The following is a 144,179-nucleotide window of genomic DNA, read 5'->3' as shown; positions in this document are numbered from 1 at the left end:
GCCTGCGTCTTCATAGCAGAATTGCTCTGCTTTCGTGATCTATTGCCTCGCGACGATGATGGTTTTGATGTTTCTAATCTTTATCTCAGTGTTGTAAGCCACTATAGGGAATGGTGTTATGCATTTTCTTTACTCATTGACTCATACACATTCTGCAATCAGGGAGCTGAACTCATGGAGTCGGCGATTAGAGTTCTACGACTCCTCACACTCAAAACAACGGTGATTTTAAGGTTTTTTTTGTCCCCAATAGTGCAAGGTCTCTGGATACCCTAGTTACAGTTGGAATTCAATTAGGGTTTTCCATAAAGAAACACACCGAGCTTCCATAACTATGTTTTAGGCGCTTAAAAATGTATAACCCTTTTCACTACACTGTGTATCAAACCTACTTTACTTAAAGGAGTGTGTGTGTGTGTGTGTTTACCTATGATCTTGCAATCCATCTTTTTTGATATTGATGCCACATCATCTACTCCTCCACTAACATCTGCATGTACGGTGGTGCTGCCACCGGAATCGAGGCTGAGAACGGGTCAGATGGCTATCCGGTGACACTATTGGCACTTCCGGCAGCTATGTTCCCGAAGTTTTGCCTTGCTTGTTGGTACATATCATCGAGAACGTCTGGACTGAAACTGCCAGGTAGAGATGGATGGTGGTTCGCCAGACCAACATTATAGAAAGCTAATCCGACTTTATTAGCGTACTCTTCCACCATCTGACCACCGTCTCCCAAGTTCAACACATCATCCTGACTCAGTTTCCCTCCTTTCTTCTCCGGCTCCGGCGACCTAGTTGCTTCTTCTTCTTCTTCCTCAGATTCTGATTCTTCTTCTGTCTGGTACTGACTCGTTCCAAATTTTTCTCTGATAAACTTATCCATGAAATCTAATCGCTTTTGTGAAATCTTAGCGACTTTTGGATACTCCGACGTCCTTGCAAGGCCGATAGATTTGAAGGTTAGATTTAGGATTAGAAGTTGGATGTTCATGGTCAAATTAGAAGCATCGGAAATTAGGAAACGAAAATGGAAGAGGCCCCAGGTTTGAATATCATTCTCTTCTTCTCCATGTATGTACCCTAGGTTTCTTTCTCTTACTTTATCATTTTCTTATGTAATATCAGAACTAATGGTTGATATGTCACACACTTAATTTTTCTACTCATAAAGATGCTTTGGAGGGTATCGCCATGAACACGAATCAGTCTCTGTTAGGTCAGTTACTGATGCACGCCCACAAGGTGCTTGACATAATGTCTATGTTAGGTTTTCACCCAGATGAGACTACTATATTTCTATATTATATATTTATAAATTCTGATTTTCTCTTAATCTGTGTTATTTTAGAAAACAAGTTCTTTTGGCATCACATCTGCAGCTTCAGTTGAATCTTGAAAGTTCCATGGTCTAGAATCCAAGTGGTCTAGATACCGAAGAACCACTCCCAGTAGCAGTTTTCGACTTGACAAACTGTGAATTGGGTTCTCTTATAATCCACATACTGAATAACCACTCCCGATCAGCCTCCCCAACTCTTGCTATTGGTTTACAAAATCCTTACAATCCATGGGCTTCTCGTGTGATTGGCATGATCACCACAACGGACTTGATATTTGAGGTATCTCAATCTAACTTTTGTATATTTAATATATTTATTATGCCATTGAGTTTGTTTTATGAGAAATTACAACTTTTTATGTGCAGGACAATGATGATTCAGGTTCTGTGGAGCTCCAGTCAACTAGTTTAAGGTCTCTATGATGCCTTCCTGGACTGCATTTCATTACCTTATTGCATATACAACTGTGAGATTTTGTTCTAACTAAAATCTCTATCACTTTGGTATGTGTGAACACTGAAGACGCATCATGTATTAAGGAAAAAAATTGTAACTTTTTGTGTTACCCAAGAAGGCAGAATAAATGAGAGTCCTTGTGTGTGGTTGAGGACTTCAATATATGATGCCCTAATAAAAAAATGTTATGATTACATGTATTTTTCAATCACATTGGCTTGATAAGAAAATAATTGAAAGTATGATGTTATGTTATAATACACAACTAAATGAATTAAAAATTCAGCGTTGCTGTTTCATGCATTTAACTTGTGGATAAGTTTTTGCATAAGATGCTATAGTTGATGATATCCATTACGACCAACTTTATCGAGGTGTTTCTGTGTAAGTAAAAAAATAAAATATTTACTATTTATATATCTTTTTTTTTACAGATACATATTTAATTTTGTTCAAATTTTTGGTGAGAGTACGTTAGAAGAAGCACTTGATATGCAACCACCTGTTTAGCCAGAGGGTGGTCACATGAGGCTCACAACAGGTGATGATGTCTCATCTCCTGGTACTTGAAAAGAGGCTTATGTTGCTGAAGCTTTGTGGGATGATGAAGATACAAAAAGTTTTTTTTATAAATGTTTACCTGATCTCATGTATGCAAGTGTTTATTATAATACATTTTAAAACCACAAATTGTAATAATGAGAAAAAAACACATTTTTTTTGTTTCTAGGGCATTTGTTCCTGCTGTGTTATTGGGAGAAGCAGAGCAAAAAGGGAATGATCAGTCATCGAAAGCATCATATCAACCAAGTGTAAGTTCTTTTAACAAAAAATAGTAATAGAGTTTTCAATTGACTTGAAATAAATATATTATGCATGACTCAACAACACCTGAGTCTGATCAAGGCCAGATTGGTGCCCAAGACACTTCAGTGACATCTGTAAGTGAGAAAAAGAAAGATGATGACAAAAAAGATAAAGGAAAAGAAAAAGAAAAAGAAAAAGCAAAAGAGGGTGAAATAAAAGCTGAAATTGAAAAAGAGAAGCTTTGAGGTCCTAAAGGAACCAACTTAGATGGCTTAATACAGAGGCTTCCTGGTTGTGTGCGCCGTGACTTAATTGACCAATTGATTGTAAGTCCTCTTCCCTCCATAACATAAATTTTCCTTACAGACTCTCTCTACTTCCATTCCTTAAACTGTTTTTTCTTTATTATAATTACTTTTAAAAAAAAACAGGTGGAATTTTGTTATTTAAATTCAAAAGCTTCCCGCAAAAAACTCGTACGCGCTTTGTTCAACGTGCCCAGAACATCTCTGGAACACGTACCCTACTATTCGCGAATGGTTGCCACACTGTCAAGTTGTATGAAGGATGTCCCTTCTATGCTCTTGCTGTATTTGGAAGAAGAATTCAACTCTCTGATAAATAAAAAGCTTTTCTTCTTCTTAATGCACTTATGATAATAGCGTATCTTTTTCAACTATACAAATCACTTATCATCATCGTTAAATAAAATAAATACACAACAGGATCACAGTGAACATCGAGACAAAGATCAGGAACATTCGATTTATTGGCGAGCTTTGAAAATTCAAAATCGCACCAGCTGGGCTCGTTTTCAGCTGCCTAAAGGTAACCTTTTCTTGATTTTGTTCTGGAGTGCGTGATTCCATTGTTTCTAGTGAAGTCATAGACATCCATCTCTCCAACCAATTCCAAGCGGAATCAGATTTTGAAGGGACACATTTGATGTTGATTTGTTTGTTCTTCGGTGCAGATTCCAGTAACCTTTTGAACAAAAAAAGGTTACTTTTTCCGATTATTATAACAAAAGGATAAAATGGTAATTCTGTTTACCTGTCGAGCAAGACTGTTACTTAGTAGCTTCTCAATGGAAATATATTTTGGATCCGAATGTAGTTCAGATGCCACGTTATCACGTCGAGCACGAACAAGAGCTTGCATCTTGACAATAGCTTGAACACATCTTAAAGTTCCCACAACATGATTCCTGACTAAATGCCCTCTCATAACAGCTTGGACATATTGAGATGTTTTCATTTAGAGGAAGAAGCCGATAACATGGAAGATGATGGTAATATGTTAAATCTGTATTTAACTTATTAAATTTATTTTTTTATTATTTATTTATTTTTAAGCGTTGACAGATGCATCTTTATCAGAGGAGACAATCGGAAACACCAATTAAGGGGCATTGGGCATGGCATTGCAGCTGCAAGAATGGATACAAAGTTAAACAGTGCAGGGTGGATTAGTGAACAAATGGGTGGTGTCAGGTTGGATTACAATTTACATGTATCATTTTAAATAAAATAAGTGGGAAAAAAAGAAAATGAAAATGAGTAATATTTATATTCTTTATACTTGTAGTTACTTGGAATATTTGAAAGATCTTGATGAGAAAGTTAGTTAGAAGGATTCACCATAAGAAACAAACATAATTTATTTATGGAATCTAACATTGGTTTTTCTTTGCTATCTGTATTCACTGTCATTGGTAGCTTTTTTACTTTTCAATTGATAACAGTAACCAGTTTGTCAAAAAATGTAATCAGATAGTGATGTTGATGATGATACATGAATCGGTTTATCAACATAGTTTATTTATGGAATCTAAACATAGTTTGTTGTGGGTGTTGGAGTTGGTGGTGGGAGCTCTGGAAACAAGATGCCAACTCTAGAGGAATATGGTACCAATTTGACAAAGCTAGAAGAAGAGGTGCTTCTTTCAATGTATTAACAACAACGGTAAGTAAAATCTTACTATTATGAAGCTCTTTTTCTTAAACCTACCTTATTGACCTGTAGCTGATTAAACATAAATTTAATTATGCAGGTTTTGAAGTTTTTGATGGAAAAGAATAGTTTTAATGCTCTTCATAGAAAAGTATGTTGGTATTTTAGGAAATTTGGCTAATAATTTTGTTAATTTTATAAAAAATATACTACGTCGCTTTCACATTTGTTGATGACTTTCATCGCTTTCACATTTGATTATTTGTATGACATTAATTTTTGTGCAATTTACTGTATTTTTTGTATATGGTATTTTATTTTCTATTATGAGACATGAAATGCAAATTTAATTTGAAAATTAGTAAACCTATAAATATTTTTTTTTTTTAAAAAAAATTAAAATTACGATACGCAAAAATGTGTGTCATCTTCATTTATGACATGGCCTTTCTTGACAGCGGCTTTAATGATACGCATTGCGTGTCGTAAATGCGTGTCATCTATAGACGACGCAAAAAAGCGTGTCGTCTCTCGTTATGACAGGGCCTTTCTTGACACGCATTTGCGCGTCATCTGAGCGTTTTACGACACGCATTGCGCGTCGTAAAAGGCTGTTTTTCTAGTAGTGACCTATAAAAATATTGGATAAAGATGGGTAGATGAATGATTAGAGGTGAAAGATGATATAGATGAACATTGGTAGCTACACCATAATCTGTAGGTGTTTTTGAGCTATGATGTACTCTAAACATCCTAGCAGCTACGCCTAATAGAGAACATCAAAATCCTGGCAGCTGCGCCTAAATGATAATATTGGCAGTTATGCCTAATAGATAACATTGGCAGTTGTGTCATTGCCAGCGATGGACTTCATGCCTATTCCTTAGGACAATCCCTAGGAATGAATAAATGAAGAATAGATGATTCTTAGGGTATATACATAAGAATAAAGAAGATAATGGGAATGAGTAATTGGGTTAATTGTTTGATGATGAAACATAATAACTATATTATTGTGGGTTGAAAACCTTATGTACTCACCAGGTTTCCCAACCTGACCCACTAAGTTTATTTGTATCAAAGGTATCGATACGAAGTTGCATTAAATTGAGAGATTAAAGGATATGTAAATCACTAGTGTACATTAATGTAAGGTTTGTTTATGCTTATGTTTCTGTATTGACAATGACATCCCAGAGTTTTAATATAAACAAAATATATTTCTTCGGAAATGCTTTGATAATATATTTATCATGTTTTCTAGGAACAAATTTCACAATATTATTCTTTAAAATGAATACTCTGATTTTTCAAATAAGCATTTTAAAATGACCATGAATTTGGGGATGTCACATGAACAATAATGAATTGATATTGGGCTAGATTTTGATTCAAAAGAACATTAGCAAATTGAGAATTCAATCAAACAAAAGAAGATTAGATTGGATTGGGCTTGATCAATGAAAATTTTATTGGATCACAACAATTGGGTTTTTCAAAAAAAAATCGATCGAATGAGTCAAAATGATCTAAAATTTAATAAAGCAAGCACGAATTAAAGAGATTTTGAGAGATCATTAAAAGACTCACCATAAACGTTCAAATTGTGTTTAATGTAACCAAATCAAGAACCATTACTTCAAAAATCACTTTGATCTTCGAAGACCCGCTATGATACCAATTGTAGTGAATTATGAGCATTTGATTTGGCATGCGGAATTATAAGAACACAAAGAACACAGTGATTTGGGTGCTAAAATATGTATTCGATTATCATAAGGAGTATACAAAAAAATGAACTAGATCTAGTCTACAAAAGTAACTCACTCAAAACACTCTATCAACTACATCTCTCAAGCACACTCTACAATTGGTATGCAACCCACTATATTTAAAGGTGCTAACATCTTTCTCTCTCTCTCTTTCTCTTTCTTTCTCTCTCTCTCTCTATCTCTCTCTCTCTCTCCCTCCCTCTCTATCTCATGTCATAAGGCATCAATCCTATATGTAAGCGGGTCTTCTCAAGTCAAACCATTACAAAGTCAATCCATGAATAACTTTGCACCTCAATAGCCTCTCCAATGGATCTAGTCCCTTCTTAAACATTACATACATTGTGTCCACTTCATTTACCTTCTTTCACACCTTCAATTTATGTTCTTTCACCAATGGAAACTGAAACAAATCATACAGTTCGTTTTCAAAATGAGTAGATATGTTCATCCCCAAAATTTCCTTCAACAAACCACACACATTTCTCTTGTCCTTTTTTATTCCTCCAAAATTCTCTCATACAAACTAATAATTAGTCATCCTACAATAAATTAAGAAATTGAACCTCGATCAAATTAGAAACAATGAACTTAAGTGAGATTGAGAAAGGGAAGGTGTAACATCCCGATGATGAGGTATTTTATATTATGACCATTTATATGAAGAAATATTGGCATTTCCGTAATTTTGGGTCGAAGGTTAATATGTTAGGAGTACATTGTGTACTTTGGGTGTACATTGCATATGTAGGGTGTACATGGGAGGGTTTCAAACCCTAAATTTTAGGGTTCTGACCCTATTTAAGCGGCCTCCAACATCATCTCTAATCATCCTTTAACATCTTCATACAACTTTTGCAAACCCTAATCCACTTTTGAGCACTATTGAGCTTTGTATGTGTTTTGGTCACCTTGAAGGAGAGAGGAATAAGAGAACATCATCTTGAAGGAGTAGGACACTTTGGATCCAGCATCTCATCACCATTTGTCATCACTTTTAGTTAAAAAGATTTGATCTTGATGAGGCTATGCATAGGTATAAGTTAGTCAAGAAGTTTGTGTCCTTTTGGTCCCATTAGTTTGTTATTGAAGTATGAGCTACTCCAATCCATTTAAGTTATCTTTTCAGGAGTTTTGAAGTGTTTAGAAGCATAATAATGTGGTATTAACCATTTTTCCCTTCCATGCATGTGCTACAACGACTTAATGGGCTAAGTGGTTAAGGTTTTTCATATTAAGAACGAACGATATTTGGGACTTGGATCTACATTTTGGACGTAAAAGGTGAAGTATTAAGCACTTAATGGGTTAAGTTAAGTTCCAGTTGTGTATGTTAGGCATACCATTTGGTACGTTGCGCAGGCTCTAGCACCAGCTACATTGAGGATCACCCATGTACGCCAGGGTACGACAGAGCTCCCGAAGGCTCGAGGTCGTGCTTTTCAGCTCAGAATAGAGGAGGCCAGGGTGGCACCAGATTCTTTACTAATATGTTTCCATTTTTCATTATGTCAATTATTTTATGGTATGCTTGTATGTCCCTAATTTGTCTGTGTATCAATCAGATCCGTTTGATGGTGCGGAATCCCAATCAAACGGATGATGCCAGATCACAATAAGAAGAGGAGAAGAAGAATATTAAGAATCTTGATTGTATTGATTATATGAATGAAATTCATTACAATAGATTCTCTCACACAATATGCTCTCTCTTCCTCTCTCTCTTGGCCGTACAATCTTTAGGGTTCATCAATCTGCTCCTCACACCCTAACACCTATATTTATACTTGGGAGTATGGGCTAACTGAACTTCGGCCGTAAATGGGTTTACGGCCAGAAGGTGTATCAGTCAATATGCTCTCTCTTCCTCTCTCTCTTGGGTTTACGGCCGTAAGGTGTATCAGTCAATATGCTTTCTCACACAATATGCTCTCTCTTCCTCTCTCTCTTGGTATCAGAGCCAAGTTGTATCAGTCAATTTTGTCAGATTTGGAGCATTATTTGATCTTATTTTCGAAATATTCTTGCGTTTTTGGATAGATCTCTGAAAAATAAGGGGGGTTTGTTCTTCATGTTTTTCATAAAAAAAAGGGTTTTGATCGAGTTTTGGAGCTTCAAAGTCGAAAAATCGGTGTTTTTGGTCGGAGTTTGCGGCCAGCGGCTAGGGTTTCGGAGTTCACGGCCGGAAACTGTTCACGGTCGCTGGAGGATTGCGGCCGGTGTTTGCGGTCCGAGGAGTTCACGGCCTCGGTTTGCGGCCTCGGAGTCTACGGCCTCGCAAGAAGCAGCCTCGCTCAGCAGCCTCGTCCTCGCATAGCTCCTCGGCCTCGCAACTAGCTTCGCTTCGCATTTAAAAAAAATAGGAAACGAGTTTGGGGGCTGCCGAGAATCAAACTCAACAGCTCCCATTCATCAACCAACGCTTTAACCAACTCCTCTAGAATCACCTTTGTTCCTTTCCTTCGCATTCTTTACTCAAAAACACTCCTTTTCGGTTCCAAGTTTCGCAAAATTGTCATTTTTAGCCCAAAAATTAAATTTCTTTTATTTTTAAATTCCTTTTTCATCAAAAATAATAATAATAATAATAAATTAAAATAAAATAATAATAATAAATAATAATAATAATAATAACAAAATAATAAAAATATATATATTTATTTTTCACTTTTATTTTTTAACATTTGACCTTAAATTTTGACTTTGACTTTCAAGTTTGACCTTTGACTTTAAACTTTGACTTTTTCGTTTAACTTTTAAAATTTCAAATTTAGCTTTACGGTTTGACTTTTAAGTTTGACTTTTCAAGTTTGACTTTTGAGTTTAGCTTTTTAAATTTGACTTTTAAGGTTGACTTTTAAGGTTTATAATCAAAGGGTTTGACTTTTAAGTTTGATTTTGGCTTCTAGTTGTGTTTTTCAATTGATTTTAAGGTCTACGAGGGAGTTGAAAACATGAAAGAGAGTCGTCAGGATATGTTAAGAAAAAATTTCAACATTTTCGATTATATCCCTAGAGAAACCCTCGAAACTCAGTTGCAGCGATTTACTACACTTACTACTAAGATGAATATAGTTGGGATCTTCTTGGCTAAGTTTGAGATAAACAAAAAGCTACTGAATTCACTTCCGAAATCGTGGGATATGAACGTGGCTGTCATCAAGAAGACAAAAGATCTCAATCATCTTAGTCTTGCTAATGTAATTCAAGAACTTGATGCTTTGAAGTGTAGAGAAACAATGAGTTCTGAAAACATTCCGGTCACTGAAGTTACATGTACTCCAGCTTGTGAAGGCACGATTAAATTTCTTTGGGAACAAATTGATTTATTTAAAAGAAAATTTGAGGACCTGAGATATGAAGGATATCAACTCATGAAAGGACAGAAACCCCTGAAGGCTGAATTAGAAGCAAAAACCAAGGACTTTAGGAAACTTCAGGAAGAGTATAGCAACAAGTGTGAAAATTATGATTATGTTAAGAGACAACTTGCTGCTGTAACTGAAGAACTTGATGCTTTAAAAATTAAGTGTGGAAAAACTGATGTCAGTTTCAATAATTATACCGCGTCAAGTCAGACAGTCGAGTCCTTATATGAAACCCAATTAAAATTCAAAGAAAATCAAAACAAGGGTCTAGGGTATGATAGTGTACCTCCTCCTTATAATCATAACTACATATCCATCCCTATGACACAGGAAGAAACTGACAGGGAGCCACATCTTCGATATGGCAAACGAGCTGGATTTGTGTCAGGAGGAGTTATTAATGTTGAAAATACTAATGTTTCTGTTACATGTGCAGGCAAAGTAACAGAGGATGAGAACAAGGAGAGTTCTTCTTAACAAACCAACATCTCCTTGAACTCTGAATCTGTTGCTTCGAACTCAACTGCTTCTGATCAACCTGCCGTTGAGAAATACAGGCCACCAATTCCAGTGAAACAGAGTTCCTGTTGCAAGTGTGCATGTGGGAACAATAAGAGACAATGCAAGGATACGCCACCAGGGGCAGGAAGAAATAACTTTACAGTGAAGAAAAATACTTGTTTTCACTGTGGAACACCTGGACACATTGCGAGAAATTGTCCTAATCGCGCATACGTTCCCTACTGCGCATAAGGATGGCAAAACGCGCCAAGAGGGAGATATTTCAAAAGAAACTCCTCAAGGTCACGTTCAGAAAATGATGAGTGGAATGCACAGAAGAGCAAGAATCAAACCCCAAAGGATAAGACTCATAATCCCAAGGTCAAGAAGGGAATGTCGACCAAGAAGCCAAATCCAAGAGATGCTCCTGTGAAGCCAAAATCAAAGTCATCTCAAAGGCTGACATCAAGATCAAAAGCAAGTACTGAGCCACCCATCCGATCGAAAAAGAAATGGGTTAAACCCGACTATAGATGGGTTCCGAAGGTTCACTCTCCCAAATCTCCTAATGCTTCTAACATTTCTACATCTTCTGTTTGTGATAAGCAGTATATGTCATGGGAGAGAGTACCATGCAAGGAAGGGATCACTCATCGGGTTAGTGCTTAATGATATGAAGAATTTTTGAATCTGTTCTGAGATTACGCATGCTGTTCTAGGACCTTCTGGATGCAAATTCAATCGGTGACTTACGGTTTGAATTTTCTTCTCTATACTCCTGAGTTTTTTTTTTCTTAAACCGATTCGCTTTAAAGACTAATTTTTGTTTTAGGATAGTTTAAATTTTCGCTTTTACTTTCGTATCTCTCCTATGCACAAATTTAGGGGAAGAAATAAAAACAAAACAAAAATTTTTAAATTTTAAAAAATCCAAAAACAATAGAAAATCAAAAAATCAAATATATATATATATATATATATATATATATATATATATATATATATATATATGTTGGTTATGAAATGTGCTTGCAGGAGATGTTTTGGGAAATGAAATTAGAAAGTGATAAAGGGCAATCTGAATCAGCGTAACGTACCTAAGTTGAATCGTCTACGCTCTGTTTTTGATGCGTCAGTTGGCACGAAAGATTCTAAATGGACTTGACTAGGCAGAGTTGAACTTAGGAAATTTATAGACTTGACAAATTTTGACCTAGTTAGATTCGTTCAGCCTGACAATACGACGCTCGGATAGGTTGAGCAGGGAGATATATATGGGAATCTACTCGTCACATTAACTGAACCCGTACTTGGAACCGTGGCTTAACTTTTCCTCGATGTGCGGATTCTGTCCTTAATTCCGGTTGGATGGAGCGACTGGTAAATTCCGATAAATTAGGTCTGTAGAATATCATTTTCTTTCTTTCCATCTGTTAGTCATATGTTGTCTCCTTTGCGTGACTTCCAATCTGACCTGGTACACAACTAATGCAACTCTATTTCTTTGCAAGTTATATATGTGAAATACTTCTTATCTGTTAGCCATATGTTGTCTCCTTTGCGTGACTTCTAATCCGACCTGGTACACAGCATATGCAACCTTCTACTTCTCAACCCCTCTGAAGTATAAGTAATAGAATTTTGAATCTATCCTCTCTCTGAATGGTTGTCTGCTCACCTGGTGTAAGGAGTACTCTGGAAGTTCTTGATGGCTGGGGCATATCAGGAAGCGGGAAACACGTTCTAGTACACTTAAAATTGAACACATACAGATTGTCTATAGATCTCGCTGCTCAATTTAGGTGGACAACAATATCCCTGGTCGTCGTTAGATGAATGTTCCTTAAGATATAGTATTTAAGGAATTAGGATCAGATATAATTTTTAGGAACTTAAGTTCACCTTGTCTTGTAACAAATAGTATGTCCTGAATGTCACAATTTTTCGTGTTTAAGTGGACAACAATACCGGCGATCGACTAGACAAAGACGTGAAGATAGAAGGTACCGACAAGTGGATTAAGGTTGTCTAAAAACTTTGATCCCAAATCACTCTTAAAGTTAGCTATCATTTTATTTTGTTAAATCTATTCATAGTTTCTTCTAATTTAAATATTAGGGAAGAATTAAAATTTTAAAAACCAAACAAAAATCAGAAAATTAAAAATCCAAAAATAGTGTTATTTCTGTTTTATTTCTTGTTCAGAAAAAAAAAATCCAAAAATATTTTTGTTTCTGTTTTAATTTGTGCGATAAGTTTTCTTTTAGTTTTGTTTTGTCTTGAAAACTGATTTCAGGTATAGATAAGACTCATGGAGTTTGAGTTGAAGATTTCTGAGCCAAAGCTTCGTCCGTAAGAATCAAAGAATTTGCATTCGAAGGAGCAAGAAATGAAGATTATTCTTTCTACATTCAATCTTTCAACCCCAGAAGCAAGGTGAAACTGAAATTGAAGAATATGTGACGGATTGCATTGAAGCCTCCTCAATCAATCTGCTGCTATCTTAAACCTGCTGAAGTGATCCAGAAGATTTGTTCTCTCTGATGTTCTCTCTGAAGATTCTCAAGCTGAAAGCGCTATCTTTCAAGAATCAGTACGTCAAGCCTCGTCACCCGACGTGTGTTCAAAGCCAAACTCTGAAGAAATGCCCAACTGCTCAACATGAAGTCATTCATTGAAGATAAAAGCTGAAGCTAAGCTCTCGATGAAGATTAACAAGAAAAGCCAGCTACTTTTTAGGGGGAGCTTGTTGGGTCATTTAAGAAAAGAAAAGAAAGCTATAAACCAAGGGGGAGATTGTTGGGTCAAAAATATGGTTTATACTTTGCTTTTTTGAGAAATTGTATTTTTATGTATTGTTTAGCTGTTTACGGTCGGTGAGTGAGTTTACGGCCGTAAACCCTGTTTACGGCCCATGTTTTCCGTGTGTGTATATATATATATATATATAGGGGTGAGAGAAACTAGAGATAGAAGAGTGTGTGTGAACTATGTGTATGGAGCTTCAATCATTTCATTGAATACATCATAGATTCATCTTCTTTTTTTTTTCTTTTCTTCTATTTGATCTGACATCATTCGTTCGATTGGGATTCCGCACCATCAAACGGATATGATTGATACACAAGCAGATTGGGGACTTACAATGCTTATGTTTATGCTTCTGATAGGTACCTTCTTAGTGAATTCTTTACCTGCTCTTGTGTTATTCAACTCGGGCGTGAGTCGATCCTTTGTATCTCAATCTTTTAGTAGGGGTTTCAATATGAACCTTGGAGAGCTGGAGTGTCCATTGCAGGTTTCTATCAACAACAAACATGAGATTTCTGTATCGGGTGTTTTCCGGGATTATGTTTTGGAGATTTTTTGCGTGCCTTACTCAATTGATTTGATCCCTATTCCCATGGGTGACATATGTGTGATTGTAAGGATGGATTGACTGAGTAAATTCGGGGCTATAATCAATTGCGAGGGTCAACAGGTAATAGTTCGAAACCCAAGTGGGGAAGAACTAGTTGTTTATGGAGAGGGTACCAGATTGGGATCAGCCTTTTGTTCTGTTTCTAGAGCTCGATAGTATATTCAGCATGGATGTATAGGTTACCTTGCTTATGTAGTCGCTACCCGAATTGGGAATAAGGTTTCGATTTCAGAGGTACCAATGGTTAAAGACTTTGTTGATGTGTTCCCAAAGGAATTGTCTAGTATTCCTCCGGAGAGGCAAGTCGAGTTCAGGATTAACTTGGTTCCGGTGCCCCTATTGCTAAGGCGTCGTACCATTTGACACCTCCTGAGATGCAAGAGTTATCTTCTCAGTTTTAGGAAGTATCGGGCAAGCAGTTTATCAGACCAATTAGTTCTCCTTGGGGAGCACCGATTCTATTCATCAACAAGAAGGATGGTTCGCACCGGATGTGCATTGATTATCGGTAGTTGAATAAGTTGACGGTGAAGAAATGTTATCCCCTTCCACGGATTTATGACCTCTTCGATCAGTTGCAGGGTGCATCTTGGTTCTCCAAGATCGACTTAAGGTCAGAGTATCATCAGATTAGGGTTTGTGCCATATTTAAACAACTTATTTTGCCTTAGTTGTATCCTTTAGTCATCCTTCACTGCTCTACACCCTAAGAATGAAACCCTAGCCTCCCATATGTGTTGATAAGCTTTGGAAATAATTTTGTGTTGTTTTGTGTGCATTAAAGAAGGTGGTGCTTGATGACCAAGCTTGGGTTGGACTTGAGGTTGTAGATCAAGAATCTTTATTGAATTTGCTAGCACCAGAAGGTATAAAGTTCTCATGTTGAACCTCTTTTTGTTAGATTGGGAATAGGGCTTGTTTTTTAGCTCATTATGGTCTTATGAGTTCGCCTTGTGAGTTTGAGCCACTCCAGGAGCTAGGAATAATAGATCTTAACCTCTCTGATGTCCCTTGAGTAGAAAAATGTTATCTTGATGAATCATATTGGTCCATGCATGAGTTAGAGACCTTATTATGGGTCTTAATGGACAAAATTAGGTTTTAGGTTCCATTAAGACATGAAAAGTGGTAAAGTTGCAAACTTTATGCATTAATACCTTGAAATGAAGTAGATCTGAGGTTTGGACGTTAAGAGCTTAAGTGGTTAAGACAAAATTTGGACAAATGGGATTGTGGACGGTACATGGGGCTTAATTCCTGGTACGTTGCGCGTACTGGGACAACTACCCGTTTTCGAGTTAACACTCATACGCCGCACGTACAAAAAGTACGTCAACCGTACGAGCTGAAGTGGACTTTCGTCATTTTGGGGCATTTTTGGACTCGGGATTCTTTTGTTCTTCGGGCCTTAACTGGATCTTGGGCCTTATGTATGTTAGTCCATCATTGGGCCTTAGGTTTACGATTTGGACCATTTTTGGGCCTTGGGTCATTATTGGGTTTTTAAGCCAAGTTTGTTGGGCCCATTACGGAAAGGGTAAAATAGCCTTTTACCCTAGGAGTGAAGTTGTGGAGTTGGGACCCTGGTTATGGTTACTGACCTAATTATTAATTAGGGTTTTGTTCGTTTGGTTAGTAAGGTGATTACTAGTTACAGCAGCCTGCGTATTTCGTTATCAGTAGGATCGGGGTGAGTTTGTTCACTATATTGTAGGACACTAGGATATGTTATGTGCTTGTAGTTCTTGTGACTCATGTTTTATGTGTTATATGTGTGCTTGTTTGCTATATGTATGTGGGGTGAAATAGACCCTGGGGTGAAATAGACCTGGTACAGCCTTGTGTTGACATGTGAGTTCAAATAGACTCAGGGGTGAAATAGACTCGGTACGGCTTGGGCCGACTCATGAGTTGAAATAGACTCGTGGTGAAATAGACCCGGTATAGCCTTGAGCTGGCAGATATGTATGGTATGTGGTATTTTGTGAAACCCACTAAGCTTTGTGCTTAAAGTATTTAGTTTATGTTTCAGGTACTTCTGGATCCAAGGGTAAGAGCTTGGGGTTATTGCATCGCCTACACCATATCGTTCCACTTTTTATTCGACTCGGATGTACTTGGATGTTTTGATCATACTCTGATTTTATCATGGTGTTATGAATATGTTTTAAATGATGGTTTTATTATAATTAAAAAAGAAAATTTTAGTCTTAATTTTTGGGATGTTACAAGTTGGTATCAGAGCCTTGGTTTGAAGGATTCAGGTATACTCTCGGGTGTGGCAGAACTCAAACTGAGGATTTGGTAAATTTTACAAAAAGAAAATGTTTTATAAAAAAGAGGTTTCTAATAAAAGAAAGGGGTATGGTGCATGCAATCGACTGTGCTCAAGTAAGTTTTTCCAAAATACTCATATATGTTTATGTTATGCTTTGAATTGTGAATATGAGAATCGTATGCTAGTTTAGGGCTAAGGATCTGCTTAGGATTTACATGATAGAATTCTAGGAGAGATGCCTTTGTATGCCTACTATATGAGCTTGTAGACTTGCATGCTAGCACTGATCATTCAGTGATAGGATGGATTGTTTAGGTTATACTTGATTTCGATTACTCAATGCTTGAATGTTGCTTGTTTTGTGCTTTTATGAGTTCTAACTAATTTCATCTAATTGGTAAGAAAATATGTGAAGTTACGTATTATTTAGATTAAATAATTTTAGAAGTTTAGGTTTTAACTCTATTGCGCAACCCTTTTTGGAGTCCAACCGTTGTAGTGTGAGACCTTTCATTCGAACAATTATCTGGTGTCGGTGATACGCAATTTTATTTGCAAGCTAGTTACAGGGTGTTAGGGGGAGTTCCTTCTGCAGCTGATGGTGGGGAGTAGTGTGGTGGTTGCCCTAGGAAAGCCTAGTTAGAGATTTAGTGTTGGGAGCCTTGTCTTGCTGAGGATTGTATGTATGGATAAGGGAGTGACTTGGAGAATTTGAAGTGATCCTTGAAGAAAGTATGGATAGATGTGGAAGGTAGTATGGTCTCGTACTACTGAAAGCAGAGGATCCGTACGCGATTCAAGGAAAGTTGCAATGATACGAGGAAGCTTGTAGTGTATGGGATTCCTCAATGTGTGTGTATATATATATATAAGGTTCGGGTTCGGGTTCTAGATTCAGACAGTTAGATGATCAAATGCAGGAGTTCACTTCATTAGAGATTGCCGACAACATACTCGAGGAGACTCATGTGATCTTTGGTAAGATCAAGGAGGGTATCATGGAGGTTTTTGAGGAGTGCTTGGGATCATTCCATTCTAATATGGTAGTGTTGATGGGAGCTCTCACTTTGACTTTCTGTGAGTTCTGGGCATGTGGAGCCCCGGAGTTCTTCGGGAAGAAGGATCCGATCACGAGCAGACATTGGTTAGTCGATGTCGCTAATGCCTTCTGCACTAGCAGTTTCCCCAATGGGGCAAAGGTCAGACTCGCTTCCTGTCTTCTGAAAGACAGAGCGTGAGACTGGTGGGAGAAGGTAGGACATGCCTTGGTGGCGAGGCGGTTGAGTCCGTGACTTGGGAGGTCTTTGTGACAAGATTTCAGGTCGAGTTCGCATCTGTGATTGAGGTATAATAGTTGGTGCAAGAGTTTCAGGATCTCCACCAAACGACTAAGACGGTGGCTGAGCTCATCGCTATGTTCCGCAAGAGGGCATTGTTGGCTCCATAGTATGTGGAGGATGAGGAGATGAAGAAGGCGAGGTACCATGAGATTTTGAGGAGCGATATCTGGCAGTTTGTGAGCCGATCCAGTTGCAGGACACTATAGGATATGATAGGGAGCACCAAGGAGATGGAGATTAATTTGGAGATGGAGAGGAAGAGGAAGTCGGATCAGGCTTAGGGTTCATATGGCTCGGGCAAGAATCCCAAGGTATTTGATTCGAGATCGAGAGGCCAGTAGGGTCGTGGCCGCTATGGAAAGTATGGCAAGACGCATGATGGAGCTTGCAGGGTTGGTGGTGATTGAGGTTGTTATAAGTGCGACAAGAATGGGAATTTTAGTCAGGATTCCATAGCTACTACCCATGGATCAAGCCAAATATTCTTCTATTTCAATAAGAGGGGCCATAAAAGGCCCATTGTCTAAGTCTAGGAGAGGTAGGACCGGTTGTAGCTCCCGCTCTAACGACTTTGAGGATCATAGATGGCCGCCAGGGCAAGGTGGATGTGCCTATTATGAGGAGCATGGATTTTCTACTAACAGCCGAGGAGGCTCGTGTAGCACCTGATGTGGTGACGGGTATGTATATTCTCCTTATCTATTTATTTATTTGGAATTATTCTAGTTATATTTGTGTGTTTCATTTTAGGATTGTTCCTCGTGAACGGTATCTCTACCTTAAAATTATTTGATTCGGGGGCTACCCGTTCTTTTATATCTCTTACGCTCAGCAAGAGGTTTGTTGGTACTCCGGGGGAGATAGTGATGGGTTTTATACAAACAATCCTATGTGTACATGCAACCCTAGCATTGGATCTATGTTTTCACTATTAGATACACAACATTATGAACACATAATGAAACCCTAAAGATGATTGCTATTTTCGAAATTAACCAGGAAGTTTAGATTACATACCTCCTGTTGTTATATTGTAATAACAACTTAAATCTTCAAACCCTAAGTCTTTAAAGCAAGCACCACAAGTGTAGTGCCTCTAATGGCTCACAAACAAACCTAGCAACCAAGGATTACTATGGAGAGAGAAGGGAAATTTAAAATTCGGCTCTAAGCCTCTCTTGGAGTGCCTTAGACGAAATCCAACCCTATAAGGGTTTATATAGGTGATAAGGAAGGTTTAGGATAAGGCAGGTGTATCTTAGATAACCCTAATCCCTTAACTTCCTCCCTAAGGCTTCCAAGGCACCCTTAGAGCCCAAGGAAACCCTAAGACATTCTAGATTTCGTTCCCCACCTCTAAGGGAGGTTCTAGAATGCTTCAATGCTCAACTTGTGAACATTATCACCTTTAGTCCCTGCAGTTTCAATTAATTCCTTTAATCCTAAAATTAATTCCAAATTAATTTCTGATTAAATATTAATTAAACAATATGATTTCTAATTAATATATTATATCCATAATACATTAATAAATCATTTATCTTGATTTCAAATTAATTTATTAACCAAGTAATAAATTAATAAATCATTCTTCTCTCTCCAACAATTATCATATTCCATTGCCAGGTTTGAAGGCAACCCAAAAGGACTATGCACAATCGGGTCAAGTACTTAACAAACATGGTTACGGGCTTAGACATAATCCAACAGTCTCCCACATGGATAATTCTAGTAACCACAAATGTAAGTACAACTCGATTAGCAATCGTAGCTCTCAAAGACGCTGTCAAACTCTGATCTTATCAGTAACATGTCCTTCAGATAAGGGATCATATATTCCTCCATTCTAGATATCGTATAGACACGAGACATGGATTAAAATCATTCTCTCAGTCTATGTGTTGTTTCTCGATTTCCGATTTACGACGATCGACTAATTGAACAAATCAAATCAGCCCTAGCCCGGCCGAGCATTTACGTTTGTCATCACTAAATCATCGAGGGGCCAACATATATCACTTTTATCCCACTTTGGGTAAAAGGAACGGATAAACTTTGACTCAATGTTTGCTTGCACTCACTCACCAAATCATACACAACAATAAGTTTTATAACATCGAGTTACCGGTGCATTTACATATTATCAATGTGCAACCGATTCACAAGATACAACTCACACATCTTGGTTTAAAGAATACAAGATATTATCGTCTCACCAATCGCTCGTGATAAAATCCATGAAGCGATCCAAGTGAACGTGGGTTTAATCCAATGCTCAAATCATATTCATAAGCACTCATTAACGTTGTAGCAAACCTTTGCTATGTCTAATATGCTCTAGACAATCTACAAACCAATTCATGACAGTCTTCATTCATACTTACTTCCAACGTATGACTGACTGTGGTCCGTTTGAATAATTCGATTATTCTTAATAAACTCAATTATTCTGGAAGTCAAAACATGCAAAGTGAAACACAAAGGTAATACTAATCCTATATGGTCCCAACCCTTGAGTATAAATAAAACACATTTATTTAATCACCATATTGATTACTCATTATCTATTGTTTAAAGTTTCAGATAATAAACTTTATAACTTGAATTATAACCACAATTGTCCCATGCTCCAAGCATGCACACTTTGGTTTTCAATGGTCTATTACTTTGTGAAATAGATCAAGTGAACACATTTTCAATCATTCTCATTTCACAAATCCGAATTCTTTACCATAAGCACAAGAATATCAAATTCTTGTTACTTATAGAATATGTCAGATTCTAATATTTTATGCAATGATCCTCTTGTGAAGTTACATCACAAAATCACAAAGACTCGGCCATCGAAATCACAAGGTACTCTATAAAAATAGTTACAGAACAATTCTATAAATGTGATGTCTCTCACTCAAAGTACATTCTTTGAACATCCTTTTGCATAAAATTTTCTAATCTAGACATAAATTCTTTTAATTTCCAACTCCCTATTATGGAAACATTTCCATATTTACTATATGACAACTCATTCTTAATAGAATCTTATTTATTCATAATGATGTCGATATGGTCCATTCAATGCCATACTTCCAACTACTCACAAGCGACCAATCCTTAGCGAGCTTTGGATCGTCCTTTGATATTTGTTTAATTATCTTAGTCAAAACCGATTCTTGTCCTTTTCCCCTCTTAATGCGCTAGACATTTGGAAAAATTTTAGAATGGTGAAATATTATAGCATTTGCAATCGATCCTATACCCGAAGCGTATGGGACACGATGCATAATGTCTTACATAAAGATACGATAAATCTATCAATCTTTTGACATAATATTTCATGTGTCACGTTCTTACAATTTGAACTATGAAGAGGGATACCGTAATCATAATCAAAATTTTAAGAACACACTATGTATCCTTTGACTAAATTTATTAAAATTTCTCAATCTAAGCTTTAGATCTTGAAACGAAGTACAATATTCTCTCCCTTAATTATAGCAAAAAAAAATTTCAACCCTTACGACATTGCAAAGTTCAACACTTGTTTTTCTATAATTAATATTGCTAACTTGCAATACTTACCATAATAATCATGCTCCCACTTACATGACGATTATTTCTTTACCAGCATAACACTTATGCTCCCACTAGCTTTAACATGTATTCAGAATTCAACTGAACTTCTAGAAAACAATTTCATAAGTTCATATTTCTAATACTAGATTCTTCGATAAGACTCTATCTAAGCTTCTCAAACTCATACACCTTTCCCTGGACAACTCATATGTATATGTCTAAACGATTTTAAGACTCATATCAATAAGTCTAAGATGTTCAGACTATTTTCCATTTCCCACAATTCGAACTATGAAGAGGTATGCCGTAATTAAAGTTGAATTTGAGAAACCCAAATCATATAATGCTATCTTCAAAATCTCTCTTAGTGAAAGCATTTCCTTACCATCATTCTTATGAACGAAAGAAACCTTATGACACTTAGATTTTGTGGTGTATTCATTCTCGTCCATGTGAATTTGTCGTAACCATAATCACAAGATAATGTTGATGACAAATCCAAACTCTTATGGATAGAACTTGCTTTTCTTAATTTCTTGCCATCAAGGGTCCCACCATTGCTTCCAAGTTATTTAGCACTTCACCCCTCCATTTCAATGTACTTTCCATTGAACAAGGTGCCTTGCCCTTATACAATCCATTGAGAACTCATAGAACTCATTTGCATAATTAACTCAATTTGGAATGGCACAGAAACAAAATTATGTCAACACGATAGGTCGTAAACCTCAAGTCATGTGTTAATGTTGTATTATAAGGTCTATTCTTGATTTGTTCTTGAAACTTTTCAAGACCATTAAGACTCCCACTGACTCATTGACATATAAGATTCCCTTGTTAAGAAACATTTCTTGACAAACAAATATTCAAGAGTTAGTGCAACTTTTATCAAGACAAAACTCTTCACATAATTGGTCTTAGTTGGTCTTTGTCTTATCCAAGACATCACAACTTACCAATTTCAAATGTGCGAGAACAAGAAAACCTTTTCCAAGTTCCACATTTGATGAATGTTATAGACCTTCTTAAGACTTATCACCTAATTCACAATCTTGGAGTATAACTCTAAGACTTGACATTGGAACGAAGTATGATTGACTTCTTGATTTAACCATTTTCAAAATTCTCATTTCCTCTTCTTAGACATACAAATTGTACTAAGAATCACTTAGAGGATCAATTGAGATATGGTTCTTAATCATTTAGTCTGATCATAAAACAAAATAAAAGGTACTCTCCCTTCTTCTTAGAACAGAGAAACTTTTATCATTCTGCCTACTTGATTCTTCTTATTCGTTCTGCTATTGATTGAAACTCTTTTAATAAATTCAAAAGTATACTTAATCTTATAAGTGTAACCATATTTACTAAACATTAGTAAATCACGACGAATATCTTGTCACTCTTGTGGTGGACTTGATCAACACACAACTTTGTGTACTTGATCTCATTGTCCTTCACTTGACACTTTGCCAACGACTAGTCTAAATTTCCCAAATGTGATAGTTTTCATTCATCATGCAATTCTTGTTGCACGATTCCAAGTTCCTATCCACTTGAAACTTTGGGGATGAAAACTCTCCCTACTTGTTAAACTTTTGAAGCTTCCACACGTAATCTAATTAAGAATCAAATCCATATTTCTAATATTCAGAAGTACATAAACATCAATTTTTTCATATATTCCATTGCAAGGATAATCAAATAAGATAAAATCCAAAATTTATTTTATTCATCAAAACAGCGGAAAACATGTCCTTACAACGCAAAATTCAAATGAAAAACTATGTATTCTAATACTCCTAACAAATCTATCATAACTTCCTAAGCTCAAAATCTGATCTTCGAATCCATGCGATCGCAATCCATTTCTTCGTGACCAGACTCATCTTGCTATTCCATCAACCTTCCTTTCTTTTCTTTGATCCTACAAAACATGCACATGTAATCTTATCACATCATTTATAAAGAATAGGAATTTAATGGAGTTAGATAGTGGATTTTTATACCCACTACCAGAAAACAGGGCTTTAATGACGCGCAATCTATGATACACAGTGATTTATGACCCGTAAAAGTGGGTATCGTAAAAAAATGTCATCTCCGTTATAATTTTTTTCACCTAAAACGCGCCTCCTCTTTACTAAATTTGAGCGGGAAATGAAATCCTAAAAATTAGAAAAGCCCGCCTTCCTTTTCTCCATCACTTTTGTTTCCCTCTTTGCCCTAAGCCCTAAGCATGTTTTGTCGATACTTCCCCCTCAAACGTCATTGTGACTCCAGTCGTGTTACCCTTCACTGCAGTTCCAAAACCATAACCACATGAGCCGCTTAATAGGCCACGGACCACATTCTAAACGTTCAGTCCCCAAACGCAGTACAAAATTGATCCCGACGCCGGCCGAAACGCTCTCTGTTACAGCGTCGTCACGATCCAATCAATCAGTCAGTTTGTGATGGGAATGTGTTTGTATCGACTTGGGTTGCTCCGATTCATGATTGGGTTCAGCGAATTGATGATTTATTTGGTGATTGGATCACCGATTTGGTGATTGGATCGCCAATTCGGCGATTGGCAGGAATTCCGTCGACAATTCCAAAAATCACTGATTCATCAAAAAACCACTTCGACTCTTGTTTTGATTCCTCGATACTAGGTACGATTAGCATATTATTTCAAACCCCTCTCCCCTTATACTTCATCTTCTTCAATTACATGACTCTCGTTTTTAAATGTTAACAATTTACACCGAGCAGTGACTTTCAGTCTCCAATTTATATTTTGCTTCTCTTCTATTGCTATTCTTCGTATTAAGTTCACATGATTCATTAGTTAATATGAACTTAACTCAAATCCTTGAATTTTGTACATGAATGTGGTTGAATATATTTACATTGTCCTCACATAGAATATTGTTAATCCCACCTACAGGCTACACAACGGTCAGGGCATCCTATTAAATCCATATGCAGTAGGCTCAAGGCAAAGGAGGGTAGGATCAGAGGCAATCTGATGGGGAAGCGTGTTGACTTTCAGTACGTACAATCATCACTCCAGGTCCAACCATTAACATTGATCAACTGGGAGTACCATGAAGTATTGCTTTGAATCTTACTTATCCTGAGACTGTTACTCCTTAATCCTTATAACATTGAAAAGTCTTCTTCTTCTTCTTCGCTTTATTATATTTTTCTCTACTTCTTCTTGTTTGAGTTTTAGCTAAACTTGTTTTTTCTTCCATTTTCCATTAGGCTTAAGGAGCTTGTTGAGTATGGTCCTCATCCTCCTCCTGGTAAACCTGGAGCCAAGCATATTATCAGGGACGATGGTCAAAGGCTTGATCTTCGTTACTTGAAGAAAAGCAGTGATCATCATCTGGATTTTGGATACAAGGCATGTTGTACCTTCTGTATATCCTTAATTATGTTGTCATTCTTGATAAATGATAACCTTGTTATCCTACACAGGTGGAGAGGCACTTGAATGATGGAGATTTTGTGCTTTTCAATCGACAACCGAGTCTGCATAAGATGTCTATAATGGGGCATAGGATTAAGATCATGCCATACTCCACCTTCTGGTTAAATCTATCTGTCACTTCACCATACTTCACTTGAATGATGGAGATTTTGAGTTGTTAAAGGTATGTCATTGTAGCTTATGTTCTAAATTATATAAATGACAAATATACCCTTCTGTTTGTAATATACACACTTCACTTGAAACAACATAAATTCATAGGAAAATGAACATATGGAACTTCTGCAATGTTGCCCAAACATGAGAAGGCAAAGATAAATAGGGCCGATGTGGTTTTGGAAGCAGAAAATGTTGCTTCAGAGACTATACTGTTCCATCTAATCCTTATCAAGTGCCTAATGGAGTACCTATTGTGGGTAGTTCAGTAAAACTTGATGTTTTCAGAAGGAGATATGCTTGAGAAATTATATATGATTTTGCTTTTTTTTTGTTTTCAGAAGGAGATATGCCTGATGGGAGCTGGAAGTGTGGTAAATGTAACAACATAAACTACCATTCAGAACGAAATGTAACAGAAATAAATGTGGTGCTGAAAATGAGAAAATCTACATCCAAATGGAACTGTGTGATTAGATTCTTTCCATGATCAACAACTCCAACAGATTATGTGCAGAGAGTGAAGTGTTGGAAGCAATGCACCAGGTTAATTTTTTTAATCTTCAATAATATTCATATCATATTGCATTATAAATGCGTATACATAATAGACATGTTTGTATATTTGGCTTGAATACTCGTATTTTTATTCCTAAGTAGTGGAACCGAATTCCTTGGTTGACCCACCCACGACATGGCATCAACCTCACCATACTTCCTTTTTTTATGTTTTGATTATGAAAAATTTTAAGGTGATTGTTGGAGAAGCTGGGGTTCCATTTTTCTACCGGGTAGGTTTCGAATTTGAAGAAATGTAAGTAAATTTTATCACACTTTTATAAACATAATGCTCGATTGCTTGTGTTGTGGGAAAAACTTTATCAATTTTATGCTTTCAAACTGTTTACATGATGACATAGAACAGATTTATTTATGTTTTAGACTAAATGTATTGCTGGTTGTTTCAGGCTCCATGTATCATCTTTATTGATGAGATAGATGCTGTTGGATCCACTAGAAAGCAGTGGGAAGGTCATACAAAGAAAACACTTCATCAACTGCTTGTGGAAATGGACAGGTTTGAACAAAATGAGGTACCCACAGAAAAGTCAAGTCCTTTTTTGTTTTTTTTTTCTTCTTATACTTATCACGTACCCCTCTTCTTCTTCAGAGCTATGAACTTAATTTTTATAACAAGGCATAATTTGAATGGTTGCGACAAACTTGCCTGATATTCTTGATCCGGCTTTAACAAGACCTTCAGTGAGTTATGATGATGTCCCTTAATAGCAATGTAGTATTAGGTTATATAGTTAGCGATGATTATTTGTATTTGACATTTTAGTGCAATGAATTATCTCTCTTATTTATTGTATTTTATGTTGTATTTTGTATGACATTAACTTTTGTGCAATGGATTGTATTTTTTGTATATGGTATTTTATTTTCTATTATGAGACATGAAATGCAAATTTAATTTGAAAATTAGTAAATCTATAAATAATTTTTTTTTAAAAATAAAAATAAAAATTACGATACGCAAAAATGTGTGTCATCTTCATTTATGACATGGCCTTTCTTGACAACGGCTTTAATGATACGCATTGCGTGTCATAAATGCGTGTCGTAAATGCGCGTCGTCTATAGACGACGCGCAAAAGCGCGTCATCTCTCGTTATGACAGGGCCTTCCTTGACGCGCATTTGCGCGTCGTCTGAGCGTTTTACTACGCGCAATGAGCGTTGTAAAAGGCCTTTTTCTAGTAGTGACCTGAAGCAGAGCCACACTTCTTGACTCTTCCATCTCTTAGACTCTTCAGTTCCTTTGGCAGCTTCGAATCCATTTCCCTTTCCCTTGGCAGCAGAAACATGTGGCCTCTCCTAGAGCGTCCACGGAAGCATGGTTGGTTGATTCACTAGACAAATATGCTTCATTACTTCGCCAAATCATTTCTGATTCAGCAGCAATGAGCATGTAAGTTAAGTCAATGAGGGTCGCGTCAATTTCCATCATATAATACTCTCTTATGAACTTATCATATGATTCAGGGAGTGACTGAAGAACCCAGTCCACAGCCACCTTATTGGGGAAAGACGCACCTAACATAATCACCCTATCGATGCGTGATTTCATCCCTAGCTAGGACGTGAGCACACACAGGTTTACCATCTTCATGTTGCATTGACAATAGGGTCTCGGTGATCTTGAACCTTTCAAATCTTCGATCTTGTGGGTTGGGGAGAACAACGGGAGAGGAGGAGGGAGTGAGATCAAGCTAGTCCATATTGATCCTTCACTTTGGAACAAGCTATCACTTTCAATAGGAACACCTTTTCCTTGGGATCCGGGAAGACCACGGTTAGAATCAGACATCTACAAAACGAGAGAAATTTCAAGTTAGTTGATTGATTGAGTCCTTAATAAATCACCCAAATGAGATATTAAGGCTAGGACCCAACACAATACGCCACAACCTAGAAAAGGGATGTCGTAATATAGTTGCAGAATATTTGAAGGTAAGTGAATGACGATTCACTAATTTTCCACCATGAAAATCGAAAAAAAAAATTTAAGTTTTAAATTTATGAAAAACTCCTAGATACTTTGAGATTCATTGAACATTTCAATGGCATGTTTAAATCTCGATATGCCCCTCTAGTTTGTGACTGGGATGCCGAGGATCACAAAGCGGGTGTGAATAACCATGCAAACTTACATGGTGCCCCCACATGTTACAATCATCTATTCGATGTGCCGGTAAACCACACACGCTCCACCGAACTATGACAAACATTGAGTCACCCTTTTCTACCTTCTCTTAGAGCCATTTAGTGTGCCGGTAAACCACACGCTCCACTAACGTCTTCACAAGCGTACAAAGTGTAATTTCATGGAATTGCATCAATTCACTTTTGCCTAAGTAACTAAGATTGGGAATTTGTAGAACATTTAATTACTTTTGTACTTCATTATACTTATAATGGAAGGTTTTTGTCCTATCCTACCCGTTCGGCTAACGACCCTCCACTAATCAAGAGTACGGTGGGTAAGAGTGGATACCCATTCAATCGCCATTTTATAGGCAATTTCCTTAAACACGCCTTATAGACCAGCTTCGTGAATGAGGCCTACTAACGGTAAGACTGACTTTTACTTATACATATATATAATGTTAGACTTTTAATGTTATATATAGTATACGGTGTGTTTTACACTTTTAAAATACTAGGTGGTCAAATATAACAATTATACTTTTAACTGTAAACCAAAACTTTTATGGATTTATTAAACTTCTTTTAATTATACACCTTAATTAATTAATAAAACCATAAGGGTGTGATTTTAACTTTTTAAAACAATGCTAGGGTTTTAGAATTTAATATTCCAAAATTAAACTTTTAATCAACTTTTAAATTCCAAAACTTGAGGGCAAGATTTTGAAACTTTTTCAAAACAATTTAGTTTTAATTTCTCTTAAAAATTTTCAAATTTATGACATGTAAATTAAAATTTTAAATGTTAAAACTCTTGATTTAATAATTATCTTGTATTAGACTATTAATTTAATTATTAAATCATAAGGGATTATCCAAATCATGAGGATAATTACCATTTATACATTTAAAATATCCTAATCCCTTAATTATCTCCCTAGATCTCGAAAATAAAGATAGGATAATGCAAAATCTATAATTAACATATATAACAATTAGAGGATAATTACAAGATATGGGATAATCCAAATCCCTAAAATTTAGGATCTTATCTTAGGGAGGAGGCAAATTTCGAAAATCAAGGGATTAAAACAAACCCTAGATTTCGAAATTTAAGGGTTTAAGGAAAGGATTTGAAGATCTTATTCAAACTCTTGCAAATTAGTGTTTGCAAACCCTAATCTCGAAAAACCCTAGCCTCCTAGGGTTTATTGGCAATAAACCCTAATATGTCAAGTTCATACAATTGAATAAGCTAATTGAAAACGAGTTAACCAATGGCTCTGATACCACTGATGGGTTTTATACAAACAATCCTATGTGTACATGCAACCCTAGCATTGGATCTATGTTTTCACTATTAGATACACAGCATTATGAACACATAATGAAACCCTAAATATGATTGCTATTTTCGAAATTAACCAAGAAGGTTAGATTACATACCTCTTGTTGTTATATTGTAATAACAACTTAAATCTTCAAGCCCTAAGTCTTGAAAGCAAGCACCACAAGTGTAGTGCCTCTAATGGCTCACAAACAAACCTAGCAACCAAGGATTACTATGGAGAGAGAAGGGAAGTGTAAAATTTGGATCTAAGCCTCTCTTGGATTGCCTTAGACGAAATCCAACCCTATAAGGGCTTATATAGGTGATAAGGAAGGTTTAGGATAAGGCAGGTGTATCTTAGATAACCCTAATCTCTTAACTTCCTCCCTAAGGCTTCCAAGGCACCCTTAGAGCCCAAGGAAACCCTAAGACATTATAGATTTCGTTCCCCACCTCTAAGGGAGGTTCTAGAATGCTTCAATGCTCAACTTTTGAACATTGTCACCTTTAGTCCCTACAGTTTCAATTAATTCCTTTAATCCTAAAATTAATTCCAAATTAATTTCTGATTAAATATTAATTAAACAATATGATTTCTAATTAATATATTATATCCATAATACATTAATAAATCATTTATCTTGATTTCAAATTAATTTATTAACCAAGTAATAAATTAATAAATCATTCTTCTCTCTCCAACAATTATCCTATTCCATTGCCAGGTTTGAAGGCAACCCAAAAGGACCATGCACAATCGGGTCAAGTACTTGACAAACATGGTTACGGGCTTAGACACTAATCCAACAGATAGATTGTCCATTAGAGATTGAGATTGCGGATGATCGATTAGTCCGGGTAACGAGGGTTCATTGGGGTTGTGTTCTAGATATGTTCAGCGAGCGGTATTCGATTGATTTGGTTCCTATTCCTTTGTGTGGGAACAAGGTTAATGTAGGGATGGACTGGTTAAGTCCCAATGGGACAGTGATTGATTGTGAGCATCAAATGGTACGTATTCAGACGCCAAGTGGGGGAGAGTTAATAGAGTGTTCAGCGTGGGTCGATTCTATGTTCAGCAGCTAGGGCTAGAAGCTATCTTCAGCAGGGTTGTTCCGAATATGTCGCCTATGTTATGGATACCCAGGAGAAGGGTAAGGCGACTATGGATTATGTGTCGGTTGTTGGGGAATATCCGGATGTGTTCCTAGAGGACTTTCCTAGAGTGCCTTCGGAAAGGAAGGTGGAGTTTAGGATTGACTTGGTTCCTGGTGGGGTTTTGATAGCCAAAGCACCACATCTAGGGATGCCAATGGTGGCAAACGAGACGGGGAGTGCATCCCCCGCCTCCGCCCCTAAAATTTCCCCGTTTCCCCGTCCCCCCGGATGTGGTACTTTGGCTATTGGAGTCGTACCAACAATCCCCTTTATTACCCGGATATGTTCCCAGAGGACTTGCCTACAGCCTTTCTACCCCCGCCCCTGCCCCCAAATCCCCTTTATTACCACCTCCCCTGCCCCATACTGATTTTGGGCTGCCTTTTTTTAGGCTAAAAGAAGTTGTTGTTTGGGCTAAAAGAATGTATTTTTTACGTAACAAATAATATTTATTGAAGAATTTTACATGTTAAAAATAAAAAAGTTATGAAATCTTAGAAACATTGTACTAACAACTTAACATGTTTTTTGTTGAATTTTAGAAGCTCAAAATCATGTTATTGTTTATTATATTTAAATAATTAATATATGTAAATATATGTATAATTTACTAACGGGGTCCCCATGGAGGTTCAGGACGGGACTGCCCACCTCGGCCCCCGCTCCCGAAATTAAAAGGGGGGTTTAACCTTACCCCCGTCCCCATCCCTGCCCCCGGTTTTTTTAATAAATACCCTTGAACGAGACAGGGCCCCCACGAGAATTTTTGACATCCCTAACCGTATCGGTTGGCTCCTCCAGAGATGCAAGTGTTGTCTACACAGCTGCATGAACTATTAAACAAGGGGTTCATTCCACCGAGTAGTTCTCCATGGGGAGAACCAATCATGTTTGTGAAGAAAAAGGATAGGTCACATCATATGTGTATCGACTACCGAGAGTTGAATAAGTTGACAGTGAAGAACCGTTATCCACTCCCGAGGATTGATGATTTTTTTGACCAGCTTCAGGGTGCATCTTGGTTTTCCAAGATTGATCTCCATTCGGGTTATCATCAGATGAGGGTTAGAGAGGAGGATGTGTAGAAGACGGCATTTCAGACTTGTTATGGTCATTACGAGTTCGTGGTAATGCCTTTTGGGCTCACCAATGCTCCAGCCGCATTCGTGGATCTCATGAACCGCGTGTGCCGACCCATGTTGGTCCCTGGCCGAGTACGCTAGGCGTACTCCATGAGTATGTTGAGGGTACTAGCTCAAAGTTTGGTTGCATAGGCACCCACATACGTTGGGCGTACGTGGAAGTATGTTGGGCATACGCTAAGCAGGGGCGAACCCTAATTTTTAGGGTTTATGCCCTATTTAAACAACTTATGTTTCCTTGGTTGTATCCTTTAGTCATCCTCCACTCCTCTACACCCTAAGAACAAAACCCTAGCCTCCCACAGTGTATTCTTGAGCTTTGGAAGTAATTTTGTGTTATTTTATGTGCATTAAAGAAGGTGGTGCTTGGTGACCAAGCTTGGGTTGGACTTGAGGTTATAGATATAGAATCTTCATCAAATTTGCTATCTATAGAAGGTATAAAGTTCTCATCTTGAACCTCTTTGTGTTGGATTCAGATTAGGGCTTTTTTTGAGCTCATTATGATCTTATGAGCTCTCTTTGTGAGTTTAAGCCACTCCGGGAGCTAGGAATGATAGATCTTAACCTCTCTAATGTCCCTTGAGTAGAAAAATGTTATCTTGATGAATCATATTGGTCCATAAATTAGTTAGAGTCCTTATTATGGGTCTTAATGGGCAAAATTAGGTGTTGGGTCCCATTAAGACATACAAAGTATAGTTGCAAACTTTATGCATTAATACCTTGAAATAAAGTAAACCTAAGGTTTGGATGTTAAGAGCTTAAGTGGTTAGGAAAAAATTTAGACAAATGGGACTATGGATGGTACGCGGGGCGTAATTCCTGGTACGCTGCGCTTACTGGGTCAACTGGTCGTTTTCGAGTCAACACATGTATGCCACATGTACGAGGAGTACGTCGAGCGTACTCGGTGAAGTGGACTTTCGGCGTTCTGAGATCTTTTTGGACTCGAGATTCTTTAGGGCTTTTGGCCTTAACTGGATTTTAGTCCTTATCTTTGTTGGGCCATGGTTAGACTTAGGTTTATGAGATGGGCACTTTTTGGGCCTTGGGCCATTATTTGGTTTTTGGGCCATGTTAGCTGGGCCGATAAGGAAATGGTAAAATAGTCTTTTACCCAAGGAGTGAAGTTGTGGAGTCGGGACCCCGGTTATAATTATTAACCTAATTATTAATTAGGGTTTTGTTTGTTTTGTTAGTGAGGTGATTAGCAGTTGCAGCAACCTGTGGATTTTGTTATCAGTAGGGTTGAGATGAGTTTGCTTACTATATTGTAAAACACTAGGATATGTTATGTGCATGTACTCTTTGTGACTCCTGATGTATGTATTATATGCTTGTGTGCCTATTTGCTATATGTATGTGGGGGTGAAATAGACCCCGCAGTGAAATAGACCTGGTATAGGTTTGTGCTGACATATGAGTTGAAATTGACTCGGGGGTGAAATAGATCCGGTTTGGCTTGGGCTGACGCATGAGTTGAAATAGACTCATGGTTGAAATAGACCCGGGGATGAAATTGACCCGGCACAACCTTGAGCTTGCAGATATGTATGGTATGTGGTATTTTGGGGAACTCGCTAAGCTTTATGCTTACGGTTTTTATTGATGTTTTAGGTATTTCTAGATACAAGGGGAAGAGCTCAGGGTGATCGCATCACACACACCATATTATTCCTCTTTTTATTCTACTCTGATGTACATGGATGTTTTGATCATACTCTGATTTAAGGATGTTATGAATATTTTTTGAATGATGGTTTTATTATAATTAAAAAAGAAATTTTTAGTCTTAGTTTTTGGTACATTACAGGAGGTATGTGTATAAGGATTTCGATTGTTTCGCCATTGTTGGATTTGATCAAAGAGTCTCATGTTGAGGGAGTCAAGGAGGAAAACTGGAAACAAGAGAGGATTAGGGGCGAGATCGACAAATGTGTCACCGATAGTCGGGGAGTGTTAACCCAATGTTGTCGGGTTTCTGTTTCGGTTTCTGGCGGGGTCAGGCTGACAATTTTGGATGAGGGATATAAGTCTCGCTTTTCGATACACCCAGGAGCCATCAAGATGTACATGGATTTGAGACTTAGCTACTGGTGGTCGTGCATGAAGAGGGAGATAGCTTGGTATGTCAAGAGTTCCTTGAGTTGTCAGATTGACAAGGTCGAGCACCAGAGACAGCATGGCAAGTTGCAGCCATTGGAGGTTCCCATGTGGAAATAGGAACATATTACTATGGATTTCATCACCAAGCTACCCCGAACGGCTAAGGTGCACGATGCAATTTGGGTGATAGTGGATCGGTTGACCAAGAGTGCCCATTTCTTAGCTATTTGTGAGAGCAACTCAATCGAGAAATAGGCCGAGTTGTATGTTCTCAACATTGTTGCTCGACATGGTATTCCAGTCTCCATTGTATCTTATCGAGTTGTTACGTTCACATCTCGTTTCTAGTAGAAGTTCCATGAGAAACTGTGTATGAGATTGCATCTCGGCACTACTTATCATCTGTAGACAGATGGTCAGAGTGAGCAGACCGTTTAGACACTTGAGGATATGTTGAGAGCTTGTGTTATTGATTGTGGGGGGGAGATGGGAATCCTACCTTCCTTTAGTTGAGTGCTCGTACAAAAATAGCTACCACGCCAGTATCGATGCACCGCCTTTTGAGCTCCTCAATGGGAGGAAGTATCATACCCAGTGTATTGGAGAGAGGTTGGACATAGAATCATGGGAAGGACCAAAGTAGTACTTCGGACGACAACAATTATTCAACAGATTAGACAAAGACTTCAGACGGGTCAGAGTCGGCAGAAGAATTATGACGACAAGCGACGATCCAAGTTGAAGTTCCAGGTCGAAGATATGGTTTTACTAAAGGTGTCACCCTGGAAGGTTGTAATACGCTTCAGAAAGAGGGGCAAGTTGGGTGTAACAGACCAAAATCTTAGTTAAAAATTTTCATTTTTAATTAAGAAATTCATTCCCATAAATTATAAAATTCCAATTACAATTGTTTTCAAGATTCATAACATCAAATAAAACCAGAGCGGCCCAAATAAAATGCCAGAGAATGCATGTCGCGCCATCACGCCGGCTCTTTCCCTTAGATCCTGAAGTACCTGAAACAACCAACAAACTGTAAGCTAATGCTTAGTGAGTTCCCCAGAGCATACCCCATATAATCCACATAACCATATAATTTGTATCAATTAGATAAGCCATGCATATAAACATATAAGGAGGCCCTGGAAACTGTCCAGGGTCTTACCCCGGGTGCCCTGGAAACCCTACAGGGTCTTAGCCCATTGCCTCAGGAACCCCCTGAGGTCTTAACTAAGGATGCCATGGAAACCCTCCAAGGTCTTACACCCTAGTGCCTCGGGAACCCCCCGAGGTCTTTACTTAGGATTCCATGGAAACCCTCCAAGGTCTTAAACTCAAGTGCATCGGGAACCCCCCCCCCCCTCTTCGAGGTCTTTCATGCAAGTGTTGGATTAATGTCTAAGTCCATAACTATAATTGGTTAGACTTGACCCGACCCGGCATGGTCCATTTGGGTTGCATGGAATCATGCATTTGGATAGACTATAATGAGAGAAATAACACTTAAGTTTTGTTAATATATTATAAGTTCTAATATATTAATAAGATTGTTTAATTAGTATTGTTCAAGAATAAATCTAGGATTAATTAAGTGATCAAAAGGAGACTAATTAAATATATGGGTTGATTGTGTAAATCATTCATTCTTATATATGTGGGCTTGTGATCCAAGATTCCTTATGTAGGACTAAGTCCATGGGGTGACCCATGGATACTCCATGGAGGTTAAAATCCATGGAGCAAAGGAATGGGAAAAGTTATGAGTTACATGGTGTAACCCTAATAGCCACCATATAAAAGAATCTCATGGCTCAAGAAATCGTGCACTAATGTGTGAAAGAAAGGGCTAGCCGCTTTTCATGAAGTGTGGATTTCTCTCTAATCTATTCCAATTGTATTTGGTGTTGTGTGAACCATTTGAGGTGTCACACTTGGGGCACTAGGAACTCAAGCTTCATGAAGACATTCTACATCAAAGAGGTATGTAATTCTAACTTAATATATTCATATGAATCATGTTATTATGCTAGTTAGGATGAATACCTTGGAAAGTTCATATTTGTATGTATAATAAAGAAAACATAGATCCAAGGTATTTAGGGTTTCATGTACACTTAGGAGTGTTAGAATGCTCAAAACCCAACAGTGGTATCAGAGCCTAGGCTTGTTTTCTTTTTATACTTGCAAAATTGGCTGAAAAATTGACTTTTTATGTTGTCTGCTTAGTAGACTCGCCGAGTCCATGAAGGCACTTGACGAGTCCAAGGCAAAAAGCATCCAACTCGCCGAGTTGGTTCGTGCACTCGACGAGTTGGGCCCCCAGACATCATATATTCGACTGTTTTGGCTGGAATTGGACTAGGAACATTACCCTAAGGTGTTTGTGGTCTTATAAACTTGTTTTTGATGTGGTAATGTTCATGCTAATCCAATTTCAAAGATAATTGTCAATAGATTCATGTTTTGTATTAGTTTAAAGTATTCCTAATTACATGAAAAGGTTTGATTTGAATTATCTTGTTCTTATGAGTTGCTTAGATTAATAGAAAAGTTAATTGATTATGTGTTTTCAATCCATTTTAATCTAAGAGTTGATTTTAAAATGTGTTTTTGTAACTTGTCCTCAAGTTATATGAAAAGTCACATTTAAGTTTCATAAAACTCATAAAAGTTGGCAATGGTTACAAAAAAAAAATGAAGAGTCTTGTCCTCAAGTTATGGAGGTTCAAGAGTCACTTCATTAAGTAATAAAATGTGTAACCTTAATTAATTCCATAAGTTACAAAATAAATAAAAGTTACATTCTTTAATAATTTAAAGTCTTCCATAACTTGTCCTCAAGTTATGGAACTTGAAGAGTTTTTTTTAATTAAAACTACTTTAAACACATAAGTTATGGAATTAATTAGTTTTGAATCGTTTCAAAACTTGCCCTCACGTTTTGGAATTTGAAAAGTTGTCACTTATGAATACTTTAATTCCAAGTTAGCCCTTAGAATTTTAAAAGTTAAAATTCAACCCTTATACTTTATAATATTATAAGTAAATAATATTTATATATATGTATAAGAGTAAAGTCAGTCTTACCGTTAGTAGGCCTCATTCACGAAGTCGGCCTATAAGGGGGTATAAGGTTACTGCCTATAAAATGGCAGTTTAATGGGTGTCCACTCTCACCCACCGCTTCCTTGACCAGTGGAGGGTCGTTAGTCGAACGGGTAGGAGAAGGACTAGTATTCTCCCTTCATTAAAAGTATTAATGATAAATACTAAGTAAATAAACCTTTATAAATACCCAATCTTAATTACTTAGGAAAATGTGAATAAGGTGCTAATCCATGAAATTACACTTTGCACTTTGTTTAAGTCAGTTAGTGGAGCATGTTTGGTTAACCGGCACATCGATTAAGGGGTAAATATTAAGGGTACCAAGTATATTTGCATGGTTACTTCACACCTTGTTTTGTGATCCTCGGCATCCCAGTCACAAAACCTGAAGGGCACACTCGAGATTGAAACATGCCATTGAACAGTTCAATGAATCTCAAAAGATCTAGGAGTTTCAAAAACCAATTAAAACCTAATAATACATTTTGTTTTTCATGGTGGAAATTGGTTAATCGTCATTCACCTACCTTCAAATATTTTATAGCTTGGATTACGGCATCCCACTTCCAAGTTATAAAAGTATTGTGTTGGGTCCTAGCCTTAATATTTCATATTGGGTGTTATATTAAGGACTTTAAATCAACTATCTTGAATATCTCCCAAAAGATGTCTGGTTTAGACATTTATGATCTTCCCAAATCTCTTGAAACAAGTTTTCCTAAAATGCAGATGATGTCCCATGGAAATCATACTTTTTTCACCTCCTCCAATTATTCTCGCTAACCCACAAGTTCTTGAAAAGTTTAAGGTCACTCAAGCCCTATAGGCAAGCAAAGGTCTATGTGTGATCACATCTTGGAGATGTAGTCACATATTGACAAGCCGAGAGAGTTGGATGTCAAAGTCTTGAGAAAGTTGGTGGCTCAACTACTTTCTAAGTCACATAGTGAGTTCCTTTGGGACACCTATGAAACATATTATGACAAGACCCTTAATGATATTATCTATTTGCTAAGATCAACTTCCTAAAACTTCATGGACATTGACAATGATGACATTGGATATCCAATAAAGATCTCTCTTCCCAATGGAAAGGGATCGGCCATAGTCAACTCGGTTGTCCAAATGGTAAAGATTAAAGATAAGTCTGAGATAGTCCCATTATGAAGGGTCCATTGCCATAGAAAGGGGCATCGGTTGCGAAGCTGCCAAATTTACCTAAGGATGTTAAAGTCAATAAGTTTGACTCTACTTCAGGTAAAGTCCACTATCTAACTCTGCTAAGTTTCTATTCTGAGATTCTTGATGCATGATGTGACTCGGTCACATGGTGATGTTTTAAGAATCAAAGAAAAATGAAGAAACTTAAAGAAAGAATATGTTGAATCTGATCGCGTAGATGGATTTCTACCGCATAGTTTGAAGATCGGATTCTTGAGCTACTTCTTAGGAGTTATGATACATTTCTTAGGAATAGGTAACAACAAGGTTTCCATATGGATTGTAAGGATAAGTTTTTTCCGCAAAGGTTTTAAAATAAAAGGAAATTTTTGATTTTATTTATTTTTAGTATCCTTACAATGGCATTTGTGAAAAAATTGTTGTTTCTATGATTCCATTGCTAGTAATATAGGAAAATGGTTTTGATTCTTTCATTTATGGTAGTGTCTAAATTTACCAAATAAGGAAAGATTCTCATCACCCAAGTTTTAGTTGGATAGAAACTTGGAATCATGCAAGTTGTAAAGTATGATGAATGAGAACTTTCAAGCATTGGAAAATTAAGACTAATTACTTGTTCACATGGATGTGTGAGTCAAGTAAAGGACTAAGGGATCGATTACACTTTCTTGTGCACTAATTAAGTCCACCACAAAAGATCTATAAGACTATTCTTCATGATTTACTAATGTTTAGTAAATATGGTTATACTTACACGCTTAAGTATAATTCTGAAGCATTGAAAAAAAAATTCAGTGTATGGCAGAACGAATGAGAAGAATCAACTTCGGCAGAAGGATAAAAGTTTCTCAAATCTGAAAAGATGGGAGAGTACTTTAGTATCATGTTATATAATCATCTTAATGATTAATAGACCTTATCACAATTCATCCACTAAGTGCATTATTGTAGCTAAAAAGAGGAGCTATAAATTGTTGAAGTGGTTAAATCAAGAAGATGAGTCATATTTCATTCCAAAATAGTTCTTAGAGTCATACTCCAAGATTGTAACTTGAGTGACATGTCTTAAAGAAGGTTTAAAACACTTGTCAAATGTAAGAGTAAAAGTTTTCTACTCTTGTACATTTGAAATTGGTAAGTTGTGATGTTTTGGATAAAACAAAGACCAACTAAGGCCAATTGTGTGAAGTGTTTGTCTTGATTAGAATCCACACTATCTATTGAATATCTGACAAGAGATTCTTATATGTCAAGAGGACAGTGGGAGTCTTAAAGGTCTTGAAAGTCTCAAGAACTAATCAAGAATAAAATCTAAAGTTCTTCACTAGCACACGACTTGAGGTTTATAACCTATCGTGTTGACATATTCTGTGCCCATTCCAATTAAAGTTGGTTTTGCATATGAGTTCTTAGAGTTCTCAATTGGTTGCACAACAACTTGGAAGCAATGGCAGGCCCTTGAGCTGCCAGGTGGCAAGAATTTAAGATTGCACAAGTCGTTATCCTTGTCTTGAGACTATGGTTTTGACAATTCACATGGATAAGAACACATACACCATTAAATTTAAGTGTCATAAGGTTTCTCTCCGATTCATGAAAATGATGGTGAGGAAACACTTTCACTAAGTAGATTTTAGCTAGATAGCAATTGTGATATTTGCATTCTCAAAGTCGTTAGTGGTGCGTGTGTGGTTAACCGGCACACTAACATGGACTTATGAGAAGTGGCAAAGGTCTAAAAAATCAAGACTATGATTACGGCGTCCCTTTTCATAGTTCTTAATATTGTTTAGACACACCCGTGAGCTATCTAAGATAAGGTGTATGATATTGATAAAGTTTTATCAAAGCAATCTAGTATCAGAAATCTGAAGTTCAGTTGATTTCTGAATACATGTCAAAGCTAGTGGGAGCATAAGTGTTATGTTAATAATCATCATGTTAGTGGGAGCATGATAATTATGATAAAGGTTGCAAGTTAGCAATGTTAATTATAGAAAACAAAAGTTTCAATTCGTTGAAAAAAGTGTTTTGCTATAATTAAGGGAGAGGAAATTATACTTCATCTCAAATCTAAAAGCTTATATTGAGGTTTTAATCATATTTAGTCAAGGATATATATATGAATTTCATGTTGGAATGTCTTAACATAAGGAAATTCTATATATGGGTCCACTATTTGCGTTCTAAAATTCAATTATGATTACGGCATCCCTTTTCATAATCTGAATTATGAGAACTTGGCAAATAGATATGGAAATGTTATAGCAAAAGACTGGTTTAGTCTTTATGTGAGACATCATGAATCGTGTCCTATATGCTTCGGATATAGGATCAATTACATGTGCTATATTCATCCTTTTGAAAATTTTCCAAATGCCTGGGTCATTAAGAAGGGAAAAGGTCTAGAATTGGATATGATTAAAAGTGTTAAGCAATTGTTGAGGACAATCTAAGGTTTACCAAAGATTGGTTGCTCAGGGACAGTTGGAAATATAGTGTTAATTCTGGAAGGACCATATTGACATACTCTGTAAGGAGGCAACTCTTCTTCAGAAGTAGTAGTCAAAATGGAATATGGAAGTGTTTCAAAGTTAGAAATTATTCAATCTGTGTAAGATTAGGAAACTTAATGCAAGAAGGATGTTTCCAAGGAGTTGATCTCCTTTGGAATGCTCTGTAATGTTTTTTGTCAAGTCTTTCTGACTTTGTGCATAATCATTACAAGAGGATCAATGTATATAAGTTTAGAATCTAACAGATTTCAGTAAATGGCATGAATTTGGAATTCTTGCATTTGCAGTAAGGATTTGGGACTGTGAAATGAGAATCATTGGAGTTATCTTCAATTGGTCTATTTCGCAAAGTAAATATCATAGACAAACATAGTATGCATACTTGGTGTATGGCATGACTAGTGTTTAGAAAACATAGTGTACATGCTTGGAGCATGGGACACCTATTGTTTTAATTCAATAATAAAGTTGATACCACACCAGTATCGATGCACCGCCTTTTGAGCTCCTCTATGGGAGGAAGTATCATACCCCAGTGTATTGGGGAGAGGTTGGACATAGAATCATGAGAAGGACCAAAGTAGTACTTCGGACGACAACACTTATTCAACAGATTAGACAAAGACTTCAGAAGGGTCAGAGTCAGCTGAAGAATTATGACGACAAGCGACGATCCAAGTTGAAGTTCCAGGTCGGAGATATGGTTTTACTAAAGGTGTCACCCTGGAAGGTTGTAATACGCTTCAAAAAGAGGGGCAAGTTGGGTGTAACAGACCAAAATCTTAGTTAAAAATTTTCATTTTTAATTAAGAAATTCATTCCCATAAATTATAAAATTCCAATTACAATTGTTTTCAAGATTCATAACATCAAATAAAACCAGAGCGGCCCAAATAAAATGCCAGAGAATGCATGTCGCGCCATCACGCCGGGCTCTTGCCCTTAGATCCTAAAGTACCTGAAACAACCAACAAACTGTAAGTTAATGCTTAGTGAGTTCCCCAGAGCATACCCCATATAATCCACATAACCATATAATTTGTATCAATCAGATAAGCCATGCATATAAACATATAAGGAGGCCCTGGAAACCGTCCAGGGTCTTACCCCGGGTGACCTGGAAACCCTACAGGGTCTTAGCCCATTGCCTCAGGAACCCCCTGAGGTCTTAACTAAGGATGCCATGGAAACCCTCCAAGGTCTTACACCCTAGTGCCTCGGGAACCCCCCAAGGTCTTTACTTAGGATTCCATGGAAACCCTCCAAGGTCTTAAACCCAAGTGCATCGGGAACCCCCCCCCCCCCCTCTTCGAGGTCTTTCATGCAAGTGTTGGATTAATGTCTAAGTCCATAACTATAATTGGTTAGACTTGACCCGACCCGGCATGGTCCATTTGGGTTGCATGGCATCATGCATTTGGATAGACTATAATGAGAGAAATAACACTTAAGTTGTGTTAATATATTATAAGTTCTAATATATTAATAAGATTGTTTAATTAGTATTGTTCAAGAATTAATCTAGGATTAATTAAGTGATCAAAAGGAGACTAATTAAATATATGGGTTGATTGTGTAAATCATTCATTCTTATATATGTGGGCTTGTGATCCAAGATTCCTTATGTTGGACTAAGTCCATGGGGTGAACCATGGATACTCCATGGAGGTTAAAATCCATGGAGCATAAGGAATGGGAAAAGTTATGAGTTACATGGTGTAAGCCTAATAGCCACCATATAAAAGAATCCCATGGCTCAAGAAATCGTGCACTAATGTGTGAAAGAAAGGGCTAGCCGATTTTCATGAAGTTTGGATTTCTCTCTAATCTATTCCAAGTGTATTTGGTGTTGTGTGAACCATTTGAGGTATCACACTTGGGGCACTAGGCACTCAAGCTTCATGAAGACATTCCACATCAAATAGGTATGTAATTCTAACTTAATATATTCATATTAATCTTGTTATTATGCTAGTTAGGATGAATACCTTGGAAAGTTCATATTTGTATGTATAATAGAGAAAACATAGATCCAAGGTATTTAGGGTTGCATGTACACTTAGGAGTGTTAGAATGCTCAAAACCCAACAACAAGTACCACAAATACAACTAGCATACCACATAGCAAATAATCAACTAGCACATCACATAGTAATAATGGGTCGGCCTTGATGCCTTCGACCCATTGGTATGGTAAGGAGACTCACCTCTCAAGAAATGTTGAATTGATAAGTTCAAATCCTAACTCACACTCCGAACTCAACCGTCTACAACCTCCCTATAATCACTTCGACAAAACCCCGAATTAACAAAGATACCCTTACAGTCAAACTCGGTCAACCTAGTTCAAGTCAAAGTTAACAGTCAAGGTCAACATTCCATGCTTGACCTATCTAGTTGAGTGCATCTGGCAACATGTCAAGTTCCTTCATTGTTCAGAAAGCCAGGATAACCCTAGCCAACTCATCGAGGTATCTCACCAACTCACCGAGTTCGCTCAGTATTCAGAAGGCAGGAAAACCCTATCCAACTCGCCGAGTTGGTAAGGCAACTCGTCGTGTTTTTCCCCTGTTGCATACGTTTGGATTTTCCTTTGATTCTAGGGACTTTAATGCTCAGATTTGAATTCATAATGTGTCTTAAAGGATAAAGTTTCCAACTTTAACCTTTGCTGCCATCACAAATGTCCAAAACTCTTAACCAAGTCTTTTAAACCCAAAAGCTTAACCATTAAACCCAAGACCTTAGAGATTTGGATCCCACCCCTTTTTAGAAGAGGTTCTAACCTCAAGGACGTCCCAAAGATTGAAGTTTTATAGACATGCATGTCCAATGCATGTCTTGAAAATATAATGGCCCCAAAAGGAGAAATATGCCCTAACTTCCAAGCATGGCATCAATACTTGATCAAAAGTCAGATCTAGCCCACTAAGAGGCTCTCTTACCCGGGAGATTCATAAAGTTGCATGCTTTATGAATCCGATGCATGCACAACTAAGAATGAGGAGGGATGAAGGGAAAAAATATGAGGTCTAGCTATGCATGTACATAAAAGTTGGTTTTTGAATACTCACAACAGTTCACCCCAGGACCAACACGAAGATGCTTGCTAAATCCTTGCCTCTTTCTCACCAACTTCTCTTCATCTTGCTCCAAAGTGCCAACTAGCTCACAATATGGAAGTAAATAGGGATTAGAGTTTGTAATATCGATATTAGGGTTTATGGGGGGCTGATAAGGGTTCATCCTCTAAGGCTTAAGGAGATTATATAGGGTGAAAACCCTAAAAATTAGTGGTTTCCTTTACAGCGTCAACTCGTCGAGTTAGGGCTCCCCAACTCGTCAAGTTCCAGTCCAAAACCCTAAAATATTGAGAAATAAATAATATCTGGACTAAGATTTACATTGGGGCCCTGATATATTGGGCCATTTCGGGTGATAGCCAGGATTGGCAAGGTAGCATACAGATTGGATCTTCTTATGGATTTTAACCAGATCTACAACACCTTCCATGTGTCTCAACTTCATAAGTATGTAGCTGATGATTCGGCGGTCGTTCCTTTGGAGAATGTTCAGGTTGATGATCGCATGAATTACATTGAGAGGCCGATGGCGATCTTGGATCGGAAAACGAAGGCTCTACGCAATAAGGTGGTAACATTAGTCAAAGCTCAGCGGCAGCATCGGAAGGGTTCTGAATGGACTTGGGAACCCAAGTCTGAGATGCGAGAGCATTACCCGGAGTTGTTCATGGCAATGGACTTCGAGGACGAATTCTAGTTAAAGTGGGGGAGAACTATAACATCCTGATGGTGAGGTATATTCAATTTTAACCCTTTATATGAAGAAATATTGCATTTTCCCCAGTGCATGAGAAAGATTGTAAAATGACCCATAGTGGCATTTTCGTAATTTTGTGTCGAAGGTTAGTACATTGTACGTACATGTGCGGGGCTCGTACGTCACATACGCAGGGCTCGTACGTCACATACGCAGGGCGTACATGCGAGGGTTTCAAACTGTAACAACCCAATTTTTCACGTCCAAAAATTTCATTTTTAAATCAATACTTTGGAAAGCATTTGTAAATAAAACATTGTCTGATCAAATCATTCCACAATCATAAATCGTGTTTGAAAACCAAAATACGAAATCAACTAAATATCAGAGTACAAATCCCAGAACAATCTCGTATGGCGGAAACAGTGTATGTGTGTGATGTATCGCTATCGCGCCAATTCCTTCCCCTTCGATGAAGAGGTACCTGAAACCAAAACTAAGAACTGTAAGCACGAAGCTTAGTGAGTTCCCCCAACGTACCACATACCATACAATCAAATAACCTACAGTACAATCATATATCATACCATACTTGTCAGGCATTTCTAGGGTGCCTGACCTACCCGGTACGGCCATTCTGGGGTGCCGACCTACCCGTGCGGCCATTCTGGGGTGCCGTCCTACCCGTGCGGCTATTCTGGGGTGCCGACCACCCTTCGGTCCTAACAACCAAACCTCGGGGACTGTTTTACCCCCTACCACTACAACTATCACATATCATAACATAACATATTATCAGACATATCTGGGGTGTCTGACTACCCTTCGGTCCTAACAACCGAACTCGGGGACTGTTCCCCTCCTACTACCCCTCACACATATCTCAGATCATGCTAGCATATAATCATGACATCAGATATTGTCAGACGTATCTGGGGTGTCTGACTACCCTTCGGTCCTAACAACTTAACTCTACTACTATAACACATCAAGCTAGCATATAACATATCAGGTAGTAGCAAACCTAAATGATATCACAAAGACAATCATCTAACATACAACTCCTACTGGTGGGTCGGCATTGTGGCCGTAGACCCTCCGATACTGGAAGGTAGCTCACCTCGAAGTAGCTGCTGATCTGCGCGGGAACTGTCTGCCTGTTGTTGCTGCTCCGGAAATCCTCCGGCTGTAAATCCCACGAAACACTCAATCAAACAGTGCTAACTTTTCTTAGGGTAAAATGACCATTTTACCCCTGACCAAGTCAAAAGTCAAAGTCAAAGTCAACTTCCAATTGACCCGACTCGCCGAGTTGGCTTGCTAACTCGTCGAGTCCCTATCCAGTCGATTGTCCTCACTCCCGTCCCTACTCGTCGAGTTAGGCATTGACTCGACGAGTTCTCCTTCTATACAGATATCCAATAGTCCTTCATTCGACTCGCCGAGTTGTATGAACAACTCATCGAGTTCATCTTCATCCGATGAACACTCTGGTCCGCGACTCGCCGAGTTGTATGATCAATTGGCCGAGTCTGTTCTTGAGGCAAGAAGATTGCCTTGGACTCGCCGAGTCAGGGAATTGACTTGTTGAGTTCCTCCATTACTGAGTCTGGCTTCTGAATCACTGATTCCACTTAAAACTCACTGATCCCACTCAGCGTAACTCAAAAGGGGGCAAATCGAGAACTCGCCGAGTCCTAAGAACGAGTCGCCGAGTCGCATGCATGCAACTACTATATACTCGATTCTGCTTGAATCCAATGCATTCCATTCATAGATCTGGGTTCTTAGGGTAGGTTTTACACGTAAAGTTTCCAACTTTACGTGTATTCATGCATCAAAAGGGAAATAAGAGGCTTAACAAGGACTAGAAGAGTAGATCTAGGACTTATACACAAGTTAGGCTCATAAAGGCAATAGATCCGAGCTCCTAGAGCTCAATCATTCCTAGATCTGAAGTCCCTTAACACTATAAGCTCATTACTCAAAGATCAAGACTAGAAGAGGCCTCAAAATGACTATCTTAAGCTCCTAATGAGATAATAATGAAGGAGCAGAGAGGGTTTCGAGTCTAATACCTCTAGAAGCTCTGAAATGGCACAAAGATTCTGGATCTTCTTCCTCTCCTCTTGATCTACCTTCTTCTTTTCTCCAAAACTTCAAGGAATTGCACCAAAATCACTCAAATTACTAAAAGAAGGGTTAGGGCTTCGTGAGGGGTGTTCTGGACGCAATGGGGGCTGTTATGAGGCACAAAACGATGTTTAAATAGGGTGCAAACCTTTGAAATTAGGGTTTCATCCAGACTGGCGGACTCGCCGAGTCCAGAATATGGACTCGTCGAGTCGCCAACTTAAACGTGCTCGATATCTCGTCTCTACTCGGTGAGTCGGGCCTGCAACTCGCCGAGTTCCAGCTAAAAATGCAAAAATACTTAGATTAAAATACATACCAGGTGCTACACAAACCCTAAATTTTAGGGTTTGGACCCTATTTAAGCATCTTTATGGCCTCAAACCTCATCTTTAATCAGCCTCCAACATCTTCATACGATTTTTTCAAACCCTAATCCACTTTTGAGCACTATTGAGCTTTGTGTGTGTGTATGTGTGTTAGTTACCTTGAAGGAGAGACGAAGCAAAGAACATCATCCTAAAGGAGTATGACTCTTTAGATACAGCATCTCATCACCATTTGTCATCACTTTTAGGTAAAATGCTTTGATCTTGATGAAGCTATGCATAGATCTAAGTTAGTCATGAAGTTTGTTTCCTTTTGGTCCCATTAGTTGGTTATTTTTAGTATGAGCTACTCCAATCCATTTAAGTTTTCCTTTCAGGCATTTTGAAGTGTTTAGAAGCATAAAAATGTGGTTTTAATCATTTCTTCCCTTCAATTCATGTGCTACAAGGACTTAATGGGCTAAGTGGTTAAGGTTTTTGATATTAAACACTTATTGGCCATGCAAGAACATAAAGTTGGAAACTTTATGGTCAAGAACGATATTTGGGACTTGGATCTGCATTTTGGATGTAAAAGGCGAAGTATTAAGAAATTAATGGGTTAAGTTGAGGTCCAAATGCGTATGTTGGGTGTACCGTTTGGTATGTTGCGCGTACGCAGCCAAAACCCCGATCCTGGTCAGCCATCAAGTATGCCCCACATACAAAAGAGTACACCCCGCGTACGAGGCCTGAGTTGACTCGGTTGGGTTGACTCGGTTGATTTTGTTGATTTGACCGGTTTTAACCAAGGGTATTTTGGGAAAAAAAATTTATTAATTTAGAATGGGAAATGTTTTGATTCTTAGGAGTCAAGTAGAGCCAGTTGTCGGAGCAGGTATTCATTCCGATTGTATTCAGACTGAGATGTGAGTTTTCCTTACAGTACACATGGGTCGAAGGCACCAATGTCGTCCAACTAGATTATGTTTTCTGGTTATGAGATAGTACTCTGCTAAGATGTAACTGATTTGTAGATATGTATGATTATCTGTATTTGTTGGTTCTGTGTTTTTGTTTATCTGTTACATATGTCGATATATTTTGGTTGGGTTGAGGCAGTCCTGCTTTAGACACCCGGGAACGACCAGATAGGCTGTAGGCCCTACGACGCAGTCTAGTCAGGCCGACGGCCCGTGGAGCGGTCCAGGTAGGATGTAGGCCTTACAAGGCGGTCCAATCAAGCTAGTTGCTTGTATTTGTATGTTTGATTTTCATGTGGTGTGTTGGTACTTTGGGCGAACTCACTAAGCTTTGACTTACAGTTTTAGTTTATTGTTCCAGGTACTTTAGAGGATCGTAGGAAAGAGAAGGTCTGATCATGCACATCTTCCTATTTTCATGTGATTGGTTTATTTGGGACACTTTGATATGATGTTACTTTTGAAACAATGAGTATTTTTGTAAACACTGATGGTTCATGGTTGATTTTAAAAAAAAAAAAATTCTTTGATTTTTGGAGTGTTACAGAAGGTGTCAGTGTCAGAGATGAGAAGCATATATAAGATTGAGGGTATTGTCAAAGTTTCACTAGCTGAACAACGATGGGAAAAGGTCGTGATGAAGAGCGAAGGGAAGATGAGGAAGGTGACCTCCGTTTTTAGAGATAAGAATTGTGTGACTTCATTGTTGAAGAAGAGGACGGTAAGGTTTCATTGCCAGAGATAAAGATAATAATGCGTCATTTTCGGAGATGAAAATGATGACTGGGGGCGAGGTTCAAAAAGAGAATTGTCGATTGTTTGAGGAGAACGAGTTTTGGGTGAGGAAAAGAAAGAAAATGATTTTTTTGTACAAGAGTCAGAAGTAAGGATATAATCGTCATTTTATATGACTTAAACGGGGCAAAGTAAATGACATCAAGTTAAGACTATTTGTGTGACAAAAACAATCCTCGGGTACTCTTCATGTCCAAATTAAAAAGACTGGATTTGATTAAAAAAAACACATAGTTACACGAACCATTTTGTAATTTACTTTGTATTTAAGATATTTAAAGTTTATTTGACGATACATACTTTCCAGGACAGTTTTGTAATTTACTCTTGTATTTTAAGATATTTAAGATTTATTGGAGAGTACATGTGGAATCAAATAATTGATAAGAGTTAATTATATAAATAATCTTTGTGGTTTGGTTTATTTTATAGGTTTAGACCAACCTTTGAAATATTAACATGCAGTGGTTTGGAAAAATTACACATGCGAGCACCACCTCAGATAAAAATATAAATTTACCAGTATAAATTATTTTTACTCGCCTATATTAATTAATTAATAATATAAAGTAAAAATGACTTACTTTCACATCACTCCACAGTCCACCCCCACCCTCATTGTCTTAATCTCCTCCCTCCACCACCTTCACCAAACCAACTCCGGTTACCACCCTCGCCGTCTCCGGATACCATCGCCAACCCACATCCTTCAAAAATGATTTTGGTATATATTTTGTGATGTTGTCTGCTACTTATTGAAACCTGCTACATATTTTCTAGCTAAAACTATGAAAATTGATGTTAAATTCGTTCTGAGCTCCAATTATTTGACAAAGCTACTAAATTTTATCATTTTGATCATAATAAATTGATTACCTAGATTGCCATAGCTACCACCATCATTACCCACATGCTAAAAACCAAAAAATCACAAAAATGGTTGGTTTTCATTATCAGAGTAAAATACTACTTTGAAAAGGGAATCAATGGTGGAACCAAAGGCTCTACAAACCGGTAATTCATGAACCAAAATCAAGGTTTGTATAAAACCTACCACCTTATAATTGGGTACAAAATTATGTCAATGAGACCTCCATACCACTTCTGGGAGCCCTGCTTCCAATTCTTTACTTCATTTCTCTTCACTTAGAACACCCCATAAAATTCTTGAATTCACTTTAAAGAAGACAACCACTTCGTTTACTCTAATAAAATCAAATCCCAATATGTATAAATCAAACACAAAATCTCAAATGACCTCAACGTAAAACTCTATTTTTATATGATAACCATTTGTATTTAAAAACTTATTAATGGCACTGCAATATGAATTAATAATTTTATAATAATAACATTGAGATTTAATAAAATGCGACTCCAAATTCAAATTTTACTTATATTCTCTATACATATCTATTTTATTTAACGGTCGATCATGTTTATAGCTTGGTTTATCGAACCCTTGTGTTCTACTCCTCACAGTTCAATGAAAATTGTATCTCACTTGCTTCTCCACATGGATCCAATCCTTTCTTAAAAATTTCATACATTTTGTCCACTTCATTCACCTTCTTAACTTCGATTCATGTTCTTTCACCAATGGAAATCGAAGCAAATCTTACAATTCGTTTTCAAAATGAGTAGATATATCGATCCCCAAAATTTTCTTCAACAAACCACATGCGTTTCTCTTGTCCTTCTTTTTTATTCCTCCAAAATTTCCTCGTGCAGACCAATAATAGGTCATCCTAAAACAAAATTAAGAAACTAAGCCCTCGATCAAATTAGAAACGATGAACCTACGTGAGAATGAGAAAGGGAGGGAATCAATGTCGAATATGAGAAACCTATCTAAGATTGAGATTGAAGGTGACAATGATGGGGAAAGGTCACAATGAAAAGGGAAGGGAAGATGAGGATGGTTGTCATCGTTTTAAGAGACAATAACTATGCGACTTCGTTGCCGAAGAAGAGGACAGTAAGGCTTCGGGGGTGTTTGGCTTATCTTTTCACAGCCAAAAGTTCTTTTTGTAAAAGAAAAAAACAAAAAGATGTTTGGCAAACTAGTAACTTTTAGAGTTTTAATACAAGAAAAATCAACTTTTTTGGAAAAGTTAGGATTTTCTGACTTTTTGTAACTTTTTAAAAAAGAACTTTTGAGCTTTTAAAAGTTAAGCCAAACAAGCTCTTCATTGCCGGAGATGAGAAGGATGACCGAGGGCAAGGGTCAAAAAAGGAATTGCCGATTGTCCGAGATTTGGCCTTTTGGGTGAGGGAAAATAGATACAGGGTTTTTTTTGGTACAATAGTCAAAAGTAAGGGCATAAACGTCAACTCATATTTTTTAACCATATGACTTAAACGGGGCAAAGTTAACGGCGTCAAGTGCAGACACTATCCTCGTGACAAAAACAATCCTCGGGTACTCTTGGTGTCCAAATTAAAAAGATTGGACTTGATTCAAAAAAAAAACATACTTACGGGGACCATTTTGTAATTTACTTTGGATTTAAGATTTTTAAGGATCATTTGACAGCGACCATTTTACAATTTACTCTTTGTATTTAAGATATTTAAGGATTATTTGATAGCACATGTGGAATCAAATAATTGACAGAGAAAATTACAAAAATGGTCCTTGTGGTTTTATTTATTTTTTATAGTTTGTAGGTCAATATTTGAAAATTTGACTGAGGTCATCCATATAGTTTGAAGAAATTACACATATGAACCCTAACAAAGATAAAAAAATAATTTTGTCCTTTCAAACTTTTTTTTCTTTTACTCGCCTATATCAAATAATATAAAATAAAAAGAACTCATTTGTACCTTACTCCGGAATCCACCACCCCCACCCTATCGTCTTAGTCTCCTCCTTCACCACCTTCACAAAACCAACTCCGGTTACCTCCCTCATTGTCTCCAGATGCCATCTACAACCCATATCCTTCAAAAATGATTATCGACATATTTTGTTATGCTGTCTACTACTTCTTGAAACCCTTTGCATATTTTCTAGCTAAAATATGAAAATTGATGTTAAATTCGTTCTGAGCTCCAATTATTTGATAAAAGCTACGAAGTTGTATAATTTCGATCCCAATAAATTGATTGCCTTGACCGTCATAGGTACCATCATCATTACCCTTCAAAAAACCACAAAAATGGTTGGTTTTCATGATCAAAGTAAAATACTACTTTGAAAAGGGAATCAATGGTGGAACCAAAGGTTCTCTAAACCGGCAATTCCGGAAACCTACCTCCTTGTAATTGGGTCCAAAATTATGTCGATGAAACAAATAAATAAGCTAATAAGGATAATCTAATTAATCAAATAAGTTGAAGTATAAGGTTTGACCATAAAAGTCTTAGGTTTCCGCCACAACAATGAATCTCGGCAGTTTTAACTTAATTTCTGATGCGATTTCAGCGAGATAACTGTTGGAAAGGGTAAACTGATATTTTCATGGACCACGGTCGTAATTTCTCCAAACCGTAGGGATGCCCCTATCAATTTTTCACCAAACTTACGAAATGAACCAAATCCCGGAACCATAGGGACCATTTACGCAATTTACTCTAATTGAGATTTGAGAACAGAAATATCAGTGTGCACACAGCACAGCACAGTACGCGGGTGATTCGTCGATAACTTGATAAATATTCTTGTCCACTCGCGTCTTTTTCCTTCTTTTTTTAATTTCTTATTATATTTTCTTTTTGCATCATACGAAAACATGATGAAACTTCCCAGAAGGCAGAAGCAACCATTTGTCCACGTTTCACAACTCAATCAAGACTTACAAGGCGTAAAAAACTCCTTATAAATCACATACCATGGATAACACGTAGCACCACATCATATATATCCCACCATCAAAATGTCAAGCGAAGAATACATCTACAAACTCTTAGATTCATACTGGTATAAACACCAGATTCTTACACGAAATCGACCATCAATTCGGATTCCCGAATCCTATAAGGAAGAATATGGATCAACGCCTTCGCCCAAGACACCTAAAGATGAGATCATGGCGTTGACGACGGGTAATTGTAAAAATGATGTGGAGATGAAAGGTCTACTAAGATTCTGGGCTCATTCGGTTGCTTCAACTTCCACATAAATGTTTAGCTCCCTCTTTTTCATCGATTTTTTAGTGTGAAAAGTAGGAATTACCACTTGATCTGAATACTACTGAATCAAGGAATAATTAGTATAGCTTATATGATATATATGTGTGTAAGCTATACATGTATGCATGTGTTTGGAGATTGAACAAGTGCTCCATTTGTTTCGGTTAAAAGCTGTAAATCTGCCGGATTTAAACAATCTTATATATTAGCACCAAGTGCACTCGAGTGTATGGATTTTAGTGTCTTTTGGATCCTGAATGCATAGAATTTTCTCAGAATTATTCGTGCAGTGAACAGTGATCCAATCGAAAGCCACATTAATGCTTTTTTTTTAGAACAACGAGTTAGTATATGTCTAACAACGAGTTAGTATATGTCTATGTTAACTAACTGATTAGTTAGAATTAGTTATACAGTGGGTTAGAAGAAGAGCATTTATGTAATTTCAATTATTTGTTCAGTTAGTTTGATAGCTTGTACATATTAGAACTTATGCATTGTATTGATTCAATTCGGTAATGAGAAATGAAGAATATCGAAGAGTTTCTTTCCCAAATTTCTCTCTTCAATCTCAGTTGTAACATGGTATCAGTTTGGTGATCCGATCTTCCGCATTCACTCTGTTCTTCTTCAATTTCTTTCTTCTTCATCGATTTACTTCAATTCATTTTCAAAAGAAATGTCTCAATCTGTTAATTCCTCATCTCAATCTCATGTTATTGATATTTCGAATCCATTCTATCTTGGATCTTCCGATAATCCAAGTAATGCTCTTGTTTCTAATGTTTTCAATGGTGTTGGATTTTCTTCCTGGAAACGTTCCATGACGATTGCCTTATCTGCCAAAAACAAAATTACATTTGTTGATGGCACGACATTGAAGCCTCCTGATAATTCTCCATTATTTGCAAATTGGTCGAGAGTAAACTCCATGGTTATCAGTTGGATACTCAATTCATTACATCGTAACATTGTTGATAGTCTTATCTTTCTCCCAACTGCTTACGACATCCGGAAAGAACTTAATCGCCGATATGAACAAGCAAATGGCACTCAGATCTATCAAATTCAACAGCAAATTTACTCTTTATCTCAAGGATCCGACAATTTTTCAACTTACTTCACCAAACTGAGTAAAATTTGGGATGAACTGCGTCTTGTTCAAAACATTCCTGCATGTACATGCGCTACTGCTACAAGTATTGCTAAATACTTTGATGAACAACGATTTATTCAATTACTCATGGGATTGAATGATACTTATAAAGTTCTTCGTGGTCAAATCCTAATGATGAAGCCTTTGCCAAATATTTCAATTGTTTATTCTATGATTGTTCAAGAAGAACGACAGAGAGAAATCACTATCCCTACTAACATCAATCATTAGACAATTGCAATGAATTTTTCACACGATTCTTCTTCTAATTTCTCAAAGAAATCGTTAGTTTGCACTCATTGTAAGAAGACAGGGCATTCCAAATCTCAGTGCTATCGACTTATTGGTTTTCCATCCAATTTCAATTTCACGAAGACAAAGAAAGATGAGACAAAGTTTGTTGTTCAAATTGCAACTTCTGATACTTCTTCTGCAATTTCTCAAGAATAGTACAATCAACTTTTGCAGTTACTCTCACAACATAATATGTCATCATCCAGTCAAGCAAATTCTTCTATTCTTCAAGAAGCAATGACACATGATGGTAATGATTTCTCTTATGCTCACTTTGTAGTTAATGTGTCCAAGTCATCTACATTTCTTACACCGCATCTTTCATTTATCATAGAAACATGTGCTACTGACCATATGTGTTCTAATTCTAAACTTTTCCTATCTTTAATTCCTTTCACACAACCACATTCGATTGGGCTTCCTAATGGTCATTCTTTGTTCATTATACACTATGGTGATGTTCAAATTCATGCATCAATCATTCTCAAAAATGTATTATATGTTCCATCCTTCAAATATAATCTTATGTCAATCTCCAAGCTTACATCACAGTTGAAAACATTTATTTTGTTTACTGATGAGACATGTCTCATGCAGGACCCCATATTGAAGAGTAGATTAGCTATTGGAGTCATTGGAAAACGGATAAATGATCTTTATGTGTTTGAGTATCATGTTCTTAAACAAAATCTTTCTCACAGTTTTTCTATTTTCACTTCTGTATTCAATTCTCCTTTGTCCTCAATTTCTCATGTAACTCATAATTCTTCTGATTCGAATGTTATGTTGTGGCATAAACGTTTGGGACATGTTTCTATTGATAAACTCAAACATTTCTTACATTTACCTATGAAGTATGATAATGATGCTATTACATCTTGTTTAACTTGTGCTCAAGCAAAACAAACATGTAACGCCCCGATTCTCAGGTATGGAATTAAATGAAATCTTTTTGGTTGAAAGATCTACTCGACGAGTTGGTTGCCCTACTCGTCGAGTAGCAGCGAGGTGGGATCGCGCATTTAGTGGTCTACTCACCGAGTCCATAAAGGGACTCGACGAGTAGGAGCTAACAGATGAAACCCTAAATTTCGGGGTATTTCACCCTATTTAAAGGATCATTGGCCTTCCCCAGCCTCCCCTTCACTGCTTCTTGCCCTTCTAAAGCCCTAATCGTGTGTGTGCTCATTTTGTGCATTCTTACGCTTGGAGGAGGATTTTCTTGGTGAAAAAATCTTGGAGATCAAGCATTAAGAAGCAAGGAGCTTGAAGGACATGAGATCTATTGTATTTAGCATCTTCTGGAAGGTATAAATCGTTACCCTAACCTCATTCATTCTAGATCCCCTCTTTGGTCAAATTCTAGGGTTTTCATAGTATGATTGGAATCTATTCTTCTATGCAATCTCAGATCTGAAGTTGTAACTTCAGAACTGAGCTCCTTTGGGCTTCTTAGTACATAAAGTTTCCATCTTGTGTAAGAATGAGACTCTCCCAAGGTGTAAAGCTCCATTGGAAGCATAGATTGGTCATTTAGGGCCTTTAGAACCTTGCATGTGCGTAAAGTTTTCAACTTTACGTGATAAACATACCTTAAAAGTTTGGATCTGTAATCTGGAGCCTTACCATGGCTTAAAAAGCGTCTGCATGGATGAAGGTCTGCGAGGACTTGGCGAGTTAAATGAACAACTCGGCGAGCCCGATGAAGATGGCCATGAACTCGACGAGTTGGATGAACAACTCGGCGAGTCCATTGAAGTTTGTAATCTGGAGCCTTACTCGGCGAGTCATTAAAAGACTCGGCAAGTCGACTAGGTTTCTCCCAATTCTTGGACACGTATGAACTCGGCGAGTTAAAGGAGAACTCGACGAGCCAATCAAGGATTTCATGACTTCTCGAGTTCAAGAAGGACTCGACGAGTAGGTGAACTACACTCGACGAGTTTAGTCAACATGGACTGTTGACTTTGACTGTGGACTTTGATTTTGACCATGAGTTGACCAGTTGACTTCTAAGGATATTCTGGTAATTTGGAGATTTATGAAAGAGGACTTTATGGTATCTATAGGTAGTGAAGTTCGTGTTGGTGATCCAGGAGTTGAAGCTTTCTAGTTTCAGACGTCCATTGCGAGGTGAGTTCTCCTCACTATATCAACAGGGTCTAAGGCACCAATGCCGGCCCTTATTGGATTGGTATCCGGGTTTATTCCATGTTATGCTTATTGATTTACATCCTGGTAGTTAGGATGGTGATATGCTTAGTGACCTGGTTAAGTCGATATCCTGGAATATAGGATGATGCTATATTAGTGACTGGTTAGGTCGGTATCCTGGTTATACGATGTTGTTATGCTATTTGATCTGTTAGATCAGTTGACTGTTATATATGCTAGCATATGATATGTATGTGCACATGTTTGTTGATTGGGGGTTGGGTTGAGGCGGTCCTGCTTTGTGCTGAAGGCCAACATACCCAGGGCGGTCTGGATAGACTACAGACCCCGAAGGGTATGTTAGTCAGATCGAAGGCCCGACGAGTGGTCCGGATATGCTGAAGGCCCGGCGAAGCGGTCCAGACGTGCCGAAGGCTCAGAGAGCGGTCCAAATAGACTGAAGGCCTGTGAGGCGGTCCATTCAAGCTAAAGGCTCATCATGCATGTTGTTTTGTATTTGCTATTATGTTATGAGTATGGTTTTATGAGGTTGGTTTGGGGGAATTCACTAAGCTCTCGGGCTTACAGTTTCAGTTTATTGTTTCAGGTACATCAGAGGATTGTGGCAAGGTGATGGCGTGATCGTACAACTCCTCATGTTTTATCTATGTCTCTGGGAAAAATTATGATATTATACATTTGAAAACAAAGTTGTAATGATATTTAATGGTTTGAAATGTTTTTAAAAATTTTAAATTGGTTTGAATTTTTGGGTGTCACAAAACAATATTGTCTTATCCACATAGCATTTCAACTTCCAAGGCTTCTTTTGATCTTATACATATTGATGTATGGGGTCCTCATAAACATAACACATATGATGGTTACAAATACTTTGTTACTATTGTTGATGACCATACACGACACACTTGGATTCATTTGTCGACAAACAAGAGTTGTGCCTTCTCTATAATCCAAGCATTTGTCAATCTTGTCAAAACCCAATTTCACAAAATCATCAAATGTGTCAGAAGTGATAATGCCAAAGAACTTGGATCAAGCAATGATGGAGTTGCTTATTTCAAGGAACAAGGGATTAGTCATCAAAAATCAACACCACATACACCTTAATAAAATGGGCTTGTTGAGAGGAAGCATAGACACATTTTAGAGGTGGCTACAGCTTTATTCTTTCAATCAAGAATAGGAGTTCCATACCGGGGAGAATGTGTCAAAACTGATGTTCATATCATTAACAGAACCTCTTCCAAACTTCTGCAAAACAGAACGCCATTCGAAGTTTTATATGGCACTCAACCTGATATGCAAATGTTAAAAGCCTTTGGATGCTTATGTTTTGTTTCTTCTACTCCAATTGGTAGAGACAAATTTATGCCTAAAGCCGACCCTTCGCGTATTCCTTGGCTATCCTTTTGGTCAAAAGGCATACAAAGTTTTAAATCTTGTCACTCACAAGATACATGTCTCTCGAGATATCAAGTTTTTTGAACATATGTTTCCATTACATGCTCTCAAATCTGTTGGGTCATTTAGCCCAACACCTTCCTACATTCCTAATATTCAACCAGAGAATCATGTTTCAAATGATTCTATTCACGATTTTGTTCCCATTCAACCTTCCAATCCTTCTTCTACATCAAATTCCCAAAATACCCCTGAACCTCCCATACAACTCAGAAGGTCTTCTAGAGTCCATATTCCTCCTGCTCATCTTCATGATTATGTGTGCAATGCTGCTATTAGTTTTGATCTTAATTGTCCTCACACTATTACAAATTTTTGCATCAACAATTATCAATAATATACATCTATAATATGGTTTCGCATGATTCATATATTTTTAATGTGGGAACTATCATAAACGAGCCAACTTTTATCATCAAGAAAAGGGCATACCAGAGTGGGAACAAGCAATGCAGAATGAGTTGGATGCATTACAAGAAAATGGGACATGGGATGTTGTTAAACTTCCTAAAGGAAAAAAGGCTATAGCTTGTAGATGGGTCTATAAGATCAAACAAAAATCTGATGGAACTATAGAGAGGTATAAGGTTCGTTTAGTAGCCAAAGGGTTCACTCAAAGACATGGAATAGACTTTCATGAAACCTTCTCTCCTGTGGTTAAATTCACCACTGTTAGGAGTCTTGTTTCTATTGCAGTCAAAAGGAATTGGATTATACATCAATTTGATGTTAATAACGCATTTTTACATGGTGAATTACAAGAAGAGGTATATATGCGTTTACCACCTGGTCATGAGTCTTCTTCCTCTTCTTCACTTGTTTGCAAACTCAAAAAATTTCTTTATGGGTTAAGACAAGCATCTAGATAGTGGTATGCTAAACTCTCCACTGCATTACGTTCTAAAGGGTGTTTTCATTCTCCTAATGATTATTCTCTTTTCTTAAAGAAATCCTCTTCTTCAATTACAATTGTTGAAATTTATGTTGATGATATACTTGTTACGGGTGATGACATTGGAGAGATACAATGCTTAAATGAGTTTTTACATCATCAAATTAAGATTAAAGACTTAGGTCTTTTACATTTCCTTCTTGGAATAGAGTTTAATAAACTTGATCATGGCGTGATGATACATCAAACCAAGTTCATCAAACAACTACTTCAAGATTATGATCTAGATGATGTTACACCAGTTTCAAGCCCTCTTCCTCCTCAAGTGAAGTTACTTCCAAAAATGGACAATCCACTTCCAGATGCAACAATTTACCGACAGCTTATTAGTAAACACAATTTCTTGTTGCATACTCATCCTGACTTAGCCTTCTTTGTACAACATTTAAGTCAGTTTAATCAGACACCTTCTCAAGAACATTATTCTGCTACTATTCACATTCTCAAATACATCAAAGGTACTATTTCACAAGCTTTGTATTTTAATGATAACAAAGATTTCAAGTTGGATGCGTTTTGTGACTCGAATTGTGCAGCATGTCCCATTACCCGAAAATCAGTTAGTGGATACTATATTCTGTTTGGTGGATCTCCGATTTCATGGAAATCAAAGAAGCAATCAACTATATCCTTATCTTCTGTAGAAGCTGAGTACCAATCAATGCGACGAGTCACTGCTAAACTTTCATGGTTGAGTCGTCTTCTTGATGAATTAGGAGTTACATAAATTACTCATATACCCCTTAAGTGTGATAATATGGCTGCTATCTATATTGCCAATAATCATGTATTTCATGAACGTACGAAAGACATTGAAATTGATTGCCACTTCATCCGTAACAAGGTTCAAGAAGGTTTAATCTGTCTATCTCATGTTGATACTAATGAACAATTGGCAAACATTCTTACAAAACTAGTTTCAGGTTCTCGACATTTTGAGGCTACATCCAAGCTTGGTCTGATCAATGGTCCTAAGCTTGACGGGGGGTGTTAACTAATTGATTAGTTAGAATTAGTTATACAGTCGGTTAGAAGAAGGGCATTTATGTAATTTCAATTATTTGTTCAGTTAGTTTGATAGCTTGTACATATTAGAACTTATGCATTGTATTGATTCAATTCGATAATGAGAAATGAAAAATATCGAAGTGTTTCTTTCCCAAATTCCTCTCTTCAATCTCAGTTGTAATAGTCTAAGATTGAACTCAATACCTCCATGTTAGAAACACCTTGTTAGATACATTGTTAGCCATGTGGTCTAACCCAACTTGTTCATTAATTTATATGATCAAGAAAGCTTACCCTAATTTTATGATGTTCTCTTCTATACTATTATAGTTTTACTTTTGGCTTTAAATAAGGATTTTCTAAATGTCAAACTCTAGATTTTACCTTTGATTTAATCCACTACCATGCCATGATCAATTTAGAATGTATTATTCTTGGGTCTTCTTGTTGATTATATCTAGGGGATCGTATATTTGGAGAAGTAAGTTTTCTCTGTTGGGTTTTTGGAAGTTCAGTTTTGTAACTTCTTTTTCGATCTCCCTAAAACTTAAAACTCTATTATTCTTTACATATAATAGTCTAATTTTAGATTGATTGTTTGTGGCTATGACTACTTAGACTTAGAATCAATTTTGTTCATTCGATTATTTTTTTCAAACTAATATAACTGGAACACATCCTCTAGTAACATGTTATAAGTTTCTGTTGATCCTATGTTTTGTCTTCCTTTTTATCTTCTTTATTATGTATGAATCTGAAAAATATCTTTCCAACGAGTCCACCATCCTCAATGTTTCCAGTCCTTTTGTAATTGGATCTTCTGATAATCCATGATAATCCAAACTGTGTTCTTTTTTTTAATATTTTTAATGACGTTGGTTTCACAACTTGGAAGTGATCAATGATGATTGTGTTTATCTGCTAAAACATAATTGGATTTGTTGATGACACATGCATTCAACCCCTATCAGGGGCGGATTTAGTCTGGTCCCGGTGTTGCACCGGCAATACCTACTTTTTCTGTCCGCAGTAAAAAAAAATCGATTTTTTTTGTTTTTACCTATTTTTCATGTATCAGGAACACCTATTTCATCTCGGCAACACCTACTACGTATTCCTGCATCCGCCCCTGACCCCTATCACTTCACCTTCATATTCTAGTTTGTATCGTGACAATTCTATGGTTATTAGCCGGATCTTAAAGTCTTTTACTAAGAACATTGTCAATAATGCTCTTTTTTTTCAAACCGCATATGAAATTTGGATAGTGTTAAATCAAAGGTACAAACAATCTAATGGTGCTTTGATTTACCAAATTCAACAATAATTATGTAAACTAACACGACACAGAACGGCTAGGGTTTTATATTATTATCGAATGAGAAGTACAGGATACAATGAAACAAAAAGACATAATATATACATTGGCTAACTGGCACATAAAACCCAACACAAAATAAAGCCCAAATCTTATTAGGCTAACATCCTCCCTTAAATTCACAATGCAACAAGAATAAGCATTGAGAGCTTGTCAGACAAAAAATGAAATTGAGGAGCAGTTAATGGCTTCGTATGAATATCAATGATCTGCAAAGTAGAAGGAACATAAGGAAGGGAGATAGTGCCCTTCTAGAGATGATGTCGTGTGAAATGACAATCAATCTCAGTGTGTTTTGTGCGCTCATGAAACACTGAATTCGTGGCAATCATTATTGCACTTTCGTTGTCACAATACAAAGGCATGGACTAAGAGATGTGAACGCCCATATCTGCAAAAAAGCCATTTTAACCAAACAATCTCACAAGGAGCGATAGTCATGGCCCGATACTCGAATTATGTAGAAGCTCAAGAGGCAACATCTTTTTTCTTACACTTCCATGATATCAATAAATCTCCAAAAAAAACACAATACCCAGTAGTGGACTTAAGATCATTAATATCATTATCCCATTTAGCATCACTATAGGCACGCAACTCAAGAGATGATGTAGATGGAAAAACAAGGGTGTGGAACTAAGTACCACGAAGATATCTCAAAATACGTAGAACAGCTCCCCAATGAACAGTAGAAAGGGCAATAACAAACTGGCTAACCACATGATCTGCATGAGCAATATCCGGTCTAGTGACATTCAGGTAACCCAAACTCCCTATAATGGTATGATAAAGGCTTGGATCTGATAAGGAGACACCATTGGTTGGAGAATACTTTGCATTACTCTCTATAGGCGTATCAACTGTCCGATTATCTGTGAGTCGTGCGTGTTCAAACAAATCTGAAATATACTTCGTTTGAGATAAAAGATAACCGTTTGAAGATTGAGTAAATTTAATTCACAAAAAATAACGTAGCAAACCCAAGTCTTTCATAGCAAAACGGTGAGTCAGATCACGCTTTAAAGACTTTATACCATCATGATCATCAGCAATAATAATCATGTCATCGACATATAAGGAAAGAATATTTCGACCTGCACTTCTACATCGGACAAATAGAGCCGAGTCATGGTTATTTGGTTGTAAACCAAGCGAAGTAATCCCCATATAAAATTCCTAAAACCAAGCACGAGGGACTTATTTGAGGCCATATAGTGCTTTTTGAAGTCGATAAATGTCACACCCCAAAACCGGAACGGCGGAATCGTTCGGGGGTGGAGGACGTCATGTACAGTATCACAACAATGAATAGTAGTAAACAAGTAACAACATCATCCATTGCATTAGTAATATAATTTCATACAAGTGTGTTCTATCAAGTTATATAGACACCAAATATATACATCAAAATAAAATAGGAGTCTTGAACAAGCTCCATCTTCTCAAAAAACCTGGCACCGGTACCTGTCTACTGGTGACCTGAGAATACAAGTTATTTTGAAAGTGAGTATCAGCTTTAAAGCTGGTGAGATTCAGAAGTATATTAGCGTCTGTGTTTGTATGAAAGCATTTGTAAGATGTTTGTAAGATGTAATGTATAAGTTTTGTAAAGTTTGTATGTTTGAACACTCCTAGAAAACCTTATGTTTCCTACTAAAAGTAGCCTTCTACCAAGGCATCTAGTATTTGTGTGTGTGTCTTGTAAGAGTGTGTATTTTCCCTTATCCGACTATCATTAACCAAAAATATAGTTTTTACATTACCGTGCATCGTGTGAATGTTCACAAAGTGAATGTAATGGGAAAATATTATAGTACTGTAGCGTTGTATTAAGAACTACTGCTGTACTAACTACTTTAAACTAATTGTTATTTAAAGTACCATGTGATCGGCCTGTATCCTGCCACCGACTCAATAGTAAAACGACGATGTAAGACGTCGTAAGAAATGAAATTTGGCACCCGTAGACTTGCAAGTCTCACTGTAGCGAGCAACAAGGTGTAGGATAGTCAATCCAATATAGATCTATACGCAAACTCATACGCTCTCCAATTAAGGAGATTCTGGATACAAAAACGATCATGGCAGGTAGTGTCATGCCCCGTTTAGTGGCTCACATAACTGTATTAATGTATATGTAATGTATGTGTTGGCTGTATTGTGTGTTCTTTCTCTGTCTAGCCTGTATGTTTTGTTTCTCATCATAGTATCTATTGTTAGTTTCTCGTCATAGTATCTATTGTTTGTTGCTAACTCATGTATGAACTGACTCATTGTATGTTTCATTGTTCTAGTAATAGTATTAGTCTCTCCCTAAACTATACCTATTATAGTTTACTAGTAATGTTATTTGTATATATGAACTTGTTTATATACCCTTGCTACCCAAAGGTATTGAACTGAATGAAGTAACCTTTTATATCTATATACATATACATAATATATAACTAGGATTCAAATGACCCTCGGACAGATAACCCTGATACCCTAAGTCCACAACCAAACAAGGACAGGAAGTAAGGTGAGCTATCAGTCCTAAGTCCTTTCAATCCTACTTATATAACTATATCTATATCTATATATATATATATATATATATATATATACACATTTAACAGAAATATAAGTTTAAAAGATTTTAAGTATCAGTAATTGACATGTGAAAGAGTTGATAAAAGCATTTTATATGTAAAAGAGTTTGTAAAACAGTTTGAAGTAAAATAGTTTGATAACACAGTTTGAAAGGTAAGAAAACCACTTGTTTGGTAGTTATTAATCACATGTGATTGATGTAATAACTATAATTGTTCAACTTGTATACCCCCCCCCCCATAAAAGCAAATAAAAACATATAAAAGGTTGTTTAAGGGGTATGAACTCACCTGTAGTGAGTGGTATGGATGAACTGAAGAAACAGGATTGCTAGGTGGCAAGTGAAGACTTGAGCACACTCAAAGATCCTAGTTAACATATAATAACACATATATGTATCCAATTAGTCTTTCAACAACTAATCAACAAAGTTAAGACATCCTAGGACATGTTAAACACCTTATATAAGTGTTATAAGTCCCACGGATTGCATCTAGGTGTTGTAGGACATTGCTATTGAGTTTAGGGTTCAAGGGAACCCCCTTATATGAGTTTACGGTTTTGTGACCAGCACTCATTGAGTTTACGGTTGTAAACTCATGAGTTTACGGTCGTAAACTCATGCTTCTTTGACCATGTTTTGTTTTGAATCTCTACAAGTCCTTAGAAGCATTTCCACTTGAAGTATAAACCTATGGAAGGGATTATGGCACCATTTCACTCCTAAATGGAGTTTACGGCCCTTAGACCATTTTCCCTTGGGTTTACGGTCGTAAACCCCTATGGTTAATGGTCTTTTGATGTTTTCATGTGCTAAGCTCATCAAGGAAAGGATCTATGCTATTTTCCAAGGCTTAGAAGGGACTAGGTCACACTTTGGCACACTTTTTAGTGTTTACGGTTCAAGAACTTCTTGGATTGTAAACACCTTCTTCTTGGTGATTCTTGGGTGATTTCTTGATATATGGAAGTGTAACAAGCCTTAAGATACTCTAGGATAGAAGTACTTATTAGATAGAGGCTTGAAAAGGTGCAAAAAGTCCAAGAACACTAGTGTGTGTTCTTGGTGTTCTTGGTGAAACTTGAAGGTCTAACCTTTTGAAATGATTTCATGGATGGAAGTGTGTTAGATCACTAGATTAAGTAATATATCAACTTAATAGGGCTAGAAACACTTACAAGTTGAAGATCTTGAAGAATTGTTGGATGATACTTGAGTGTACACCCATTAAGCGCCATTTTATAGGCCGCAACCTTATACCCACCTTATAGATCGGCTTCGTGAATGAGGCCTACTAACAGTAAGACTAGCATTTAGTTATACATATATATATTATTCTAGTAATATCATATTAGTATAAGGTTGTATTTTAAATCTTTTAAAATCTAGGGTTTGAAATTTAAGTTGTCTAAATTAAAACTTTTAATCACAAAATATAAATTTCAAAACTTGAGGGCAAGTTTTAAACATTTAAAACATGGAGGATCAAATAACAAATAATTCCAATTAACAATTAATATCCTAATTATCTATATTTGATTTTATTCAAGATTTCTTTTTTAAGATAATTACCAAAATAATCAAAATAATTAATTAATTATCATATAAGGAAATTAAATATTTTGTTAGTTGATAAATATCTTTAATTAGATCAAGATAATAGTCATATATATCAAAAAATCGGATTAGGGTTGATCTAATATGATTAAGGTAAGTTTCCATAAGATAATTAGGAAGAAATCCCGAATCTGGCCATTCCTGACGCTTGGACTCGCCGAGTGCACAAAGGGACTCGCCGAGTCAGGCCAACTCGCCGAGTCCACTTTGGAACTCGCCGAGTCCATGACTCAGAAACACAAAATTCGAATTTTGCAGTTATGTTTCAGACAATTAAGCAACAATTTAATGAAAACCAAGCTAGGCTCTGATACCACTGATGGGTTTTAGCCATAAGAACTTTCCTATGTGCGCATGTAAAACCCTAATGCTTGGATCTAGGCTTTCTAATTAAACATGCTTTGAATCCAAGACTTCTAATGACTAATTAGGTTAAATAACAACATTGAAACAGATCTAGAACCATACCTTTGAATTCCTTGTTGATCTTGTAGTCTTGGAGCTTCTAGAGTCACAATTGTCACTCCTCTAATGGCTTACAAACACCAATAGCAAGAAAGATGATTTAGGAGAGAGGAGAGGGGAGGAAATCGGCCAGGGTTCTCTTACTTTTAGGTGAAGTTCCGATTTCCCTTAGCCATGGGGTCTATTTATACTTGTAGACTCCTTAAGGGTTACAACCTAAACCCTAATTGGATAATCTTCTCTTAAGGCTATCCAAATCCATTCCATAGTAACTCCTTGGACGATTTTGAAGCTATCCTTGCTTCTAGAATTCGTCCCTTGTATATCTATATGGATTTACAGTCTGAAGCTTAACTACCAAACAATTGATAGTTTATACCCTCTTATTTAATTAATCTCTTTAAGTCACCAAATTAATTCCAATTAATTCTATGACTTATATTAATCAAATAACAATATATTATTCTTTATATTATTCTCATAATATATTAATAATATTTACTCTCTCTTAATAAATCATCCTATCAAGTTGCTATGGTGAAGGCAACCGAAAAGGACCATGCACAACCGGGTCAAATACTTGTCTAATATAGTTGCAGCCTTAGACACTATTCCAACAGTCTCCCACTTGGATAAGTCTAGTAACTATATGCACAAGTACAATTCGGTTTGCAATCGTAGCTCTCAAAGACGCTGTCAAACTCTGATCTAATCAATCTTGTCCTTTAGATAAGGGATCGTACAGTCCTCTGTTAGATATCATGCTGACAGTCCTATGGAACGGTTAGTCAAGCATTTAGGTTTCTCGATCTCTGATTTATTTGACATAGAACTTAATCGAACACATCAATTCAGTTCTGACCGGGCCTGGCACATAAGTCAAATCAAATCATCGAGCGGCCAAGATATCGCTTTTACCTTCTTAGATAAAAGTTACAGATAAACTTCGACTTATATGCATTTACTTATTCATTAACTAACTATACACAACAATGCGTTTTATAACACCGAGTTACTGATGCGTTTTCGCATTATCAATGTACAATCAATCAACAAATAATAAACCATATATCTAGGTTTTAAGACTATATGATATTATCGTCTTACGATCACCCTTTTATATCATATTCCATAAGGTGATTCCAGCAAGCGCGGGTTTGTTCCAATGCTCAAAACTAGTTCATAAGCACTCATGAATGTTGCAGCAACCCTTTGCTATGTCTAATACCATTTAGACAATCTACACACCAATTCATGACAATCTTCATTTATATCTACTTCCAACATATGAACGATTGTGGACAATTTGAACAATTCGATTATTCCTAATAAACTCAATTTTGCCGGAAGTCAAAACATGCAAAGTGAAACAATAGCTAAATAATTAACATAAGATAGTAACATTACTCATAAATAAAACTCCTTTATTTAATCATTAAATGTTAATTACATTTATCTATTACACGTTTCTAATACTATCTAATCTATGCTAATATCATCCTTCAGCCCAATACTCCTAGCATGCTGCAAGTGCTTAACCCTACTCAGTCCCTTCGTAAGCGGATCTGCTGGGTTATCTTCTGATGATATCCTCTTCACTACGAGTTTTCCTTCTTCTACACGATGTCTAATGAAGTGATATTTTCTGTCGATATGTCTTGATCTACCATGATCCCTTGGTTCCTTGGTTAAGGCAACCGCTCCTTCGTTATCACAGAAAATCTCCATGGGCTCCTTTATGGCAGGTACAACTCCAAGATCACCGATGAAGTTCTTTAGCCATATTGCCTCCTTCGACGCTTCGCTCGCTGCAATGTACTCTGATTCGCACGTTGAATCAGCTACGGTCTCCTGCTTGGAACTCTTCCATGTCACTGCTCCTCTATTCAGGGTAAAGACCTAGCCCGACTGCGAACGGTAGTTGTCCCTGTCGGTCTGGAAACTGGCGTCACTATACCCTCGCACCTTCAAGTCATCACTCCCTCCGAGGACTAAGAACCATTCCTTCGTCCTCCGAAGGTACTTAAGGATATTCTACACCGCAATCCAATGTGCTCTGCCAGGATTCCCTTGATATCTACTAACCATGCTCAAAGAAAAGGCTACATCAGGGCGAGTACAAGTCATAGCGTACATGATTAAGCCAACTGCGGAAGCGTATGGTACTCGGCTCATTTATGCTATCTCAGCTTCGGTACTCGGACTTTGAGTCTTACTCAACTTGGCATTACTTTGTATCGGTAATTCTCCCTTCTTCGAATTTTCCATACTAAAGCGTTTTAGTACTTTATCCAAGTAAGTATTCTGACTAAGTCCTATTAGTCTCTTACTTCTTTCTCTTACTATCCTTATTCCCAAAATGTAAGAAGCCTTTCTGAGGTCCTTCATAGCGAAGCACTTCCCGAGCCAAGACTTAACCTCCTGCAGAGTCGGGATGTCGTTTCCTATGAGTAATATGTCATCGACATATAGAACGAGGAAGCTTACTATACTCCCACTGGCTTTGACATATACACATGACTCGTCTTCGCTTCGTACAAATCCAAACTCTTTGACTTTCTCATCGAAGCAAAGATTCCATCTGCGAGACGCTTGCTTAAGTCCATAAATGGACTTCTCAAGCTTACACACTCTATTTGGATGCTTCGGATCCACAAACCCCTCTGGCTGAGCCATGTAAACATCCTCAGTCAACTTCCCGTTAAGGAAAGCGGTCTTGACATCCATTTGCCAAATCTCATAATCATGAAATGCGGCAATTGCTAGCATCACTCTAATAGATTTTATCTTCGCAACTGGTGAGAAGGTCTCATCATACTCAACTCCGGGAGTTTGAGTAAAGCCCTTCACAACCAATCGTGCTTTATATGTGTGTAATTTTCCATCCACGTCGGTCTTCTTCTTGAAGATCCATTTGCACCCAACGGTCTTACGTCCGGGCACATAATCAACCAAATTCCAAACTTGGTTGTCATACATGGATATCTCGCTATCCATTGCCTCTTTCCATTTCGCAGACTCCGGGCCTGCCATGGCTTCCTTATAGCTATTAGGTTCATCGAGATTTATTAGTGTACCATCACTAATATACGTGTCCCCTTCGGTAGTAATATGAAAACCATAAAACTGGGGATGAACTCTAACTCTATCGGAACGTCTAAGAGGTAAGGACTCGTCAATCGGTTCAACCGGAGTTTCCTCCTCGGGTTGAATACCAGCGGTAGAGGTTCCTTCATCTATCGACTCTTGAATCTCTTCAAGTTCGATCTGCCTCCCACTATCTCCTTGGCTTATGAGTTCTCGCTCTCGGAAAACTCCTATCCTTGCAACAAAGACAACATTGTTCTTCGGTCTATAGAAGAGATATCCAAAAGATGTCTGCGGGTAGCCGATGAAAATGCATCGCTCACTTTGAGGTTCGAGCTTGTCGTGAGTATCTCGTCTTACGAAAGCCTCGCAACCCCAAACCTTGATATGTGCCAACGAGAGATCTTTCCCTGTCCACATCTTGTGAGGTGTTTTGGCAACCTTCTTAGTAGGGACTCGGTTAAGGATATGGGCGGCAGTCTCTAAGGCATACCCCCAAAAAGAGATAGGTAGTGAAGCACGACTCATCATAGAGCAAACCATATCCAATAAGGTTCGATTACGCCTTTCTGCCACACCATTCAACTGCGGTGTCCTAGGAGGCGTCAATTGTGAAACTATTCCACACTCCTTGAGATAATCGTGGAATTCAAGACTTAGGTACTCTCCTCCTCGATCGGATCGAAGCATCTTGATTTTCCTGCCCAATTGATTCTCCACTTCATTCTTGAACTCTTTGAACTTTTCAAAGGTTTCTGACTTTTGCTTGATTAAATAGATATACCCATATCTACTATAATCATCGGTAAAAGTCACGTAGAAGCGGTTCCCATCCTTCGTGGTTGATCTAAACGGTCCACATACATCGGTATGTATTAAGTCCAATAGACCTTCACTCCTTTCACACGTACTCGTGAAGGGTGACTTAGTCATCTTTCCAAGTAAACAAGACTCGCATGTGTCATCTTCCCTAAGGTCAAATGACTCCAACACTCCATCCTTTTGGAGTTGGGCTATGTGTTTCTTGTTGACATGTCCTAAACGACAATGCCACAAGGATGCTTTATCCATACTAGTGGAAGAATCAATATTCAAAACATCATTTCCTAAGTTATCAACAATCATAACAGTTTCATAAATTCCATTACATGGTATAGCTTCAAAGTAAAATACACCATTTAGATAAGCCAAAATAGAACCATTCTCATTATTAAAAGAAAATCTAAAACATTGTCTATATAAACCATGAAATGAAATGATGTTTCTAGCCATTTCTGGCGAATAGCAACAATTGTTCAAATCTAAACACAAATTATTCCTAAGCACTAAAGAATACACTCCAATCTTGGTCACAGGCGACGATCTTCTGTTCCCCATGATTAGATTGATTCTTCCTTTCACCACATCCCTACTTCTTCTTAGTCCCTGCACATTAGAACAAATGTGGTAACCACAACCGGTATCAAGAACCCAAGAAATAGCATGATTAGAATCGTTAGATTTAATTATGTATATACCTGCAAAAGATGGCTTGATCTTTCCTTCCTTGATGGCTTGCAGGTACTCTGGGCAGCTTCTCTTCCAATGTCCTATCTTGTGGCAGTGGTGGCACTCTGCCTCCTTAGGGTTAGGGCAGGGCTTAGCGGAATCAACTTTTGTCCCACTATAAGAGGCACCATCTCGGGCCTTAACCTTGCAATAGTTCTTAGACGAAGCCTTCCTCTTCTTTCCCTTTCCTTGACCAATAGCCAAGACAGGAGCAGCAAGTGGATTGGGAGTTGGTGCAACAGACTCTTCTTTGAAGTTGCTCTCAGCGACCCTCAAGAGACCTTGGAGTTTGCTTAGGGTGACCTCCTCTTTGTTCATGTGGTAGGTCATCCTAAATTGATTGTACATCGGAGGCAACGAGTGAAGCACCATGTCGATCGCCAAGTCTTCCCCAAAGTCAACATTTAACTTGCGAAGGCGGTCGACATACCTTTGCATCTTTTGCAGGTGCACGGTAAGAGATTCTCCATGACCCATCTTAGTGGAAATCATGTTGGTGAAAATCTCATAACGCTCTTGTCTCGCGTTCTGGTGGTATCTCTCCAATAAGTCTTGATGCATCTCGTACAGGTACATGTCCTTGTAGGACTTTTGGAATTCGGAGTTCATGGTGGCAATCATGATGCAATGTACCTTCGTTGCATCTCGCTCATGAGTTTCAAAAGCGGTGATTTCAGCCGGAGTAGCGATTTCAGGGTTGATCTTCTCAAGCTTCTCATCGAGGACATACTCCTTATCCTCACAGCAAGCAATGGTGCGAATGTATCTTATCCATTCGCTAAAGTTCGTTCCATCGAAGGTGACCTTTTGGCAAAGGCTCATCAACATGAAAGAACTAGCAGCAGCGTTGTTTGCGTTCGACATCTATAAATAGAAAGGACAAAGATAGATTAGAATAAGAATCCCTAATTATCACCCAATAAGAAAATTAGGGCTAGGATCCAACAATAACATTTACATACTAGAAAAGGGATGCCGTAATCTAACATGTAAATAAATTGAAGGTAAGTGAATGACGATTCACTAATTCTCCATCACAAAGCTTAAACTATTAGTCCTAAGTGTTTTGAGAATTCCTAGGTTCGGATGAGATTCATTGAAACTATTCAATGGCATGTTTAAATCTCGATATGCCCCTCTTGTTTGTGACTGGGATACCGAGGATCACAAAGCGGGTGTGAATTACCATGCAAATTCACATGGTGCCTTCATTGTAACGATCACCTATTCGATGTGCCGGTAAACCACACATGCTCCATCGAACTATGATAAACAATGAATCACCCTTTGCCACCTTTGCTTAGAACCAATTAGTGTGCCGGTAAACCACACATGCTCAACTAACTTCTTAGCAAGGGTGCAAAGTGTAATTTCAGGGGATTGCATCAATTCACTTTTCCTAAAGTAACTAAGATTGGGAAATTTTAAAATATGTGTAGTTACTTTGTATTACTTATTATACTTTTAATGAGAGGATGAGGTTGCCCTATCCTACCCGTTCGGCTAACGACTCTCCACCAGTCAAGCAAGCGGTGGGTGTGAGTGTACACCCACTAAGCGCCATTTTATAGGCCGCAACCTTATACCCACCTTATAGATCGACTTCGTGAATGAGGCCTACTAACAGTAAGACTAGCATTTAGTTATACATATATATATTATTCTAGTAATATCATATTAGTATAAGGTTGTATTTTAAATCTTTTAAAATCTAGGGTTTGAAATTTAAGTTATCTAAATTAAAACTTTTAATCACAAAATATAAATTTCAAAACTTGAGGGCAAGTTTTAAACATTTAAAACATGGAGGATCAAATAACAAATAATTCCAATTAACAATTAATATCCTAATTATCTATATTTGATTTTATTCAAGATTTCTTTTTTAAGATAATTACCAAAATAATCAAAATAATTAATTAATTATCATATAAGGAAATTAAATATTTTATTAGTTGATAAATATCTTTAATTAGATCAAGATAATAGTCATATATATCAAAAAATCAGATTATGATTGATCTAATATGATTAAGGTAAGTTTCCATAAGATAATTAGGAAGAAATCCCGAATCTGGTCATTCCTGACGCTTGGACTCGCCGAGTGCACAAAGGGACTCGCCGAGTCAGGCCAACTCGCCGAGTCCACTTTGGAACTCGCCGAGTCCATGACTCAGAAACACAAAATTCGAATTTTGCAGTTATGTTTCAGACAATTAAGCAACAATTTAATGAAAACCAAGCTAGGCTCTGATACCACTGATGAGTTTTAGCCATAAGAACTTTCCTATGTGCGCATGTAAAACCCTAATGCTTGGATCTAGGCTTTCTAATTAAACATGCTTTGAATCCAAGACTTCTAATGACTAATTAGGTTAAATAACAACATTGAAACAGATCTAGAACCATAACTTTGAATTCCTTGTTGATCTTGTAGTCTTGGAGCTTCTAGAGTCACAATTGTCACTCCTCTAATGGCTTACAAACACCAATAGCAAGAAAGATGATTTAGGAGAGAGGAGAGGGGAGGAAATTGGCCAGGGTTCTCTTACTTTTAGGTGAAGTTCCGATTTCCCTTAGCCATAGGGTCTATTTATATTTGTAGACTCCTTAAGGGTTACAACCTAAACCCTAATTGGATAATCTTCTCTTAAGGCTATCCAAATCCATTCCATAGATAACTCCTTGGACGATTTTGAAGCTATCCTTGCTTCTAGAATCTGTCCCTTGTATATCTATATGGATTTACAGTCTAATGCTTAACTACCAAACAATTGACAGTTTATACCCTCTTATTTAATTAATCTCTTTAAGTCACCAAATTAATTCCAATTAATTCTATGACTTATATTAATCAAATAACAATATATTATTCTTTATATTATTCTCATAATATATTAATAATATTTACTCTCTCTTAATAAATCATCCTATCAAGTTGCTATGGTGAAGGCAACCCAAAAGGACCATGCACAACCGGGTCAAATACTTGCCTAATATAGTTGCAGCCTTAGACACTATTCCAACAGTACCTTGGATTTAGCTTTCCACGCTTTCCGAAGCGTATCAAGCCCTTCCAGGGTGAGACCTTCTGTAGAACATGATCGCCCACCTGGAATTCCAACGGTTTCCTTCGTTTATCAGCGTAGCTTTTATGTCGGTCTTTAGAGGCTTTCAATCATTTTCGAATCTGAACGATCTTCTCTGTCGTTTCCCGTATGATCTCCGGACCTGTGAGAGTGCTGTCAAGAACTTGTCCTTTAGCTAACTGGGTATCACCCACCTCAGCCCAGCACAGAGGGGATCTGCACTTTCGGCCATAGAGGGCCTCGAATGGAGCAGCCTTTATGCTCGTGTGATAACTGTTGTTGTAGGAAAAATCGACAAGGGGTAAATGAGTATCCCATGTTTTCCCAAAGTCGATCACACAGGCTCGCAACAAATCTTCCAAGGTTTGGATAGTTCTCTCACTTTGTCCGTCGATCTGTGGATGGTAGGCTGTACTCATGTCCAGCCTAGTTCCTAAGGAACTTTGTAGCGACTGCCAGAACCTCAAAGTGAACCTACTATCTCTGTCCGAGATAATGGATATGGAAACACCGTGCAGTCGTACAATCTCCCGTATGTAATTTCTTGTAAGCTTCTCCATCTTGTCTGTTTCTTTAATTGGCAGGAAGTGTGCAGACTTGGTCAATCTATCAATGATGACCCATATGGTATCAAGTCCACCCCTTATCTTGGGCAACTTGGTTATAAAGTCCATAGTGATCCACTCCCACTTCCATTCCGATATTTCCGGTTGTTGTAGTAAACCGGAGGGTTTCTGGTATTCGTCCTTGACCTTCGCACAAGTAAGGCATTTACTCACGAAGGTAGCAATCTCTGCTTTCATGTTAGGCCACTAGTATAACTTTTTAAGATCCAGATACATCTTATCTGAACCTGGGTGGACGGAATAACGAGTGTTGTGCGCCTCGTTCATGACCAAGTCTCTGAAACCACCGAGTTTCGGGGTCCAAATCTGATCCATGAAATAATAAGCTCCACCACCCTTAACCTCCAAGTTCTTATTCATCCCTCTTAGGGATTCACCCGCCACATATTCAGGTTTCAAAGCGTTGAGATGAGCCGCCTTAATTTGTGTGGACAAGTGTGAATGGATAGTCATAGGCAATGATTTGATTCAACGACCAGAATATTCCTTCCAACTGAGGGCGTCAGCTACTACATTGGCTTTACTCGGATGATAACGAATTTCACTTTCGTAATCACTGAGTAGCTGACCCACCGTCGTTGTCTCATGTTGAGCTCCTTCTGGTCGAATATATGTTGCAGGCTTTTATGGTCTGTAAAAGATAGTGTTTTTCGTACCGTACAGGTAGTGTCTCCAGATCTTCAGAGCAAACACAACTGCTCCTAGTTCAAGATCGTGGGTGGTGTAGTTAACCTCATGTGTGTTCAGCTGTCTCGAGGCATAGGCGATGACCTTACCTCGCTGCATCAGAACACGTCCGAGCCCTTGATTTGACGCATCGCAATAGACAACGAAGTCTTCTATCCCTTCGAGGAGGGATAGTATTGGTGTAGTGCACAAGGCTCATTTGAGTGTTTGGAACGCTCTCTCCTGCTTCTCTTCCCAGTCAAAGGCCACACCCTTCTGGGTCAGTGTTGCAAAAAGGTTTCGCAATGCGGGAGAAGTTCAGAATGAACCTGCGATAGTAGCCAGCGAGGCCTAGAAATTGACGAATTTATGTAGGCGTCTTCGATGCCCACCAGTTCTCAATGGCTTTGATTTTGGAAGGGTCCACGTGTATTCCCTCTTCGCTAACCACGTGCCCTAAGAATTCAACTCATCGGATCCAAAATTCGCATTTCGAGAACTTCACATAGAGCTTCTCCGAACGTAATGTTTCTAGGACTTGTCGCAGATGTTGACTATGCTCCTCCTTACTACGAGAGTAGATAAGTATGTCATCATATGAAGACGATGACAAACTGATCCAAGTAAGAACGACACACCCTATTCATTAAGTCCATGAATACAGCAGGCGCGCTTTTTAATCCGAACGGCATCACTACGAATTCGTAGTGCCCATAACGAGTTCGGAAGGCTGTCTTCGGAACATCCTCCCCTAGCACTCGTAGTTGGTGATATCCGGATCTTAAGTCGATTTTTGAAAAGAAGTTCTCCCCTTGAAGTTGGTCAAATAAATCGTCGATACGAGGCAACGGATAACGATTTTTGACGGTCAGTTTGTTGAGCTCTCTGTAGTCGATGCACATACGAAACGATCTGTCTTTCTTCTTGACGAACAAGACTAGAGCTCCCTAGGGTGAGAAGCTTGGTCTTATAAATCCCTTGTTGAGCAGTTCGTTAAGTTGACAGGACAGTTCTTGCATCTCTGCAGGTGCTAGACGATAGGGCGATTTAGCTACGGGGGTAGCCCCTGGAACTAAGTCGATTCGGAACTCGACTTGACGTTGCGGAGGTAGTCTTGGGAGTTCTTCTGGAAAGACGTCGGGAAAGTCGCGTACTACTGGAATGTTCTGAATGTCCTTCGTTTCTTGGCTCACATCGACCACATGAGCAAGGAATGGGCGACATTCCTTTCGCAAGAATTTCTGAGCTTGAATGCTTGAGATGATACGAAGGTTCATGCCGGGTTTGTCGCCATAAACTACTAGGGTTTCGCCAGACAGTAGATTAAGGCGAACACCTTTTCATAACACATGATGTCGGCACGATGAAAACTCAACCAATCCATGCCGATAATGATGTCGAAACTTTTAATTGAGACCGGAATGAGATCGATCGAAAATGAATGGCTATCTAAAGTTAGGGTACACCCTATGAATATGTTACTACTGCTCTCTGTCTTTCCATTAGCCATTTCTACAATGAACGGTACTTTAAGTGCTCGTGATTTTTGCTTAAGTAAATGAGCAAATTTTTGGTTCATGAAACTCCTCTCCGCTTCACTATCAAATAGAATGCATGCATAAGAGTTATCTAGGAGAAACGTACCAGTGACCACTGTGGGGTCGGCAACTGCTTCCTCATGGCCTATGGCCAGAACTCTTGTCACTCCACTGGAAAACCCTGCCTTCGGGCAGTTCCTTTTGAAGTGGCCGACCTCACCACATCCGTAGCAAGCTTGGCCCGCTCCTGCGTCGGGGACTTGGTTGATTGGCTTCGCCAGAGCTTTACAGAAACGGGCAGTGTGCCCCTTCCTGTTGTAGTTCACACACTGCATTTCCCGGCAGGCACCGACATGATGGAAGTTGCATTTGTTGCACTTGGGCAAACTTCCAGCGTACTACTTTACCAGAGCAGCAGCGGCAGGTACTATTGCAGCATGTACTGCTACGACCTGCTGCTTTTTGGTAGCCTTTGTCTTCTTTTTGTCATCCCAAAACTTTCGCTTGGAATCAGCGGTTCTTGCGGGTTCTGAGATGGCCAGGGTTGTTGTTGCGGCCGGGGTACAAACCCCATGGTCTATGAGCCGCTGTGCCAATCGTTTGGCACTATCAAATGTAGTGGGGTGTGATGCCAAAACATTTCCCTGGTATGGTGGCATCATCCCCCATATATATATCTCTCGATTTTCTTTCCCTCAGTATGAACCATGTTGGGACAGAGGGCCACCAGTTCACAGAATCTGGCGGTGTAGGCGACTACGTTGGAGCCCTTCATGGTTAGGCTCCACAGTTCTTCCTCCAGCTTCTGGATCTCGCCCCTCGGGCAGTACTCCTCAATCATTAGGTCTTTCAAAGTTTTCCAGCCCATAACATTAGCCACTATGAGAGATAGTGACTTAACATGGCTATTCCACCATGTTAGGGATTTTTTTTCAAAGGTGCAAGCAGCAAACTTGACCTTTCTCTCCTCTGGACAGGAGCAAATTTCGAAAACCGATTCGGTTTTCTCGAACCATTGCGAGAGGGCAATGACTCTGCCAGTCCCTTTGAAGGATAATGGCTTGCAGTTGGTAAAGTCCTTGTAGGATCACTCTTTCAAGCGCACAGGGATTTCACCATGAGTAGATAGGATAGGGATTCCTCCTCCAGTGGAACTGGATGAATGATATTGAGCCATAGTTGTAGCCACAGCTACAGCTACAGCAGCATTTAGAGTTGTCGTGTCGAACTGAGGCGTAGGTGATGTTGGTGGGAGAGGATAGCGTCTTGGTGATTTACGTGGAGGCATCTTTGAACTATAAGTTTACGAAGATGAAAACATTGATAAGAATTTAATAGAATAACTGATGAGAATGACTCATGGACTAAATTGTCATAGTCCAACAGTACAAATGAATAACACAATTAATTGTAAATGAAAGCATTTGGATATAATTTCCATGAGATTTAGATATCTGTCAATATTACTGGAATTACAGATGTAACAAGTTCGGGAAAAATGGCCAACAGAAAGAGGCCTTACATCAACCAAAATGGGAAATTTTGATAGGGCTACAACCTAACCAAGACCTAACAGGCCAAAGATTTACAACGATAGGAAATTAGACCAGAGTTTTACATAACTAGGTTATATCCAAAAAGAGAAGTTCATGAGAATCTATCGGCGACGAGAACTACCAGAGTGAGTTCTTGACTCCGACAGAAGACGTTCTATGTCCCTCACGCGCCTATCAGATCTTGCTTGTTGAGCTCGAAGTTCCCTGACTTCAGCTTGAGTTTCAGTGAGTTCCCTCTGAAGAGCTGCATTGTGGACCAGAGTCCTTTCATGAGCAAACTCTAGCTGGCAAATGTGGACTGTGTTAATGCCAGAGTTGGCGTCAATCTCCATGACTCGGTCGATAGCAGCTCGACCATGCTCTGTGTTCCGAGCAATCCTACGAACTACAATGGGTAGGACTCTGTCAGCTGAACCTCCCTCAGTGAGGTTGTAGAAGCTTCTGTCTCCGTTGTAGGGAATGGGTTGACCTTGTTCTTGACTCCATCTATTAGAGTTTATGGCCCATAGGGGAGTGGGTCCTTGAAATGTTGGACGAGGGTTTGGGTTTTGAACCATTGGGGGTAGGTTGTTGACTTCTGGCTCCGAGTCAGAACCATCAGAAAATCCGTCAGCTTCATGATCATCCAGAGGGATTGGGTGATCATCTTCTGGTTCTTCTTCCATCCATCCTGCATTGTCGTGGTTGGGGTAGTACGGGTCTCCGAGAAGATGGAATCCAGCCATTATATCTACGCGAGAAAAGGGATAAGGAAATAATTAATAAATAAACTAACTAGATAATTATAAGATGATCTTTATCAGTTACTCCGATAATTGTTTAGAGCATACCAGTTATATGTATTCCAAAGCATGATAGACCTTCGAATAAGTCATCCTAACTCTAAGCCCACAACCAAACAAGGAACAGGAAGTAAAGCAAAGATCACAGATTCTATGTCTATGACATCCTAGTTACATATAACCTTAGCGTATCCACTAAACAACTATTGACATACTAATAAAGACCTTTAGTTCTCAGATAAGTAATTGTAGTAACAAAAAATACTCCTATAGTATTTTAAGTTTATGTTATGTTCTATTGTTCTTATTGTAGTAGTGTTGGTAAGTTTTAAGACTTGTTGCAACCTCACAACCACACTTAGGCACATGCTAATCACTCCTTGGATAATGTAGTTGATCAGACTACATCTTCCCAGGGTTGACCATATGTCTCTAAGTCTACTTGTGTTTTCCAACAATCGTAATACTTTTGTTTTGTCCTAGTGACACTGATTTTAGTATGAATGTAGGTATATATACTTGGTGAAATATTTTATTAGTTAAAAGTATAAACTCTTTATTAGAGTATTTTAATCCCGCTTGTGTTTATAGTTCGTATATCTTTTATGGGTAGATACACTTGATTCACTATAAACAAAGCTCTGATACCAATCTGTCACACCCCAAAACCGGAACGGCGGAATCGTTCGGGGGTGGAGGACGTCATGTACAGTATCACAATAGTGAATAGTAGTAAACAAGCAACAACATCATCCATTGCATTAGTAATATAATTTCATACAAGTGTGTTCTATCAAGTTATATAGACACCAAATATTTACATCAAAATAAAAGAGGAGTCTTGAACAAGCTCCATCTTCTCAAAAACCTGGCACCGGTACCTGTCTACTGATGACCTGAGAATAAAAGTTATTTTGAAAGCGAGTATCAGCTTTAAAGCTGGTGAGATTCAGAAGTATATTAGCGTCTGTGTGTATGAAAGCATTTGTAAGATGTTTGTAAGATGTAATGTATAAGTTTTGTAAAGTTTGTATGTTTGAACACTCCTAGAAAACCTTATGTTTCCTACTAAAAGTAGCCTTCTACCAAGGCATCTAGTATTTGTGTGTGTGTCTTGTAAGAGTGTGTATTTTCCCTTATCCGACTATCATTAACCAAAAATATAGTTTTTACATTACCGTGCATCGTGTGAATGTTCACGAAGTGAATGTAATAGGAAAATATTATAGTACTGTAGCGTTGTATTAAGAACTACTGTTGTACTAACTACTTTAAACTAATTGTTATTTAAAGTACCATGTGATCGGCCTGTATCCTGCCACCGACTCAATAGTAAAACGACGATGTAAGACGTCGTAAGAAATGACATTTGGCACCCGTAGACTTGCAAGTCTCACTGTAGCGAGCAACAAGGTGTAGGATAGTCAATCTAGTATAGATCTATACGCAAACTCATACGCTCTCCAATTAAGGAGATTCTGGATACAAAAACGATCATGGCAGGTAGTGTCATGCCCCGTTTAGTGGCTCACATAACTGTATTAATGTATATGTAATGTATGTGCTGGCTGTATTGTGTGTTCTTTCTCTGTCTAGCCTGTATGTTTTGTTTCTCATCATAGTATCTATTGTTAGTTTCTCATCATAGTATCTATTGTTTGTTGCTGACTCATGTATGAACTGACTCATTGTATGTTTCATTGTTCTAGTAATAGTATTAGTCACTCCCTAAACTATACCTATTATAGTTTACTAGTAATGTTATTTGTATATATGAACTTGTTTATATACCCTTGCTACCCAAAGGTATTAAACTGAATGAAGTAACCTTTTATATCTATATACATATACATAATATATAACTAGGATTCAAACGACCCTCAGACAGATAACCCTGATACCCTAAGTCCACAACCAAACAAGGACAGGAAGTAAGGTGAGCTATCAGTCCTAAGTCCTTTCAATCCTACTTATATAACTATATCTATATAGATACACATTTAATAGAAATATAAGTTTAAAAGAGTTTAAGTATCAGTAATTGACATGTGAAAAGTTGATAAAAGCATTTGATATGTAAAACAGTTTGAAGTAAAATAGTTTGATAAAACAGTTTGAAAGGTAAGAAAACCACTTGTTTGGTAGTTATTAATCACATGTGATTGATGTAATAACTATAATTGTTCAACTTGTATACCCCCCCCCCCCACCCAAAAAAAAGTATTTAAAAACATTTAAAAGGTTGTTTAAGGGGTATGAACTCACCTATAGTGAGTGGTATGGATGAACTGAAGAAACAGGATTGCTAGGTGTCAAGTGAAGACTTGAGCACACTTAAAGATCCTAGTTAACATATAATAACACATATATGTATCCAATTAGTCTTTAAACAACTAATCAACAAATTTAATACATCCTAGGACATCTTAAACACCTTATATAAGTGTTATAAGTGCCATGGATTGCATCTAAGTTGTAGGACATTGCTATTGAGTTTAGGGTTCAAGGGAACCCCCTTATATGAGTTTACGGTTTTGTGAACATCACTCATTGAGTTTATGGTCGTAAACTCATGAGTTTACGGTCGTAAACTCATGCTTGTTTGACCATGTTTTGTTTTGATGCCCTACAAGTCCTTAGAAGGATTTCCACTTGAAGTATAAGCATATGGAAGGGATTAGGGCACCATTTCACTCCTAAATGGAGTTTACGGCCCTTAGACCATTTTCCCTTGGGTTTACGGTCGTAAACCCCTATGGTTAATGGTCTTTTGATGTTTTAATGTGCTAAGCTCATCAAGGAAAGGATCTATGCTATTTTCCAAGGCTTAAAAGGGACTTGGGCACACTTTTTAGTGTTTACGGTTCAAGAACTTCTTGGACTGTAAACACCTTCTTCTTGGTGATTCTTGGGTGATTTCTTGATATATGGAAGTGTAACAAGCCTTAAGATACTCTAGGATAGAAGTACTTACAAAATAGAGGCTTGAAAAGGTGCTAAAAGTCCAAGAACACTAGTGTGTGTTCTTGGTGTTCTTGGTGAAACTTGAAGATCTAACCTTTTGGAATGATTTCACGGATGGAAGTGTGTTAGATCACTATATTAAGTAATATATCAACTTAATAGGGTTAGAAACACTTACAAGTTGAAGATCTTGAAGAATTGTTGGATGATACTTGAGAGAGAATTGAGATTTGGATCTTGATTTTGTGAAAAAGGGTAAATAATGAGTAAGTGTCACTTATATACCCCCAATTTAGGGTTTACGACCGTAAACACCTTTGTTTAGGCCGTAAACTCCAAACTCTTGGATCGTTGGGGTATTATTAGAGCATCCTCTCTCCTGATATCTCCTAAAGTGCTAATCCTAAAATACTCAAACTTATTCCAAAAAGCTTGAAAATTAGCAGCGACAGTTCTGACTTCTATTGAATTGAAATGTTGTACATAATAGAAATTTCGGGTTGTCACAATAAATTTCACCTAGTTGGTGAGCAATACTAGGGGAGGAGACATGTATTGAAATGCCCCAAAAATAATAAGCTAAATTTCGTTCTTATATTAATAAATCGTTAATACATATCATTTACATGAAACCAAAGTGATTCAGAATTAACAAAACATTATCAAATCGGAGTAAAACACAGAATGCGAAAACATATGGTGTGTGCTCTGCAATCATCTCGAGCTCTTCCTTTTGAAAACCAAAGTACCTGAAACATAAAACTGAAAACCGTAAGCACAAAGCTTAGTGAGTTCCCCAAGTTACCACATATCGTACATAACAAAACATATAATGGGCCCCGCCTGGCATCGGGCCTCGCCCGGTACAAACATGTAAACAAATAAACATATAAACATATATCATAAAAACACACAACATGTGCCATAATCACAGAGATAAATAGCATATATACTAGTCTTTGGGCCCTACCCGGCATCGGGTCTTACCCGGTACTCATAAAAACGTATACAGATAACTAGCATACAATACACTCATTAGGCCCCGCCTGGCATCGAGCCCCGCTCGGTAAACATAAAATACATAACACATGCAAGATTCATGTAGAAAACAAGCATGTTGAGCATAACAACCATGGGCCAGCATTGGTGCCTTCGACCCACTAAATATAGTGAGGCGACTCACATCGCACTGCTGAAGTCCTGCGGATAAAACTCTAGCTGCTGGCTGGCAGATCCTCGAACTGTCAACATCAAAACAACACCTAATTAATAATTGTGTTCCAAAGCATAACCATAAATCCATACTTGGGGTAAAAAGACTACTTTTACCCCCAACCTAGCTTAGTCCAAGCCTAAGGCCCAAACTCACACCATGAAGGCCCACAAGTCAAACAATCAACAAAGGTCCAACATATGGCCCAATTTTCCAAATTGAGCCCAAACCCCTTACATGGGCCTTACCCTAAAGCCCATCCAATTTTTTCCTAGTCCATACACTTGTTCTCTGGTGGCCCATCAAAAGAAAGGCCCAACTTGAAGCCCAAACACGATTAGTGTTTCACATAAAATGACGATTAGGTTTAAGTAAGAACACTTAAACCATTAAGGACTTAATACATTAAGCCCATCACTCCACTAGGTCAATCATATAATGTGGTCAGGCATAATTCATAATTCCAATCCAACGGTCAACAACGCGGGTCCCGGCAAGTCCCAAACAAAAGTCTCCAAGATTAGGGTTTCCAACCCAAAAACATGTTAATTAGGTCCAAGGTTAATTAGGGTTCCACTAGGTTGGGCACCACCCACTGCCACCTCGGGTGGTGGTGCTCGACGGCAGTTCACGGCGGCAACCACCACCTTACTATGGTAGTCTTTATGATTTTAGGACAAAAATAACAAAAGCAATCCAAACATTGGTCCAATCGCACACAAATGCACACAGCCACCATAGATGGTGGCTAGTGGTGGCAGCCACAATCTCACGGTGGTGGTGATGGGTTTTCTTTGGTTTCCCGGCCAAGCAAAGTCCATACAATATCATACCCATAAAATACACTCACACACACACAGACACCCCTCACGGTGGCTGGTGGCGACAAAAGAAGGCACCATAGCGGCAGCCACCATGGTGGTCCGTCTAGCTCTCCAGCCAACATCACACCCACGCACACTTCACGCTGAAGCAGCAACACACACACACACACAAACACGACTTTTATCGTAAAACAAGCACCCATCTCAACCATTTCAGGTGGCAGGCGACAACCAGAGCACAACAAAAGGCAGCCACTCGGATCTACGGCGGCGAAGGAACGTGGGTCGGGGTGAGCAACCGAGGAGCAGAGAAAAAGATGCGATCGAGAATTACAGCAGCGACAACCATGACATCGACTTTTCTCCTCCGGTCTCCAACTGATGCGACATCTTCCCGGTTTCCCGTCGGTCTTCGATATCGCCGACAACAAAAGCCACCGGTGGATGCTCGGTGGTGCTAGGTGGTTGAAGTTGATAGCGACGGCTAGAGGTAGGGGAATAAGGTGGCGGTTGTATGAAGGCTTTAGGGTTAGGGTTTGAATGAAAGGAGGTGACAGATTTACGGATGTCCATATACAAACTAAACTCATAATTACACTTCCAACCCCTCCCTCTCAATTCTTTTCAACTTAAATCCATAATTTACCAAACAACCCTCATCCTTCATAATTCTTAACAAAACCAATCCGGAATTTACACTTTAACCCCCAAAATCCCAATTATGACATTTAACTCCCCAAAAATCAACACCCTGCTAAGTTATTACTAATTTAGGGCTACAATAAAATGTAATATACATCTCGAGGTTTAGGGTTAATTATTTATTTACTTCTTTTATTTAATTGATTTTTTTTTAATTTCAAACGGAATGTTACATGTATACATCCTCATGAAGATCACCATTCAAGAACACTTTCTTGACATCTATCTAATAAATCTTCCATTGGCGAATGGAAGAAACTACAATCAAGGTGCAAACAGTCATCATTTTTGCAACAGGAGCAAACGTGTCCTCATAATCCATACCATACTTTATGTGTACCCTTTCGCAACAAGTCTGGCTTTATAATGCTCAACGAATCCATCAAACTTTGTTTTGATTTTATATACTCAACGATAACCAATCAAGTGCTTTCCAATCGAATGCAGAACCAGCTCCCATATATGAGTCTGATAAAGAGCTGCAAGTTCCTCAACCATAGCGGTCTACCAAAGGAGATTAGAAATGACCTCTTTGTAGTATGTTGGCTTAGAGAGATAATGTACATTAGCAATAAAGGAGGCAAACACTGGTGAGTAAGAGGAATACACAAAGTCAGGAAGCTTTGTGGACATATTATTAAGATAAGGCCTCAATAATGGGGGATCATGATGATTTGTAGGCAGAGGATCAGGGAAAGGTGGTGGATCAACAACACGTGGTAGATCAGTAGTAGGTGATGGATCAGTAGAAGTTGGTAGATCATCAATGTCAATGCTAAACGGGTCAATAGTATGAAGCTCCTACCGGGTTGTTGACTGAATAGCAATGTTATAGAATGTAATGTGCTCCAAAAATGTGACATTATGAGAGACATACATGTAAGGTTCAAAGTATTCCATGGATGATGACAGGGGGCCTCCTTTTATGACATGTGGTTTATTGGCCTAGACTTGTTTGTACCCTATAAATAGTCATGTAATGGTCATTTTAGGGAAAGAGATGCAAGATGTAGTCACTAAATGAGATGAGGTTTCTTAGGTAGAATAGATAGATTTCAATCTTTTCCTTTAGTGTAATTTCCTCATCATTGTTGAATAAAATATCTTGTTCACCAATTACATCTTCATGATTTTTTTTCATTCTTATATTCCGCATCATCAAATCGTTCTTGTGATTTTTCCCCAACAAGTGGTCTCAGAGCAGGTATTTGAAGATCAATGTGATTTTGAAGTATCGGTTCAGGATTTGATGAATTTCTACACAACATATTGGAGATTCTTGTATTTTTGGTGTTTTGGAATCAAGCTTCAAGTTCAATCTACTGCTCATGGAGATTTATGGTGTTTGATATTGTTCATTATGGTAATTCCAATCCCATTCTCATTTAGTTCATATTTTTCTATGGATCTGATTTGTTTTATACTCAAAGTCTTTTGATTCAATTATTATCTATAGATCCATATGTTTTTGCACAAATCACGAGTTACCACTGTTCATTATATTCATTATTTTAGGATATGATATTCATTTGATCAAGCCGAAAGTTCAGCCCAGTTATATTCACAAATTCATTTTTTCTTGTTACTGTTCATTCGTTCCATTCTTGAGCCCATAGTTCTTGATTATTGTTCACTGGTTTAGCCCACATATTTTTCTTTGAAATCGTATGTTCTGAATCACGCAATTTGACTCATCTCAAAATTATGAATGTTGTATCTGCAAATCCTTCATTCTTCTGTTCTTGAGTCGAAATTCCTAAACAATACCATTCTCAAAATCGATTATGATTTTATTATTTGATTATGTGTTCGAATTGAGTCAATTTAATCAATAATGTTCCCATATCGATTTTGTTTCTTGATTGTATTGATCTGAGAAGTTAAAGATGATTTGGAGATTCGATGATTTAGGGTTTTTGTGATTACCAACATAAGTTAGGAATCAAGAATTAGATGAAGAACAGATGACACATAGTGAAGAACAGATAAATATGGTGATGAATTTGATTAAAAGTGGTGTTTGATCTGGAAATTGATTTGTGAAAATCAATTTGGTGTTTGTCAAGTATTTGAATCGAAACTGAAAGTGAATGTCTCTTTTTTGAATATTAATATCATGTGAATCGGTTTATTTGCTCAAATCGGAATTGGAATTGATTACCTCATAATCGGAATAAAGCACTTACACTGATGAAGCCAATTGTGTAATCAGAACGTTGCGGGAAAGATGGCTTGAGGGCTCAACACTTACTAGATGCCCTTTGTGGAGAAGGGTCTGCTATTGCCACGGATCTCATACATGCTATCACTTCAGTGGTTAATTTATGGTTAGCGGGAAGATGTCCAACCATTTTGGCAGAGTTTGTTGTGACCGCTCCTCTCACGCCTCTACTTAAACCTGACAACGGGATCTGTTCGATTGCAGTAGGCACTATATGGAGACGTCTGGTTTCCAAGGTTGCTATGAAAGGTGTGGGTAAAGAAATGGCCAAGTACCTTAATGATTTTCAGTTCGGGGTTGGTGTATCCGGCAGTGCTGAGGCTGTGTTACACAGTACCAATAGGGTGTTGAGTGAACACCATGCTGATGGGTCTCTTGTAATGTTGACTGTGGATTTCTCAAATGCCTTTAACCTGGTGGATCGATCAGCATTGCTCCATGAGGTTAAGAAGATGTGCCCTTCCATTTCTTTGTAGGTGAATTTCTTATACGGGCAATCAGCGAGACTTTATATCGGAGACCAACAAATATGGTCTGCCACTGGGGTGCAGCAAGGTGACCCTTTGGGCCCTCTTCTTTTTTCCCTTGTTTTGCACCCACTTGTGCACAAGATTAGAGACAATTGTAAGCTCCTTCTCTATGCTTGGTATCTAGATGATGGGATTGTCATTGGGGATTCAGAGGAGGTGGCTAGGGTGTTGAACATTATTCGGTTGCATGGTCCCGGCTTGGGTCTTGAGTTGAACATCAATAAAACAGAGATTTTTTGGCCCTCCTGTGATGGTAGGAAGCTTCGTGCCGATTTATTCCCAACGGATATAGGGAGATCTTCTTTGGGGGTGAAGCTCCTTGAGGGGGTTGTTAGCAGAGACCTAGGGTTTAGTAGCAGGCTGGCCATGAAGAGAGTGGTCAATGCTGTTGATTTGATGGGCCTTCTTCCACAACTATGTGACCCGCAGAATGAGCTACTTTTTCTTCGATCATGTATGGGCATTGCAAAGCTTTTCTTTGGTTTAAGGACATGTCAGCCGGTACACATAGAAGAGGCAGCTTTGTTCTTTGACAAAGGATTGCGCAGGTCTATCGAGGATATGGTGACGTCCAGTGGCGCCTGGCCTCCTTACCTATTCATTTCGGTGGTTTAGGTTTGTACTCGGCATACGAGGTTTTCTCCTACGCATTTGTAGCCTCTAAGGCCCAATCTTGGGCATTATAAGACCACATCTTACATGACAGTGGCGTATGTGGTATGGACTTGAATTACATATGTGCTATGACTCATCTTCGCGATACGATTCCAGGATTTGACTATAGCGGTTTCACTAATAAGGACACTGCCCCCCCCCCTAAATCCCAAAAAGCTTTGGCGTGTGCCCTTTTTAGTTAAATCGTCCAAGATATGGAAGTCGACTTCGACATGACTGTCAGACAGAAAGCAGTCTTTGAGTGTTTGCACGCACCTCATGCTCAGGATTTTATGTTAACTATCCCTATTGATGGTCTTGGCCAGCATATGTCTCCTGTGGAGTACCGAACTATCCTTCGTTACTGCCTCATGATTCCCATATTCCCAATTGACGATATATGCCCAGTTTGATGCAAGGCATGTTTGGATACCTTTGGGGAACACGTGGTTCATTGTAGAGAGCTCCTTGGTTTCAAGTACAGACATGATGTGGTTCGAGATGTTCTCTTTGATGTTTGTCTGCATGCTGGTATTTTGTGAAGAAAGAAGCGTCAGTGAACTTTTTGATGGACCCGCAGGATGGAAGGTCCACACTTAGACCGGTTGACATTTTGGTCTTTGGATGGATAAGAGGGAAGCATGTATATGTGGATCTTACTGGGGTTTCTCCTCTCGTTGGTTTGGGGAGCGGGGGTTTCACAGCAGGTCATGCCACTTTGAAAGCCGCTGCGTGCAAAGTGGTAAAGCACGAGAATGCATGTATAGAAAATCAACATGTGTTTGTACCTTTTGCATTCGATACATTTGGGTTTCTTGCACCAGAGGCGGTGGAACTCCTCAATAGAGTCCAAAGGTTCATGTATTCTAATGTCATATCTCCTAGATCCACAAATGTTGTTTTCAAAAGAATTGGTTTTTCCATCCAGAAAGTGCTAGCGGCGTAGCTTGTTGCCCGTTTGCCTTCAATCGATATGTATTGAACTTTATAAATTGTTCAATTTGCACTAATGGTCTTTGTAGTTGAATGAATGTTATCGGAGTGGAAGAGTTTAGAACTAGAACCATATTCAGAATTGTGATGATGGCTGGTATGAATTAGAACGAGATGAGAGGTCATCGGAACTTATTTTGGTTTTGTAATCGGAACTTTTGGCATCTCAGTTGATTTCATTTCCGAATGATATGTTTTGATCTCTCAATTTGACTTGACTTCGCATCTTAATGCAATTTGAGTTGTTGTTTGGTCTCGCAAGCGATTAATGGGTCTCGCAAATTGATTCAGATTTCACATCTGATCTTGATTTCGCATATGAAAGCAAATTTAAGCAATTGTGACTGGTGTCGCAAGTCGTTGTTGACGTTCGTATTTTATTTGATCAAGTGGGGAAGGAATCTAATTTTCTACATATCTAGTCCCCTAACTTTCATCAAAATGGCAATTTTAGTCCAAATTATGAAATGATTACAAAATCAAGGGCTGATGAACAAATTTGGATTTTTTGTGAACATATTTTTTTCGTGACCAGTAAATATTGGATTCCAACAAGTCTTGGCGGTTCAAAAGGTCGTGTTTCGCAAAATTTCACATTTTTGTCGACTTTTTTGAATTTTAAACTTCAATGTTTATTCCATTTTGTCGAGGGGGAGCATAGCAATGATTTATCCAATTTAATATCATTCTCATGACCATTTGAAGGTTTTATAATCATTTTTTATTTTTTATTATAAAATGGGGAGAATTTGACATGGCCATTCGAAGTTGGATTGTGACTTTTCAAACTGGAGATTTTTTATTAAGCTTGTGGTTGGCTGCCTCCATTATGTTGTTGTTAGCAAATACCACTATTTTTGGTTTTGGCTCTTCCAAATCATTCCCGCAGGAGATCCGGACCCTTTTTTCTGATCATTCGATAAAAAGATTCATTCTCTTCATAAAAAATAGGAAGTAGAACCAATAAAACCAATAAAGATTTCGTTTTCCATTCATACCTGGAGTTGAATACCAAATTTGTCACACCCCATTAAAGCGGAAATATGAAGTGCGACAGGTTAAGATCTCATCACAAAGGTAAATAGGAGTACCAACCATAATCATTAAGCGTTTTAAGTTTACATCACATACAAAACAAATACATAGTTTAATACATAACAAAAGTGACAACTAAAATCATGTTGGCGTCTCATTGATTCACTTATTGTTCCCTGAAAAGCATGAAAAAACGAAGGCCAACTATAAAATAGTTGGTGAGTTCACAGGTTTATAATGGTACATTATTTCAAAAATGTAGTTATTCTATAAAAGTTCCAATTCAAATAAGGATGAATGTCATTGCATTCTATTCACAACCAAGGCTAACGACCGTTCTTGTCCCATTCCATCATGTCCATGGTTCCCATGATGTCAGTTCATGGAAATATGCATTAGCGGTTCTGGGTGAGTGGGGGCTGTCGACCCCAAATATCGCTATCCATAAGACCATCAGCTCAAATATGAGTTAATAGGTTGTATCGATTCTCCGGGGACTTAATCATACAAGTTCATAACACCAAATTCATAGTACAAGTTCATAATACAAGGTTCATATAACAAAGTCCATATCATATAGTTCATAGCACAAGTTCATAAAATAATAATGTTCATAGAAATTGTAGCATGCTTTCCACCCCAAAACATTAAAAACGTAAAATAGGGGCTGTGAATGCTCACCATGGAAAGTTTGTGGCTCGGGCTTCGTGGTTTGATGTTGACAAGTGCGATTCCTACTAGCGTCCTAGGGAACAAATAGTTTTTAGTGAGATATAATCTACTAATCTATTTTCTAGGAACTACCTATCCAACTAGTGATGTCGTAAAAGTGCCCAAAGTGTGTACGATTCATTATTGGTAACATTAATTCATATTACATTGTGTTAAAATTTTTAGAAATGCATGGAATTAAATTCCCAAAAATTACAAAAAAATGGTTATCTGGTTCTAACAAAGGGAATTGGTGTCCAGAAATTTTGTAAACATTTTTGAAGGTTATTTGATATTTTTTGTAAATTAAAGCCCAAATAATGGATAAAATTCAAAATAAATGGTAAACAATTTCTAAAATTATCAATTTAATTTTTACAGGCGCCCATAATGTTCCTAAGGCTGAAAAAAATATTGGTTAGGGTCTTTGAGTCCAATGACCCGAATTTGTAAATTCATGCTCTAATTTAATGAAAAATATGTATAAAATACCAAACAGTGTCAAAATCATCTAAAAAGTTACATGTTTTTCTTATTCTATGAACACATTACTACTGCAAATGTTCAGATTTTTATCTCTTTTGGAAACAATTATTTTGAATTTATAGCCATTAAATCATTATTTTTATAGAAAATTAAGGAATTTGTTCTAGGTCTTAGGATTTTACAGATCATCACTTGTATATATGAAATTTCATAAAACAATTTTATTCGAAATATATTTAGAATAAAAATAGGGTATTCAACCCCAACAAGTTAAGCAATGTAGCACAATATAGTGCATGAGTTCTAGATGTAGCTGAAAGTTTACGAATTTTTATAGAACATTCTATGGGGTTTTAACCCACAAAATTTTAGACATAGCTTGATGGATGTGTTAAGTTTGTAAAATATTTTTCCCCAGATTTAATTTGGGTTTTAAGACCCTTGATCATGTAAATCAAAACTAATGATCATAGAAAGAGTGTTGTTTGCGCAATTATTTTGTAAAAATTGTCAAAAATCCGATTTTTAATATTTTACAGTAAGACCAACTGGGTTCTAAAGTTAAATCATCTAAAACTTCTTCATTTCCTTGTGTGCAATTAACTTGGCTCTAGAGTTACAAGTTGAACTAGGTTCACGACTTAATAGATCCCTCGGAACAATTTGTGTATCTTAGCTTGTATTGAACAATCACATTGATATTTGTATGAACCAACTGAGTGCTAAAGTGCCAAATTTGAACCTTAAGTCCAAACATAACACTATGTTCGATAGATCATAACCCAAGGTAAGTTAGCAACCCTAAAATTTCCATATTGGAAAAATCTAATGCTTAACAAGGTTAAGTATTTTAAGCTAATATGAACAAAATTAAATCATAATATGAACCAACTATAAAGTTGATGAGAAATTCATATAATTCATGATTCGAAATGTGAACCAAAAGAAAAATCCAAGGATATAAAAATCTTACAACCACATATTATGAATCCTTGTTACAATTGTTGAAATATGAGAAATTGATTTTTATAAAAATTAAATAATAGGTTATCATTTTCTAAATTAATTCAACAAATATAATTTTACAAGTTATTACCAAGTGTAAATATTTCAACAAAACCCAATAATTAAAACCTTAGGAGATTATGATAATGTTTGAGTTTTTATAAAATATAAAAATCTAGATTTATAAAAATTCAAGGGAGGCTTTTATTATTTGATCAAATATCAATAAAAATACCATCCCTCTCTTAAAATTTCGACCATTAGGCTTTTCCCTCTCCCCCATGCCTTAAACCCCATCATTACACCTCATTTGAACCACCTACACACTCCATCTCACACTCCTTCTCCAAGAAAACTCTCCCACTTCCAAGACCACTCCTACACATCAGAAAATCCTCCATTCTCTATCCTAATTTTGGATTTTTGAAGGTCAAGAAGTGTTCTTGCTTCTCTCAAGATCAAAACCAAGGTAAATAACACAATCCTTTATCATAGTTTTATGATTTTACTTCCTCTTCTTCATAGTTCTTCTTTTCTTTTCGGATTATATGCCCTTATATGGCTAGAAATACTTGTTTTTCCTCTTAGTATTTGTAGATTCTCACCATAACACAATACGTGTGTTTGAGATGGTGAAAATCCGGGATCAAACCCGTGCAAAGAGTGAAAAGATGCACATATGTTCATATGATTTCAAAAATTGAGTTTTACATCTTCTTCTTCATTTATTTTGTGTTCTTACATGACAAAAAGTATTTAAACCATTTCTAGTACATCTTGGATTCTTATTCACTCCATGCATGTGCTAGAAATTAGATTTGTGGTGCAATCCTAGTGTAAGATTTGGTGGTTCCAAGGAGTTCTCTATCACATGAATGAAACACCCACTTTGGGGCCTTGGAATACAAAGGGTTTCATAGCAAATGATAAAGACAACACCAACCATAGTATTAAAAAGCATTACAAATTTACAATGGGTTTGAACAACTTTAAAAAAATTACAATGTGAATTGAGGTATAATTGGTATAGCTTTCGACTTAAGATTATTACCTGTGTCTATCTAGATACTAACCTTATGTCTAAAGTCAATAGCTACCGATGAATACTCATTCTCAATACTAAGTATATCGCTCCTAGAGTGGTTAGTGATATAACCTAACTGGTTAACCTAGCACTTGATAAGAGATAAAAATATTTCTGAATAAGACATTATGGTAAAAGTGCACTTAGTATGAAAGTGCATATATCATTTTTAGGTATTGATGAATTTTAGGACAGGGATCCCAAAGGTTCTACCAATGACCTGGTGCTTTGATTAACTCTAACTTTTAGAGATTTATCGATCAGTTGAAGTTACAAATCTTTAATTTGATTTGTTACATGATATTTTTTGGTGGCTTATATCAGTAGCATATTTGAAGATCTTTGTGACTTGGAGGGGGAGTTCTTCAAGATAAGAAGTGATTTGGTTTCTTAATTCCGAAATGGGTTTTTATGGCGGGTTTGGCTTTCTTGACAATCTTTGGGATTACATTAAAAGATGAAGTTGAAAAATATTACTTCTATGCTTGGTTTCGTATTTCTAAATCCTAGAACCCGTTTTGAAGACTATTGGAGAATCAAGATTCGTGGATTTCTTTGATATTCCTCGTCACAAGATCTTTTCTTATTTGCTAGAGACTTGTTTTGGAAGTTGAAGCCTTGTCATCCATTCCATACTTTAAGGGGGAGAATGTAAGATTCAAAGTATTCCATGGATGATGACAAGGAGCCTCCTTTTATGACATGTGGTTTATTGGCCTAGACTTGTTTGTACCCTATAAATAGTTATGTAATACTCATTTTAAGGAAAGAGAGGCAAGATGTACTCACTAAATGAGATGAGGTTTCTTAGGTAAAATAGATTGATTTCAATTTTTTCTTTTAGTGTAATTTCGTCATCATTGTTGAATAAAATATCTTGTTCACCAAATACATCTTCATAATTGTGTTCGTTCTTATATTCCGCATCATCAAATCGTTCTTGTGGTTTTTCCCTAACAAGCTAGCACATCTCTTGGACCTTGGTAAGTGTCCAGGATCCAACCTTTTTCTTGTCATGTTACTAGATCTCTTGAATTTTTCCCTTTTATTCATGTCTTGATGAATTTGAGTGGTGGGATCTCATAAAGTTTGCAACTTTATGAATCTCCAGGTTAAATAGAGTATTTGGTGTCTTAGATCTGGATTATGAATGAGTTTTGGTGTCATACATGGGGTTTTGGTCATTAAACCCTAGTTTTTGACCAAAAATGGAAAGGGCATGCATGTCCATAAAGCCACGATCTTTAGGGTTTATTAGGAGTATGAAGTCATTCTGGAAACTTTGGAGGTGCAACTCTAAGGATTGGGTGCTTAATGAGAGTCTTGATGCATTAAGTTATCCGTAGGAGTGTGGGTCTGGGATCTTGACTTATTGAGGGGTATTGAGGAATAAAGTAGGAAACTTTATCCCTTTAGACCATGTAATGGACCAGATCTGAGTTGTGGAGCTTTTAGAATCGAAGAAAATGACTTAACCTATTAAGTTGTTCAGAACCCAGTGCCCACGGCCTGGCCTTAGGTCGCCATGGCATGCCAACTGGGCTAGAGTCAATTGTTCTATCATTTTACTGCCATGGCGTGGCAACCGACTGGAGTTGACTTCAAATTTTGACCATTGACCGTTGACTTTGACCATGTTTGATTTATGGGCATTTTGGTTATTTTGAGCTGAAGTTTGAGTATAGGTCATTGTTTGTTGTATAGATGACTTATAGAGTTGGCATTTGGATCAGCGTTCTTTCTGCTATCTTTTTCAGACTGTGATGTAAGTTTTTCCTCATTATACTTGTGGTTCGAAGGCACTAATGTCGTCCCACTTGATTATGTAGCCTTGTATATTAGATTGATGTTATGTTGAGTATACGTTAAATTGGTAGATCTGTATGATTACGTGTCTTCACTAAGTGTGCGTTAGATTGGTAGATATGTATGATTACATGTGTTGTTGGTTATTGATTATTATTGTGTATGTCGACATGTTATGGTTTGTTGCATTGAGGAGGTCCTACTTTGTGCTGAAGGACAAGATACCTAGGGCGGTCCGGATAGACTGAAGGCCTGCGAGGCGGTCCAGTTAGGCCGAAGGCCCAATGAGTGGTCTAGATAGGTTGTAGGCCCAGCGAGGCAGTCCATTCAGGATGAAGGTTCATGTATGTATATTGTTATCTATATTGGTTGTGTGTGGTATTTCGGGGGAACTCAGTAAGTTTTGGCTTACAGTTTAAGTTTTATGTTTCAGGTACTTCAGATGATCGAGGAAAATCAAATGCGTGATCGTACACATCCTTTAGTGATATGTCTTGGGAGATGTTATGATAGAATGATTTTGGAACACTTGTACTTGATCTTGGGATTTTATTACTTGGTTTTGATTGAAAATAATGACTTCTCTTTAATTTAAAAAAGAAAATTTTATTGTGATTTTGGGATGTTGCAAACATAATGTTGGTGAGTCCACAGATTTGGTTTACTTGAAAAATACTTTGTCGAGTTTCGTTGTTGTATTCTTATGTTGCGTGTTAATTGTTCCTTTAATGTTTCTAGTAGTGGGTTCAGATAGTTTAGTGACTAAATCTGAACCTATATGGTAGATGGGTGTATTGTATTACTTTCGTTGATTTCGAAACCCGTTGTTGGTACCAAGGTAATATTCCCCTAATATTCTTTTATCGTGTGGTAAGTACTACTTTCTTATTCAAGGTGTTTTAAGTTTGATAAGGGTAGTCTGAACTCCTTTCCCCGAGTTCGAGTGTACTATCACTACTTATTTAATTAGTAGTATTTGATAGCTAGTTTTATTTTAACAAAGTTACGATGAGTTCCTATAATCGAGTTATGATTGTTGATCCCGAAAACCACGATGCTTCATCGGGCGTCGTAAATGTGTTTAGAAAGTTATGTTTGCTTCGATTTGTAGTCAAGTTGCTATCAACCATATGTGGGAGTGCCAATCCCGTATAGATCTATACATATCTCTCCTGCTCACTTAAGATTTAACGATTATAGGTCAGGAGCTAGCTAAAAATATTTAGCGTGTTAATGAATCGTATCTCATCTAACACTTGTTGTGGGAGCCACCCATGGTTGTTCGTATTGTTATTCTTGTTGTATTCATAAGGTTTTACTTATTATATATATATATATATATATATATATATATATATATATATATATATATATATAATTAGTGTGTTTTGTGTAGCCGAGTATTTGAGAAGAGTAACCACTAGGTACTAAGCTTATCCAAAAGGTGACTATAATATCAACTAGAATATCAACGTTTCATAGCATCTGGTCAATGTAATAACTAGGTATGATCCTATCTATCACCGTGAATCAGTATAACAACTAGACATAATATTAGCTAAAAAGTTTAGGCAGAGTTTCTACGGGGCATGATATTATCCTAATGTGATGAGCATACCTATCTAACTATAATTAGTAATAACTATGTAATAGTTGCATTTTAAATTGTATCCCCCCCCCCCCCCGAAAACGTTTAGAAATGGGGTCCTGAACTCACTTGTAATTCCTGAAACCGTTGATGTAGGATAGAATTTGGGAGTCCGGAACTCAAGAGACGCTTTGGGAATTAGTGGCGCAGAAATCGAGAGAGAGCGAGAAAGTGGTGGTGTTAAGGTGAGAGAAAATATCAGTCTGAGCTTGCTATTTATAGGGAGTTTTGAGATGCATGCCACGCAGTGTGTGCCGCGCAATGCACGTGAACCACCAGGTGTTGTTGACACATGTCCTCTTCTTATCGTGCCACGTCATCTGTATCTTGACGAATCGGGATGTCAGAATACACGTTGCGCGCAGCGTGCGCTCGAGAATGTTTTAAAAATTTTGAAAAGTCGTAACTCTCACATATGAACTCCATTTTCAACGATTCTTATATATTCGTGTAGGTCTCAACGTACTCTACAACTTTCCTTTTGGTCGTTGTGGCTAGTTTTGACTTTCGTTTTTCAACTAGTTTTAATTAGTATTATGATTTTATAAAAATCATAACTCTCTCATAAGGTTTCCGTTTTATGCGTTCTTTGTCTCATAATTCCTACTTTAAGTAGTATTATGATTTGCTTAGTTGGTGATTTTTTTTTAAAAGTCAATCATTCCCTTTGTAGTTTTCGTAGTTTTATCTTCTTACATATGGTAGATATTTATTTATTAAAATAGTCATATATCACTCATATTGTGTTAGATTGTTGCGAAATTTATTTTTCTAGGATCGTGGTAGTTTCACTAATCTATAAATGTTAACATGCCCTCAAAGTGATGCGATTTTTCATGCACTTATTTTTGGGCCTAATTGTTGACGAAATCAAGAATTTGAGCATATTAGGGGGTTACATGACCGCCCTTCTTACGTTTTCGTGTTTTATCGTTAAGTACTAATGGCGATTGTTGACGTATTTTCCAGGTTAGTACCTAAATGGATATATGTTATTATTGTTGTTGTGAGTAGATTTCTAGATAATCCTCACATGCATGAGTCTCGCTACCCCTCGTCAGGAGGCCTTGTTTGTGGATGTAAGGGGAAACTTGACAAATTGTCATGTGTTCTTCACATTCTTCCATCAATTTGTGAGTTTAACTTTGAGATTTGACATGAGGTTGGAATAGTTGCATGCATAACATGTCATTCATCATGAAAATCTTATTCAGCTCTTGATATTGTTTAAACAAAATATTTAAGCCCATTGTTTTGGGAGGATCATTTCGAGTATTGGGAGCTATTCCTTACCCAAAATGAATTGACCCCCGAGTAACTCACCAAACATTTCATTGTCTAACTTATTTTGGATGTATGTTCAAATCAAGAGGATTGGTGGTTAAGAGATATCATGGATTTTAGAAAACCTTGGCTTGTAGGGAACTTGAACCTTTGTTATGATACCTAATGAACAACCTTGATACTTAAAACTTTTATATAACTTCTAGGACCATTAAACTTTTATGCATTAAAACTTGAAATGTTTGAACTTTGTTTTGAAAATGATTTTACAAAAGGGCCCTAGCGAGGGATGTTATAGAGGAGACGAACTAAAATAGATGTGCTCCGATTTTCTTATGGTGATTGATGTGACGTCAGAATCCGATCATCGAGTCTTGAGTGTTGGATCTGGATCGTGGATCGGAGATGTGCACCGTTAGCATGTTCCTAACGGGATTCTTAGCTGCAACAGATAACAAGACCGTTAGAACCACCCCAGAGATTGTGCCCCGGGAGCAGGCTTCAACGATCAATTTAGATCGGTCTGTGAAAGAAAATGGTTCCTCCTAACGGAAAGAACCATCTAGGTGTGTTGGGAGAGTGTATGGACATTATGGATGCTGAGGACAAAGTCTAAAGAGAGTTAATAGAATTTGTCTCCTCATGGAGGAGGAAACATTCTATTTATAGGGGACAATCGGATCAAATAGAATTATGTTAGGCCTTAGGTTAGCCCAATTCAGGCCCAACTAGCTGGCAGCGGTGCCAACAAGTTGCATGGTTGTGTGGTGGTGCCAGGCTGGAGCGCCAGGCAGGGGAGGCCTCTTGACGGAGACGCAAGGAAGACGAGACTTCCTGGCGCAGGTGTCAGGCAGATAGGTCTAGCAAAAAGACATATGACTATCAAGTCCCTCCGGTCTGATGTGATTGGTGTGCAACCAATTGCATTGAGTTAGACATAGTCATATAAATCACACGTCATCAATGCCTGCCAGAGGCGCTAGACAGATAGGTTGTCAAGCTATTGGGTCGCACGAATGGACCCAATACCATCAGTGATGTGGTGATAGGAGATAAAGTAGCGACAACTAAAGCTCTGAAGATGTTTTCGGTGGTGCCCAGGATGCACAGACAACGTGTGGGGTTTTCTTTTTGGAGAGATAGGCAATTAGAGAGGGAGGGGGTGAAATTTTCTTTTTGATTTTTTAATTAAAATGTCTTAAAAAATAATAAAAAAAAATTAAAAAGGAATTACTAAATAGACATATTAGTCATTGGATGTGAACAAAATCTAAAAAAAAATAATAATAAAAATAAAAAAATAAAAAAAAAATCTCAATACTAAAATCATACTACAAAATATCCAACATTAAATGGGTGGCCAAACATTTTTGGACCAACGATTTTTGCATCTGTTTAGATTTTTATCATTTTATGAGAAAGATCGTCGCATTTGGTATATTTGATAAAACATAGACACGTGAAAATCACGTGATTTCGAGCTAAACAAGAAGCTGACTGTATATGGTACAAAACAAAAAGATATACACGTGTTTTTTGTTTTTATATGTTGGGTCTACCAAGGGTAATAAAGTCAATCTACTCCGCTCCATATTCCTATCCCACTGCAAACCTAATTATCCATCTTTCTCTTCAATCTGATTGCATTTTCCTGCCGACATACACACTTATGGCAGCTGAAGCTCAACAATTCTTCGATCTTTTCGATTCTTACTGGTTTGCACATCAAATCTTCAACAAAACCCTCATCCCACCTCCCAAATCCAACAAAAACGCAGAATCAATCGCTATAACAACTCAAACTCATGATTTCCCGGCTGTCCCCACCGTTAATGTCAGATCTTACAGTGACATGGTGTTCATGGACGCCAAGAACCAGAGTTTCATCTCCGATTCCCCAAACTCCGTTCTTAATCTCCAAACTCCAAAGCTCGAAACCATTTTCTCCGGCATGGATATGAAAGAAATCCAAGAATTACCAGTCCGAGAAAAGGATAGAGTATCAGGAAGGCGCAGAAAGAGGAAGAGCAAAAGCAAGAGCTTGTCGGAGCTTGAATTCGAGGAGGTAAAAGGGTTTATGGATTTGGGTTTTGTGTTTTCTGAAAAGGATAAAGATTCAAGCTTGGTTTCGATCATTCCTGGGCTTCAGAGATTAGGGAAATATGAAAAAGAAGAAGTCGATGGTTCTATTGTTGTTGCTTCGAGGCCTTATCTTTCTGAAGCATGGGATGATATGAAGAAGAAAAGGGAAGAAGAAGCATTAAGGCTGATAAGAATTCCACCGCTTGGGAACGAAGTTGAGATTAAGCATCAGCTTAGATTCTGGGCTCATTCTGTTGCTTCTGTTGTTAGATGACATAAAATTAATATACTCGAAGAGTGTTTTCATGGGGATTTTCTGAGTAGTTTTTACGATTTGTTTTGTGTACAAATTATGGTTTTCTGAAGTGTGAAATGAGTAAGATTACAGTCAAGTGTTGTCTTGGTTTGGGATTGATGTTAATGGTTTTTGGATATGTATTGGACTCATACTCATGTTAAGTGAACAAATTTAAAGTTGCAATTCCTATAGCGTGTGTATATGATGCAAAGTTATTCGAAGAAACTGATATAGATGTTGAACTAGAAGCATATCTTAGGTGGGTGCAAGTAAAAGTCACTTTCCCAACAACTCCCTATTTCCAAAGGATAAACTATGTTACTCAATTTTCAACTTCCAATTATTTTTTATAACATGTGTCAGTGTGTTACCAATTACATATCAGTATGAGTGTTTAAATTTTCTCTCTTCAATATTTTTATTAATCAGATTTTAAAAGTCAATAAGTTATATGTAGGTTTTTTATATATAAAAATCGGTATCTTATGGTTTGAAAACGGAAATATGATAACATGTGTGGTAATTAGTCATTTAGTGACTTTTTATCCTATGCATTTAAGTCTAAAATAATTTACGCTTAGAACCTGAAGAAACAAACGATTGTATTTGTTATTGCTTTTCGGCTCGTTGCACATCTACATATTGGTATTGTTGCTATTGATTCTTATTAATTTAGTTTTCATATTAACTACAACTAATAAAACATAAATATTTCAAACGAACACCAAGTATTTTAATTTTTAACATGCAACCTACTTAGTGTATGCTAATAAGATTAGATTTATATATAGAGAGAGTAGCATTTTTGTTCTTTATTTATCAAGTTTAACAAACAACAAATATTGTAGTTGGCAAGTAGTTTAAACTTCAAAGTCTGGGCCCTACTAGAATAGACCCATTGGTCATTCCGCTCCATAATTGTGATTCTATTCGGCAATAGAAAACAAACAATAGATTAGAGAATAAAGGACGGCAAAAAAGTCAAAAAAACTACAAGTTTGACTCGGTTTTTAATAATTTAATAATCTTTTCCTTATCCTTTAATTAATACAAAAATATAAAATGTTATATTTTACATCGGATGACATGACATGATATACAACCCCTCAGCCTTTGTATTTAATGTCGTTTTTTTCAACCGTGTTGTGGGGTTTATAGATGATAACAGAGAGTGTCGACAACACATATTCAGATCATATTAGGGTCTTGATTGTTATGCATATATCATATCACAAAACAAGACACAAAGACAACAAGTGCAATTTTTTTGTCACGCCCAAAAAAGGTGGAAGACATATGTTTTAATTTATCTATACAACTATTATATACATTACATACACATCCAAATTATATATATATCATGAGAGAGACATGAAATGCATAGAGCATATGTGTTATAAAGAAGAGTCTTTCTTCTTGATTTAATTTTCAGACTGGGACTGTGATGGAAGCTTATAGGTGGCTGGTTTGTCAACACCCCGTCTTGAATACTCTCTCCACCTTCTTGCAGCTGCAGCCGCTCTTCTTGCTCTCTCCTTCACCTCCTCATCTGTATATCATGCCATCAAACTTCCTTTCAGACTTATGCAACAAATACTTTCTTTCCATTCATTTTTTTTTTATTTTTTTTGCTTTTTAAGTATTTTAAAAAGAAAGTACAATACCTGTACTTTGACTTTGACCACCGGTTTTACCATTGCCCCCCCAAAGGTTGCTCCAGTAAGGGTCAGATTTGTCATTTGAATCTTTCGATTTCGTCATTCTTACTCTAGCTTGCTCCTGTAATCAAATAATAAACTTCATAATTATTAGTTACTAACTCATATTCTACATTTCTAATTCAACCATGATAAAAACATGTTTATATTTCCTACTTGTATGTATTTACTAAAACAAAAAATATAAACCTGAAATTGTAAGTAGGTTGTTATTCTAGACTCTAGAGAGTTTACTTCATTTTAACTTTTTTTTATTAGTGAGCAAGAACCACACACATAAGAACATAAAAGTGAGAATGAAATGTGAAGAAATGGGAATTCAGTGTTTAATAAATAAATAATACTATTTATTACCAGAACTTTGTTTTGTCTCTTTTCCCATCGACTGCTTGCCTGTCAAAACAAACAGAACCATCATAAAGATGAAAGCATTGACCATGGAGACGAGGAGGGTATTTACGTCTTTTGAACAGACAATAGATGAACAGGGTTCATTAAAGAAAAAAAAAAACTAATCACGAATAACCAATTTATAAGAAATGAGTCTTGCCATTCTAAAAACATCTGCAGATGAACCCATCCCTGCAAGCATCAGGGCAACCTGGTCAAAATAACCAAAAGCAGAGTCAGCAGTATCATTTTATATAACTAAAAAGAAAAAAATAGAATTAAGATATAGCAATAAGTTATTGTTCATGTAAGAAATTATTATTAAGATGATGAATCGATTACAGTATTTCTTACATTGACTCTTTCTACCCTCCGCATTTCATCTTCAAGCAAAGATACTTGTGCAGCAGAAGTCCAATGGATGCAATCAACAGGGCTGAAGAAAAATAATAATAATAATAATAATTTTCTTAAATACCTTTCAAAGATTCAAACTTTAATGTATGCATAAATATATAATAATCGTAAATCCTAATAGAATAATGTCAAATTTGGTGTCAAATGGTGGAGTAAATCCAAATTTGATGTTAACATTTTTTAAAAAATTTACCAGCTATCAATAGCTTGTTGAACTAAGTCAGTGCTTCCTTGCTGACTACATGCTCTAGCTCTACCAAAATCCTCCTCTATCATGAACACGTCTGAGCAAACATTGGCACAATTTTTGCAGCCTATTATAAACAACAATAATTAATTAATTAATTAATTAATTATATTCTACACAAGCAAAGTTAAATGTTTCTGTAGAGATGTTTATCTACTCAGAAATCAAACAAATTAGAATATATGAACAAGTTGAAATTTGTCCATTCCTATGTGGTCAAGGATTTCAAATGCAAATACTGAAACATAACAAAATTGTTGTCTGTTGATTTCTTGTTTTTGGAAATTCTTCTAAAACTTGTTGAAATATTTATGTTATGCTTTATTTAGATTCTTGTTCAATAAACTTTTTTACAACTGTTTTTAGGTAAAAAGACAATAATGTTATACATATTACTAACATAAATTATCCAAACACAACAACAAATATTAGATAATGGATTACAAAATCTAAAAATGGAAAAAAGGAACTAACAAATTAATATGTTAATAGTAGGGTTTAGAAAAGGTATTTCAGTCATTTAGCAACCAAACATGCCATATGTAACAAAATGTCAAAAGTACCCTTCTTGCATAATGTAGTAAAACACGTACCTATACAGCTAAACTCATCAACAAATACATGATCCTTAGGAGAGGAATCATCAAAAAACGGATTTATTGCAGTCAAAGCATATCCATGGATTTCATCGTATACCATTCGCTGAGCTGGATCACTGAGAACCTACACTGCAATATTTGCTTTACATAAGAAGCACAAGACACAATAATGTGTGTAGCATATGCAATTTCATTGACTTGAGTTTGTATGAACCCATTATAGCAGTGAAATTTTGAAAATTGCTTTGTATTTGGATGACATGTAATAGGAGAACATGAAAGTGGGATGATATGATAAACATATGAATGAAAAAAGTTTCCCTGGTATGAATGAACCCACCTCATAAATCTCATTAATGAAGATACAAAAGTTTGTAGTGTCTGGATTATTGCCACTCAAGTCAGGGTGACATGATTTCATGCAATTATAATAGGCTTTCTTGATTTGCTCTGGAGTTGCATCTGGAAGCTGATTACAAAGGAGAAACAATGAGATAAGTATAAACCAATAATCATGAAGGTAAAGAATATTTGACTGATGATAAGATATATGTAAAAGGGTCAAATGAAAGAAATGACAATGTACTTTAATTGATTTGTTTGATATAGGTTTACTGTTATTTGGAAGATTTACTTTCTCATTGCTAGTACTTTTATGCCCAAACAGTTTTCTTCCTTTTTCTATAATGGTATATTTTTTTGCTCTAAATTTTAATAGTACATATACTTTTCGGAAATACCCAAGAAAACACACCTAACCAAACAACTATGACATGGTTCTGAAAATTTGGACCAAGAGTTGATTACATAAATAGTGTTTGGATATTGTTTTGTTAGAATGCTTCAACTTACAAACATAATAGTGCACATTTGTAGGGGAAAAAAAGGAAAAAAGGCCTAAGACAACAACAAAAGTTTGACATTCACTTTGGCTTATTTCATTATGAGATAATCCTTCCATCAAAAAAAATGACTTGACATGCAGATAAGATCTTTTAACTAATGATCAAATACCTAAACTAACCCTTAATAAGACAAAACTAAGACAGCTTGTGGACCACAACTCAATCAGTTCCACCAATATCTTCTAATGGTTGCTAACAGTTCAATTTCAAAATTAATCTTTTCAAAAAATAAAAGTTGCGAATTTTAGGACAAGCCAAAATAAAAAAAAAGCTTTACATTCTTAAGCACCAAGGATTCATGAAAGTTTGTTTTATGGAATATATTTCTTAGGATGATCACCAATTCAATGTAACGTATTGGAACTAGCCAGCTAGGGTTTAATGCTTTTCTAGAAAACAGATTAGGGCTTAATGCTGTTCCTTCTAAATCCAATTCCATATATCCCTAATACTGAACTATTGTTACTTTATATATGTAAATCAATGTACGCAACTAGTCAAAAGTGTTAAAATGTCGGCTTCCTGGGGAACGATGGAGTTTTTCAAAAGTAAGCATATGAAATCAAGGAAGAAACAGAAGCCTAAACAAGAAGATGAAACTGAATTTCAACTAAAAAGAGTGAAATGCGAACAGAGATTAAGAGAATTTGACATACCAGTCCTAAGACAGCATAGTAATCATCAGCAATAGCATCCGATGAATACCGCGACGAATCAGTGGCGACTTTAACTCTGCTAAATTTTCTTCTTCTTCCCTCACCATGGCCGATTCCATTCCATCTTATACTGTTGTTGGTCGCCAGCATCGACCATCTGTTGCTTGGTGGACACAAGCTGCTCATTCCGTTTTGAAATTTAATTGGATCTGTGCAAACCGGAGATAGTAATTGAGCCATTATTGAATGATCTTACGAAGAAGAGAAGAAGAAGAAGAAGAAAAAGAGATGGTGAATTGGAGAAAGAAGAAAGAGTGAAAATGGTGTGTGTGGCTCCAGGGAATTAACGCAAAATAAATAGTGAGGAAAATTGAGAGCCATGAGTTTAGTAGAGCCTCGTCTCGTACAAGTAAGATTTTGGCATGTAGATACACGTGTCGTCACGTGGATGTACAACTCTTGCACGCTTCATGCACCATCATAAAAAAATAATAGAAATTAAAAAAAAAATTAAAAAAAAAATTAATAATAATAAACATGCATATCTTATATTTTACTCGAAACAAATTATTTGTAATAAAAACTAACTTCGGATGTATTTCTAATGTTAGTTTATCGAAAAGTAGTTGACATTCAAAACCTTGTATCCACCACGATAACTAATTTGTTTTAGATACCCATTTCATAGTCACTCCAAGAAGCCTATGTCTTTAACGGCGACATAATTACCGGTGACATAAGGTTTTAGCGGCGACACTGCTGTTTGTCGCCAGTAATTGTGTCGCCACTAAAGGTATTCCATCTGAATCTGCGTTATCACTTCTGATACACCTCAGCCGTTCGATCGAGTATCTCATCCAACGGTTGGGCTGTCTTATCTGCATATACCCAATACTGGTGACATTTTGTCACCGCTAATAGTGGTCTAAAAAATGACGCAGTACCCTTCTCTTCAGATAGTCGCCGCTAACATTTGTCGCCGCTAAGGGCTATCACAGATTTAAGGCACAAAAATGGATGCCTTATGTTCTTTTGTTTCCTCTCTTCCATCAAATGTTGTTGCTTCTTCTTTCCCCATTCTTTGCGTTGTTTCCGTCGATTTCAACATAAAATCTCACTATAATGTGAGATTAGGGATCAAAGGTGTTTAGGGGCTTCAATTAAACTGGGTAACTCACGATTTCTACCTCCATCTCGGGGAAAAATGTAACTCTATGTTGTTATATCTCATTATCTTTCACTTTTAACTTCGATTTCTAGCTCTATTTGATGATTGATTGGAAATTATTTTTCAATTTCATTGTTTTTGGTAGTTTTGTATTTGGGTTGGTGAGGGTATTTCCGGGTGAAGAACAATTTCCCGGCGACATATTTGTTGATTTCCGCCACTACAGGTTCTATTTACTTCAATCCCTTGTAAAATTTGAGTTTAATTGCAAGCTATATGTAGTTGTATCAATTATGTGAAAATTGCCATATGTATCTATATATGTGAAATTATATGCATTTGGTGTGTGTATCTATGTAAATTTGGTGTGAAAGTTATGTGAAAATTTTCGTATGTATCTGTATATGTGAAATTATATGTATTTGTTATAAGTAGGATGTTATTATGTGTGTATGTGAATGTATGTATATTTGTTCTATATGTGGTACATGAATGTAAAATTTATGTATTTTGTATAAGTAGGATGTTATGGTTTTATTTATGTGAAAGTATGTGTATTTGGTTTAAGTACGATGTTAGTATGTGTGTATGTGAATGTATGCATGTTTGTTGTATATGTGGTACATGAATGTAAAATTTATAGGATGTTATGGTTTTATTTATGTGAAAGTATATGTATTTGGTTTAAGTAGGATGTTATTATGTGTGTATGTGAATGTATTTGTATTTGGTGTATATGTGGTATATGTATGTGAATGTATTTGTATTTGCTGTATATGTGCTACAATTTACAAAACAGCCCCCAACATTCAAGATTCATAACAATTCAAGTCCCAGAAGTTACCATATAGCCCCTCCATGAAAAATCCTTTTCAAAGTAAGTCCCAAAACTATACTTTAACCCCCGAATAATCTAATTTATAACATTTGGCTCCCCAAAACCCACTCTGTGACATCCCCAAAATCACGGCCAGAAAAGATCGTTTTAATTTATGCTTTTAAAATAATTTCAGAGTAAATCCTTTGATTTAAAAGAGTTGCGGAATTTGTTCCCAAAACAAAATATGATAAAATAAAGATTATCAAAGCATTTCATCAAGAGATGCATTTTCATTATATAACAATATTGGGGGTGTCATGTTTCGATAAACAGACCAAAAACATAAACAACAAAAGATAGACCATACAACAGTTACATATAACAACTGGTCTAATATCAAAAGATCTTGATATGTCATCCAACTTATGCTCTCGCGCCACTACCTGTAATACAACAAAACTGACTGACAACATCTATCTCAAGGGACCTAATCTAGGATTTTCATCGGTACGGACATTACTGCAAAGGGGTTTCCTCAACAGTAGATGTCATAAAGGCAACCATGAGGGGGATAGAGTATACCGGTGAACACATCGTTCACAACACCTACAGGTTATGAGCCTGCTAGCGTTCCACAGGACTGTCTAGAAAGAGTCTGTGGTCGTTATCCAGACTCCGCTGAATAACTAGATCAACAACAACAACATCGAGGCCTCTCATCTGTTTATCACACATCAACTATCTACCCATGTTCTACCCAACATATTAATAGATAAAAATATATATTTTTATACATAGTTTAAAACATGTATAGCATTCTCATTCAATATATATTCCAAACAACAGATGAGACACATACGCATAACACGTATTTCATAGAGAATAAATCATATCTATGAGATAGAAGAAAGTGAATATACATTCACACATATAACAACAAAATATACACATAAAACGTATTTTGTATAAAATACTTCATAAGTATGCGTTAGAAGAAAGTGACTACACACTCACTTGATCAGAAGATGATCGGACACCACTACGGCTCTAAGAGTAATATTCTTCGGTGAAAATGGGACACTTCACACACCGGGCTTCTCGCGGGCAGAGCTTCGGCTCGGAAACTCTTTTCTTCTCGGGATCTTCGGGCTTCGGGACTCGCTTCGGGTCTCGGGAATGATATCGGGGCTTCGGGGGGTTAAAATAGGGCTTAGAGAGAGTATCGGGAGTGGGAGAGTAAGAGATGAGCAACCTAAATCGGTTGACCCTTGATTTCTATTTATAGGGTGAATTTTCTGGGTTCACCTCGTGAGTTTCTGATATTCACCTCGTGAACTGGCTCACCTCGTGAGTTTCTAATATTCACCTCGTGAGCTCGATACGTCATTGCATTCGTCATGGCCACTTGCCCTGGAAGACGTCCATCATCTGTTCACCTCGTGAGTCACTAATGCTCACCTCGTGAACTGGGCTCACCTCGTGAACTACATATGTTCACCTCGTGAGCTCTGACACAGCCTTGGGGTTCACGCCCCGAACTTCAAAAATTCATAACTTTCGCATGCAAGCTCCGTTTTCGACGTTCTTTATATCCACGTGTAGGTTAGATTATGCTCTACAACTCTCATTTAGACTCCATTGGATAATTTTGACTTTATTTTTAATATATTATAAATCTATTAGTTTTAGTAGGCCGGGACAGGAAAACTCCGTTATAAACTCATAACTTCTTCATCCGTCGTCCGTTTTCGTCTGTCTTTTCACCATTGGACTGCTATCGACGAGATCTTCAATTCTCGTTTAGATTCTTTCGGCTAAAAACCGTTCGATCTCAAATCGAGTATTCGGGTTGCATACTGCTAAGTCGAAACTTCGGAAAATCATAACTTCCTCATACGAAGGCAGATTTGGACGTTCTTTTTATGCACGCTCTCGGTTTAACGAACTCTACGACTTTCGTATAACTTACTAGGGCTAAATATCGCTCTATATTAATTTCGTATTTTACGTCATTCAGCGTCGTGCCGGTTCTGTCGCAAAACTTCGACAGGTCATAACTTCTTCGTTATAACTCGGATTTCGGCATTCTTTATATATTCGGAAACCTCGTTTCAACTACTATAACATTGTCCATAGATATCAGCTTTATCTAATATTTCATTTTGATGCTTATTTTTATTAATTTTTAATTAAATTAAGACACACAATTAAGCACAAAACACATAATACTCAAATAATACACTTTTATTATTTCAAAACGGGTTACAAAGGTTAACTTAGACTATTATATCAACATTAATGACAAGCCCAGAAACACAGGCGTTACACACTCCCCATTAAATAATATGGATTTAGGGCAACTATTCATTCATCAATGTTATCTATCTACTTATTTAATAAACTGGATGTTACAAATAAACGACTGGCTAGCTCTTAGTAATCTTTCAGGTTGGAGTGGGCAAGGGTATAGACTTATACAGCATGTGCTACTTGCAATGAAGACACTCCTTCGTACCGTGCAACAAACAAAGTCGTATATATCGGTCATCGTCATTTTCTAGATGCTAATGATCCGTTAAGAAAGAGGTTGGACTTAAACGGGATGGAAGAGACAAGCCCTGCTCCGAGACACTTTAGTAATGACGACATACAAGAGCAACTAGGTCGTCTACTAACTCGTAAACCGGGTAAACATCCTAAGCTTGGAGGTGGGGAGCCAAAGCGGCAAGATTACGAGTTGAATTGGTTGAAACGAAGCATTTTCTTCGAACTCAAGTATTGGTCTTCTCTACAGTTGAAGCACAACATAGATCTCATGCGTGTCCAGAAAAATGTGGACGAGAGTTTGTTAGATACTCTTCTAATGAACAATAAAAGTGAGGACACATCAAATGCCCGAGAGGACTTGATAATTCTAAACGTTCGGAGAAATGAATGGTTGCAAAAAAAAATGTTGACAAGTTTCATGGACCCCATGCAAGATACTCTGTCACGAAATCTATTCGACAATTCTTTTGTCAATTTATAAAAGATGTTAAATTGTCGGATATGTTTGGTTCTAACATTAGTATGAAAGTGAACGATACCAATACTAACATTATTGGGTTGAAAGCGCATGACCACCACATTCTTATGCAACGTTTGATACCGATTGGAGTAAAAGGGTTGTTAGACAAAGACACTTATACACCTATTGTAGACCTTTGTACGTTTTTCAAGCAACTTTGTTCCAAAACATTGAAGGTGGAGGATATGAGGAAAGAAAAAGTAGACATTATTACAATCTTATGCAAGTTAGAATTGATTTATCCTCCAACGTTTTTTTTGACATTATGGTTCATTTATTTTGCATTTACCTGATGAAGCGATTGTCGGAGGCCCGGTATGTATGGGATGGATATATCCCTTCGAAAGGTATATGAAAAAACTAAAAAACTATGTCAGAAATAAGGCGAGGCCGGAAGGTTCTATAGATGAGGGTTATGTTGCGAAAGAAGCTTTATCATTTTGTTTGATGTACCTTCGAGATGTAAAGAATCAATTCAATCGTCCGGAAAGAAATGAAGATGTTGTCATTGAAAAAAACAAAGCTTTGGATGTTTGAGTCTAAATGTCGACCGACCAGCACAACTCAAATCAAAACTCTTAATTTAACGGAAATGCGTAACATGGAATGGTTTGTACTGAATATCTGTGAAGAAGTCACACAATATATCAAGTAACTAATCTTATCTCTAACTTTCATCCTTAATTTTTTTTTATCTTTTTAAATCTATATCTTTTGGTCATCAGCATAGGAAATTCTAATATGAAAATCCCCAAAGTGATGAAAAGCAAGAATTTCGTAATTGGTTTCGTGAAAAGGTAATATCCCTATACTAATAAAAGAGTAGTTGTTTTGCCATGTGTCATCGTATTAGACATCCTAATTAATATGATGCCACTTGTCAACCAATTAATTCTTCATTTCAAATTTATTAGACCTCCTAATTAATGTGATGTTACTTATCAATCTATTTATTTTCCATTTTCCATTTTAAATTTTATATTATTGTTTACATTAATTCACAAATAAAAGTTATCCGGTATAAATTAAAAATTAATTTCATATATTTATTTGAATCAGCGAATATAATTTTACATAACTAATAAACATATCTCTTAATTAATAATTTAATTAAAATAATTGATTAACAATTTTGAATTTTTACAATGAAATTTTAATTAATTTTGTAACCGTGGTTCTCACGGGTTATAAACTAGTAAATTAATAAACAAATTTGTTTCATTGATCTAATGAATACATAATACATATTACTTTATAATTGCTAGGTTCATCAAATGAAAATAGAAAACTCTCCAGAATTCCACAAAGAGTTGTCGGCTCTTGCAATGGGTCTGCAAATGAATGCTTATTATTACACTGCATGCATAGTCAACGATGTTAAGTTTATGGTACTTAGTCGTGACGCACAACACACAACACAAAACTCTGGGGTTTTAGCGGTAGGTGAGAAAGGCGAGAAATATTATGGCCAGTTAGAAGAGATTATAGAGTTAAGGTATACACATGATTATTCAACTGTACTATTTCGCTGTAAGTGGTTTGATACTCAAACAAGAGTTATTTCTAGTGATAATTTCACCAGTATCGACACACGACGCAAAGCATACAAAGATGATCAACTCATATATGCTTCACAAGCCAAACAAGTGTTCTATATCAGAGAGCCAAACAATAACCATTGGTGTGTTGTCAAGCATGTTAATCATGGAAGTATTTGGGATCTACCATCGAACGATGATCGTGTCCAAAATGTTGACAATGGCTCACACGAAAATGTAGACAATGTCGATGTACTTCAAAATATCTCTTCATCCGATGCTCCACTTTTTATCGATTTCAACGTGTACTTTCAAAACATTCCTAGAGTCATTGTTGATGTTGTGACATCCTCATTTTCACGGCCAGAAAAGACCGATTTTGTTTATGCTTTATAAAAATCAGAGTACCTCTTTTAATAAAAATGTTGCGGAATTTGTTCCCAGTAAAACATGATAAATACGTTATCAGAGCATTTTCGAAGAAAAGTATTTTTAATTCGTTTTAAAACATTTGGGATGTCATCATCAATACATAAACATAAGCATAAACAGAACTTACATTTATTTACACTAGTGATCTACATCTCTTTAATCTCTCAGTGTAATGTGACTTCATCTCAACACCTGTAATATAAATAAACTGAGTGGGTCAGGTTGGGAAACCTGGTGAGTACATAGGGTTTTCAACCCATAATAATATAATTATTATGTTTAAACAATCAAACAATCGACCCAATTACCCATCCCCATTATCTTCTTTACTCTTAAGCATCCTAAGAGTCATCTATCCCACATTCGTTCATTCTGAAGTCCTTTGCTTCCAGAGTTATAGGACTGGCACTAAATCCATAGCTGCCAATGCTCGTTCGTAAAGCACTAATTCCATAGTTGTTGGGTACTAAACCCATAGCTACCAATTCCTAACAGGTACTAAGTCCATAGCTACCAGTGTTTGTCCAATAGGCACTAAGTCCATAGTTGCCGATGTTATTTGTTAGGCACTAAGTCTATAGCTGCCAATGTTTACTCACATCATCTTTTATCTCTCATCATTCATCTACCCATCTCATACCCAACATACTTGTATATTTAAAATATGTATACAGTTCAAATCATTTAAAACATGTATAAAAAAAACGTTCATCCAGCATAGACAGCAAGTATTCAGATAATATGCACACATAGCATGTAGTTTATATAAAATACTTCATATCTATGTGTAAGATGAAAGTAACTATGCACTCACCTGAGAAGGTGGTGACTCGATACTCTGACAGCGCTTCGTTTACTTTAAAATAATTTCCTTCGACAAAACCTAGTATTATTACCACTAGATTTTAGTCTAATATTTACCGTGACTAATTATTAGTCTTATTATTATTATTATATAAGCGTTTAAACAATATTTTCCAACCACTATGTACAGACAGGGGCCAGACATAAAACATCGGAGGGCAGGACCATTTTGGCATATAGCACTTCTGAAATCCAACAACCCTATGTGGCCCTTTAAATCAGATTCCCCATATCGCGAGTAGTTAAAAATATATTATAACGACACTTATATAAGTCATAATAATAGCTCAAATATTTATTATAAATTTATAATAACAATACTAATTTTAAATATAAACTATATTTAAAATAGGGTAAGCATAACTTACTTACAAGAGGATTTTAGCTAGGAGTCGGGCTCTGCAGGGGCAGAACTTCGTCGCTGAATCTTTCTAAGAAAGATTCGTGCAACGCTTCAGCGCTCACCTTACTATACTAAAACTGCAGAAAGAGAAGTCGAATCACGAGGGACCGAAATGCTCGGGGGATAAGAAGAGAAAGACTCTTGAATCAAGAGAATGGTGCAAGAAATATGAGAGCCAAAGGCTCTTATTTATATACTAATTAAATTTTCAAAAATTACCATCAATAATTACTTAATGACCTTTTAGTTATATAAACAACTAAACACCCCTTTATAAAACTATTTTAAATAGATTTAACGATATTTGTACTAAACTAATGTCGAAAGAACTCAACATTAGTCTTATAATGACCGCATCGTCGATACCTTTCTAATGATATATACATATGTATATATATGTGTACGTATATATGATTTATACTTTATTTTAATACGTAAATATGTTATTATAATTTGTAACTCGTTTATACGAACTTCGTTTGTGACGTTATTTATATCCACGCGTAGGTGGAGACGTACTTTACAACTTTCGTTTAGACTCTGTCGGCTAATTTTGACTTTATTTTTAAAATTATATTTTTAACAGGCCGAGACAGGATTGGTCCGTTAAAATCTCATAACTTCTTCATCTGATGTCCATTTTCGTCTGTCTTTTTATCGTTACGCTACTAATAACGAGATTGTCGATTCTCTTTTAGGTTGTGTCGGCTAAAAACCGTTCGATCTAATATTCGAATTTCGGGTTGTACACACATAATCCGAAACTTCAAAAAATCATAACTTCCTCATACGAAGTCAGATTTGGGCGTTCTTTTTATGGACGCTTTTGGTTTAACGTATTCTATGATTTTCGTTTAGATCGCTAAGGCTAAATCTCGCTCTATCGTAAATTTACTATTTACGTTTCCCGGTATCGTGCCGGTTCCGTCGCGAAACTTCGACGGGTCATAACTTCTTCGTTATAACTTGGATTTCGGCGGTCTTTATATGTACGGAAACTTTGTAACATACACTAAAACTTGGTTAAGATTATTTATTCTAAATAATATTTTTCCAAAAAGTCATTTTCGACACTTATTGCCTCTAAATTGACTAGCCCGGATCTTCGGGCGTTACAGATGTAGAAAGTGCAACTGAAGTTCCTCCACCAACTAGTAGAGTCAATGATGTTTTTGATTAGGAGACTGATTACGATGACACCAATTCTGATTATGATATCGAAGAAGACATTGAAGGATATGAGGAAGATTCTGATTAGAATAGTTCTTATGTAATACGTGTTTGTAATATGAACTTCATTTGGATTTCTAGTTAAATAGAAATGTTTATTCCTATGTAAATTTTTATTTATATGTAATGTGTATTTGTAATAAAAATTGTATTTGTATATCTTATAATTTTTCAAGAAATGATGTCAATATGGCTTTTGTTTGTGTATACCATGGTTGTTGTTATGGGTCGTGGACAAGGGGGTGATGAAGCTAAGGACCCACGTAGAGGCGTTGGTCATCACGAGCAGGACTGTAAGTCTTATTATGAATTTTTATTTACTATTTTTATTCAGTTATTATAAATTAAATACCGTTTCTAATAATTTTTAATTACACTTGTAGTTAAGCAACGTGCACGTAGGAAAGTTCGAGGCAAAGCCAAAAATATAAAGCTTGAAAGAGCGATCTTATGGAATCAGGGCAAACCAATTAGCATGGAATATGATAGGGATATAACATTTGATCTCGTAGGATAGCTGAAAGACATGTTTTCACGAGAAGTTAGAAAAACAATGTGGCAAATGGTCCCTTTTGATAAATGGACATGGAAAAAAGTTTCTCCTGCAATACAGGACACCGTATTACAACATTTAGGGGTAATTATTTATTTAAAAATAATTTATATGGTTAACTATAACTGGGTTTTACTTGGTTAACTTTTTTTTTTGTAGACAAAGTTTGATTTGGATCAGATGTACCAGGATGTACAACCTAATATGTTGACAGAGAGTTTTCAAGCAGCTTTGTTAAAAGGTTATCGAGAACATAAAACTGACGCAAAAGAATATTTTATGTTAGTTGGAGGGTATGAAGATACCCCAAGAGCATTAGCCAACCCTACAGAGGGTACGGAAGTTGATAACTGGAAGAAAGCAGTTGATTATTTCCAAACGGACGAACACATAATTTCTTCAGAAAAGAACAAAAAAGTCTGTGAAAAGCAAACAAATGTGAATCGTGGGGGGTCAAGCTCGTATATCAGTACTTGATATAAGAAGGAAACGTATGATACATGTAATTATTTATTTAAAATATACTCTTATTTTTAAAGTTAAACATAACCTTAAGAGAGTGGAAACGTTTCACAAAGCTCATACCGATAGGATGGTGTATTTGTTACTGTTGAGGCGGAACAACAATATGTAAGTATTTAATTATAAATTTATCATATAATTAAATGTTTATTTATACTTAATTGTTACTCACTTTTGGGAGTTACATAATCAGTTAGTCGAAGAGCTCTTAGAACAAACCCAAGGTGAAAGTGAGTTAACACCCGCTCAAGAAAGAGCTGCTTTTGAGAAAGTATTAAGAGAGCGACGTGACTATATCAGAGGCATCGACCGTAAACCTTTTGGAAAAAAATGTTTTGAGAAAGTATTAAGAGAGTAGGATATAGAGAAGACTGCATTCAGAACACGATATGGACACTACGAGTTTTTGGTTATGTCGTTTGGACTAACTAATGCTCCAACAACATTCATGGATTTAATGAACAGGGTTTGTAATCCGTTCCTAGATAAATCTGTGATAGTTTTCATAGATGACATTCTGATTTATTCGAAAAGCCAAGAAGAGCATGACAGACACTTGTGAGAAGTGTTGGAAGTCTTGAGGAAGGAGAAGTTGTATGCTAAGTTCTCCAAATGTGATTTTTGGATTCGAGAAGTCCAATTCTTGGGTCACGTGGTCAACCAAGAAGGGATAATGGTTGATCCAGCAAAGATTGAAGTTGTAATGAAGTGGGAACAACAGAAAAGTCCACACGGAGATCCAAAGCTTTTTAGGATTAGTCGGATATTACCGAAGGTTTATCTAAGGCTTTTCTTCGATCGCTAGTCCATTGCCAGCTTTGACCCACAAAGGAGCTACTTATGCTTGGAGTGATAAGCATAAAGAAGCATTCGAGAAGCTAAAGAAGAAACTATGCGAGGCACCGATACTTTCTCTACCCGATGGAGTTGAAGACTTCGCTGTTTATAGCGATGCGTCTGGGGTTAGATTGGGTTGTGTTTTGACCCAAAGAGATAAGGTGATCGCGTATGCATCTCGATAGCTGAAAGAGCATGAAAAGAACTACCTGACTCATGATTTGGAGTTGGCAGCGGTAGTTTTCGCTCTAAAAATATGGAGGCATTACCTCTATGGCACGAAGTGCAAACTTTTCACTGATCATAAGAGTCTCCAATATCACTTTAGTCAGAAAGAATTTAATATGAGGCAATGACGCTGGCTAGAATTACTTAAGGACTATGACTGTGAGATACTTTACCACCCCGGTAAAGCAAATGTTGTTGCTGATGCTCTCAGTCTGAAAGTCAATCTTGAAAGAAAAGGTCGTCTCGACAATTGTGGAGAGTATAAAGAAAGCTCAAGAGGAAGTTTTTGAGAAGAATGACCGAAAGGGAGAACGTTTGGACAAAACGTTGGTGTTCGGTATAAACAGTCATGGACTGAAGGTGTTCCAAGATCGGATTTGGATACCTAAGAAAAGGCCGTCTCGACAATTATGGAGAGTATAAAGAAAGCTCAAGAGGAAGCTTCTGAGAAGAATGACCGAAAGGGAGAACGTTTGGACAAAAAGTTGGTGTTCGGTATAAACAGTCATGGACTGAAGGTGTTCCAAGATCGGATTTGGATACCTAAGACAGGAGGAGTCAGAGATCTTCTGATGGAAGAAGCTCACAAAACCATGTACTCGATTCATCCCGGTAGCACTAAAATGTATAGGGACCTGAAACCCTACTACTGGTGGCCGACGATGAAGCTTGATGTTGCAAAGTATGTGGTCGAGTGTGTGACTTGTGCGAGAGTCAAGACACAACATCAGAAACCATATGGGAGTTTAGAACCTTTACATGTGCCTATGGGTAAATGGGAAGTCATTGCTATGGATTTTGTCACTAAACTACCCAGAACAAAGAATGGTCATGACATGATTTGGGTGGTCGTTGATCGATTCACTAAGAGTGCGCATTTCATAGCGGCCAAGGAGAAATGGTCTATGGATAAGCTTGCGAATTCTTACGTGAAGGAAATTGTGAGGCTTCACGGTGTTCCGTTAATGATTGTGTCAGATCGTGACAGCCGTTTCACCTCACGATTTTGGAAAAGTTTACAAGAGGAATTGGCTACCAAGTTGTGTTTGAGTACAGCTTACCATCCATAGACTGATGGTCAGAGCGAACGGACGATACAAACACTTGAAGATATGCTGAGAGCATGTACCCTGGAATTCCAAGGTAATTGGGATGAACATTTACCTTTGGTAGAATTTTCCTACAATAATAGTTTCCACTCGAGCATTAAGATGGCACCTTATCAAGCTTTGTACGGGCAAAAGTGTCGTACGCCGTCTTGTTGGCTTGAGGCTGGGGAAAAGCAGTTTATGGGACCAGAGATAGTCCATCAAACTGCTGAAAAGTTGAAAATAATTAGGGAGAGAATGTTAGCAGCTCAGGATCGTCAAAAGAGTTATGCTGACAACAAGCGAAGACCGATGACTTTTGAAGTTGGAGATTCGGTTTTGCTTAAAGTCTCATCGTGGAAGGGACTTATAAGATTTGGTAAAAGAGGAAAATTAAGTCTAAGGTTTACTGGACCGTTTAAAGTTCTTCAGAGGATTGGGAACCAAGCTTACAAGCTCGAACTACCAGAAGAACTGAATGGAATTCATAACACTTTCCATGTGTGTTATTTGAAGAAGTTCATGGGAGAAGTTCCCGACATGATTCCGCTTTCGGAGTTGAGAATCGATGAGAACAAAAGGTTGATTGAAGAACCAGAGGCAATCGTTGACCGAAAGACTTAGAAGTTGCGACGCAAGATGGTCGAGTTAGTGCTTGTCCTATGGAAACACACGAATGGGCCGAATCTCACCTAGGATACGGAGAGTGACATGATGAGTCGCTACCCGCATTTGTTTGTTGATGTGTGATTCCGGGGATGGAATCATTCTAAGGTGGAGAGAATTGTAACGCCTGTGTTCCTGGGCTTGTCATTAATGTTGATATAATAGTCTTGGTTAACCTTTGTAACCCGTTTTGAAATAATAGAAGTGTATTATTTGAGTATTATGTGTTTTGTGCTTAATTGTGTGACTTAATTTAATTAAGAATAAAAATAAGCGTCAAAATGAAATGTTAGATAAAGCCAATATCTATGGATAATGTTGTAGTAGTTGAAACTGACTTCTAACGCCTTCTGGAGCCTGACAGAGCAAGTGGACGATGACGCATGCAATGACGATCAATCCCCACGACGTGAGAATTAGAAACTCATGACATGAACCCAGAAAATTCACCCTATAAATAGAAATCAAGGGTCAGCCGATTTTGGATGCTCCTCCCTTGCTCTCTCACTCCCAATACCCTCTCTAAGCCCTATTTTAACCCCCCCCCCCCCTCCGGAAGCCCCGATATCATCCCGAGACCCGAAGCTCGAAGATCCCGCGAAGAAAAGAGTTTCCGAGTCGAAGCTCTGCCCGTAAGAAGCCCGGTGAGTAAAGTGAACCCAGTTTCACCGAAGAAGTACTACTCTTATATCTGTAGTGTTGTCTGATCATCTTCTGATCAAGTGAGTGTGTAGTTACTTTCTTCTAACGCATAATTACGAAATATTTTATACGAAATACGTGTTATGTGTATATTTTGTTGTTATATGTATGAATGTATATTCACTTTCTTCTATCTCATAGATATGATTTATTCTCTATGAAATATGTGTTATGTGTATGTGTCTCATCTGTTGTTTGGAATATGTATTGAATGAGAATGCTATATAGGTTTTAAACTATGTATAAAAATATATATTTTTATCTACTAAAATGTTGGGTAGAACATGGGTAGATAGTTGATGTGTGATAAACATATGAGAGGCCTCGATGTTGTTGTTGTTGATCTAGTTATTCAGTGGAGTATGGATAACGACCACAGACTCTTTCTAGACAGTCCTGTGGAATGCTAGCAGACTCATAACCTATAGGTGTTGTGAACGATGTGTTCACCGGTGTACTCTATCCCCCTCATGGTTGTCTTTAGGACATCTACTGTTGAGGAAACCCCTTTGCAGTAATGTCCGTCCCGATGAAAATCCTAGATTAGGTCCCTTGAGATAGATGTTGTTTTAGGGACGTAAAGTGAGGATAACGGGAATGGGTAATCGGGTTATTGTTGGTTGGTGAAATTAAATATAATTATTTATTGTGGGTTGAAAACCCTATATGCTCACCAGGCTCCCAAGCCTGACCCACTCAGTTTTGTTGTATTATAGGTAGTGGCGCGAGAGCATAAGTTGGATGACTTATCAAGATCTTTTGATATTAGACCAGTTGTTATATGTAACTGTTGTATGGTCTATCTTTTGTTGTTTATGCTTTTGGTCTGTTTATTGGAACATGACATCCCGAATATTGTTATATAATGAAAATGCATATCTTGAAGAAATGCTTTGATAAAATTTATTTTATCATATTTTGTTTTGGGAACTAATTCCGCAACTCTTTTAAATCAATGGATTTACTCTGAAATTATTTTAAAAGCATAAATTAAAACGGTATTTTATGGTCGTGATTTTGGGGATGTCACATGTTTCTTTTTCTATGTCTCCGATCAGACTAAACGAGGAGCATTTCCCAAACATTTGTGTTGCCGAATCTCTAGTGGATCTACAATCGATGCCTGAGCTAAGGATGAAGAAGACCGGAGAGAGAGAGAGAGAGAGGGGGGGGGGGATTCATATACAAAAAACAAAGGGTATTTTCGTCATTTACAATTATTTAACAGGATCTGTTAACACAGTTAGTCATAAGGGTCTTTTACGTGCAAGGTTTGCTCCGGAAGAACATCTCAGGGAAAAAAGTTCCATAGGAACAAATCAAGGTAAAACTATAAAGTTAAAGGACCATCCGTGTAATTTTTTAGTTTTTTTAATTAGGAAGGATACAAAGAACTTTTTCATTTTGATTTTTTTATAAAGAAGCTAAAGAAAAAGTCTTTCCACTTGATGCTCTAAATAATCGAAATCTCTGCTCCAAGATTAATGTAACAAATTTTTGAAAACCGAAACAAATGTGGGCATTCTGCAAAATACAGAAACTATGGAGACCAAAATGTGAAATTCATCAAACATTTCCTTTGATGGAATCCTAACCTAAACCCTCATATCCTCAGACCTCTCTGTAGTTACGCTTAGCTTCCAGAAATTTTGAAATCTTTCAAATCAATGGTGGCTTTTCGATCCTGTAATTTTGCTGATCACTCTTTATTATCAAATTCGAATCGCATTTCTAGAATTTTGTTTAAAAACTCATTTTCCTCAACAAACGCACAAAACCCTATTATTCGAAATCATGATGCTCTGTATAAGCGCATATCGCCGGCGGCAATAACGCCAAAGACTTCAGTTGTTCCGATACTCGATCAATGGGTACAAGAAGGTAAAAATATCGTAGCTGATGAGCTCAAAAACATGATCAGAGTTTTCAGGAATCACAATCGATATTCCCAAGCTCTCCAGGTTAGTATATGATTCTATCTTCGCTTTTGTTTAATGCCATTACATTACTAGTATATGAAAGTTAGGCAACATTTGGTCTTTGTAGATCTGCCATTCTGGTGTAAGAAGTTGAATTTTGTTGGCCATGATTTAGTGATCAAATCCTTAGCTTTGAACTTGAAATCACTTGGATTGGGTTCGACATATGAATGTTATAAGAATTTGAACAAAATTGCACTTATTTATCCCTGAATATCTTGCTACATATTCTGATTTCAGCTCTCTGAATGGATGACTAACAGAAGTTACCTTGACCAATCATCTGGGAACCTTGCGATTCACTTGGATTTGATTTCAAGAGTCCATGGTCTAGAACAAGCTGAGAAGTTCTTCGATTCAATCCCAGACTCTTTAAAGAATTTCAAAGTCTATGGAACACTCTTAAACTGTTACGCCTTCAAGAAATCCTTAACAAAAGCAGAAGCCACCATGGAAAAGATGAAACAGTTAGGGTTCATGACTACACATTCTTACCATAGCATGTTAAGTCTATACACCAAAACCGAAAACCATGAGAAGCTAGTCAAACTCATTGACCAAATGGATAAAGCAAATGTTCGCTATCACAGACAAACATATTACATTCTGTTAACAGCATACGCCTCTTTTGACATCAAGTCAATGGAAAATCTTCTTGCTTACATGGAAGCCAATCCTTACCTCCCCCTCGATTGGCATGTTTACATCATTCTTGCAAAAGGGTATCTAAACTTTAATCAAGGTGAGAAAACCCTAGAAATGTTAAAGAAATCAGAGGAAAACATCTTTCAGAATACAAAAGGTGTTGCTTATGAAATCTTGCTTACAATGTACGCTAGTTTAGGTAAAAAGGATCATGTTTATCGTATATGGAATTTGTACAAGAAAACCTGGAGGAAAGTTGATAACAAAGGGTATCACCATATGGCAAGTTCATTAGTGAAGTTGGATGACATTGATGGAGTAGAAAAGATTGTGGAGGAATGGGAATCAGTAACTCCAATGTTTGACTTTTGGGTAGCTAATGTTTTAGTCAATGGGTATAGCAAGAAGGGTGATTGGAAGAAAGCTGAAGCTTTTGTAGAGAGATTGGTTAGTGAAGGTAAGAAACCTCCTAGAAGCACGTGGGATAGTTTGGCAACTGTGTTTAGTAAACATGGAGAGATGGAGAAGGCTATGGATGCAATGAGGAAGGCGATTTTGAGTAATGGTGATCATTGGAAACTAAATGAAGTTACTTTGAGGACATGTGTGAAGTATTTGGAAGAAAAGGGTGAGATGGAAGTCGCAAAGGAGTTGTTGAAATCAAGTGAGGGTTGTAGAGATTTGAAATTTGTTAGTGATGTGGTGGAGGTGAGTGGATAAAGGGAGATGACTTTGTCAGGTCAGTTTGACTTAATACAGAAACAACGACTTGATAAAGAAAGTCAGGAGAAGGAAATGCACTTTCATCTGTCAAGTCCTAACTTTTTATAAATTTGCTTTTATTTACTTTTTCGGACTTGATAAAGAAAGTTGAGGTAGGGAGGTGTACCATTTTGGTAATGATTTTCTATTGTTCGGTTTTTAGTTGTATTTGTAAGGTTGATTTTAGCTTGTATTTCGGTGGTAGGAGTGGACTTGACATTATTTTATTTTAATCGGTATAAAATACCAAAAACTTGCACAAAATAACAACCTATCTACCCCTTACTATAAAAAAAGATAAAAATATAGTATTTTTTCTTGTAATGTCAACAAACTTACATTTTTTTGATGGCATGGTTCTCGTTGCAATTTTATCATCCGCGTCCACTAGCACATGAACAAACACGTTTAATTATGTCGGATTTTATGAGATTTAAATAACATTTAAAATGGTATTTAGTTTTAGTTTTTCTTTTAATATTTTACTTATTTTAATCAACCAATGGTATTATGATATTGACTATTCAACAACACGATTTATACCATAAACTACTATATCTTAAAATAGATATGTATGAATTCATGGTTATCCAAATTTTTTTTTTTCTTTATGGGGGAGGGGAATGGGAGAAGACTTTACGATGATTAAAATAATTAAACTAAACCTATATTATAAGCTAAGAAACTTATATACTAAATTAATGCAAAGGCTTCTAACTTATAATTCTAAACAAATGTCAAATGGTAATGTTTCCTAATCCTTTAGACTTGGAAACCAAGCAACCAAATAACTCCCAAAGAGGGAGTATTCACTCATACTTAGCATTTTAAACAAATAACCATCATTATATTGTTGGATTTGTCGAGGAAAGAAAGATTATTATCATTACTATATAATAGGAAAAGTATTGAGAAAATATCTAAGAACGATAAGGGGGAAAATTTTAGAATATCATATAAATAGTTATGGATCTCACAAAGATAAGAGTTTATGAACTAAATTTAATTGTTGTAATACTAATTCTTAGTCATGGTGGGTTGTGAGAACACCACTTCAAATACAATTTCATCACACAATATTATAGAATGAGGGGCTTGAATATAATAATTTGAAGTTTTAAATAATAGAGTCTTATTAACAAAACTTTACAGGTTTAGTAAATTGGTGTTGTTCACTTAATTAGATCACTTGCATTAGTATTGTTTAGTGTTATTTGTTTGTTTTCCTGTTAACTATTCTATTTGTATTATCGTCAATAGTTGATTTTTTGTTTTTTTTTTATTGTTTTACTTATGTTAAAAAGATAAATAATATGAGAGAAAAATGATCTGAAATGGGAAAGAGAGACGTGTAAGGTTAAATTAAATTAATGGAATTTTTGAAAGAAACATAAAGCAAAACAAACATTTTAAAATGAAGATGATGCATATTTTAGATATAATTGTAATTTTGGGAAGGACTAGGAAGACAAAAATTTAAAGGAAACGACATTGTGAGGCTTATTTTGGACAAAATTGGTGTTACTTTGGGGCATATTTTTTTTAAAATTCCTTGACAAATTATTTTTTATGATGATTCCAAACAATTTATTTGTATTTATATTTAGAAGTTAATATTGTATGTTTTGCCCAAAAAAAAAATGAAAAAGAAATCCTTTGACATAAGTCTTTAACTTTTATTTATTTTTATGTATTTATGAAGAAAACTTGATATTTTTTTAGTTTATGTTAACATTGATAAGGTTGTTTGATATGAACTTATGAAGGAACATAAATTATGGAGACAAAAATATTATGTACTGTGTACAGATCAAGTAAAATTATTTATAAAAAACATAAAAATAAATAGACATTAAAAATATATACTTTTTTGAATTTTCTAACAAATGAATATGTTAGAAAAACATGAAAATATTAATATTGTAATGCTTAGAAAATGAGAAAATAAAGGGAAGCTAGCCAAGAGATGAAACGATGAAAAAGACAAAAACGTGAAAAGCAAAGCATCACCATAACAATTTACACCAATAGCAATAGCCAATGGATGATGACTTGCCTTTGGACTTTCTTTCTTCCTTCAGCCCAAACCACTACCAGGAGGCAGAAGGAGATAGCATAGCCATAGCCATACCCATATCACTGTAGCAGCAGGCGCAATCCAATCATCTCCCTCCATTGTCACTTCGATCTCATCTCCTCCAAATTTCAAACAACATTCAAATCCCGGGGCTTTTGCTATCTTTCTGTGCATCTGATTCTTTGGCATCTGGAGCCGGTCGGTGTTATCTTCTTCTGTTTCATGTCTTATCAATTGCATAAACATCTAAACAAAATTTCCATTCCAATTTCACAGTTTGCAGTCCATCGGAAGCAGTCGATTGAATTGCAACTATATGGAGGTGTAGTTGCTTCACTTCAACCCTAACTTTGTACCTAAATATTGATTCTGTTTGTGTACTTCTGTACGAATTCAATTTTTTGCTATCGTGATTTAGATGCGTAACATAAACTTCTGTACGAATTCAATTTTCGGAATAATTCGTGAGCTTTCATACCTTAATAATCTGACGATCCTATCTGATCGAGTCACGTGAATAGCTTCTAGATCACCTTAATTTTAACCTTTCTCGGGATCTTCAGCCAGTTTTTCGCTTAGCCTAAAGATACTTTCTGGTTGAATTGGAATCAGTGAACTCTGCCATTTTTGTATAACAAAAATAGATACTCAAATAGAATGATCCTGCAATAGACAATACCATTGTTTTCACGGCCTTTCCATTTCCAATAGCTTCTTGTTCTGAACATTTTTTGTTATTATCTTTCAACTAAGAAAAATACAGCCCTGTTTCTTTTCTGTCCCATGAATTGCTGTTTTGAGAAGTGCTGTCTGGATAAATGATGTCTAAAAACATAGGCATTCTTGCGCTAATGGAAGTGATTAAATGAGATAAATGTGTAAAAGGTTTAGGACTTAATGAGGAAAACCTTCTTTTCCCCAACTTTCTCTATGAGTATGAAGTAATTGTTTCCCCTGAATTAAGTTATAAAGAAATACCCATATATAACTTACCAGATCAAGTCCATTAAGTAAAAAAAGAAACAATATGTTTTAGAGGGATACACACTCTATGGTGTTGTTTCATGCTTCTTTAGCCTTCTATGTTTATTACTTCTTCCATTGATGGTTGGTTTTATACTTATGAACTTTGTTGTAGCTTTTTCTGTTCAATTTGCAATTTCACTTGTTTTATCTAGCTGCCTGTTTCTGGATATGCTTAATACCAATTGTAATTAGGATCAGTGTAGACCTTACTCTTCCATGGCTGAATGAGTCGAGATCAGCAATATGGTTGAAGTTTTTGTTGATTATGTTTTTGCTATTGGAATGATATACAATACTTTTGTCATCTTTAAGATTAATTTCATTAGCCACATGTAGTGAATATACTATTTTGTCTCAATCATTCCGCTTATATTAACCCTAAATTTGTCGCAAGTGTAAATAAATCATTACTCTAAATTAGAAAGCTAACTTGTTTTCATGTCGGTATTTTAGCACTTAGATATTTCACTTTTTTTGGGTTCAACTTTTTATCCTTACACTATGTTTCCTCCTGTTTTGGAATACATGCTGATCAAGGTTTGAGTTTTATGGCTGTTTCTATGTTAATTTGTTGTTCATTTTCATTTAGGTGAATGAAATGTGTGTCAAGTGAAGGGTGCTTCTAGTTTTAAGTCTAGGAAAGAAGATATTATGTGTTGATCATCAAGCAATTAGTGGTGCAAATTATTATGGATGTGGTGAGTGGAGCTAATGGTCATGACAACAGCTCAAGTCTAGCTTCTAAACAACGCCTTCGTTGGACACATGAGCTTCATGAACGATTTGTTGATGCTGTGGCACAATTGGGTGGCCCTGATAGTAAGTTTCATTGATCTTCATTATTTAAACTTAAGTTTATTGGTTGCATTTTCTTTCTTTTTGAGCAAATAGTTGAATTTCTACCATTCTTCTCTATATAAGCAGACTATCACTATACATACTTCCAGGGCATTAGACTATGCATGTGTGTCTTTCTATTGCACAAGAACTGGAATAAATTGTTTTTCTTAGAAGTCTAATAAGATATGCAGTGTTTCCATTTTTGAGAATTTGTTCAAGTGAACTAATATATAGTCATATATTAATCATTACAAAAGCAGTTATGGTTCATTTTGGTCCACAAGATCTTTAAGTTGAAGTGAAAAGATATATTGGGTATCTGTGTTGGTTGTTTGTTGATATCTTTTTTCAAGTCAAACTCTGCAATTCTAAGTGGAGAGGGATTAAGCTATTGTTTCATTTTTACTTAATGGTCTTACTCTGAGAAGCTATTTATGGGTGTTTCTTTTTTACTTGATGTAGAAAGAATGGTTTAATAGATATAGTTGAGTAAAAGAGGCTTCCCCCATTAAGTCCTTACTATTTAGTATTTACAAATTTATCCATCTTAATTTTTTACTTTTTGCAAGTGTGGAATTGTCTTCTCAAGTATCTTTTAAACATCAATTATCTGGAATGGACTTTATTGATAAGACACTGAATGGCGAAAAGCAAGAAATACCAATATGTCCTTAAAAAGAAAAAGGTTCTTAAAGCTGCAATTTTAATAACCAAGAGACACCAATATATCCTTGTTGTCATAACCTTAACTACCAGTTTCCTCAAATATTGGTATTTCATTGTTTATATGAAGTAAGCAAATATCATCTAAGCTAGAAACAGAAACACCAGGAAAGAAGGAGTTTGTTTTGTAATTTGTACGATGGAATGGAATTGTGCATTATAGTAGGAATGTGTTTCCTTCCATTTTGTTAATTTTGTTCCTTAGCAGGGAGTATCGTTTTACTGATGTAACCTTTAGTGATACAAATGCTTTTAAAAAATTTCGTGTTTTTTAATTAAATTACAATTTTATTTACTTTTAGTAACTAGAGAATATATTTTATTATTATCTTATTTCGGTTATAATGAGCTCTTATTATATTTAATTTCTGTTGATGTAAACAAAAAATAAGATAAATTTGTACTTGAATAATATGTAGAGTATATTTTTACTTTTAAGGAATTGGTTAATCGTCCCCGTTGTGTCTATTCCGTTCCATTCAACTAAACAAGGAATCGGCTTGCAGCTGTGCCTCCATTATTTTTTAGGGTTAAATCAGGAAATATCAAATTATCAATTTACTTTCACTCCTACCTTCATTTCTTCCTATCTCAGTTGTCAGTTTTCTACTCTGAAAAATAAAAAATCTGCCCTATTATTATATATAGCAATATCATCAAAATACAAAGCAATTTTCACAGATAGATTTCTCAATGTATTATGTCCTAAATATTGAATTATTATTGGGTGGCTCGTTTAAACTACAATGTGTTAATAAGAAAAAAAATTACAATTACAATACTAATATGCTGTTAATAAAGTAGTGATAAATGAAAGTATGTTGTTATTTATTGCATGTAATCCTATTTTTAATTGCATGACTGATTTGTGAGGCTTGACATGTTTTACAGGGGCTACACCAAAAGGCGTGCTGAGAGTGATGGGTGTTCAAGGTCTAACAATTTATCATGTCAAGAGCCACTTGCAGAAATATAGGCTGGCAAAGTACCTCCCTGATTCCTCTTCTGAAGGTATTCAGTATTCTATTCTGTATTTTAATCTTTATAATGTAATTCAAAATACTGAAATCTAAATTTGAAGAGAGGGTATAGTAAACCAATACATATAAGTAGGGTGGCATTTGTTTAGCCTTAAAAAACAGATGTGCTGACTGCTGATTGATTATTTTGGTGAAATTGGTAATGCAAGGAAAAGTGTTTGACCAGAAAGAATCGGGTGACATGCTTTCCAGCTTGGATGGATCATCGTAAGTCTTGTTTGTTTGTTTGTTAGAATGCCAAAAAGCTGTTCGTTTTATATTGTCTGATGGAATGGAATTATCGACAATTCTTGAAGGATTGTTGATTTTGCAATATAACCCATTTTTTTTTATAATGATAAAAGTATATATTGAAATGATTTAATAAAATTAGAACTTTATTTTCTGAAATATGTTTGTGCAGTGGAATGCAGATTACAGAAGCACTGAAGCTGCAGATGGAGGTGCAAAAGCGACTGCATGAGCAATTAGAGGTCTTATTTTGCCTAAAATAAAATGCTATAATTAGCTTTAGGTTTTTCAAAGTAAAGTAGGTTTACATATATGAAAGTGTTATAGGTCCAAAGACAGCTTCAACTACGAATAGAAGCCCAAGGGAAGTACCTAAAGAAGATCATCGAAGAGCAACAGAAGCTGAGTGAAGTCCTATCAGACGACAACTGCCAGGAATCCAAAAACCCAACCGACCCTATCACTCCACCTCCTCCCATCATCAAAAACTCCACCCCCGCCCCAGTCAACGCCACCGATGAACATGAGCCCGTAACCCCAGACTCTGACCGTGGTTCACCGGTTATCAAGAAGCAACGAGTGAGCCTCAGCCAAGGGGTCGGCTTAACTCACCAAATACTCGACTCCAGCTTAAGGCAACACCCGGTTGTTTATGGAATGTCAGTTAACAATCAAGATTAAAAATTAGACTGAGCCAATTGAAATTGGAATTTGTCCTCAGGGAATCGGGATTGTTTTCTACTTTGTGCAGTTTCTTTATAGAAATATATATATATATATATAATTTATGTTTGATTAGGTGGGATGGGTTTGGGTGTGGTAATACTCTTAAAACTTGTAATTCATGTTATGATGCCAAGACAAATTAGAAGACAAATTAGATGATGATGATGATATTTATGTATTTTATTCATGGTGTGATGTTCTCCATTGGACGTTCCGTGTTATATAAGGTCCAAATTCTACTCAACTGTAACAATAAAAACAGTTTTGTATATATATAAATATAATGAACAATCAATAAAAAAGTACATTGTTATTTCTTTCTTGCATTTAACAATGAAACATATCAAATCAGCAACTCAACTCAAAACACAAAGATTGATAAAACATTTCCAACAACCAGTAGGCTACCTACCGCCTAAATGCATTCCCTTCACTCTTCCTTTGTGAATAATGTGTTCTCCGGCGAACACTCTCCTCTATGGTGGAGCTGCCGCCCTTCTCAGCCCCATAAACGCTTTTATGAGCCACATCCAGGAAGTTCCGCCCACCGGAACTTCCATGGCTAATCTCCTTAGCATCATCATCCTCCGCCTGCTTCAACCGCTTCCATCTTTGTTCTTCATGAAGCTCCGCATCCATTTGCATCTCCTTAAGCTTTCTAGCCCTATCCTCTTTCGAAAGTGCATTGCTATTTCTATGAACTGGCGGCCGATGATGCCTCCGCTCTTCCCTGTCCCTGTGATATCTTTCCGGTGAAACCCTATCCCTAGCGGCATTCTTTGAGCGGTCCTCCACTTGTCGAACATCATCATCATCAGAACTCATACGATGTTTAGAAACCGTATGTTTTTCATGTTTTGACTTCTTGCGGTGATGTTTTTCTTTGTCTGAGGTTTTATCCTTCTGCTTCTTTGCTTCAACCTGATAAACAAGATTATGATGGTTAGATACATTGTGTTTATTACACAGGACACTTTGTTGGGCTATTTTCGATGATATGGGGTAGAGAAAGGGCATTCACGTCTTTCGCCATAGACAAGGGAGATCAAGAACAAGTCCCAGTCCCACCCAAAAAGGTGGGACAGGGAACTGCTCTTGATCTTCCATATGCATCAAAAGACATGAATGCCCTTTCTCTACCACATATCATCGAAAATAACCTACAAAGCTTGCCTAACTGACTTCTGTCCCATGAAATGCATCTAAAATGACTATAAATTCTAATGAAAACAAAATTTTGAACTTACAGATTTACGGATCATTGCCATCTGGACTGGATTATTCTTTACACGAGCTAGTGCTTCCTGTTCACGCTGCTTTATCATAAGCAAAGGATCCGAATGCAGTTTCCTCCATGCATCATTAGCAGACTGTGGCTTATCTTCGAATAAAGCCCCTGGTGCACCCGCCTGTTACAGCAGAGATTGTTAAATATGAAGCCCCAAGATAATAAAAACTGTTCAAATGTAAAAAGATTGATGTAAATTAGAAAAAAAACTGAGGATGTGATTGTAACAACTCATAACGGGAAGGATAGTTATAGTGGGATCACTTGATATGATTGAAAGCTAGTGTAACCTATGATGTCAAATTTAGGATGAAGAAGAAACTGAAAGGAAGAATTAGGGCACCTTGTTTGCAGAGGTGGAGGGTTCAGGTTCCGCCTTCGGGGGGAAAGATTCAAGAGCCTTGAACCCCGTATCTGAACTGTCCTTCCTTGAGGATAATCCCGAATCGTATAAGAAATCCAATCGTTCTTGCTTCCTGAAATATTAGAAAAATGAATCGGTAAGAATGTGAAAGATGAAACCCTAACCCTAAATCTGCGAATATGAAATTAGGGAAATAGAAAGAGGAGCTTACGGAACTAAGCCGGCCTGTTCCTGAAGTTGACGAAATTCGGCTTTCTCCCTTTCCTCGTGGATTTGCTTTCGGAGTTCCTCGAGCTTCTTCTGTTCGGCATCGTGCTTCTGCTCTGCTTTCCAAACGTTTTCAATATTACGCAGACTACCCGTGTGCCATCCTTTCTTGTTCAGAAACTTCAAAGCCATTCTTGAAGAGCGGTGATTTGGTGTTTACTTGATGATCGAAACGACTCCCTCTTTATCGTCCTCAGATCGCCTCAAGAGTAGAAGATTTTGCTTGAAAGAAATTTGATTATCTATACAGACGATAAAAGGTCAGATGAAGGGTTAAGGGACATTCACAATCACATTTGACAATTAATTACTTCAAATATCTTTTTTGTTTTAAGTTTTTTTAATATTTTTAAAGAAAAAATTAACTCTGACTGAATTTATTTATAATTTTCCAAGATTAATCAATTATAGAATTTACCAAAATAGCCCACTAATTTTATAAAGTACATATGTAAGGTTGGAAAAATATTTATGAAATTCGCCAAAATTACGTTGTTTAAAAAAATTAGAAGAAGAAAAACATAGATTATCCACAAAAATCCAAGCTTTTATCCAATATTACCAATTTTTTGAGTTATCTTCAAAACGCATTTTCACAAAAAAAGAAAATTTGATATTGTACCTTTGATATGTAAAAATAAAAAATAATTTTTATCAAAAGTTTTAATGGATTCTTTGTATGATCGACCGAACAAAAACAAATAAATCATGAGGCTGAAGACAAACTATGTATATGTTTAGTTCAATTAAGATTATGATATACTAGAAAATTTGAACCGGACAATTAACCGTCTATAGATTATTTTTCATGTTAATTTATATTATTTTAAAAAATAAACTAACAACTACAAAATAGATTTAAATAAACACCTAGTTAATTATTTTGATAAAAACACAATTTAAACTAAAAATTCACAGATAATTAAAAGAAATTGATTTATTAATCAAAAAATTTGTGAACCTAACGTGGAAATATGATGATAACTAAATAAATTAAGATTAAGTATGCATAAAATATTTTTTATAAACCTACTAAATAAATAAATAAATAAATAAATACTAATATCAAATGTTACACTATAATATAACAAACAATTAAACATATGAAATAATTAAAATAAAATATACAACTTTATAATATCTTCATTTGTCATGATTATCACATATACATAGATATAGATGTGATCTAAGATTGTTACATTCACAACAGGTTATCACTGACCAAAAAGTTTCTTAAAACTTAGAGTGAAACGACAGATATCATAGGGAAGTTAATCAAAAGTCTAGTATGTATAAAATATCTTTTATAAAATACTAAATAAATAAATAAATAAATAATTACTAATATCAAATTGTTACGGTATAATATAACAAACAATCAAACATATGCAATAATTAAATAAAATATAAAGTGTTATAATATCTTCAACCAAGAGTTTTTTAATATATTCATTTTATATTCATGCCAAGTAGAGAAAGTCAGAAAGCAAAAGCGAGAGACAGAGAAATAGAATGAGGTTGTATATATGAGGAGAGAAAAATGCAATACATACAACGGCAAGCTGAGTTACCACTAAAGAAGTGTGACGGGAAGTGGCGAGAGTCAGAGATGGTTTGGGAGTGATAGGCCCAATGGGCTCACGAATGGGAAACGACGATGATGTCTGGTGGTTTTGAGGTTTCTTGATTTTTGGCTTTTTGAGATCTAAAGGATACTTGGAAATATTTTTATTGTTACATTGATTGATACGATCTCTCTCTTCTTGGGATGTCAACGAGAGCAAACAGGACGGTGATTGCTGATGGGTTTTGAACATATCAAACAATCTTATGTGTACATGCAACTCTAAATAATTTGATCTACATTTTCTCTAGTTGAACATACAAATTAAACAACAAAGTAGAAACCCTAAAACACTAGTATATACTCAAAATACACAGTTAGGGTTAAGAAAATCATACCTCAATTGATATGTAGTAATAACAATGAAAACATTGTGTTGTTGAAGCCTTAAGAGCAAGCGCCACAAATGTCGCGCCTCTAATAGTTCACACCCAACACTAGCAAGAAGATGAGAGATGAGAGATGAGAGGTAAGAGAGAAATTTTGGCCCTTGCTTCAATAGTAGAGTAGTCGAAATATCCAAGGTGTAGGACTCATTATGTAGTGCTAATAGGAAACCCTAGATAAACTCAAAACCAATATAATAATATTATATTGTTTTGGTAATTATCCAGTTTCCTAGTTATTCTCCAAGGATAATTCTTAAGCTCCAAGAAAGCCCTTAAAACCATCCACACCATGAGGAAGGTTCCAGAATGCATCTTGCTTAACTATTTAATAATTGCACTTTGAATCCCTGCCTTTTAATTTATTCTTTTAATCCCAAAATTAATTTCAATTAATTTCTGATTAATTATTAATTAAATAATATGATTTCTAATTAATATATTATTTCCATATATAATACATTAATAAATCATTTATTTCAATTTATTAATCAAATAATAAATTCAATATATCTCTCCAAAAGTCATCATGTCCAGTTGCTAGTTTTGAGGGCAACCAAAAAGGACTGTGCTACTATTAATTTAAGTATATACTAATTATAATTATGAGCTTAGACACCTAATCCAACAATTGTATCCCCCCCAAAAAAAATTTACCCACTCCCTCGCCCCCGTCCTCGATTGATTTTGGGCTAACTTATTTGGGCTAAAAATACTATTTTTTGGGTAACAAATAGTTATTTATAGCACAATTTCACATGTTACAAACAACTTAAAAACATATTTTTTGTTGAATTTTGGTACATAAAAATCATTCTATTGTTTATTGTATTTATATAATTAATATATGTAATAATATAAATATATTTAATTTATTAACGAGGCCCCCATGGCGGTTTCGGGACGGGACTGTCAACCCCCGCTCCCGCTCCTGTCCCCGATTTTTTTTCAGCAAATACCCCTATACTTGACGGGGACCCCACAGGATCGAGGTCCCACGAGACCTTTTGACATCCATACTCTTCCGTGCATCTCTCTTTGATAGTTGTTATCTTCCTATCTTTTAAGCATATCTTTTAAATTTTAGTTACAATCTTCTTGAAAGTTAATTTGTTTCTAGAATATGTACTTATTTCTTTATATGAAATTTTAATTGTTGCAAGAATAATAGTAAATAAGGTTTAAAAAAAAATAGGGGGAAGGGGGGGTTCGATGGCCCCTCCTGGCCCCCATCGAATTCCACCAATGTATATGAATAGTATGATGATGAGGATTTTGCAAAATCCTAAAATGTGTCCAAAAATTCTTCTTTGAAATAGTGAGAAAACATTTTTTTTGTTATTTACACGTATTAAAACTACATTATCATAAAAAATAAACTTCAAATATCAAATAATAATCTATACTAATAAATAAAACCCATTTTCTGCCACATGTCATGTCCTCATTAATTTGGACACATGACATTTTAATAGATTTTTAGAATTTATTTAATTCCACATGTAATTTTCTGATTTGTTTACATATCACAACTTATTTCGGTTACAATATTGAGAGATGTATATATTTCCTTGAAAAATAATTGATATATTTATAATGTAATAAATGTCATAATTAATGAGAGCTCTAAAATTGATATTGATATTAAATATTGATATTAAATTTAATGTTTAAATTTTTATTTTTAATAAACCCGTGTAGTACATGGGTCTCACACCTAGTAATAATAATAACAGCAAAATATATCTATGTTATCAAGTTTTAATTTGGGATATCAAAATCAGGATCTTACTTTTTTTTTTCTAGAATCCATTTCATTTTCTAAGGTATTGATTAAGTTTGAATTGGGATCAAAATCTTACTACATTTAAATAGTTATAAGTTTAAAACTAAAAATATATCTCTATATTTGACTAATAAGAAGTTACATAGTGTTTGGAACATAGTGATCAGCTTAAAATTAATATATGAACTTAAATCTAAGTTTCTAGATAATCTTCCATGACAAATGATGTACACATGTCATTTTCCCCCTTTATAGTACAATTATTTTTTCTTATAAAACTCTTTTAGTAAGTGTAATGAATGCAATAAAATCGTCTAATAAACAAATAACAACTCACCAAGATGTGAGGCTTATGTGGCTTTCTTCGATATACGATGTTTAATTTTCGAGCTCAATAGACAAATTTGGGGCTCGACATTCAAGTAGAACTTTAGATGCTCATTGTTAGATACTAAAGACCAAACAAAAAATGGGTTGGATCATATCATCATACGATCTTATGATCATACGATCTTACGATCATATGATCTTATGTCGATCTTGCTACAAATCGATCATGTTGCAATTTAGATCGTTTTTACTTGTACGTTCTTACGATCAAAATCATGATCTTAAAAACACTAGTTCCAATAGAATCATCAATTATCCCAGAATAACGACATGTTTTTCATGTTTGTTTTGTTTAAATAATGATCGTCAAAACACATTCTCGTGATATGTTTTTAAAGAGTCTTTTCCGTATAACAAGCAATACAATTATGTAGTTTACTTTGGCTAAAGATTGGATTTGGATGGATAATTTGCAAGTTTTCTTGCAACGAATTGGTCGTTTCAATTGTATTGTGAGTAGGTGTCCGTAAAAATCAACAAATAAACAGTTACTCATAAAAAAGTTCACACATCAAAATAACCTAGAAAAATTAGCACACTTTGTAACAAACGAAACATCAATCAACTTGATTGCAGCACGCAAAAAGACCATTTTATTATTATATTTTGTTACTATATAGAATACAAATCTTGTTCTCTTCTTTTCTTTTCATGCTTTGAATAAATTTAACACCCAAACGTGTCTTGTTATTTTTGTTTGGAAACATTGCTACAATGTAATTGAATTAGATGTCCCCGTAAACTGCACTCTTTCACCTGCAATGCAATTCAAACAAAAAACAGTTAGCCAAAATTTCAAGATCCATTAATTTTTTTTTTTTTTTTGCATAAAAGTTCTTGAAGAAAGTCAAACCTGTGATGTATTTGTGTTTGCCAATAAATTTCCGCATTCCTCTACAAGTGCTTTTTCTATATTGATAACTGTCGCTAATTCTGAGCTCAAACTATCCATTTCTTCCGCCTGGATTTCGAACAAGATTCAGTAAATTACATCTTTTTGGACATTTTTTAAAAATATTTCAGAAAATGATGATGGACTTTGATATTTAACTCATGTCTCCTATATGTAATGTTGTTACCTTAGGCAGGAATGTTTGCATGTGATCAACTATCATTTCTGTTGTTTTTACTGCTGAATCAAGAGCCTCAGCTGCTTCTTTTATGTTAACCTGCCAGAAAAAAACGCCTCTTCATCATCACCAATAGGGGTAATATGGTAATTTCACAAGGTAAAACAAGTCATGTCTTACCTGAACATTTCCAGTTACAGGAAGCCGAAGCAATGAGTTGGTCAAAGCAGTGGTTGTGCCTGATAAGGAACATGTGTAATCTTCCTCCAAACCAGACCATTCATCAAGATAAGGCATCTAGAATAACCCACAAATAGATAAGTTAGCTTAATAAATACTAATGAAATTGTAAAAAATATAAATGAATAATAGAAAAATCATTTATTCACCTGAGCCTCAATAATGGTGGAAACTGCTTTTATGCGTTGCAGTATTGCAAGTTCAGCTTGCTTCTTCTTCACAGTCTCACGTAGATGAGCTATATCAGCTCCAAAGGAAAATAGTTGATTCTACAGAAAAATACAAACTTTCTTTAATCAGAAATATTAGACAATTATGTTAGAAATATACTGTAATGTGGTCTTCACTTTCATCAAGATCAAGTTGATTCCACAGAAAGAGTAAGTTTCTTGATTACAAGTATTAGACAATTATGATAATAACAATATACAGATGTAAAAGGTGCTAAAGACTATTATTATATCCTGAAATAGGTAATAGATGTCATCAGATCAGCCTGCATTCATCAAAAAAATACTTTATGTACTCATAATTATCAACAAGGAGAGACAAACCTCCATTGATGTTTTCTGGGTTTGCGTAGTGACTTGTGCTTTAGCGTTTGCGTATCTCCATTGCAAGTAATGATTATGAAGCAATTTTAAAGAATGGATATCTTCTTGGGAAGATTGAGGTTTCCTTGCCTTTCTTGAATCAACACCGAGTTTCATACTGGTGGGTTGTGGTGGCAGGGAGTTGGTTTTGAAAGAATTCTGACAAGAGGATATTGACAAATTAAGAGATCGGGAGCAAAGGGAAGACGAAGAAAACTTGGATAATGGAGGACAATTGCCAACGTCGGTGGTGCTGCTGCAACTGCTACTTCGAACGATCAATCTGGTGGATAATGTATCTTCGGCTGTCATGGAAGATCTCGTATCCGGAAGAGGCCATGTTCTGGTGTGTTGAGAGGAGATTGGGGAATTAGGGCACGAAGTTGAACCCCCGTGCATCTGTTCCGATTCGTTTGAGGGAGGTTGGGATTCAACAAAGCTCTGAGAAATTGCTACAGCGGTATCATTATTGGAGCTAAGATTGGACGATGAGAAGGACAATCCCGTCGATTGCAAGAGTTTAGCAGCATCAGTTACCGATGAACTCGTCGTCTGACGCTGTGGGAGCCTGAACCTTGAGGGAACGATCCTATCTGTCGTAGCTATTGGCGTATCAGATCTGGAAGATTTGCCTGTTCTCAGAGAGGTTGATTTAAATTTCTGAACTCCAAATCCATTCTCTTTGGCACTTTGTTTCCGGTGAATCGGAAAGGTATCAGGTTTAGCGTGCTGAAACGGGGTGTCCATGCTCCGAAAAGTCTCTGGGATGTTGTCGTGAGAAGAAGAAAAAGAAGCAGAAGAAGAAAGGGGTTCATGTTCATGGCTGCGCAGCACCAAGCGTCTCTGAGAGGGTGAGGGTTTTGATGATCTTTCAGGCACCGGAGTTGAGACGGAGTGATTAGATCTGGATATAGGTGACTTCATGGTCAGAGAGTGGAGATCGCCGGCAGATGAAGAAGCGGCTGGAGACATAAACCTGGAGCTGACCTCTCTAACTCTTGGGCGGCGGTGAGGCAGAGGAGGAGGAGGAGCCCCCTGATCCGCCGTTGAGCCTGGAACAACTGCGGCAATGGAGTTGCTCATTGTCACCGGAAACAATGGAGGTGATTCAAGTGAGAAATGGTGAGGGAGGTCGGAAAAGGAAGATGGAGAAAGTAGCCGTTGCTGATTGTTTTCAAATGTTGGGGGAGCAACGGTTCACGACCATAAAAATTGTTAATGTTTGCTTCCGTTTTAAATCCATAAATAATGTCTTTATTTTAGATATATTTCCGCCCAATTATCTTTTTAATCATTAACTAAGTTTTGCACGATTATTTATGATGTATACATTTATATACATTATATTAGATTATATTAGATATAGTCATTACATACCTATTAAAAAAAAAAGTAAAATGATATCAATTCACTTCACCTTTACCACATCCTTACCGTCACAGATACCATAATCTAAAGGGAAAATGACTTAAAGGTAAAAATGTTTTAAAAATCATTGAAGTTTTGATTTAAAAAAAAAAATCATCCAACTAAAACCATTGTATTAATAAAAACACCAACCAAGTATAAGTTTTGTTCAGATCCAACCTAATGGTAACCGATTGTTGTGGGTTATAAGATGACTTGGATTAAAATTTAAAGAGTTGGCATAATAATCAATGACATGAGATAAGAGTGGGTGACATGGAAAAAAGTTTAGGGTTTGTCCCAACCGAATGATAAGTTATTATACCCTTATACTCCATGTTTGCTTGGTTATGTCATATTTCATATTTGGTTAGTTATTTGATTTATTTTTGTTGTATATGAAAGATCCAATCAAAACAAAATGTTCACTCTGGAAATGGGTTGATGAAGATGCATGACCAATAAATAAGAATAAGAAAGATGATGTAAAAGCAGAAGCAGTAGTCGATTCCATTGAAGTGAGGATATCAATTTTGGAAACGATTTCAATGAGCACAAAGGGAAGGCGAATAAGAAATCTATGAGTTTTACGAAGGACTTTGCTCAAATGAGTAGGGAATTGTGGGTTCATAAGTTTTTGATAATCACGCACATATATATATATATATATATATATATATATATATATATATATATATATATATATATATATATATATATATATATATATATATATATAGGGAGGATCATTTGAGAACTTATAGTTTTCCGAGAACCTGAGAACCAAATAACAGCCGTAAGATCAAAATAATAAAAGGTTAAGATGCTTTATGACATTTTTGTAAATACTTGAACAAAATAAAACATGGGGGTACGGTAGTGAAATTAATTGAGGGACATTTTTTGGGATGACAAAATCCGCTTAGTTCCCCAAATTAAATCCATTATTCAAGTCTCTCTCTCTCTCTCGTTCCGCCTCCTTAACGATCGACGCTTCCTGATCTCAAATGATGTCTCCCACTTATCTCCGAAGCCTTTATTCTTTTGTGCTTTCACCTTTATCGTCAACAGGAGATATCAATTTCAAAAATCAAAGATTGTTTTGGTTAATCTGATACCAAGCTGCCATTGGACTCCTTCAACTTCGATATATTACTCGAGGCTACTGTGTTGGATATCTCCCTTTTTTTCGTCGGTCGTCGCACCATCGGAGAACTCACTCGTATACATAGATCCTTTTTTCCAGAGAATAGTGTTCCAGATCGTAACCTTGATGATGGCAGGGGCTCTATAGTTTTCGACCTAATCTTACCTTCTTCTTGACGGTATATTAAGATCGAGGCTGCGATGACCCCCGGCCTGTGTGATTTTTAGGTTTTGTCCACAACCACAACCACATCTGTCGTTTCTAAAACTGAGGTAAAATCCGTTGTTGTTGTGTGATTCTGATTCAATTTTGGTTTATCGTTGGTTGAGTAGTACCTACATTTGAATGAAAAATATATCAAACAATTTATTGTGTTAGTAGACGTGATTGAAAGGCTAAATGCTGCTATTTGTTTTATCATCATGTTTGATACTTTATAGTTTTCTTCACATGATTATGTATATAGTAAACGAGATGTTAAGTCTGAGTTATTATTTTATCTTGTTCTGGTTAATGACTTTGAATGAAACATCCCAAAAATACGACCTGAAAATTTCATTTTTAATATAACCAAAAATCATAAAGCTGAGTATCACATATTAAACCATACGCTGCATATCTCAAACCATACTAAAATACTGTGAGAAAAACTATGTCACAACTGTATCAAAACATATCTAAGAAACTAAATCGACTCCCAGGACAGAACTAAAGTTGTGGTGTGTGCGATGCCATCATCCCGAACTCTTCCCTTTACTTGCGGAAGTACCTGAAACCAAAAATTGAAACCGTAAGCACGAAGCTTAGTGAGCTCCCCCAAACTACCACATACCACACAATAACAAATAAAGCACATACTGGGCCTTGCCCACTGCATCGGACCGAAGTCCGGAACTGACTGAGACCGTGTCCCCTGCATCGGACCGGAGTCCGGAACTAACTGCATCGGACCGAAGTCCGAAACTATCTGAACATAGCATATCATAAACACGTATTCGCTAACATAACACATATACTGCATCAGACCGAAGTCCGGAACACATAACACAAAACATGCTTGAATCACAAAGACATCAAGCACTCTAACTACTGCATCGGACTGAGGTCCGGAACTACTGTTAACTAAATGGTCCGGCATTGTGGCCGTAGACCCGTTCCTACTGGAAGGAAACTCACCTCGTGAACTGGCTGCTGTGTGTATGGCTCTGGAAGCTATCTGCTGCTGTTCCGGTATCTCCCCGGCTACAATTCCATAAACACACTCAATCAACTACTAATAACTAAATTGGGGTAAAATGACTCTTTTACCCCTGGTCAAAGTCAACTCTCCCGGTCAAAGTCAACCTACAGTTGACTTGACTCGCCGAGTTGGGCCGCCAACTCGCCGAGTCTCTATTCTCACTTCTCAACCCTACTCGCTGCTACTCGTCGAGTATGTTCACGAAGAAAATATGTGCGTTAAAAAATCCAAAACTGTTCACCAGCCCTCAAATTTGTAAACTTTTCGAAAAATGGGCTGAAATTGTCACTTTGTTGAAATTCAGGGACTGAAAAAGTAATTATGCATCAATTTCCCCTTCATTTGTAACAATTTCTGGAAATGCCAAAACTGCATAGTCATGAAAAATACGGGGACCAGAGCTGTTAAAACGCTGAAGTTGCATGGACCAAATGTGAAACTTTGAGTTATCTTCCCCATTTAGGCTTTGACACAGCAACTCAAACGAATGTTCCCAAACAAAGACCATAAATCTGATTCCGATCAACCAATAACTCCGATGAAAGCTTTCATTCCGAGCGCAAACATGCGAATCCAAGCACATTCGCAGTTCAATTGCAAGACGATACACCATTACGAAACCCGGTACAGGTTCGCTACGAAACCCGGTACAGGTTCGCTGCGAATCAAGGCGCCCCGAATCTTTGACCTCTCGCTACGAATCAATCGTCCATAGACCTAATGCGAATCTTTAGTAAAACCAAATTCATGCACAGGTTCATGAGAGCACAGTCCCACCTTTCGTTCCGAATCCGTCGATTACACACCCAAAGTGAACGTTCACAGGTGAAGCAATTTTGACTTTTCGTTGGTCAACCCATTCGTTCCAAGTCAATTTCACAGATGTTCGCTTACAAATGGAGTTACGAATCCGAGTACAGTCTGATTTCCAATGCTAACTGATTGAAACTACAAATCCTGATTCGTTCCGAGTCAAGCGACTTCAATCCCGATTCCTAGATCGTTCGCTCCGAATCAATAGATAACAAACCCGATGCGAATCCATGACAACGAACGTTCGTGAAAGTGGAGTGCGAGCCCATAATTCAATTCCAAATCCGAATCGATCGCATGTAAAATGTTCGCAGTGAATTCGTTCGTAGTTTTGACTTTTCGTTTGACTGGTAATTGCGAACAAACATACAACCACTGCGATTTCATTCGTTTGCATCACCACTTCCAATTATGATTCCGATTAGATTCGCAGAGAGTCCGTTCCCACCAATTTCGACTTTTCAATTTTGATCATTGTTCATCCCGATTAATACCCGTTCACATCATATTTCTGATTACGACATAAACCATGATTGCAAGACCCATTTTATTACGAACCAAAAGAACGTGAAGCACCACAATTTGATTTTATCAGTGATCATCAAACTACGAATGTATTATTGCAATCAGCAAGACAATCAATTAAGATACCAGCGCTCCGATAGCTTAGCATCGCACCAACTACCCTCGATCATTTAACCCGATTTTGACTTTTCTGTTTGACCATTCAAATTGAGATTCAACGCAGTTTATCATATGACTCCAAAAATTGCATTCAGCCAACACCAAGTCAATACTCCACGGATCGATTTCATTTATGAATCATTAGTAATTTGAAGAAACAAATGAAATCAAGTCAATCAGTAAGAACGGGAAAAAAATGTTGAACAAAGAATGGATGAGCAACGAATTCAAGATGCGCCTTTTATACAGATGGGTCAATTGTAATAGCATAAAAGAAACAATCGATATTCAAACGTTTACAAACAATAGCTTCAGTTAATCATCGATTTGTTAATTTTGACAAGCAAGGGAATATCGAATTGAACACAAAATGAAGATGCAATCGGAGACTCAGATGTAAATGTAATATTAGAGCCAAAGAAAATTAGATCGACATTAAGCGTATGGATCATGAACAGTGAATCGGCCAAAAGATTGGGCCAGATCAATATAAGACTTGAATAGATCCAATTGGGTTAAAACAAATGTCTAAAATCAATTGATTTTTGGATTAAGCTAACGAACATAACCAATATGAACAGAAGAATGAATCGGATTAAAAAAAAATACCAGATGAACAGTAGAAGAACATCATAAATCTTCATGAACGGTAATTTGAACAAAATTTTGATTCCAAAACGCCAAAACACCCATAATCTTCAATAACTTGTGCAGAAAATCATAAAATCAAAAACTGATACTTCAAAAATCAATAAATCTTCAAAGACCCGCTCTGATACCACTTGTTGGGAATAAAACCCTAATTGTGATTTGATGAACAAGACATGGAAAATAAGAACAAACACAATAAAAAAGATATGTCGAATGATCACTCGATTTATTCAAAACATTAGGAATAGATTACACTTTCAGAAAAGATTAAAGAATCTAACTTTACATAAGAAACCTCACAATGTTTGGCGGCTACATTTTTCCTCACTCTTAACTGTAACACCCAAAGTTTTGAGGACCAAGAAAGGAAAGAAAACACTAAGTTTAGGGGTCGACTCGGCGAGTCCAAGGAGGGACTCGACGAGTCCGAGCGGGATCCGAGCCGAGGAGTAAGTGACCGACTCGGCGAGTCGGCCAAGGTGACTCGGCGAGTCTGGTCTGTGCGAGGAAAGCCCTAATGCCGGGAGTTGTATCCTATATAAAGGGTGTTATGTCCCTCCCTCAGCCCCCATATCACTCCAGAAGACCTGTAAACCCTATAATTCGTGTGAGCCTCCATTATTGAGAGAAATAGCTTTGGGAGGAAGGAAACTTTGGAGAGAAACTTGAGGATCAAGAAGGTTGCTTCAAGGGAGAAGTGTGTGCTCGAGATCTACTTCAGTTGTGTTCATCTTGGAGGTATTAAGCTGCCATTTTCCCTTCTTTGCATCTAGATCTATTTTGTCATGAGATTTGGGGGTTTTATGGTTGTTTGAGACCCAAATCGGGTTAGGGGCTTAGATATGTTGTTGCCACTTTAGATCTATTGTTGGGTTGGTCCATTATGTCATAAAGCATCAGGAGATGAGTAGTTGGTGAAGCCTTTGTGTCCTTAAACCAAACCCTAATGTGTTTTGACCCTAGATCTCTTTAGTTATACGTAAAGTTTGCAACTTTACGTAGGGATTGAGTTTTGGAAGTATGGATCTATGGATTGGAGTCCCTGCATGACTCAAAAGTCCTCTGCATGTATATAGATCTGGATGGACTCGGCGAGTCCTTTGAGTGGACTCGGCGAGTAGCTTGAAGATGAGGAGGAACTCGACGAGTGGGATTTACAGCTCATCGAGTCGGATGAAGATGGGCATGAACTCGGCGAGTTGGATGAACAACTCGGCGAGTTGGATGAAGATTGCCGCTTGCTCGGCGAGTCTATTCTTAGACTCGGCGAGTCAGGTCGCGAAGTCCCCAAACCCTTCGAGTTAAGACTCGAGTCAGCGAGTCGAGCAAGGACTCAGTGAGTTGGACAGGACAGGAATCGGGAATCAATAGACTCGGCGAGTCAGGGGCTGACTCGGCGAGTAGAGTCGCGAGTGGAAGGACTCTGGACTTATGAACTCGGCGAGTCAGTAGGGTGACTCGACGAGTAGGGTTGACCTGGAAGGTTGACTTTGACCAGGACTTTGACTTTGACCTGAGTTGACTTGGTTGTCTTTCGGGGGTCAGTTAGACTCAGTGTTGCTTTGATATTGATAGCTCGGGAAGCAAGTAGAGCAGGAGTTCAGTCAGTGGTCAGGTAGCGGTCAAAGGGATTAGCAGCAGCAGTTCAGCAGTATCAGGTGAGTCTCCTCACTGTTTGTATGGGTCTAGGGCACCAATACCGACCCATTTAGAATATGCATGAAAGACCAGGGGGCGGCTCCTGGCACACAG

At 36.8% G+C, this 144,179-nt stretch overlaps 7 protein-coding genes across 7 annotated transcripts; 4 read left to right on the top strand and 3 right to left on the bottom strand.

Annotated features, from left to right (window-relative positions):
• Window positions 1–52,523: 52,523 nt before the first annotated feature.
• Window positions 52,524–53,231, top strand: LOC145098689 (uncharacterized). Its single transcript, XM_079036300.1, has one exon. The coding sequence runs from the start codon at window positions 52,524–52,526 to the stop codon at window positions 53,229–53,231; it is 708 nt and encodes a 235-aa protein (XP_078892426.1).
• A 45,358-nt stretch (window positions 53,232–98,589) lies between these two features.
• On the top strand, window positions 98,590–99,472 carry LOC145102247 (DUF1685 family protein). Its single transcript, XM_079039629.1, has one exon. The coding sequence runs from the start codon at window positions 98,668–98,670 to the stop codon at window positions 99,352–99,354; it is 687 nt and encodes a 228-aa protein (XP_078895755.1). The 5' UTR covers window positions 98,590–98,667; the 3' UTR covers window positions 99,355–99,472.
• Window positions 99,473–100,624: 1,152 nt separating this feature from the next.
• On the bottom strand, window positions 100,625–104,687 carry LOC145102246 (DNAJ heat shock N-terminal domain-containing protein). Its single transcript, XM_079039628.1, has 9 exons — window positions 104,311–104,687; window positions 103,090–103,218; window positions 102,744–102,873; window positions 102,097–102,217; window positions 101,841–101,922; window positions 101,647–101,697; window positions 101,451–101,489; window positions 101,043–101,157; window positions 100,625–100,927 (listed from the first exon to the last, which is right to left on the bottom strand). The coding sequence occupies exons 1-9, from the start codon at window positions 104,548–104,550 to the stop codon at window positions 100,800–100,802; spliced, it is 1,035 nt and encodes a 344-aa protein (XP_078895754.1). The 5' UTR covers window positions 104,551–104,687; the 3' UTR covers window positions 100,625–100,799.
• Window positions 104,688–119,979: 15,292 nt separating this feature from the next.
• Window positions 119,980–122,047, top strand: LOC145102245 (pentatricopeptide repeat-containing protein At2g20710, mitochondrial-like). The gene is made up of 2 exons (XM_079039627.1): window positions 119,980–120,389; window positions 120,648–122,047. The coding sequence occupies exons 1-2, from the start codon at window positions 120,096–120,098 to the stop codon at window positions 121,770–121,772; spliced, it is 1,419 nt and encodes a 472-aa protein (XP_078895753.1). The 5' UTR covers window positions 119,980–120,095; the 3' UTR covers window positions 121,773–122,047.
• Window positions 122,048–123,834: 1,787 nt separating this feature from the next.
• Window positions 123,835–128,681, top strand: LOC145102244 (myb family transcription factor PHL7-like). The gene is made up of 7 exons (XM_079039626.1): window positions 123,835–124,089; window positions 124,168–124,213; window positions 125,507–125,736; window positions 127,372–127,491; window positions 127,670–127,727; window positions 127,924–127,993; window positions 128,079–128,681. Exons 3-7 carry the CDS (start codon window positions 125,607–125,609, stop codon window positions 128,430–128,432), a joined length of 732 nt encoding a protein of 243 aa, XP_078895752.1. The 5' UTR covers window positions 123,835–124,089; window positions 124,168–124,213; window positions 125,507–125,606; the 3' UTR covers window positions 128,433–128,681.
• A 43-nt stretch (window positions 128,682–128,724) lies between these two features.
• LOC145102243 (uncharacterized) lies at window positions 128,725–130,669 on the bottom strand. The gene is made up of 4 exons (XM_079039625.1): window positions 130,341–130,669; window positions 130,109–130,241; window positions 129,725–129,886; window positions 128,725–129,398 (listed from the first exon to the last, which is right to left on the bottom strand). The coding sequence occupies exons 1-4, from the start codon at window positions 130,526–130,528 to the stop codon at window positions 128,886–128,888; spliced, it is 996 nt and encodes a 331-aa protein (XP_078895751.1). The 5' UTR covers window positions 130,529–130,669; the 3' UTR covers window positions 128,725–128,885.
• Window positions 130,670–135,148: 4,479 nt separating this feature from the next.
• Window positions 135,149–137,701, bottom strand: LOC145102242 (protein ENDOSPERM DEFECTIVE 1-like). Its single transcript, XM_079039623.1, has 6 exons — window positions 136,447–137,701; window positions 136,042–136,161; window positions 135,833–135,949; window positions 135,662–135,751; window positions 135,436–135,543; window positions 135,149–135,338 (listed from the first exon to the last, which is right to left on the bottom strand). Exons 1-6 carry the CDS (start codon window positions 137,566–137,568, stop codon window positions 135,270–135,272), a joined length of 1,626 nt encoding a protein of 541 aa, XP_078895749.1. The 5' UTR covers window positions 137,569–137,701; the 3' UTR covers window positions 135,149–135,269.
• Between the last annotated feature and the right edge of the window lie 6,478 nt (window positions 137,702–144,179).

The sequence above is a fragment of the Lactuca serriola genome, chromosome 4, assembly GCF_051521515.1.
Source record: "Lactuca serriola cultivar US96UC23 chromosome 4, Lser_US96UC23_V15, whole genome shotgun sequence".
Classification (NCBI taxonomy): Eukaryota; Viridiplantae; Streptophyta; class Magnoliopsida; order Asterales; family Asteraceae; genus Lactuca; species Lactuca serriola.
This window is presented reverse-complemented; position numbering and strand designations above follow the sequence as displayed.

Coding starts and splice junctions, on each gene's coding strand:
- LOC145102243 (XM_079039625.1), bottom strand. CDS start 130,528: ATGGCTTTGAAGTTTCTGAACAAGAAAGGATGGCACACGGGTAGTCTG. Junction 130,242..130,340: donor GAACAGGCCGGCTTAGTTCC/GTAAGCTCCTCT, acceptor CTAATATTTCAG/GAAGCAAGAACGATTGGATT. Junction 129,399..129,724: donor TGGCAATGATCCGTAAATCT/GTAAGTTCAAAA, acceptor CTTGTTTATCAG/GTTGAAGCAAAGAAGCAGAA.
- LOC145102247 (XM_079039629.1), top strand. CDS start 98,668: ATGGCAGCTGAAGCTCAACAATTCTTCGATCTTTTCGATTCTTACTGG.
- LOC145102244 (XM_079039626.1), top strand. CDS start 125,607: ATGGATGTGGTGAGTGGAGCTAATGGTCATGACAACAGCTCAAGTCTA. Junction 125,737..127,371: donor ACAATTGGGTGGCCCTGATA/GTAAGTTTCATT, acceptor CATGTTTTACAG/GGGCTACACCAAAAGGCGTG. Junction 127,728..127,923: donor TCCAGCTTGGATGGATCATC/GTAAGTCTTGTT, acceptor ATGTTTGTGCAG/TGGAATGCAGATTACAGAAG.
- LOC145098689 (XM_079036300.1), top strand. CDS start 52,524: ATGTCTCAATCTGTTAATTCCTCATCTCAATCTCATGTTATTGATATT.
- LOC145102245 (XM_079039627.1), top strand. CDS start 120,096: ATGGTGGCTTTTCGATCCTGTAATTTTGCTGATCACTCTTTATTATCA. Junction 120,390..120,647: donor GATATTCCCAAGCTCTCCAG/GTTAGTATATGA, acceptor TTCTGATTTCAG/CTCTCTGAATGGATGACTAA.
- LOC145102246 (XM_079039628.1), bottom strand. CDS start 104,550: ATGGCTCAATTACTATCTCCGGTTTGCACAGATCCAATTAAATTTCAA. Junction 101,923..102,096: donor CAACAAGCTATTGATAGCTG/GTAAATTTTTTA, acceptor ATTTTTCTTCAG/CCCTGTTGATTGCATCCATT. Junction 101,158..101,450: donor AGAGACAAAACAAAGTTCTG/GTAATAAATAGT, acceptor ATTTGATTACAG/GAGCAAGCTAGAGTAAGAAT.
- LOC145102242 (XM_079039623.1), bottom strand. CDS start 137,568: ATGAGCAACTCCATTGCCGCAGTTGTTCCAGGCTCAACGGCGGATCAG. Junction 136,162..136,446: donor CCCAGAAAACATCAATGGAG/GTTTGTCTCTCC, acceptor ATTTTTCTGTAG/AATCAACTATTTTCCTTTGG. Junction 135,544..135,661: donor TGCAAACATTCCTGCCTAAG/GTAACAACATTA, acceptor TTCGAAATCCAG/GCGGAAGAAATGGATAGTTT.